This window comes from Leptosomus discolor, chromosome 13 (genome assembly GCF_034619465.1).
Source record: "Leptosomus discolor isolate bLepDis1 chromosome 13, bLepDis1.hap2, whole genome shotgun sequence".
Classification (NCBI taxonomy): Eukaryota; Metazoa; Chordata; class Aves; order Leptosomiformes; family Leptosomidae; genus Leptosomus; species Leptosomus discolor.
In genome coordinates, this window is record NC_141403.1 from 19,141,260 (window position 1) to 19,263,155 (window position 121,896).

The following is a 121,896-nucleotide window of genomic DNA, read 5'->3' on the forward strand; positions in this document are numbered from 1 at the left end:
AGGGCTGGTATTTACACAAACAAGTTAGAAGGAAACTTCTCTTTCCAAAATGCTCCACATCGCTTTAAAACAGCATGAGTCCAAGCAAGGATTTAATCAAAATTGTTTAAATTCATAATGGTATTAATAAACCATGAAGGAATTCAGACATTGTTCCAATATCAATTCATATATCATCACCACGTACAGTGTAAGATTATATATAGATTTCATAATAGCCAAAAATGCTGCCCATCAGCATAATCGGGAAGCACAACTCAAAGTAAAGCCGTGTAATTATATACAAACCATTTCAGTTCACTCTTGCCAAGAAAAACATTAACGAAAGTATTGGCTGCATGACCAATTAATTCCTGCAGAAGGCTTAGCGCATCGGACCATGAACAAGGCTCTTCACCTGCGATCCCCGAGCTCCCCAGCCCCACGCTGGCTGCACATCTGTCCAGGCTTGGGTGTAAATGAGATCAGACATCGGTTGCTGACAGTTTATAGGACAGTTAAAGATGTTCAGTTACCAGAAAACCCACAATCACAAACTATTGGCAACAGCAGGAGGAGAGAGTAGCTCTGAAGTCATTAATCTGATTCCGCATCACCAGGGCCTGCAACCGCGTGAATATGCCTGAATGTATCAGTCATAAGCGTGTTTTTCATGACCAGCATAAAGTTGCCATAAAACTAGCAAGAACAGAGACTTTAACATCTAATTTAATACGCCACAAAACAATCCACCCAATAGGGTTCACCTGAGCACACAGAGGTTATGAACTTTCAGCTTTCATGTTCATTCTTCGCAGTTACTGGCTGCAGTCTTGTTTTCACAAGACTCTTCAGATTCAGAGTCACCTTTTGGTAAGAGCAACCCATTACAAGAGCTGCCACCACCCTGAAAAAAGCTTCCAGTGGTATAAAATGCTGCAGCCTACTCGGTTAGCAGAGCAAATCATATCCCGTTGCTGCATTCTTCACATTTCCACCCCATTGTTTGAGAAATCCATTTCAAGATTTCTTGTCCGGTGATCAGATGCCCGCATAGCTATGTCAGTGGATGAATTCATCTCCTGCATTATCACCTCCTACAGCAGTTGTGTTTCTGGGGCAGCTACTGAAGTCAGCAAAGAAGCTCCAATGTGCAGAAAATAGAGGACTCACAGGAGCAGTCTGCTTCTAGCTGGATGAAAGAAGTTGGATCATGGCCATGCCACATAACACAGGACTACATATTGTACCTGGTATCAGTGCCGAGAGGGTTTTCATATTCCATGGTTTGAAAGCTGAATTTGGACTGGAATCCATTCTGAGAAGACATAAACAGGGTTAAAAACTCCATATTTTTCCAAACAACTTATGCAAAACTCGTATTTGTAATTTAGCTTCACTCCAACAGTTCCTCACAGGCACGTAGTATGCACAGCAAACGCGTTGTAATCAGTGGAAATTGGGCAGTTCCTGACTTCAGTAGGACCAAGATGATATTAGCGGTTTGTCATCTTTCTAAATGCCTAACTCTCCTCACCCAAATTGATACCTCAAACACTAAAACAAGATAATTTATTTTGAATAAATAGAAAAGTGGAGCTTTACTCTAATTATCTCCTTTTTTTAAAGCTTGGAGCTAGAGATGTTAAGGAAGTGTGTACACGGGCAAGCCCAGGTAAGCACCCAACTGTACAGCTAAAAAGACTGGCCTTAGAGTCCCATTGTTACTTGGGCATTTGCCGAGACAGGTAAGTAACTCTCTCTGAATGCTTATACCTGTTTTGAGCCTGGCCATCCATCAAGCGACAGTTGTCACTTCTGGAAGATGCTGAACACTTTTTCTGAAATTGGAGGTTGCACTGCCTTTCCCCTTTCCTTCACCCCAAGGCTGTGAAAAGGTTCAAGGCATCATGAAGACTTACCAGAAAGCCTTGTTAGTCAGAAGGAGCACACGCCCTGCAGGAGGGGGAAGTGAGAGGTGGCTGCAGTTACGGCCAAGGCTCTGCTAGCTGACTCTATTTGCTGGCAGCAGCTCCGTTCCTCTCAGGCAAGGTAATGTTTGTTCCTGTAGCCAGCAGATACAGCCAGTTCTCACCCTCATCCCAGGAGGCACTGAGCTGCTGCTGAATCAGGGTTACACAAAGACAAATGAGCCCAACGGGAAGAGGCAGAGAAGTGGAGACAACTCACGTGCATAAGATGAGAAACACAGAGTTAGAAGAATTACAGAAACGATAAAATCCATCTGCACTTTGGAAGGTCCTTCTATCAGCAGAGCCTGGGAAGTCCTTTCCCCCCAGTAATTCCTCTTCTATATCATCCAAACCTCAAATTCCTCTCTGGAAATGAATATGGATGGGGCTATATTTCCCTGTGGTTATTGCTGAATGACTCAAAACTTTTCCCTCCCTTTTCCTGGGAGACCAAGGGGCTACATCAAGCACCAGCAAAATTCTGTATTCTGTGTTTTAGTCCTGTGAAAGAAGTAGCATCTGGGCCAACAGGACATGAAAATGGCTTACAAGTTTCATCTTTATTTAACTGCAAACACAAATACTATAAATATGTAAAATAAAATACAGCAACATAAAGTTAAGCTCTTTGGCTGGGTAGAGGGAGGCTTGCAGGGGTAAACGGAATGTGCATGGCTCCATAGCGGATTCACTCAGATGTCCTGCCTTTACTGCAACATATACTATTGCTTCTATGAGATGAACCAAAGTAAACTGCCTCAAAGCATCCTTGCTGCATTGCCACAAACACCCCACGCCTAATGCACATTAACCTGGACATATATCCAGCAGGTTCTTCTTAGGACTTGTCTGGTAAGGTCAAGAGCACCTTGTAGTTTCCATGCTGGATCCACTGTGAATGTAGCAATGCCAGCAGATGCAAAGCTGAGCAATGACTTCTTCGCCTTGGTCTTCACCAAACAGGGTCGCTCAGGCCTTTGTGCCTAGCAGCAATGGTCAGGGAGAAGGGCAACTCAAAAAAGGGGCAAAAAATTGACTCAGTGGTTTCTTGGGGAACATTGATGACTAAAAGTCCATGGAACTAGATAGGGTTTATCCAAGGGTCTCAAAAGACCTGGTGTATGTCATTGTACTATATCATTGCAAGTCATTTTTAACATCCCTGAAAGGTCATGGAGATTGGGGGAGGCCACCAGTGACTGGAGAAAGACAACTGTTGCACCCACCTTCAAAAACGCCAAGAAGGACAATGTGGGAAACTACAGGCCAATAAGCCTCATTTTGATCTCCAGGAAAATCCTTGAGCAAGTCTTGTTGGCTTTTAGGCAGGTGAAGCAGAAGGTGGTGACTGGGAACAAAGAGTAAACCATGCCTGACCAACCTCAGTGCCTTGTGGTGAAATGACTGGACCTGAGGATGAGGGGGGAGCAGTGGATGTCACTTAACCTCAATTTTAGAATGCTTTTGATGCAGTCTCCCACAGTATATTTGTATCGCAGGTGGCTTGTTATGGTCAAGATGGGTGGACTATTAGATGGATGAAGAACGGGCTGGATCATCACGCTCAAAGGGCAGTGTTAATGGTTCCCCCCCGCCTTGTCTGGAGACTATCTACAAGTGAGAGCTATCCTATTTTATCCCTGAAAGGTCATGGAGATTGGGGGAGGCCACCAGTGACTGGAGAAAGACAACTGTTGCACCCATCTTCAGAAACGCCAAGAAGGACAATGTGGGAAACTACAGGCCAATAAGCCTCATTTTGATCTCCAGGAAAATCCTGGAAAGTCTTGTTGGCTTTTAGGCAGGTGAAGCAGAAGGTGGTGACTGGGAACAAAGAGTAAACCATGCCTGACCAACCTCAGTGCCTTGTGGTGAAATGACTGGACCTGAGGATGAGGGGGGAGCAGTGGATGTCACTTAACCTCAATTTTAGAATGCTTTTGATGCAGTCTCCCACAGTATATTTGTATCGCAGGTGGCTTGTTATGGTCAAGATGGGTGGACTATTAGATGGATGAAGAACGAGCTGGATCATCACGCTCAAAGGGCAGTGTTAATGGTTCCCCCCCGCCTTGTCTGGAGACTATCTACAAGTGAGAGCTATCCTATTTTATACCTTTATTACTGACCTGAAGGAGGTGATGAGGTGCACTTTCATTGAGTCCGCAGACGAAACCAAACTGGGGAGTGTGTTCACTGGGCTTGGGAGCAGTGCTGGGACCTAGGCAGGCTGGAGGAATGGGCCAACAGAAATGTTTTGGAATTCAAGAACAAGTACAATTTTCTGCTCCTGGGATGGACTAACCTACTGCAAAGGGACAGGCTGGGGACTGGGTGCCTGGGGAGCAGCTCTGCAGGAAGGGCCGTGGGGGCTGTGGAGGACGGCGAGATGAACAGCAGCCAGCAGTGTGCGCTGGCAGCTTGGCAGGTGATAGCAGCTTCATACGGGGAGGTTAGGCAGAAGATGGAGCTGGGCTCTTCACAGTGGTCCATGGTGGGAGGATGAGAGACAACGGGCATGAATTGAAACAAGAGTTATTCAGAGGGGATATAAGAAGAAACTTTTTCATCCTGAGTACAACCAGGCAGGGGCACAGGTTGCCCAGGGAGGATGTATAGTCTTCGACCTTGGAGGTTTTCAAGACCCAACTGGGCAAAGCACTGAGCAACCTGATCTGCTGTCAGAGCTGACCCTACTTGGAACAGGAGGCTAGACCAGAAACCTCCTGAGGTTCCCTCCAACATAAATGACTCTGTTATAATTTTGCTATCCAAGTGATTTTTGTTCTCTGGTAGTTCTGCATTTGGGTATTTGTAGAAACAAGTACTTTGACAACATCCATTTAACAAATAGAAAATGGAACTTTATTACACAGGCAAGTATCTCAACGGGAAAAAATGAACTTTACGAGCAGACCTGCTGCCCGTTACCAATTTAAAACATACTTTCTAAAGTCTAACGCAATATAAAACTAGTAACCCTCCTAAACTCAGAAAATTAAATGGCAACAGAAGAACCAAACCCCTCCATACTTAAACCTATAAACAGCCCCCAGGAACAGTGGTCAGGTGGTACCTCTGGTGCCTTGTCCTGTTTTCCTTCCCCTGGGAAATGTTTCTTGCTTGCATCGCATATGGCACGTGGGCTGAACACCGTGTCTGCTGCTGCTCTGTGCTTCACACTTCTCCCTCCTCTCGTGGTTCTCCATTGCCCAAGAAACCCCAGAGATCTCCAGATCATAAGGGAAAAGTTTGAATGAACAGGTGTTCAGATACTTGTTCTGCAGTTCATGCTGATTTTGGCACATTTTGACCAAGAATTGCTCTGCCAACAAGCATACCTGGTCTCTTTCTGTGGAGGTAACAGTATTACAAACGACAGCATGAAAACTCTGCATTTCAGAGTTTTATTCTATAAACGTGTAGTAGAATCCTTCCCTCTCCATCCCAGCTGTCCCTGCAGTAACAACAGAGCCAGTCAGTAACACGGAGCTCTGCTCTAGGTCCCTGTGCTTTTGCCTCTCTGGGAGGCAGCGAGCTGGCGGACCCGCTGTGCTCTGTCAGCAGCAGCAGAGGTATTGTTGCCAGAGCATGAGGAAGTTTTTTCAATCCCAATACTCTGCTGTAGCACCTGCATTGAAACGGGCTAGTAACAGCGCTTGTTTGGTGAACTTTAAACTGAAATGCCTGGAATATCCTTTACACAACGCTCTGCAAGCCAGCTGCATGCTGAGCAGTCATCTTCCAAGTGGAGAAAAGGATGTTCCATAGTCTGCCTGGGGAGGTCTGGGTGGCTAATGCTGAGCCTGGAAGCGCCAGCTGAAGGCTGTAACTTATTGCTCAGGTAGGCTTCTTGTACATAATTTTACGTGGATCTCAGAAAGATATGGATGCACATATCTCATTTCTCATAAATTTATCAAGTAGAGAAAACTTACTTTTCTGTTGGAGGGAGCAAGCCTTGTAGGGATTTTAGAAGACCTGACAGCCTGGAGTGACAAAAGAAAGGTCAGAATCAGCTTGTTCCCCTGTGTCTCCTCCATAGATATCTCCAAACACATTTTGGGTAATATCTTCCCTTTACAGGGTTGCATGATAGATGGGAGATTAAAATCACTGGCCACCATGGTCATTCTTTCTTCATTCCTCAACTGGTTTTGGCCTTTCACTAAAGTTACCCAATACTTTCCATTATACGGAGCTTATAGCTTTGCCAAAGTTCAGTCATTCTAGTTGTAATTTCTCCTGCTGGCTGGATGCCTCTGGCTGATTTTTTTTGGACTTCTTTTGATAATTTTTTTTGGAAATTTTTCAGTCATTTCCAAGAAAGAACCTAGGGGGAAATGTATATATTGTTGTCTGTGTCAAAAACTTGTAGATGTTTTCTTTTAAAAACACTCATTTCCCAGGCTTTGGAGCACAGTCCTGAAATCTGGTGGGTAGATGATCTTTGTGCCTGGAGTGGCTTTTTCTCTTTCCCAGTGGAAATCTGCACAACGTAGAAGCAAGATGTCAACCGCAGATTTGTATAGTGAAGAAAACTTTTAAGTCTTTTAAGAGTTCTGCCTCACTTGTTGTAAAGGTCAGAGAAGAGGCAGGGGAAAAAAGAAATTTTTCTTTTCAAAGCTGGTGGCTTCAGTGCTAGAGAACAAGACTCTGACTCTGCCAGGCAGTGCCTATGTGATGTGAGCAGCTGCGCTGGGTCTGGTTGTGGTGGAGTTCATTTTCTTCACAGCAGCCTGTACGGCGCTGTGGTTTAGGTTTGTGGCCAAAACAGCGTTGGTAGCACACCGGCAGCGCTTGCACAGCATCAAGGCCTTCTCTGTTTCTAACTCTGCAGTGAGCAGGTTGGGAGTAGGCAAGAGGTTGGGAGGGGACAGCTGACCCAAACTGACCAGAGAGATATTCCGCACCATATACATCATGCTCAGCAACAAAACAGGGACTTTTTTTCCAAAGTAGCTGCTGCCTGGAGACTGGCTGGGCATCAGTCTGCTGGTGGGAGGTGATGAGTGATTGCCTTTGCATCAGTTGGGATTTTTTTTTCCTTTTTTCTGTTTTTTCCCCATTCACTTATTAAACTGCCTTCATCTCAACCCATGAGTTTTTCTCACTTTTACCCTTCCAATTCTCTCCCCCGTCTGTCCAGGGAAAAATGAGCGAGCAACTGGGTGGGGGCTGAGCTGCCACTGGCTGGCCTCAACTCACCCCAGCACCTCACCAACATCCAGCTCATCCCAGTTTATCACCACTCATGTTTTTCTCGACAGACCTGATAGGAACCCTATGGTATCATTTGCAGAAGGGCTGAGTACTCACCCCTGCCGCGGAAATCAATGGGATCCGGCCTTCAAGTGTGTCAAGTACTGTGCATGGCTGCAGCTGGACTGCTGGGTCTGTGCTATCAGCTGCACACCTAGTGTCCCAATCTCTCGATCATCCGCCTGTGGGATCTGGCTCAGGGTACTCCAGAGCTGCTCTTTGCAGGTTTCATGCACATGGAAAACAGGGAGAGGAAGGGTGGAGGCAGCATCGCCTGTGGCTGAGTCTTGTGGGGCTGTGACCAGGACTTTTAGCCAGGCTTGCAAAGTGGAAAGTGGAAGGTGCCCTTGGGTAGCGTAAACATGAACTGTAACACTGAGAAATCACAGCAATTCAAGCGATACACATCTTATGAGAAGATAACTTTTAGCTTTGGTCTTACTGTGGCTCAGTCCTATAAAATGGAGGTAATAATACTCCGTATCGCTTGCGAAGTTTAATTAACATTTGCGAAATACATAAATGCTACCCTGATGGCAGGCAGAGAGGAAATCAATAATTTTATCTTCAGAACAGAGTGTGAATGTTGCAGTGAATGGGACCTCAAGGAACAATGAAGAGAAGATGAAATATTGAATGGGTGCTCACTAAATGAGTTCAGTCCCTTCTCTGTACCGAATAAATGGAGTTACTGAAGAAAATTAATACACCATCATAAACTAACATTCACTTTTTATCAGTAGGAATAAATATGTCTTCTCAATAATTCCAAATATATGAGGTAAGTTAAGGTCCTGTGGGAAATCTTTCTCCTGGCATTTCCTAGCTTGTGAGTGCTCGATTTTACCGCCTCAGTAATGTTCTTTGACAACAATTATTTGTGTGTGGTATTTATGAAGTCTGACAAAATGAAAAATAGATGGGATCTCTCCAAAGCTTCCATTAATATTTTCAGTGAATATCTAATGCCTTGTAATCTACCTGGAAGAAGACAGAAATACTGCATCAGAAACAATTGTCGAAAATATGATCTCAGAAGCAATATACAGGGGACTATTTATCACTACCTATCCTTCAGTTCATTTGTTCCTTCTGAAGTCTATTCACTCTCAAGAGCAAGACCAATGTAAACCTGGTAAATACCATTAAAAATACTTGTTAGGGTGGCTATCTTCTATTGTCATTATGCCCCAACAAGCAAAACTTCAAAGGTTCAGCATTCTCCATAAACAGTAATTTACATAAATTACAGATGTGTTCTGCATAGTGAGCAACATGCTTTACAATTGCAATCACGATGTTCCCTGGTCTTCAAGGTTTTTTTCTGTACTTTTTTGGGCCTAACTCAGAGCTGAAGAGTTGTAATTTAATATTCCCCTGGACCTTCTTACACACACTTGCTGAAGCATCAGGGAGTCCTGGTGGGTGTAACCCACTGGCCGAAGAGCCAAAATACATTGCAATAATGTTAACTTAATGTAGGGAGGGTTCGCTGTCTTTTTATTTGCCTTTCTTCCTGTGCTCCTTTCCTGTGGCCAAGGAGTATACAAGCCATATACACACCTCTGTGTGACTCTGAGGTCTGCGCTGCAAGGCAAGAGGTCAGGGAGACCATCCATATACGATGCATTTGGACTTGCCATGCGGATGCATCTGGACATAACCAGCAAATTTAGAGAGGGGACACTCCTGAGCCAAGCCGTGCCGGTGTCTGTAAGCAGATTACACCAGCTTCCACTCCCCCTAGTGCCAGGTGGCCTTGTGGAGCAGACACCTCTGTGCCTCACCTTACCTCTGGGAGAAGCTGCGCAGCCAGACAGGAGCGTGCAGAACACACCCAGCTCTCCCTGAACCCCAGGTGAACTGTGTGGCGTGTAACGACAGCCGAAGGAGGCTTCTTCGGGCTGACAGAGCCCAGTTCTGGGTTCGTGCTTGCTGGCTCCCACTGAAGATAGCTGGAAGCTGAATGTCACTGGCATTTGGATAGTCTTAAAACACAGCAAGATCTTTACCTCCCCCCATCAACGTGAACCAAACCCTGGCCAGTATTGTTTTGGTACGCTCCAGCCAAAGAGCTGACCTGGTTAGACCTCAGACCATCAGAAATTATTCCCGAGGAAATGAGAATTATTTTACTCTTTGTGTTGGAAGAAACACACACTATAAACAACAACAACAAAATGTTATTACTAATGTATAAAAATCTACTTCTGCAAGCATCCTAACAAAATCTGGCACTAATTATTTGGTCTTGGTTTTGCTGTCTTCAACTTTCAAGCACTCTAGGAGCAACGGAATTACTTTTCATTATGTGAAATTTTGGTGCACAAAAGTTGAATATTTTATTGGTTTAAATATTTAGCAGACGCAACAGCTACAGTTGTTTTCAGTAATTTTGACAAAATATCGTGCAAGGAAATTGGTCTATAAATTGCCAGAATAAAATTTCCCAAATTTTCTGAACCGGAAAGAATTGCTTTTCATCCAAAATACAAATAAACCCCATAATGATGTGTTTCATCAAATATCAGAAATATAAAAGTGATCCCTAAATATCATCGGCTGTTAATCATAGTATCTGTACTTTTAATTGCATTCCAGAATTCTGCTTTTCTTTAAATATAGGTCTTTTCTAGAGCTGTCTCCCGTTATCCTTCCAAGAAATCCAGGTTCCCAAAGAAATACATCACAGCAATTGAAAGACAAGAGAACTGGTACATGGGTCTTTGCATGATCAGCATCCAAACCATAGCTAGAACAAGTCTGTATCTCTAAGTATCTCTGGCATCCTGAAAAGATAGCCAGCTGTTTTGTTGCCTTCAGAATCTCCTCTAGTTTCCCAGTTAACCAAAAAATAGGAAAGGAAAAACTAAAACCAACCTCACTTGTCAGAGACAAGTCTAGATAACTAAATACTTTCAAATTATGATGCTAATTACCCAGATTAAGAAAAGGGTCATCTGTGGATTTAACAAAATTATTAGTAAATAACTTCACCATTTGTTCAGGATCATTTACAAACTCATTACCCAGATCCAAGGATAATGTGTTCACCCTGGGCACAGATCCAAAATGGACATTAACAACAATACGAAATTGTTGTGGGGAGAAAGATTTATCATTAAAGTATGTTCTAATACTCAACTCTTACTTTTCAAATGCACATTTTGTATTGAACCCAAATGGATTCAGACAAATGATCTTCCACATATGGCTCCCATGTCACATGCAGTTCTCCTCAATGATTCGTGCGATTCTTTCGCAGATCTTTTAGTTCAATTATTGCCCTTTGTATTGCATGTGGGCTCAGGCAATGAGAAGGCTGCCAATCAAAAGAGAACGCCCCCCTACGCACAGACCAAGGCTTCCAGCGTCTCCAAGTCTCACCAAATAGCCAAAGAGCTTGAGGTTGGAGAAGAGAGGTGCGATGCTGGAAAAATGTTGTAGGTTAGGCTGTGGGAAAGATCCAGGTGAGGGTGATGGTCCATTGTGAAGTGGAATCAAAGTGAACGGGAACTGAACACATTACCTCTGGTTTTAGATCACTTCAGCAAAGTCTTCACAATTTGTTCTGAAGCGCATACAGGGAGATTAAATTTGCGTCTTTTCTGTTGGATTACTGACAAAGTTGAACACATTTGGCAGAGTAAAAGTGAGCGTGAACCATTATAAATGATCTTCCTTGATATTCAAGAGAAGACTGTAGCAAGGAAAAATTGAACATGCACATGGTTGGTAAGTGCTTAAAGTCACACTATGCCACAGCAACTGCGAAGCACTCACTTGGGTACCTTATTTCAGCATTTGATGAATAAATTGTAATAGCTCCGTATAAACAAGCCACATTAAGCCAATATGTAAACATTTCTAAACAAGGATGATTTGTTTAGATCCTCTAGACCTTCTCTGAGTCTGAATCTGGCTGCAACATGGGATCGCGTTGTGACAGGCAGCCCGTAAGCTGTTGTTATATTGTTATTATTGGATGAAAAAACAGGCCTTAAAATTTATGTCCTAAACTCGAGTAACAAAAAAGTCTCCTTCAGATGAAGTATTTTTGTGAAACTAGGTTTCCCTAGAACACAGTCTAAAGTTTCCTAAAAATAAAATAATCTGAAAATATGCTTGAAACTTTTTCTGAGAAGATCAGTGGTTTTAACTAGAGAGGCAGCGTAAAACTTGGTGTTTAGCAAGTTTCACCATAGCTTTAAGTGAAACTTGAAAAGTATAAGAGAGTGTATAAAAAGTTCAAGCTTGTGAAGGCCCAAGATAGGGCAATGCTAGTTACATACTGCACCCTGTATTACGTACTGCGTTGCATCCTAAATACGTACGTCTTCAGTGGTTTACCTACCTGGTAGGAATATCTCTTGATCCCCGTGTAGTAAGAAATGGAGATAAAGTTTAAAGTGTGGGAGGTCCAACTTCATGGGGAGCTCACACTTAAGCAGAAGTAAGAGGGAGAGTCTGAAAGTAGCACCTGATTTGGTTGTTCAGGGTCAGCACCTGAAACGCAGGGAGCAGAGGGATGCTGGAGATAGGCTGCTCTTGTGACCTGAAATCGAGTATGCTGAGGCATCCGCATGGTGGCTAGGGATGAAATTCGGGAGAACTGAGCTCAACCTCTTTTCATGCCACAGGCTGTGTCTCTGGGTGATTCCCAGCGTCCTTGTGCCTGAGTGTCCTTGTGGGCAGAGCTCACAGGGCATGGGAAGAGAAAGGGAAGGATGCCACAGGACAACCACACCATCTAGCTCTGCGCAGCCCCAGTAAAGCAATCCAGTTTCACCCAGAACAAGAAATGGTTCCAATCTTGGGACCTGTGATGCCACTGTCGGCAAAATATTCCCAGCGGGTTGGCGGGAAGAAGTGCCACGGGGACGGCCGCGTCTCTGTCAGCATTGCCCGCTGCAGCATCGTCCCCCAGTACCTTCACCACAGCCTGCCCCAGGGGACACCAGCACCCAGAGGGCTCATCCAACATGACCTGGAAATTTGGGGAGCTCTTCCTACAGGCAACTGAAACAGAGACAATGGAGAGGAGGCGGGAGAGCTGAATCCATTTGCGGATGGAAAGGGACATGCTCTCACTGATTTTTAAAGGGAGTATTTCTAAACTGTGCCACTCAGTGGTTGGGGTGGGGATCTAGAATTCTCCTGTTTAATCAATTACCCCATCTCCATGAACCATCAACAAGATGCCTTCCTCTTCATTAATCCCAGGTCTCATAAGGGTGGGGATAGCGTCTAACAGCTATACCTTCTTCTGTTGGGCAGAGATGGGTCAGTGGGAATTAAAAAGGAATGCTTACTTCAGAAACCAAAACATAAAATGCTTGCGTTTAGAGGAAAGATTCGACACACAAAACAGTTCACGAGTTTCCTGAATTTCTTTACGAACACTAGACTTTTAAAGCACTATCAGTAGAAGCTCATCAGCCATTTAAATATATATTTATAAGAAATCAATGTGAAATACAATTTACATGATTAAAAGATAATACAGAAGCTTACTTGAGAAATATGAAGTGTCCCACTATGTCCACAAAACAATAAATATTTCAAAGTCACAAGAATGGAGGCAGCTCTCAGGCCTAATAAATCAATCATAAGCTATATGAATTCAAAATATTTATTATTTTTCTTTCAATTAGTAAGGAACATGTTTTCCTCAGACACAGCATTTTACTCAGTTCAGTCTCTGCAATTTTTGACTGCTATCCTTCAGTTCACTGAGGTTGCTCTCTGAAGAATTAGAAAAGTGTTATCAGTTACTGCTTTTGAGGAATTTTCTAAATTCCTGCACAGTCCTGCTCCTTGCACATTCCCTGATGACACAGGTTTAAAGCAAAGTTCTTCTTTCTGCTTCTTTTTTTTTTTTTAAAGCATTCCTTCTGCACTGTGTTTCCAAATAGAAGTACTTTTCCTTGGGAGAAATGGAGCTTCATTATTGGTTTCATCCAGTCTATGGAATTAACGGAAAGATTTCTTCTTGGAAACATTCTCATGGCCTTTGGATTGAAGTCTAGGTAGTTTTTAGTTTGGGAAACTGAATGACATAAATTCTTCAAAACAAAACTTGCAAGTTAACTTAGGATCCAAAACAAACCACACAACTGAGCAAGCATTAATTGATCTTATAAACACTGAAAGAGCTGTTGTCCTAATCCAACACAACACTACAGGACATCCGTAATTACCTAACGACTGTATTCAGATTTAAGTGTTTTACTCACGACTTGTACCAAAAATAGATATTCCAGTCAACTACCAGAGCATAAACTAAAAGCTGAGTCAAGTCTCTTTGATATCTGAGCCCTGCTTTAAAGCAGCAAATGGCTACTGCAGCTGGTATCCAAGTATTTTCAGCAATCCCAAACTGAAGGAACTGCCTCCGAGTCTGAGGCAGATGTCGGCTCAAGTCATCAGACCACCTGAAGGAATTAAAATTTCTGTTTTCTAATTTTTTCTCTTCAGTGATTATTTTCTGTGGATTTAATCTTTCATTCCTTGCTCTAGGAGAGATCATACCTGATAGGTTTCCAATGCTTGTTGACCTGGTGTTAAACTAATGCCGTGATACTGCACCATGACCTTTCCGGTATGCTATGATCCTTATTGGAGCCGTGGGCCCCCTGAAAAGACCACATAGCATAATCATTTTTTTGGGCACCCCCTCATTCAACAGATTGTGACACCAATAATTGCAAAGGCAAAACTGTGTGCATCTCCTCCCTGCAATGGGAAAGTGTCTCTGGTGCCTCCTCTACTTGGTTCATCCCCAGAATGAACCAGTGCATGTTGCTCTCGCTCTGCTTCCTCAGCACTGATGTTAATCATTGAAGCTGGGTCGTAAACACTTACCACCATCTTCAATAGCCTAAAAATGGGTGGGTTTTCAGAAAATCAAAAGGGGAGCCTGCAAACAATCCATTATTCCTGGCAACTTCCACAACTAGAGAAATAAAAGATGACTGGCCTGTATCTCCCTAATCCCACAAATATTTACACACAGTCTTCAGCCCGTGTGCTGCGCGCAATCCCATTGACCCCAACTCGTGGCCCTTCACTCAGCTCCAGGGTGAACTTTGCACGTTCTGCAGCCTCTCCCCAGCCGGCGGATACGCACCCACAGCTCTGGGATCTCTCCTCCGGTGTACCCCGCCGTGCGGCATGTACCCCCCTGTGACACACATATCCCATAGTGCAGCACATACCCCACTGTGGCACACGCACCCTGCTGTGACACACCTACCCCACTGTGATGCACGCACCCCACTGTGTCACACGTACCCCACTGTGACACATGTACCCCACTGTGATGCATGTACCCCACTGTGTGACACACGCACCCCACTGTGACACACGCACCCCATTGTGACACACGTACCCCACTGTGATGCATGTACCCCACTGTGATGCATGTACCCCACTGTGTGACACACGCACCCCACTGTGACACACGTACCCCACTGTGACACACGCACCCCACTGTGACACACGTACCCCACAGCTGCAACACCCACGAGGGCGGCTTTAGCCAAAACGCCCCCCGTGCCTGCCACCCGCCCGGGGAGGGCAGGGGGAGGACGTTCTCCCTCCCGGCAGCACCACGTCCCACCCAAGCTCCCCGGTCGCCGGGGGGCGCCCTGTAGGCCCCGTCCCGGGCAGCTCCCCACGGGCAGACCCTGCCGCCCACGGTCCCGCGGGGCGGCGTGCGACAGCCCCGCCGTCCCCGTCCCCGTCCCCAGCCGCCGGCGGGGCCCCGAGCCCGCCCCCCACCGCCCGGCCCCGACCGCGGCCCCTTCCCCGGGGCGGAGGGAGGGAGGCGGGGCCCGGGCCGCGGCTCCGCGGGGCCGGGCCGGGCCGCGCGGGGCTGGCGGCGAGAGCGCGGTGCCGCCGGCGGCCGAGGAGCGACGGCGAGTGGCGGCGGCGGCGGCGGCGGCGGCGGCGGCGGCGGCAGCGGCCGGGGGTGCGCAGCAGGGCCCGCGGCGGGGGCGCGCCCGGCCCCCGGCATGGCCCGGCAGTAGGCAGGGAGCGCCGCCCGCCCGCCCGCCCGCCGCGCCCCGTCCCGTCCCGTCCCGTCCCGTCCCGTCCCGTCCCGTCCCGTCCGTCCTATGCGACCCGCCCCGGCGCCAAGATGAAAGGTAGGGACGGGAGCGGGGAGCCCGCTCCGCCGCCCGCACGTGTGCCGCCGGCAGCGGGCACCGGCAGCGGGCAGCGGGCAGCGGGCAGCGGGCACCGGCAGCGGGCAGCGGGCAGCGGGCAGCGGGCAGCGGGCAGCGGGCAGCGGCAGGGCTGGATGCCGGCGGGGCGGGCAGGGGGCGGGCAGGGAGCAGGTAAGGGAGATTTCGGGCGGGGTGGGAGCAGGGTGCAGGCAGGGCAGCGTGCAGGCAGGTTGCAGGCAGGGCAAGCCGGGTGCGGGCAGGACGCCGGCAGGACGCGGGCGGCCGGTGCCGGGAGCGTGGAGCTCCCCGCCACCCCCGGGTGTCGCCGCTTCGGTGTGCCTTGCGGCGGTGTGTCCCGGGACGGGGAGCGGGCTGTCCTCGGGTGTCCGCCCCGGCCCGTGTCCCTCGGGGTGTCCCCCCCGTCAGGTGCGCCCTCCCCGGCACGGTTTCTCGCGGCACCCAAGTTTCAACTCCCCGGCGTCCCGAGAAAACGACTTCTATTTCTCCCTAATTTATTTGGGTTTGGTTTTGCCAGCGTTGTGCGATGTTCTTGGTGTTGCTTCTAAACATCTGGCAGTGATTAGGTGCCAGTAGAGGCTTAACTGGCTTGTGAAATGTATTTGGCATATTTCTCCTTAACATCCACCGACTGGAAAATATTTGGTCTTTGCTTTGCATCTGTTAAAACTGAAACTTTGTTTCTTTTCCTTTTTCTCTCTTCCTCTCCCCCCTTTTTTTGTTAAAATGGGTGAAACATACCACTTCTACTGGTAGACCCCATCCTACAAAGTTATGACTGAGAAGTATCAGATGATACACTTCCAGAATCAAATAAAGAAGCAGATTGCCAAATTGCTAAGCTGTAGCGTAGTAAAGATGTATTGGAGGGGTTGCAAGAAAGCCGCCTGTTTATGAGAATCGATAGCCTTACAGCAAAAGGCAGAGACTTCCCGCACTGGGGAATAGTTACCATGAAAACATCAGAGGACGTTATGGAAAGTTTAGGAAGTCGTTGGGAGTTTGTGAGAGTCGAACCTCGTTTTTCTTCAGCAGCAAAAGTAAGCTGGAAGGGTGGAAGGAAAAAAAACATACATGTAAGAAAATTACTTTTGGGCACTAGTGTGCCTGTGCTTGGATTGCAGAGTTTGATTCCGGATGCCAGGAGGCCAGTAAACATCATGATAGTTGCACTTAGTTTCCAGAGTCTGGGACACCAAATGATGTGATTATTTATTCACTTGCCAGAGTAGCTGCCTGAAGGGAGGAGAAGCTTTTTGGGGGGGTTTATTTATACAAGCCCACAGTTTTTTTGCAAGCCCACACACTGTTTAGGTTACTTCTGGCTCTGTGACATGGTGCCTCTACAGGGCCGTGCAACATATTAAAAATAATGTATTTACAGTGTTCTTTATTTATAGGGTACTCGTGCCAAAAGTTTTGTCATCAGCTTGTCATTATCAGCATAAGTGTAATGGCAGGAACAAACCAAAACAATGGGGATCCAGTAATATAAACCCATGCCTGTTATCACTGAAAACCTTACGCTCTGTTTTTGTTGGGGCTGAGGCTGTGCCGGTTTTGGGGGGAGGTGGGATGAGAAGGACCAAGGACGGCAATAACATATAATGTGACTTGCATCTCCTTCCGTTCTGCCTCCGTTGTCCTTCTTTGCAAAGTGGAGAAGTGGCATCTGGAGGGAAGATGTTACTCCTGCTGGGAGCACACATTGGTGCCCCGTGCTCCAGCAAGAGGGAGTCGCTAGTCCCTACCATTCGGTTTCCGTAAGAGCCATCACAGCTGTCTTGTTTCTTTCCCCTCCAGAGTTACAGAAATAAGTAGTAAAACACGCAAAGAAGAACCCCTAAAATGACTGTGAATAACAAGAGAAAGGAGAGACTTTAGACAAATCATCACATCAAGTGCCATTCCCAGTGTTATGGAAGTCAGAGAGCCAAACCAAATTTTGACTCTGTCATTTCCTTTTCTGGGCACCAACTTGTTTTTTTCTTATTTTCTCTTTCATCTTGATGGTGGTGATAATTGTAGGACTGTAGAACTTGGTGTCGTTACACATTTTTCTCAATAACAACAAAATGATCTGTTGATTGCAGCTGTCTCTGCATCTACCCTCTCTGGAGATCGGAGGAATATCTAAATAATTACATCACTAAATATCTGTAAGGAATAAATTATATTTTCCATTGCTGGTATTCGTAATGTGTTATGTTTTAAATCAGTAAAACAAATTGAAGTTTATGTTTAATATGCTGGCAGTTTTATTTCCAGCAAACTACACTGAGCTCACAAACTCTGTGATACTTTTTAGTAGTAATTAATGTGATTTATAAAGGGACTTGACTGCTTTAGGGTCAGATGTATCTTTAGCAAATTACACTTCCAAGTTGTAGTTATTTATTGGGGTATGAAGGAGTATTTGTTGCCTGGGAAACAAATGAAAACAGCTTCTTCATAGTCAAACACCACCATATGTTCAAAACCATTGGTCCTAATTTAAGACAGGGACAAGAGTTGTTAAAAGAGAACTTCTTCCTATATATCTGTGATATATTTTGTAATTATTACTTTAAACGGCATCTCTAATCACTACTGTCATGGTAGTGCTGTTGATAAGTATTTTCATCTGAAGTGTGGATATTGTTTGGATATTGACTTAACACTGATGCCCAAAATGGGGCAATGACAAAGTCAAGGCGGTCATTTTGGGACTGTTGCTCCAGGATGACAGAGGAGCCCTTTATTACGATACCCAAGGTAGCTCAGCTGCTTCTTTCCACTCTTCTTCCTCCTCCTCCTCCTCCTCCTCCTCCTCCTCCTTCTTCCACTTCCTTTCTGCTGTTGCAGGCACCTTGCTATGTACTGCTTCCACAGCGATGGTGCTGGAGGATGAAACGTCTGGTGTCTTGTGCTTCAGGACTGGAATGTGACCAAATACCCTGTCCTGCGCAGTTCATCTCATTTAATGAAAAATATGCACAGAGTGAGACAGTGGGACAGGTTCGTCCTTGGTTGTGCTCCACTGACATCGGTGAAGCCATCACTGCCTCAGGAACGGTCTAGTCTGAACACCCAGCTTTCTTAGTGGTGACCAGTTTGCCTCAAAGGCAGCTCGATGTGCTTTGTGCACAGAGTTTTCAGTATATAACGTACATTGAGCTTTCAGGGGGTATGTCAGTTCAGTTTACCTCAAGTTTGCCTTATACTGTGCACACGTTAGCAGACAATTAATGACACGTCAGCCCGTATTGCTAAAATCATCCCTTCTGTGCTTTAACTTGGAGCCTGGATGTAACCTGCAGGTAGAGCCTCCATTTGCAAAAGCTAAGTGTGCGTGCAAATTCAGTTGCTCTTTCTCAGCTGTCTTGAAAAGTCTTAAAATAAATAATGTATTTATATCATGTTGACAGGTTTTGTCTTTCTCTCTAACCGTTTTGATGCCACCATTTTTTTTTAAAGAATAAAGGAATAAATGTTCTAATTTTCTAATACCGGAGAGAAGTGTATCTCTCTCTAATCTTTGCATGCACAAAATCAAATAAACAGTCATCTGCAAATAGGTCTTCCCTGGATAGAGACTTCAAACTCCAAATGTAAAAAAAAATCCAGTCCAGAGCATTTTGCAGAAGCCAGAAAGCATCTGAAAACCAAGGACTGGAAGCGGAGTGATCCAGTAACCTTTACTTAGTCCAGTTATAACAGAGCTTATATGAATATAGTGACATAAACATGAAACATATGCAGGAGCTCTGAGTGGTGTGTGTTGGACATGTCACAGGACCCTACCACAGAAGTTCAAAGGCACGAGCTGTTATAATAAATGTGTGATACAATGCAGAACAAATCCCAAGCAATGCTACTATACACTCAGTGTGTAACCTGAATTGGTTGGTAGCACAGCGGATTTTAAACATATGGATGAGAACAACGATCGTGCAAGCATGTGTCAAAGGGTATTCTCATTAATGACATAGAGGAAAGCAGAGTGTTAGAGCTGTGAAAATACGGAAGAAATCTGTTATTGCACAGATAGGAATATTACTCTGCAAGTGCAATGGATATTAAGCAGAATTAGCATATAAGCTATTTATGACAGGAGTATTTTCGGTAAGAAGCTGTAATTGTTCATCTTCACTTTCAATATTCTACTTTTCCCAGTCACGTCGGACTAAGAATAGCACCGGCAAACCTATCCCTGTGAAGAAAGGAGTTGTTTAAAATCTCTTGTGGCTCTTTCTTCTCCTACTTTGGATAACATAAATTTATTCCAGACTGATTTCACTACTGCTGAGGGCTAACAGAGCCCTTTTTTTATCAGAACCGCTGAACTGTTTGCTTAGATCCGCACTCAAAGACCATTGTGCCCAGAGGTTCAAACACCTTTGCCTGCCAAGATAGGGAGGGAAAGGTAATCTTGCAGAGAGATAGAGCTGATCAGGCCTTGCAGAGGAAAAGCGGAGTAAAATAGAGAAAGAGAGCTGGAAGAAATGTCAAGGATGAAAGCAATTCAGTGCTGTGAAGGATGTGTGCCCAGTTATCTTCAGCTTCACAAAATGTTCCTTATCCTGAGGTTCTGTGTGTCAGAACAGAGATTCCCCCCTTCCAGCCCTCCCCCTTGGAAAGCAAAATAAAGGAGCTTTTTACCAGGCACTGAAAGTGAACCTGATCCTCCTAACGGTGTGAGTGTGCTCTGTACGAGAGAGGGAGCAGCCTAAGATGAATTGTCTTTGGAGTTTCACTGCTTCCACCTAAAACTGCAATCCCTTTCAGTGCATAAATTTGAGGTGAAGACTGGGACGTGGCTGGGGAACAAAGTGGATGAGTTATGGGAGGTAACAGAGATGTGTGTCGTTAGGAATGTGTATGCCGGTTTAATGCTGTTGTTAATTGCCTCCTCTAACATACAGACAGGGAGTCACGATTTTTCAGTGCACTAATGAGAACAGATCGGTTTGCTCTTAAGTCATTACACTGAAATATGATATGATTCGAACTTCTAAGGTCGACCCTCCGCACCGTGCAGCTGGTCCTGACCCCAGTCCTGTAGCAATGCTCTGCGGCACTTACGGGCTGACAAGTTTTGTTCAAGAAACACTCCTATTTACTGTCTTCATTTTGTGCCTAAAAAGCAAAACTAGAGCCGTCACTCTTATACCTCTGAATTTCTTAATCTCCTGTCTTTTTCTGCATTCTTAATGTGAGCTCTCACATTTTTCAGGCATAGCAGTGCGGGGGTAGATTGAGACCGGAATATTAAAATGCACCCATTTGTCAAGATTCTTTGTTTTGTTTTATGTATGTGTTAGGTGATGAGAGACACAGTCCTAGCCTTAGATTGTAAGTGTCGAGAGAGGATCTATGGTCTGGGACTTTGCCTCTTGGTTTCTTGTGATGCTGAAAGTGGAGAAATTCCCAGATCAGCAGCCTAAAGGATAGAGATGGCAAAAAGCCTCAGTCTCGTTGCCGGAATTCAGGCTCAAACAACATCCCAAAGGATGCTTTGGGATGCTGGGAGGTGGGCTTGCTTCCAGGACTGCCTCAGCTGAACCTGTGCCAGGGCTCCTCTAAAGACCAGGTACTCTGCCAATACAGAATCCCTGTAATCCCCATCCGAAGGAGATTACTGCGTGACAAGTCGGACAAAGGACGGGGTGGAAAAGATGGGCACGATACACACAGAGCCGACAACAGTGACATTGTGAGCGTGACGGGTCAGCTTGAGGCCTCATCAATAGGGGAGGGGTTTAAGTGTGGGGTAGGTTTTTATGAGGGAGGGCTTAGCAAAATAGAAGCAAAGAGAGAAAGACTTGGATATGAGAAGGGGCTACAAGGAGGAACTAGTGGAGAAAGGCAGAAGAGGAGGACAAGTGAAGCAAAGCATCTGTGAAGACAGAGGGGAATGAGCAGCCTGTTAACACAAGCAGGAGACTGTCCAGAATAAAAGCTACGAAAACCAGTGGAAACCAATTAGACTGATGAAGTCATCAACATCTGAAGGCCACAGCTGCTTGCTGTGCTTCTGCTGGCTCAGTTTCACCTCTAGGTCAGCACTTTGAATGCAGAACCGGTTAATAGTGACCAGAAATGCATATAAATCTGGTGGCTGCTCAAAAAGCTTTTGAAATGTGATATGAGAAATATGTTGGTGTTCACTGTTCTCATCTGTCTGAGCAGTTGTTAATATTACAGAAACCTCACAAGCGGACAAGTTTTGCCTTTCCCTGAGAGGGCGGAGATGGAGAGAGCGGGCAGAAGTAGCTTTTCGACACTGCAGGTGGTCCCTCCAGCCAGATCCTGGATGCACTTGTTACGTGGTTCTGAGCAGAGTTCTGTATCCATGCTGGTTTATGGGTTAAAGAGAGGAATATCATCATTTTCGACTAATGGGCACAGTGTCTTTCCAAATGGTACCAAAAAAAATCTGTTCTTGATAATATTAAAATGAATTTTACAAAGTTGCACTGGGATATAACTACATAGTTCCCATTAAGTCAGTGGGAAAGGCAGGGCCCTAACTATTAAAGCTCTTCGAGAGAGAGATTTATTTTAAAGGAAAGTCTTACACTGGGTTTCATTGTTGCTAAAAATTAGTCTTATAGTCCTGAGTTCTCAGCATGTTACTTAGGCGTAACTTCTAATGTACTGTGAATCGAATTTTCAGGGGGATTATAAAGGAACTTCTAAAATCTGAGTTGAAACTCAGCATGACAACTTTCAGCCCAGATGCCTCATTCTTTCCTGAAATAGATTTCCCCAGGTTTTGAAATGCAATATAGAATATTGGTGTCTTTTCTTAATTCAAGCTTTCAGTCAAAGTCTTTAAACAAAGACTTTAAACCCATGTTTACTGCACACAAAAGTTCTAGAAATTATTGTATACCATGTGTCTGCAGCCACCATATGACCCGACATCTCTAATGGTTCCGAGGTCTAGTTTGCTTCATTAGTTAATTACGTTTAAATGGCTGAGCAGGGTGCACTGTTCAAAGGTGACAGCTGGACATGCACATTAGCAGCTTTCTGTAACACCTTCTATATGCCAACAATGACACCCCCAAAAGGAGGGGGATAAATGGGAACAATTTCCCTAAAATCACCTTGCACCAAAGGCTCCCCAGATTTGGTGCTGGTCCAGCAGAGGGACCGAGCAGTGCAGTGGTTATAGGCACTATATAGTCCCGGGGCAGATTTGGCATCCTTTTTGGCTCCAGGCCAGCTCTTTCTTGCTTGACCTCAGAGTGACTCATAAGTGGTCCATGATTAATTTATTTAAGATTTAAGAACAAGAACTAGAAATTACACAGTTCTACTCCACAGATTTTTGCTTTGCCTCTAGCAACTTAATCAAATGAGAGTCTAATTTGTTTTAGATTAAATGAATTCCCTCTGTTTGCTGTGTTAATCCCCAGCTGAACTGCCTTTTTATAATTTCCACTCCCTTGAAGCATTGTACTGTAACTTATTTAACTCTACAACTGTATTTATTAGAGGTGTTGCAGTAATAATTTATAACTGGAAGGCAAACAGAATTTGTCATTGGTACTCAGTGGGGTGTGGATATTGCCAAATATCTCAAAGCCTTTTTTTTTTTTGGACCAGAGGTCTTACTTTATACCAAATCCCTAAAATATGTGATGTACTGCTGCTCAGCTACAGCGAGCCACTCATTTTTAGCGGTTTGCTGTAAGCTCCGTGCGACAATCTGTTACAGCCTCCAAGGAGACTCTTGTAAACCTGATGAAACAGGAGATCTCCGGTGGTCCTTCCACCACGCGGTTAAATACAATTGGTTGCTCACATGTGTTTCTGTTCTGCCCGAAGTTCACCTTTTTTATGGACCTTCCTTCTGCCAGAGCTCCGTAGAAGTCAGTGGAATAAGAAATCACATTTTAACCAGCTTTTCATGTTTCTTCGTCTGTCTTATTCTGGATTCCTCAGTTTTTAGCTCACAGCTGAGACCTCAGTAGAGCAGCTTATAACCAAATTATGGCTGGTCTTTCCAGCACTGAAGAGTTAATTCTTCCAGCTGGGACATAACAATGGATTCTGCTTTATTGTCTGCTTCAAGGAGTCTACACTTCCTATTTTTCACCCAGGAAAATAAGCCTTGCCTATATATAAATGTGTATGTATATAAAGTAAATATTGCATTCATTCCAGTCCTCTTTGTAACTGAGAAGGGTTGGGTTTAAACTAAAGAAAAATATTTCTAACTTAGGACTTTCACAATGTCAAACAAAACCCTTTTGCACCAGTTGCAGCCCCACTCAAGTGTACAGGCACCGCTGATGTAAAAATGCAAAATTTCCTTTTGTAACATCAGCCACCAGTGCTCAAAACTCATTAATTTCTTCCACTCTGATTTCTGATACTGCCTTTAAAAGCATAAGGCATAAAAAACATGCTGGAGGTTTTCTTACTATTTGCTTTCCTACTTGGTGTGTATTTTCTTAACCTCTGTAATTCATCACAGATCACATTTTCATAGTTTTCTCTAGAAAAGCTGTTTCCTCTTCAATGAAAACTTAGGTTCTCTTGTATTTTCCTGATTCAACAATATCATGAAGCTTTGAGATTTTTGTAAAACTTGACAAAACTTAAGTATTTTCAGCACTGGAACAGGGAGCTGAGGCCAAGTTTCTGCTGCCTCCAGTGAGCACAATGCTGCCCAGAAGGCATGGGAGGAACAGGCTGGGGCAGATGGCTTTGCCTCGGGACTTGAATTTATCGGCTTGTTTGTCAACTTCATTTTTAATATTTCAAACACAGACTTCTTCAGAAGTAGGACTTTCAGCCCATCCTAGTCTCTTTTTCCAAAGGACACAGTGCTCTTCGTTTCTTAGTCTAATCTTCTTTTACTCCTTTCTTCTTCCCATCTTTATTTTCCTTGAACTTGTTACATTGCAGTTAGTATTGTAAAATATTGTATTTGCACACGATTTGAGCAAAGTGCCTAAGTGGCAGTTGTGACTGAAAGACTGCTGAGCTTAGTCTGTTAAATAATTTTAATAGACTTCCCCCAAAAAATACATTGCTGCCTGTTGCTAGATCAACACCCAAGGATTAAAAAAAGGTTTTATCTGATGTTTAAGATTTTAGTGACCAGGGAGCCAGGTCACCAATTGACAAAACTGTCCTTGCCTGTCTGCACTTCTTTGTTTCAAGTGCCACAAGCACTCTTCAAAATTAGGACATTAATGAATAATTTTAAAGTATTCAAAGCCTAAAAAAAAACCCCAAATCATCCCTAGGGAGCACAGTATGCAATGTTGCAAATATTAAAAGAGTATATATATTTTAAAAGTATGCAAGTGTGTATATAAACATATATATATGTATATAAAACATATATATAGTGTGTTGCAAATACAAAAAAATCCAAAGAAACAAAAATAGGATTATAAATGGGATGTGGCCAGAGAGCAATGCCGTTGGGCTAAGCATGAAAAAACAAATGACTAGGGAAGAGGCTAGCAGCCCGGGAGGAGGGTCTTGGGGATGGGGCGTAGGATGAAGCTGCAGGATTTAAACACAGCCTGGCTGCACACACCAGATACGGATCAGATAAGCCAGGTTACACTCCTGAGTAACAAAGGAGACGATTGTGTTACAGCCCTGATAGCAAGAGAGGGCAGGAAGCTCAGGGCTCTGGAGCTGATATCTTTTTGGGGGCAGCATTTTATCTGTTGTGCAAGCGGGGAGGATTTTTCCTGAGTAGTTCCCTGCTGGGATGAGAAGGTTGGCTGTTTATGGTTTATTAGTATTCGTCATGTTTGGTTGGGTGACCCTATCTGCAGGTAACATTTGGTACAATTGTGAGGGTTTCTTGGGTTCTTTTTTTTTAAAGGATTCTTTCTGCCTTCAAAACTAGGATGTGTTTGTTTTGCCTAAGGAGTGTCCACTGGTTCTTCCATTTCGTAAAAGCACCTTTGAACTGGGGGGGGGTCGAGCTTAAGATATGAACAGGAGCGCCTCTAGCAGCAAGCACAGTTTGTGTTGTCTGGTGAAGAATGTGAGTTTTGAGCTGTTTTAGTAACAAGTGCTGTCTGAGTAAAGAGTGAAGTTCCACAGAAGGTTGTATTTCATGGTCTCCTTTGCTGCTTCAGGCAATGTCTCCCTCAGACTTCAGTGCAGGGCACCTTTCAGGTCAGACGAAGGTGCAGGTCAGATTCGTTGCTGGACATACACTCAAATGGTTCATACTTTGCTGGGCCTGGATGAGGACCTTATTTTTTTTTATTTACTTCACCTCTGAATTCATCCCCCTAAGGCTCTGTTGTGGCCTGAGTTAGCTGTGGGACCAGTTACCCCCAGTCTCATGATGCAGAGCAGCCTGTTCATGTGCCTGTGGACAACAAAGGTCTAACGATGCACAGGCCTCTCACTCCATCACGTCTGCTTACCTGCTTTGAGCTTGCTTTTCTACCGCTACTGATTAAATATTCCCTTCTGGTGAAGCCCTTGACTGGCCTTTGAGCTTCTGTTTCCTTCTCCCCTCGTCCCGGGGGGGGAAAGTCTTGATAAAGAGGTTGCAAGTGAATGAGCTTCCTCAGCACCCTGTGCTGGAAGGGTGGCACAAGGTGCTGAGCACCCGCCGAAGCTCCCCAGGGTGCTGTCAGCCTCCCCGCTGCTGCAGTGCAAGCAAAAGCCCAGCAGCACCCGGGTTTCGGAGAGCGGGGATTACTGTCAGTCCCCAGGGGTGTTTTTTGCGGCGCGGAGGCCGGCTCGCCTGCGCGCCTCTGCTCGGAAACACGGCACAGGCGATGCGGTTCCCCAGCGCAGCGGTGGGCTGCGGACCACCAGCCGCCGCTTGGGAAGCCCCGTCCTAGGTTGTCTTTAAAGGGAGCCCTGCAGAGGCTTCCCCAACGTGAGACGGTGGCGGGGGGGGGGGGGGGGGGGGAGGGGAAATGGGTCTCCTCTGCTCCCCCCGGGAAATAGGGAAGTGGGAGATGAGCAGCCTTGGCTATTGCCCTCCCTGGCAGTTGGTCATCTTTTGCAAAGGCTGGCGCTGGTGATAAGGCAGGGCTTTTGCCTTCCCTGACTCAGCAGAAAGAGGAGTTGCGATGGTAGAAGGAGGCTGAACACACGAACGCAAATATATCCTTTTTTTTTTTTTTAAAGAAGTCGTGGGTGTATTTTTTTTCTGCTGATGCCAGCCTTTTGCCTTGCTGCTGGAAGGAAGTGGAGAGAAATGAAGCTTCTGACAAAATACAATTGTGATTATTAGCATTTTACTTCATGCTAGCTGGCGAAGATGAGAACAAAGGGGCTTCAGTTGATTTCATTTTTCTCCTCTGAATTTGTCCATACTATTTCCCATTTTTTTATCGGACCTTGCTTCTTCAGGCCAAGCTAGTGCCACCAGCTCCGGTGGCTGGACAGACAGCCATCCCCTCTGACTCCTCTCTCGTTATTCAGCATAGCTACGCTTAGCACTTTGTGCAAACAGCCCAGCCGGTGCATGTATAATCCGAGCCCGACTGCCCAGACGGCACAGGCAGAGGCTGGAGCAAGTGCCATGGCCCGGGCAAGCCTGCCCAAGCAGCACACTGGTGACAATTGTGGCTGTCATTGTGATGAGGGACATGTCTGCTCCGGTCTATACTTAGGTGGCCAAGCAGGCCTCAGGATAGCTGCCAGGTGATAAACCTTTTGTAGTCTGGGTTTCTGCTAGGGATCCTGGTTGGTGGAAAGGCTCTGAACTGCCTTTTCTACCCAGGGACAGAGGTGGGATATGAGAAATGGAGGGGAGAATCAGTAACACGCCTTACAAATCGATTAAACTTTCAAGTACATTAATCCATGAACGTGCACCTGCAAAAACTTCTTCCCATCTTTTTCCAGTAGTGATAATTATTGCTGTGTCTTTCTTTCTTTCTCCAGACGATTTTGCAGAGGAGGAGGAGGTGCAGTCCTTCGGCTACAAGAGGTTTGGTAAGTGGCAGCAGGTCTTTCAGCTCACTGTTGCGTAGTGCTTAGGGTAAGTCAAACACTTGCTATGAAAACCTCCCTTGCTGGCAGCATCAAAACAGGCAGGTACGGTCCCGTTATGCCCTTCAGTCTAATATCTGCCTAGAGGAAGGTGTGATTTTTAGACTTGGTTTATTCTCTTGGCAAACGTCACGCTTCAGAAATAGCCCCGACCAGGAACAAGAAGCGGTTGGTTTCATTATTTGATCATTAGCGTTATGAAAATGAAGCCCACACCCGAACAGAAATGAACGTGCCGGCTGTGAAAAAGGTCCACACCTCCGCCCGGCTGGGCTGCCCTTCGGCCCACAGCCCGACGTGCAGCGGGGTTTGTGGGTGTTCCCGAGAGCGGTGGCATGGGACCCCCTGTAGACTTGCCGAAGTTGTACTGCCAGCTGAGCCAGGACGTATGCTGTGCACCCCTCTCAAAAAAGAAGTAAAAATATATGGCATGAATGTATTCTTATTAAAATGAGGTTGGTCACTTTCTTTCCTTTTTCCACTTTATTTCCCTTTTCTACTTTCTTTCCCTTTTTTGATGTTTGTTCACCGAAAATGACCTTCTCATGTGAAGAAGGCAGTGCCACACATCTCTGCACAGGGGTTAGCAGCCTTCAAGGCTCCTCTTTTCAAGTCTCTCGTGCTCTTTCCCTCAACACGTCCCTCGATGTTTCAGTCTCTGCAGCTGACAGCTTCACCTGGGGCAGGCTGACTCCTGTCGCTGCGGCCACAGGGGGGGGTGATGTGGTGGCCTCTGAGCTCCCACTGTGCCAGCTGTCTTGGAGCAGCCAAAGGGGCTCATCATCCAAGCTGCTGGTTGCCTTTTCAAGTGTAAGCCATCAGGATAAATGTTCACCTTACTTTTTCTTTCCTGGGAAAGTGGCTGCAATAAGAGTCACTTTCAACAACCCCACTTGGCAAATGGATAGGAAAGGCAGGCTGAAAATAAAAAATAAGTCAACAATTCCCTCCATCCCAAAAGGAGCAGGGGGAGGCAGTGTAAGGAGATGCGGCGTTTGGAAGGTGGGGATCACATTCGCATGACCTCTTCTACCCCCTGAACTACTCCACCACTCCCTGCTGTTGAGCTTTATTTTGGATAGGTCAACCAACCACAGAGCCAGCATCTGTGGCTTGGAAAGTCCTGCCATAAGGCTGCACGCAGGGTTTTTTCCTACTCTTCTTTTTTTTTTTTTTTTTTTCTGGATTAGGCCCTGGAATAGCAAAAAAGAAAAAAAAATCTTGAGAAACGGGAAGAAATGTTCATTGTTCGTTTCTGTCACTTCCAGCTGAGTAAAAAATTTTCAGATTCATTAACACCTATAAAAATAGGTTCCCTCCGTGTTGCCCACTACCTAGCTAGCCCTGGTCAGCGTGTTCTTGCAGTGAACTGTGAATGGTTTTAGCAAGGAGCAGGTACCCCACTATCCTTGCTATCCCCGTAGTGAGTGCACTGTTGTGACATGATGGGATTTCTGCATGTTAACTTGCTTTCATTTCGTTCTTTCTCCTGGGTAATGTGGTGCTACCAATGTGAGTTATTTCTCCCCGTAGAAATGAAAGGTTTATCTGAGCATTTCCAGAAATGGTTGCAGTGTTGCGCTTGGTGGGACAGCGGGGAGGGAGGAGAGGGCCAGCAGTCTGACAGTGGCAGGAGAAGGAGATTTCACCACAAAAGGAGGAGACAGGGTAGTTCCACCCTTAGGAAACAAACATAACCTGCTTTTCCTTCATGAAAAAAACATCGCTGTGGTCAGGGAGGCGTCCCAGAGGTCTGCAGTACAGAATAAGTGCCTTGGCCAAAGGGGGAATGGGGTCATGAAGCCATAGCTTTGGCACTGGTGGGAGCTCTGTAATTCAGTAGTGTCCTGATCCAAGCAACCTTCTTTGTCCCTACTATTTCTGAGCCCAAACTTCCTCCCATACCCCCTTCCTCATCTCTCCCAGCATCGTGGGGCAGCACAGGGAGGAGCTAGGCTGACCGGATTTCCATACATCCCTGCACCAGCATACGTGCTGTTTGCCTGCAAATGCTCATGCTTTTGTGGCCCCTAAAGGGGTTATTTCCCCTCTCTCAGAAAACCCAGCTTGGTGTGTTCCCATTTCTGCAGTCCCTGCTGCATTTCCAGGCAGCCTCTGAGCAACCTCTGGAGGCACTGGGAGCCACGTGCCTTTGGCAGCGCTGGCTGTTTCACCTGGCACCAGGCTCCTCCATTCGGGAAGGTGACACACAGGTCTCTTAAAAACTCCAAATTCACCGGCCAGCTGGGTCAGCATTTCCAGTGAAGCACCAGAGGTTGTACTTGGGGCCAAAATGCAGCCGAGTAGTTCAAGCTCCTGCCTGACCAGTAGGAAATGTTACGCCTGCTGTCCCAACTGGTGTCTCCTCTGGGCCCTGTGTCCTCATTGGTAAGAGCAGGCAATACAGGGGAAGCACAAGGCAAGAACTGAGTTTTGTTACCTAAACCCTTGATAAAAGGTCACTTTGAAAAAGTCCTGTCCTGTCTGCTGGCTGTACACACCAGCACTGTCGTGTACAGCCTGCTGGAGTGGGCAGCGATAAAAGCAGCAGTGGGCTTTTTGTTTCAGGAGCCATGGTGTAAGAGCAGTTGTGTTAATATATTGTGACCGGAGTAGTCCCTGTACACCCCGTTGACATGAGACATGGTAGGAGGATCAGGACTCAAGTGCCTTTGACTCCATTGTTTGGAAGTGCAAGGCCCTGTTTGGAGCAAAACACGCTCTGAGGGGGAGACGGCTGAAGCACGACTGGTTTGTAAAAAACAGGGCTTGCAGTGAGTCACTGCTGGCAGCTGGGAACATGTGTTGGTCAGCACTTGGCAGGCAAAGCCTTGACCAAACTGCTTTCCTAGAGTTCACTGAAGAGTTTATTATTAGCTGCCTTGTTGCTGGAGCCTGTAGTTTGGTTCAAGGAAGGAAGAGATCTGTGGAGGGAGGGAGGGAGGAAGCCTTTCTCCAACAATTCTTATTTTGGGGAAGAAGCTTTCAAAAAGATGACTGAATACATGCTGTCCTGCACCACTTCCCCTTTTTCTGAATCTTTCTGTCCCTCCTCCTCAGATAAGCTAATTCTGGAGAATTTATCATGCTACTTTAGTTTTTAGTCAGCAGAACATTAACCTGTCATATTAAGCCAAGCATACTAAGCATAACACACTAACATACTAAATAACGATCAATACAGATGCAGACCACTTCAAGATGCCAGGAAAATACACACCAGCGTTTTTCCTCTTTTGAGCTTGGGACAAATTTGCTGCAGGGTGTCAGGGAGGTTTAGGAAAGCGCTCTTTCCAGCTCAGTGTTGCTGTTTACTTCTTCTCAATGGATACTACAGATGTGCAGGGACGCTGCCAGAAGCGCGATGCTCAGCTGCAATGCCTCTGGACAGCTGCAGTGAGAAAGCACGTGAGGAAGCGTGTGTTTCTTATCGCCATTACTTCATCATCAGTCGTTGCTTAGGCTGCTTTGAAGTTATCTGCTCCAGATAACATGCTATGCCTCTCCACTGGTTTTCCTCTACCAGATTGCCACTTTTCATCAATCACTGTCATTGGTTTGCACCACCCCACACGTACCCCACTTTGGGAAAGAATGAACGGGGAAAAGGCAAAACTTGCTTTTCAATATTACACACTTTTGGGATGCTAGATAGCAGGATGAGATCTCTTTATGGCAGGTTTTTGACTCTTCCCTCTGAGATCTGGGCTCTGGGCATAGCCACAGGCAAGGGTGTTGAAGGGAAATAATGGACTTCAAGGTGGCAGATCTGATCTTCCTGACTTGTGGCATTCCCAGGTAATAGAGGGATCATTGTGAATTTTGTTCCTTTATGTTCATTTTTTAGAACATAAGACCTGCGCCTTACTAAATAATGTACTTAATGTAGAAGTTTCAATGTGAAGTTATTCATTGCGTAGTTCGAAGCTACGGTACAATATGGAACATCTAAAAGCAAAGGGGGTGGTCTTTGAACTGTTACGAAGCACATTTGTAAGGTCTTAGAAAACAGGCTTTGAAGAAATGAGCTGAAAGCCCTGCTGATGAAGAGAAACCTCCCGAGGAATCAAAAGATAGGGCCAGTACACTATAGATACGTAGAAGACTAAACAGCTTGTGTAAGATAATTACCCTTTGTCTTTGGCAAACACAGACACGATTGGAGGCTGTAAGACTGCCCTCCACAGCAGGTCCCTATCTCGGTCAGCCCCATGGTCTAGATTGTGAGTCAGGATCCTCCCCGTCTTCACCTTCCTGCTCCCCTGCCATGGGTCGAGCCGTAGGTAGAGGATGGTCCCTCGTGCCTCCGGGTAGCTCCAGTGTGCCCCGCGGCACTGGTCCTCTGGTCTTCCTCACATCCTGCAGGTCAACAGCTTTCCAACAACAGGAAAGGAGGGATAAAAATTACTTGGGGGCCCATCAAGGAAGGCAGGTACTTTTTTAGGTATCTTCCATAGGGTATGCAAGAGGGACTGGGTCAGGATGTCCCTTCTGTGTGGTTATAACAACCTAGCTCCTGAGCATCATTCCAGGTGTAAGGATTAAATCTAGGAATTTCTGGACCAGAAATGGATGAATCATCCTGCCACATGGTAATGAAATCTCCTATACTAAAAAGAGCTGAAGGGAAAAAAAACCCGTGATTTAAAAACATATTTGGAAAATATGATTTTTTTTTTCCCTGATGAGTGGCTTGGGAGCAGCTGAACTAGATACATTTAATAACTGTTTTCTCACTATATATTGTTTATAGTATTTTATACAGTGAGAAGCTATATATTATTTCTCCACCTTTGATTGGATATGACTGGGGAGTTTTAGGAGTGTAACAATTGATAAAAGCCTTATGAATATTTTACAGTCAAACATGAAAACTTTGAGACAGAAAACTTTTTCAGAAAAGGGTTTAAAAAATACAGGGTTATTTCTGCCTATGAATAACAGTTCAAACATGATCATGGTAAGCAAAACTCATGTCTTGGAATTTTGTGATAGTTCAGGAATAGCTTTTGTTCATTAACACTGCACCGACAGAATAATTTTAGTCCTTATCTCTGGATAAATCCAGGCCATTGTTCACATCTATAATAACGCACAAAAAAAAGTCTGGCATCAGCCTGGTGGTATGCTATATCCACACAAAACCTTAAGCCCCTAACAAAACAAACAAAAAAAAATCTAAGCTCTAGGAATTTGTCAACTTTTCTTTATGGTTTGTAAATGACCAGTGAGGGATTTCAGGTGCCACCAAGGCACATCCCTCCCTGGGCATTCTTTCACATGTATGCCTGCAGCGTGTAATCATATGGCTTAATAAAAAGTCACCGGGTCACTGATACTCACAAAGCCGGGGAAAAGTCAGGCACGTTGCTTCCAGTTCACTGATCTGGCTGTACTTATCAGACGAGGATTTTGCCTGCATGCGTCCTGGGGGAATTAAATCCCCACTGAATGGCGGTGCCCATGTGGCTGTTCATTTTAGGCCGAGAAATTTCATGTGGGGTGATCCTTTTAATTGCCATGGCCAGTAAGGTGGAAGAGGGCTGAGCCTGCCCTCTCCTGGGGTGAGCCCTGAGAGAGCCCGGCACCCTCGGGGGTCCTGGGTTTGTGTTGGGGCTTCAGTCCCATGCGTCAGGGCTGCGTGTGGAGGGACTGCCTGTGTAAGGGTTTTGTTGTCTTTCATTTCTTTTCCAGTACACACTCAGAGTACTGGGGCCGTTGGCAGGGAATTGAAATCTCGATAAATAAACGAACGCTGATGTGTGTGGGGGGGTATTGCCATTGCAGAGGAAGGTCAAGGTGCTCACGAGCTGTCAAGGTGCCTGCGTGCTGCCAGCAGGTCCCTCTTCTGTCAGTAGCTTCTGTCTCTTGCAATGAAAAAGGCATGGGTGATAAATGGATTATTGCTCGTATATCCAAACCACAAATTTAAAACCAACAGTCTCCCTAAAGATGGAAAATAGTTGATACACCTTGATAACTCCATCAGTTTTCAGGCAGTAATAGTGAGATCCAAAAAAATATCAGATCTGTGTGTCCTGTGCTGACTTACTCAGGAGCTGTAAGAGCCATTCAGGTCTATGGCTTTGGAGCTGCCCCTCTCCAACCTGCCCTGCTGTGCCTGGCTAAAGGCACTTCTCCTTCTAATCCAAACCCATAAAGAGGCCTCTTAGCAGTGCCGTGGGGAATAAAATCATTCCAGCTGTGTGCTCTTATAGGCCATCTATTTTCTCTTGGTTATGGGTTTTTCCTGTCTAGTACAATTAAAATTCTTGACATGTTTCTTCATATATTGCATTTGCATGCTTGGCGCAATACCTGTTTGATCAATCTCTGTCTCTTACAGAGGCGCGTTGAAAGGCAGTGTGGTCACCATTATGTGTGAATTTGGCTCTCTAGTTTTCATTAGAGCTATAAAATAGGTGTGTGGGCTGAACAGCACGTTGTATTTACGAATGGAATGAAAAACGTTGGCTACACTGTAAGCAACACCTGGGGATTTTGTATTTATTTCCCTGTAAACTAGCTAGACAAATAATGATGTTTGCTAACATCAGCTTGCTGCCAAAACACCTAGGCTGCATTATGGACTGTTCAACTTCATAACAAAATTATTTCCAAGAAATTAATGTCTTGGAAGGAAACTGAGCAGTGTGTTTTCAGCACTTGGTACCATTGTGTTTCCATGCAAAGGAGTAACACAGGAAAACTGTGGGAGAAATGAAAATTTGAGATAAGAAGCTATCACAAGAAGGAAGAAAAAACAGTTGGAAATACCTGTCAGTGGACTCTCCCAGTGCTGCTGTGGGATTGCAGCACACACCAGCATTACTCCTGAGCTCCTCTTGAGTTTTGTTCAAAATACAAGTCTGCATCTGCTACAAGCCAGCTGCTACTATACTCTGCTCTTTATTGCGTGCTGTTAACTATAAGGTTGCCAGTGCTCAAATGTGTCTAATTGATCTTTGGCTTTTCTGTACCTACTTGAGAGTCATTCCCCATCAAAAAGCTGCTGTGCTGTGCTTACTGCCAGCGACACAGACACACTGATGTTTCAGGAGAAAGGGAGTGCTGTCTTCCCTTGAGGACACGCAAATAAAACACATACCTGTCAGGTGCTGCTTACATTGCAATCCTAGATTCCTTTTATTTCTTGGGAATTTCCTCAAAACGTCCTGGAGCTCTAACACCCACATTAAGTGACATGGCAGTGGTGATGCACCTGATTCTGCAGGCCACTAAGCCCTTGGCAAACGCTGCTCAGCACCCCATTGAGTCAGGCCCCCGAACGTGCAGTCTGCGTGAAGTGGTGCTGATGCCATCGCTTTGTCAGCAATTTATGAACAACAAGGACGCCAACAGCGAAGATCTGTGTGTTTTAATTAGCAGCTACCAAGACAAATGGTTGGTACAAGTTAGCTTGACAGACGTGTTGATAGACACATGCACTGCCTCATACAAGAAGCGCCCAGCTGCAGATTAGGAAGCCTCCCTGTCTTTGGCTGTCTTCCCCCAAAGCCCCTGTAGTCATTCCTGCTTGCTACAGTTAAAGGACGAGTTGTGTCTCCTGCCGTCCACTGCAGCAGTGTCCCAGGGAAGGGGAAAGATCAGATTAAGTTGTTAGTAGGCGTTCTGTCTGCTGAACACTCAGAAGCATTAGAATGAAAGTGCCACGATGTTTTGACATAAGATGTTGTCTACTATCAAGCTGCCCTGCCTCTGCGTGGCTGCTGCCTGGTTTCCCACATTCCCAGGGGAACCGCTGTGGGGAAGGTGTGAAACCTCACCAGCTTGGCCCAGACCCGAACCCAGACCCAGCGGTCTCTGCTGTCCCCCACCATCACACTCGGCAGCCCGGCCAGTGTCCTGGGACAGGTGATACCATGAAGGTGGTACCATACGTTGTTGTACTTGGCAAATTTCTTGATGACTTTCAGAGAGAAAATTTTACATCTGAAGGTTGCCTTCCATATGAAATCTGAATATAGGGCTTAGGGTGGGAGTCATTTCACCTACTTTTAGGGAGCATAGACATCTACCTCTTTAAAGACACCCATCCTTAAAATGGCAGTAGCAAGGAGAGGCTAATGCTGCGTGAAGGGACTTCCATGCTGAGCAGGAGCGTCATGTTCCTGGTCATTTTGAGTTGCTACATAGAGATCTTCAACTCCAGATCTCTGTGTTATGTCCTGTATAAATGCTGGGGAAAGCATATAAATGCCTGAAGAAGCCTGTGAGAGAGAACAGTAATGGGGATAGCACAAAGAATCCATAAGTATTTTAGTCTGGTTTTGGCTGTGGCAGACACTAACAAGGAACAGTATGTTGCTTTGCTAAGTCAAAACCAATTCAAACTCCACTGTGCTGCAGTACAACAGATTAGCCAAGGGAAAGCTGGAGTAAAATTTTATCCAGTTTCGATTAATCTTCTGCATATGGGTCAACCTAAGTGAAGCAGCCAAGAACCAAGAAATTTCTGTTTGTCCTGTTTCAGCCTGGGTTAAGTGAGTGGGCTGAGGTTCTAGAAAGCAGAGAGGGGTCGGGAGGGAGGCATGAGTGGGAAGGAGTCTCGCTCAGTGCCCAGAGCCGGCATGGACAAGTGTTTCGCAATGGGTGCATGGATAGGTTTGTGTCCTGCAGATACTCTTCAGCTCGGTCAGGAATGGATCTGGAAAATGCACTCAGGCAGAGTGAGAGATCGAGGCCTTGAATAAATAAAATGTGAATGTGTTTTTTCGTGGTTCAGCGTGTGATTCTTAACGGAGGCAGCTGGAGGTTTTGTGGATGGACTGCAAGATGCAGGGATCCTCTTCTCTTCAGTCCAGCTAAGGCTCATAAGGAGATTTTGTGTTAAAATTCTTGTGCAGACATTCAGGCTTTCATAGCATCTTTACTGACATCCATTTCGTAATGCTACAAAGGTGCGGATGGATCAGGGGTTTTTTAAGGATGTCTGGGCACTAGGGTCTGCTTAACAGGGTTTCGCTGTGTATCTTTCAAAACCTGAAATTTTAAAAGTTTGGGAAGATGCTTATTGATTTGCTGTATGTAACATGTATCTGTGTGCTTGTCACCAAGGTCTTGGCCAGGAACATGGAATATTCTACTGAGTTTTATATTATGGATTAGCCCAGGAACGGGCATGCATGCTTTTACTTGCCAGGCTTATTAAGGTTAATATATCCTACATTCAGTAGTGCTCAATGGCAGAAAAAATACTTGCCTTTTATATTTTTCTAAGAGTTAAGGTATCATTTCAGACCATCTGTGTATGTAGTGACAACTGGCAACTGGAAGATTCCTTACATACATTTCTGCTTTATCATATAATGGAGGACAATCTGGTTACAAAAAATAGTAATACATAGAGCCAAGGGATATTTTTCTTCCTGCCTTCCTTCTCCCTAGAAGTTAATTACTTCAGGTGAAAATATGGCATATAATGCCCCACGTAACTGATGATTTCATTTTAAATCTGGCTTGTAAGTCTCAAGTTCGGAGTGGGAGAACTCTTGTCCTTAATTAACATTTTGAACAGTCTGAAGCCAGAATAATCCGAACACCTGCTGTCAAGGTTTCAACATAGCATCTGTGCACCGCTAAGTTCACTTGTCCCCAACATTATTGCACGTCACTGCTTGCGTGCGCAGATGTTTATATTTAAACCTATGTGCTCTGTTTCGTACGAATACATCCCCACTGGATTTGCGTCATTGTGTTGGACTACCTGACAGCAAGACTTCAAATATACAAAAACCAGACCCATGGACTAGATTGCATGTAGGTTCCATCTGGAAATTTGTGTTCCAAACATGTTTCTGGGTGTATTGTTCCCTAAGTCTGGAAAGCCAAAAATCTGAGAGATGGTTCTTATCCTCACCCTGTTCCAAGTCCCCAGTCATGAGTCCTCTTGTGCTTCACACGGGCCAACTAATCATTCCTCCATAAATTCCTTGTCTCCTTAAGAAAACAGGTTTCTGCTTGATTAATGATACTACATGTTTAACCTCTCTTACAAATTTATAAAAATGACTATATGCACATTGCAGTATTATGCAAAATGTCTTTACTAGGTGCCTTGCAGAAGGCTGCAGGGACAAGGACTAGAGAATAGGCAGCATAGCTCAGTTTTAATGGGAAGCAAAGAAACCAACATCTGGTTCTTCTGCTCATTGCAAAGGAGCTGAACAATCTTTCCAAAATATTGAAAACTTTGAAACTGGTGCCTTCCTAAATAGTTGGTCACGGTTAGCTAAAATTAGGAGAAAACTTTGAGGTGCCAAAGTAATGGGTTTGGTGTGTGTGAGGGTTTGAATCTGCTGAAATACCACAGGAGAAGGAGGAGGAGTAGACATGTCTCTCTTTCCTCTCTCTTGGGTCATCAAACAGAACCGAAGTCAAGATCGTTTTTCAGAGACCCGTGATTCAACCCCTCTTTGCTCCATCCCTGCTGGCCCCAGATCAGACACCTCCTTTCTGCAGGGTCCAAAACAGCGCATGAAGCCACATGCGTGGAAGATCCCTCTGCCTTGTGAGGTGTTCACAGTTCAAGCTTTAGTTCATCGAGGTGCAGAAAACAATGTGCTTTGTGGAGATGCTGGTCTGTGGTGCTATAAGGAAGCCCCATGTTCTGCTTTTTCTCCTCAAGAGGTAGCAGGAGCAAAGCAGAGGGGGCTGCTGTCCTTTTTCTGTTTAGCTGGAAGTCTGTCCCTTATTCAGCCCATTCCCTCTGCCCATACAGGTTAGGTCTGGAGTAGTCCAGCAGAAGGTAAAAAGCGCATCTCAGCCTCAGGCTCAGTACTGAGCCCACCAAGAGGATGTGGCAGGGAAATATGACAGCTGCCGTTTTCAGAGGGCGATGGGCACCCCGTAAACCTCATAAACTTCACAGCTCACCTCTTGCTTCAGCAAACCTTGACTCTGGGCCAGGAACAGGTGAAGAGATGGCATGAGTTTTAACCCCTTTGCCCAGTGTGTTATCGCCACGCGTGCTGACAAGCAGGATGGGAGGGTGTTAGATGGGGCCACCTTTGCAGCAATAGCCACATCTGCTCCTCTGCTGCAGCTTTGCATCCCGACTCCTGAGAAACTTGTATTCTTGGCAAGCTGCTTTGTGAAATACAGCATGGTGGAGCTGTTTGTATTCTCAGTCGTCTGTGCAAGAGGTTACTGTGAGCAGTTCTGTGCTTTAATAAAGAGAAGTGGAGCTGTGTTCTCCACAACAAGCTCTTTTTATTACACTTGGTCTGAATAGCAATTGAGCCTCTAATCCAATGGAAAGAAGACCCCTTGTGAAAGTGTTTCATTTACTGCAGAGAGTGAATTTTCACGTGCATGAAATCAGATTACCAAAATAACCAAAAAAGCAACCAAGAATATGAATATGTCCAGTGGGTGTTGAAGGTGACCTCGAAGAGACTAAGTGGAAGTATCTTTGTAAAAGGAAGCAGAAGAGCTGACTGTGAAATTAAAAACCTTCTTACATCAAAGGAATACTTGCATCACTGTAGTCCTCTTCATTTGGAGTTTGCTGATTGTGCTGATGTGGCACTATAATAATTTTATTTTATTTTTCTCCCTTCTGGGAGGTTTCCAAAACAGTATTTTAGAAAGAAAAATAAATAATGTCTAATGCCTTTTCAGTTGTTCTTCTGGGAAGACTTGTGGTGAGTTAAAAGAAAATACTGATTGAAGCTGTGAATGGGAGATATTTCCAGGGTGGGTGTGTTTTGAGGTTTGTTTGGGTTTTTATAATACTCTACTCCTATGTCTTTTTTTTTAAAAAAAAAATAGTTTTCATATGCTTTTAATACAGTGGAAACTGAACTAAGAAACTCCTCCTTATTCCACCAGTTATGGGAGCTTTTCAGGGTGGTGTGGTATAAGACAATCACCACCTTTGCAGATGAGCCCTTCAGGAAGTTCTGCTGGAAGGAAGCTGCGATCCCACTCTAGTCCTGCAGCTTCACTCAGGCAAATTCCCAGGAAGGATTTTTTGGCAGGCACTTGTCTCTCCTTTTGCTATTGGATTTGTATAGGAAACGGATTTGTAACCTCTCAGTGACTGCATTTTACCTTTTGAGATTGCTATTTCCAGAACATCAGAATTCCCAGAGGGGACCAAGGATAGTGTTGTGCTCATTAGTCTTGTGAGGAATGTCCTCTTTTCCCCAAACACCTTCAGTCTGGAGATCGCTTAGCTTGCTCCCCTTCTGCCACGCTGGGCAACACTTCACGTCACAGGTGGGACTTGTTCCTAAAGCATTCTGCCGCAAAGTGAAAAACCAGCACCTAAAAGCAAATCAGTACTTGGGGGAATTGGTGATGTGTTCACACAACTTCCTTTGAGCTATTTTAAGTGAAATACGGTCCTGCAGAGCCGATATGTATTATGAAAGACACCCCCTTTCCGATGGATACGTTGCATTAACTCAGCCACCGAACCTAAGCAGTCAAGGGCACAACTGGTTTTTTGGCGCTGGAGTTAATAAAGCTGCATGAGGTCAGCCAGGGTTTTCCTCCTGAGCAGCGAAAAATGGAAAGCCAGGCTGCAAGGCGGCGGAGATGCTCTGCGGCTGCGGGGAGGCTCGGGCCCCGGCGGGAGCGCGGAAAAACCATGCAGAGTCGACAGGGAACAGCGGGGAGAGGGTCGTCCCGAAGCTCAGCCGAAGGGCTCCGTCGTGGCAGTTTGGTTACTATTATTTGGATGCTGTTCAGCAGGGTTCATATTTCCAAGCCCATTCATAGAAAGCAACGTAAAACCGTCCAGACCGCTCCCACTGGCGTCTGTTGGGGCCATTCCTGCACTGCCTTGAATTGCTTTTATTTTATGTACCGGGCTTGACTTCGTCAGAGCGGAGCGTGCCGCACGGGCGCATTTCAGGACAGGGTTAAAACCATCTGCAGTCTGGAACGCGGCAGGGTCCCCAGGGAGGGGGTCAAACCCAGAGAGTGCTGATCTGTTTCCTGCCTTTGTTATGGTTTCTGCCCTGTAACCCAGTCTCACTGGTGAACCAGCCTGAGCCCAGCCCAGCTGTGTCAGCAGGGCACCGACCTCACGGCAGCCTCCGAAATCCCGGCAGAGAGTTTAGTAATTTGCAGGTTAAACCACGCCGGGTCTGCCCCGAAATTGGTGGGTGCTCGCTGCCTTCGCCCACGTGCTCGGGAAAGCAGAGCAGACAGGAGGAGAAAGGGTGGTGAAGCGGGTGCTTACCGGTCAGCTGCGGTTGTGTGTCTGTCTTGAAGGGATATATAGGGCTATAAACATAACTCTTGGCTTTTTATATGGGTCTCAACACGGCCCTTTAGGAAAATCTCATCGAAAACGAGTGTGGCATTTAAGACTCTGAGTGGGGACTCTTTTTTCCATGTTCACCTCCAAGAGGGCTTCACGTTCTTAAAGGAAAAAGAGCATTATCCGCGTGCTTTTGCCTATTTTTAGCACAGCTAAAACACGAACGTGTCTTGCAAACACGAACGAATAAAATGGCACGTGGTGCAGCGAGAGCAGGGAGGGAGAGCTGTGCCATGACCTCGGCGCAGCCCCCGGGTGATTTGCCTCCCACCCTCAGAGACAGGCAAGGCCCTACGTGTACACCCGTTGCCTGCCTCCAAGAAGGGCCACCATCCCCCTGAACCCCACCGCTGTTCGATAGCCGAGGGAAGCCAGCGCCCAGGCTTGCTTCCCTTCCCCAGGAGCGGCAGCCCAGCGAGGAGGAGCGCTGCGAGGAAAAGCCCGGCTGCTGCCAGAATAAAGTCCGATGAATGGATTTGGGGAGAGGGATGGGGTGGAGGTGGGTGGCGCAGTCCCCCTCGCTCCACGGGTCCGGCCCCGTGGCAGAGATGCTGCGTTGTGCCCGGGAGCCCTCGCGTGCGGGTGGGTAGCGTGAGGCGATGCACAGGCAAGACAAACTCCTCTCGGGTTGTTTGTTTTCTCCTCTTTCTTGTGAGACTGATGTGAGCCGGCCCTGCCATCTGATCCGCTTTTGATCTTTTTCTAGCGCGGCCTGTGTGTTTTTTAAAGGGTTTTGCTGCCAGAGCTGACCGCTACTAAGAGAGAGAAAAAGCAGTCAGCAAACCTCCCCATTTAAAAATGCGCTGGTTTAAAGCTTTGCAGATTACATTGCTTGTTTTTCAACCAAGTCATAAGGCTGTTGCCAGCAGATTTTCCAGTAAAGTAGTCATTTAAGTCGAAGTGGCTTCTTAGAAATATTTGAACAGTGATGTGGGGAAGGTTTTGGTGAATGATAGGGCGGAGGGGAGGACAATCTGTAATTTATCTGCAGCTCTGTCTGGTGCAGATGAGATACCCACAGTAGACCATCGTGCTCTTCAGGTTATGGTTTCTTATGAGGATTTGGTATTTTCCATGCTGATTTCCCAGGCCTTAAAATACTAGTTACTCATTTCAGCTGTAGTACAGTAGGCAAAGAAATGTTTTTTTCTGGGATTTCTTGCTCCAGGCTCTTTTTGAAATTCATGGGAGCTATCTTTGAAATTCATGGGAGAAAACATCATTTTCTCATAATAATTTTAAATGGCTTTTAGAAATCTGAGAACAGTGGAGAATTTTCTGACTATTTCTCACAATTTACGTTCCTAGGCCACAGACAAATCTGCTGTAAATAGGTACAGCTCCACTGATTAAAGCAGCGTTGTCCCCACCAGTGTGGAAGTGTGAAATGTCTTGACTAGATTTGTGTCATCCCACTGTTGGAAGGCAGGAAGGTAAATGACACTTGTGCAGCCAGCTGAAAAGCCTCAATAAGTACATTGCTTTAAATCACAGTAAGACTCATCATTGATTTTCATTGTATTTAGTGAATTAGAGCCCAGCTCTTGGTGATCAGGACTAGTTTCCTCTGTAACTGCATACACTGTGCCATTCATTAACACTTGTCAGAGGAGCTTGGGGTGTCTCCTGCAGAAACTAAGGCTTTGAAGTGGGTTTTAAGATCTTAAATACCTTTGTGGATCTGTACCTGGGCATTTTAATTTTGCACCTTTGTATTTTGTTCTACGTGTTGTAAAAATGAGGATATCATTATTATGATATTATATGTTATTATGATATTGTGTCTAGTAAGTATCATAGGGTCCTCTCTCCCCACCCTCTAGTTCAAGAACACAATATAAAAGCATAAGCAAGTGTTTGCTAAAACCTGAAGGGCATCCAAGTATTATTGCATCTCACTGTGAATGGTTTAATGTTTAACAATAGTAAAGTTAATCCTGTCATGGAGTTTTGCATGAGGTCAGTATGGAATTTATAAAAATAAATAACATTTTTTTCAGTACTAGATCTTCTTGATGAGCAATAGTATTAAGAAAGTCTGTTTCCCTTTACTTACCTAATAAGTTGATATCTACTGCAAGCTGATTTGAGATGGATGTTCCTACATTCTCCTTGTTGTATTATTCATTTTTAATGAATAAAAGAGATGCTGAATGTGGTCCTAGATGACTGGGTGATAAAAGACCTAACAATTAAACTTGTTTTTTTGATATTTTATGTTTCAAACTATATCCATCTCCATCTATATTTGATAATACATATTATCCCACTCTGTATGTTTCTGATATTTTCCTAGCTTTTACTGGAGAAAAGGTTGTAAGAAACCAGATAGATAACTCAGAGTTTGCCACCTTGCAGCTCTATTCTCCAACTGTCTTTATTTCTTGCTGTGTTTCAAGGAACTGTGTTAGTTACTTCTTGTTATGCCCCAACTGACTCGCGTATATACACCAAAGGAGAAATAGCAAGGACCAGGCTTATCTTACTTCCTCTATTTTGCTTGAAAAAGCATCAATATTCACTCAAGTCCCTTGAGGCAGTCGCCTGTCCTCATCTTGATTTTAGAAAAATGTTAGTTGCTGCTTTTATGTAACTGGCCCGCTGGGCCATGCGCACGTCCCTGCCGGGTAGGTGAGCTGCTGCAGCCACGTTCGTGCTCCCATCCGAGTGGTGGCACCCCTCTCGCGCTGCAAGGGTGGGCTGCGAGCACCACACGGCGGACCGGGGGGTTCATTCATAAGATTACTTGGAGAGCTGCCCAAAATACATAGGCAAAAAATGGAGAGTTAGCAAAACAGGAAGGCTAAGCCTTAGTTGTAACATGAAATGTGGTCATGAGTGTCACCAGCCTCTGTGAATCGTGAGCCCATACCCATTCCCTCGATGGCGTTTCCATTGCAAGTGGAGGGAGTGCACTGTGAAGAGACAAAGCACCTGCTTTGTCCTGTGTGCTGCTCGTTGCAGGATCACCGTGGTCTGGTCTAATCAGAACTGGCAGCAATTAAGAGTAATTGAGGTAGTCTTTCTAGCTCAGTGATTTCCCTGTAGCTTTTAATAAGGAGAAATCAGAAGGAAAAACAAATGCTGTTGTTCACTAAGCTCTCACAAGCCGTTTCTGATTGTCTCAGGATTCAACAACTCATTAGATGGAGAATTGGCAGCGCTCAGTTTGAGTAACACCATTTTTCTTCGTGTCTGTGTGATGACATTTTTGTTTACATTCTTTAAACTTGTGGAATGTTAATTTTTCAGTTTGTTGGTTTTTTTGGTTTTTTTTTTGTCTTGGTACTGGGTTCTTGGGTTATTTTGAGCCTGAGCTTGTTTTCCTCTATTATGTAAGAAGTCAAGATAATAGGAAGTGTGATGTACTTTCCTCTCGTGATACTGCAACTAAAGGAACTGTGAAGGCAGGACTGGCCAAAGAAGATCTTTGTCACAGACTTCTGGTCACAATAAATCACTGGCTTTGGAAAACATATTAATAGTATGATTTTGTTTCTTTGTTTCATAATATTGTCTGCGTTTAGCATAATGAGGACAAATAAACACTGAATAGATTGCAAAGGTGACACATGTTTGTGGTGGTGACAGCCCTGGCTGAACAGCTGCCTCACCTGCAGCCTGTGTGCTGGGCCGTCTCCACTGGGACCACGTCTGACATACCAAACCTGTGAGCAGTGTCTGGTGGCTGCCAATGAAAAGAAGAAATGTCTAGAGAAATTTTTCTCTGTTATCCCCCTGTCCTAAAATGTGGATTTATTTTTTTTCCTCCCCATTTGTTTTGGCCTTAATGCAGGACTCCAGAGCAAGAATTGCAAATAGTTGGTGAGAGAGGGCAAAGAAGGATCCATGTCAACTGCTCATCCTGCTGTCTACACAGCAGAGAGCTCCTCGTGCCCGCTGGCCTGAGGATGCCCTTGCCCTGTCATACCTGTGGGGAGCTCTTCATATTCATGCATACCTACGAACTGGGGTCCTCAATAGCCTCTATTCATAAAGTGCAAGTAAAATGGTGACTCTCCTACCAAGAAGGCTGACTGGTCAGTGGTACCCAGATTCCTTCTTATTACCCTTTTTAAAGGGTGCAATGGTCCCTTTTTCCAGTCACTGAGGACTTTGCCGTGCCTTTTCAAATATAATGGAAGTGGCTTAGCGACTACATCAGACAATTCCCTTAAGACCCTGGGGTGCAGCTCATCAGTCCCATGGACTTGCGTATGTTCTTCCTCAAGTGGTCTCAAACCTGATCTTCCTTTATGACGGGATGCACTTCATTCCCCTGGTCTCTGCCTTGGCTCAGGGACTTGAGAGATGTGTGAAGAGCAGTTACCATTGAAAACTGAGGCAAAGTAATTCTTGAGTAACCTCCATCCTTCTCCACATCTGTTGTCACTAGTTCTGCTGTCTTATTTACCTGAGTAGGATACATTTTCTTCTACACTTCTTTCATGTCAGTGCACAGTGCTGACACATGGGCTTCATTCTGTGGGTGCTGCTCCCCTCGTTCAGCTCAGTGCAAGCGTTGCCAGAGCAGACCAAAGCCTCTCCATCTGCGGCAGCATCCTTTCGCTGAGTGCCACTGTCACCAAGCGACGAAGTGCGATAAGGTAGAAGATAATTTGCATCGGTAAAACATGAAATAACTTGCACCTTCTTTGGGCTACTGGTCTCAACACAAAAGGTTGAAGATGCAGAGTTTCACACTGGTTGGTACAAGTAGGTGCTTCACCTGCAGACTTTTTTTTGGTACACCATCATTTTAGCAGTAAATTTAGGAACTTAATGAAAAACTGAGTGGAAAAGGTATTTTTTCAGTCTATTTTCACTATGATTAATGGCCTGAATATCTGTGATATGGAAGTTTCTAAGCACCAGATACTTCCATCATTTGGATCTCATTTTGGGGGTTACATACTGCAAATATGACTGCATTGCACAGGGGAATTTTGAATTCCAGGTATATTAGTTTGGTTTTATATGGAAATACCTGTGTTCAAAGAGAATGCAAGGCTGATTGTCCTGGTGTGGCTGGGTTAGACTCCCAGCCCAGCCACACCAGGCAGCCGTTAGCAGTTTGGTCAGCCAGGGCAGCTGCCCTGAGTGAGACACAGGGGTAGCCCATTATAAAGGGGGAAGGTTTACTGAGGAGAGAGTGCTGCTGGGGGGTTCCTGCTCAGCTTTCTCCTGCTTCTCCTCTGGTTCCTCCTGAGGACTACTCTTTGATTGATTGGGATGACTGGATATTCATTTGGCTGAGTATGTATCTGTTGGTGTTGGTGGTGTTTCGTTAAATCTGTTCTCACTTTCAGCTATGGGTCTGCTCTTCTTTTTCCTGATTCCCCTCCCTGACTGGTGAGGAGTTGTTAGGTGATAGAGCAACTGTTATAGTTTAGCCCTGGGTAGAGGCTAAATGTAGACAGCTGATGTATTTCTCTAATATTAGAGCCTGTAAAAAAACTTTGACTGTTTTGTCTTAGAGAAAACTCTGGTATTTTAACTTTTTGTTTTGTTGTTCTGATTAAAGACAATGTGTGATTTGCCCATCACTTCGCACACCAACAAGGGACAGTTGTAGAAAGGATTGTCTTGGAAAAGCCTAGACTGCTTTATTTTGAAGTCTTCAGCTGAAGTGCAATTTCAGAACTCCTGAACAACTGAGCTATTTCACTTTAGTCTTGTTTGACTTTGAATTTTGTTTCTTTATTTCATGGGAAAAGCACATTAGACAAACTATGTCTCAGTTTTCACCACGAGGCTGGGTTCCCCAGCCAGAGATGCATGGGGTTATCACTGATTTGTTTAGAAATACTGTCCAGTGGATTCCTTTTTTTTTTTTTTTTAACTTCAAGCACACTTCAATTGAGTAATGCAATCTTTCAGTACTATGGAATGGTTTGGTGCTTGTTCATTACAACTTGTCCAGAATCTAAACAGTATACACAGCTTATTTTAGCTTTCCTTAAAGAAAAATCTGAAAACATTTGTCAAATTAAATCTTTCAATGGAACTGCCTTACTCCATGCACACAACATTCTAGTCAAAACTTCCACTAGTTAAATTTTCCCCAAAAAAGCGTCACATTCTTCACTATGGCTTAATCAGCGGTGCCCTGCTCTAAAAAATATTACAGAATGCCCCTCCATTTATAGAAACTGTATAGTTCATATGTGCAGAAAATCTGAGAAGTGACTAAAGTGTTTCATGCTTGCAGTGAACAACTGTTCCCTTTGCAGTGTCTAAATGATGAGCTGTTGCTGTTCCTCTTGTGCTTATTTCACTAGCATCTGCTGCTAACCAGATATCATGCTAAGAACTGTGCAGGTACCAAAGAACTTGTGGTCTCAGCAGCTGAGATATGCAAAGAGTGAGTAATAACCTGTAAGCCAAGGGAATGATGTGATAGCAGCAATTAGCATGTTCACTCTGCTGGCTTCTAGGCTTGAGATCAGAAAGAGCAGAAATAAGTTGGCAGATTTCAGTGAAAGTTGAGGTAGTATTTTAGGAGCATTCATGATTCCAAGAGGGCCTCCCCACTGAATAGCTGGGTCCTCAAGTCTTATAAGCAATAAATAAATTAGTTCTTCTATCAGTTGTCATATAAAAACATATTTTCATCTGTATTGCTTTCCACAGAAATTGTGAACAGGCAATTGCTTCTAGGCCTGTTTATAACCAGGAGGTTGAAGTATTATTCAAGCAAATTCATATATGCTTTTTTTTTTACTGGTTTGTGTTTTGTCTAACACATCTAGGTCTATTGGTACAGGCCAGGGAGGGTCTTTATGTGTTGATCATCTAATCTCATTTGAACTTCATAATCTGCAGCTGACACAGGGACATTTTACTAAGAGTTTTCCTGTTTGTTGTGGGTTTTTTGTTTGTTTGGGTTTTTTTTTGCAGTCTGAGTATCGGAATACAATGTGACTTTATCGTGCACAGTCAAAAAATCACCAAGAGAATATGTAGTAGAGGTCAGAGTATGGTTTCTAGATACATCAAAAATATGCCTTGGAAAATATAAACCTCTCAAACTTGCACAGGGACAGAGGACAGGAAGCGAGGTAGCATTCCCATTTCTTCTGATCAGTTCAGCAAAGGTTTAGCATCAAGTGGTGTGGTTGTGGCTACAAAACTGGTCAGCTTCCCACACAGATCAGGGCTGCATTTGCCCGGAGCATTGTATGATGCAAAAGAACTTGTTGACAGACTCCTTGCTGCAGCAGCATCACAGAAGGTATTACAGCTAATTCAGCATGTCTCTGGCAGGGGTTAGGCAAGTTTGAGGCTTCTGTGGTTCCACATCAGCATTTGTGAGAGCTAATGTGGCTCTTTATAAGCAAATACAACAAACCATTTCGGGTTGTACAAATTCCGGGGCTGGTACCAGCGCTCACAGCTGTGGAAAAGCAGGAGTGTGACCTGTCCAGAACAGTGGGACAGTGTTTTTCCTGAAAGGCTCTAAAGGCAGAGAAGATGTAACCTGCTGAAAACACACTTCTACTCTGATGAAAAAACAACTATAAAGTTACAGCATTTTCTGATGTTTAACTTATTCTGTTCATAATCTGAAATGATGGCACTGGCTACTTTTTATTACTGTAGTATGTATTGACATCAAAGAACCAAGTTTCATGTGGTTAGACTGTTTTCAGCAGAAATAAACAAACTGAAATTTACTATGAATGAAGAGAGCAGCAAGTGAGATCTGACCCTCATGCAGTTCTTCGTGACAGAAATCCATGATACTCAATTGTATCTTTGTTCTCTGACTGTGGAGACAGGCAAGGTGCCTGCTGACCCTGATGAAAGTCTTCCCTTGGATTATTCAGGCAGCTGAATCAATCAGCTCTGCCTGGGTTTGTTTGGTTTGGGTTTTTTTTTGTTTGAATTAGGTTGAGTCTGATGTAGCCAGGTGTAGTAAAGAAAGCTGGACAGATCGTGCTTCTGTATGATGCATACTAATTATACTGATACTCAGCAGTTTTTTGGAGGCATGAAGCCCATCCTGCTGGCTGTTTATCGGTGGATGCTGACTGCATTTGCTTTCTTGGAGAGGCTGCTGTGAGAGCTTCAGATCCACAGAGGGAGCTCAGCATCGAGGGCTCCCATGGCACGTTACAGAGCGGTCCAGGAATCTGCTGCAAATTGTCAGTGACCTGCAGCATTATGGCTGAGGTGGTGTGTGCCCCAGCTCCTAAAACGTGTAATGTGAAAAGGATGAATATTTTGATTTTTCTGGTGAAGTCTGAAGGAGTCTGGCTGACCTGTTGTCTTCCTCTCCAAAAGCTTTTGGCTGTCTGAAAGGAGCTAAGGAATTGCCAGAGGGGTCAGGGATTAAATTGTGAGGAAGGTTTTCAGAGTCTCTTTAGGGTGTGCTCACTGCTGAGCGCTAATGAAGCGTAGCTGTCCTTGGCTATCCATGTGGTAGTAAAGGAGGGGCTGATCCACCCTTGGGTACTTCAGGGGGATGGAATTCTTCAGGGAAGAAGAGCTACTCTGGGATGAAGGTGCTGCTCGAGCCTTTGCACCTTGGTTTCTGCAAGCTGATGTGCTGCAGGCTTGTGCCAGTGAGTAAGAAGTTTCCCTACCCAGTGTGAGCACTTACAGCTCACTCTGGCCTCAGGGCTTGCTAATCTCCTCCCCAAGCCGCAACAAGCTTTTTCATGGAAACTCCATTTCTGGCTCCTGTGGCTGGCACAGTGCACCCCAGGTGACCTGTTCCTGTGATGGCTCCCTCTTTTTCTGGAGCAGTAACACCCAGTTATTTAGCCCAAGGGCCAACTTCATGTACAAACCCTTGTTGCCCTTTCATAGGGTCAGGAGGGTTGGCATGCACGATTTCTATTCAGAGCACTATTGGGGTGATCATGGCACTCCTGAGACTTACACCGCGTAGCAGCGTTCAGTGCATGGGCCTCTCCTTTGGTCCACCGGCTCTGGACAAGGTGCTGACAGGGTGGGTAGTAGATTGACCTCCCCTAGCTTGACCCCCACACCTGTGGTCAGCAGCAGGGGTGCTGGAGCTGCATGTCTGGGTCTGTCCCCATGTTTGACCCCTAACCCTGTCAAACTGGGGAATTTTCACTTGATCCATCTCACCAGTCTAACTTGTCCAGCATCAAGCTCTTATGCCTGTTCACAGAATCACAGAATGTTGGGGGTTGGAAGGGACCTCGAAAGATCATCTAGTCCAACCCTCCTGCCAGAGCAGGACCACCCAGAGCAGGTCACACAGGAACGTGTCCAGGCGGGTTTTGAATGTCTCCAGAGAAGGAGACTCCACCACCGCTCTGGGCAGCCTGTTCCAGGGCTCTGTCACCCTCACAGGGAAAAAGTTTTTCCTATTGGTGACTTTTATCATGGCTAACTGAACTAAGGAGGTATTGATGAGAGAGAATTTTGTGTCCTGGATCCTTCATTAACTATTACTTAAGGATGACTGTGTCTGCAGACTTTTTCCACTTTTCCTCAGTTTTCACAAGGATATCTCCATGATGAGATTAAATAACCTCAGGATGTGGGAAATGGGGTGAAGGAAACAGTCATTTGGAAGAAGGATAAAACAGCCTGGAAAGATATGTTAACCTGGGCACTGAAAGAAGCTCTGCATTCTTGAAAATGTTTTGCAGGGGCTATCCCAAAGCCCATGTAGCTTCACTAATCCATGATCTCTTCCAGCTGTTAGCATGAGAACCATGGCATAATAATCACCTCTGTGTGCATTACTCATTCTCCATTTTATGGTATGTCTCTCTACTTATTAGATCATTGACAGAGGGAATAAGCCATCCATTGAAGGAGACCTGGATGTAATTATGCATCGTTCAACTGGATCCTATTAGTGTTAAACAACGAAAGATGTTATATGTAATCCAAATTAGTAAACTACACAGAGGAGTACAGCAGAGTCAGGAAGACAAGGACTGATGCTCAGCAGAGGCTGCTGCTTGCAGAGATACAGTTCTGATGACATATTAACCATGGGTCATTAATTTTGGCTTAAAGTTCTCTCCAGGTATGAGAGAAACACTGAGATCACACAGGTGTTGACTAATGACAAAACCTGGCCTGGAGAACAGGAGACTTCTGTAGTCTACAGTGAGCACATGCCCAAAATAAGAGAAGACAGAAAATGCTTCCAGCTGGTGCCTCTGCTTTGTCACATGAATGGATGTGAAGGTCCTGGGGAATCCTCTGTCCCTGTGTAACAAAACAGTAGGACCCAGCCAGCCCATTATCGGCAGACCCCAACAGGGACTCTTCATCGTGCAGGTGGCTAGCACTGCACTCACAAGTCTGCTTGTGCAACTGCGGTGCAATGCAGCAGCACACAAACGTTGGACTTGCATCCAATGTGCAGTTTGCACCCAGGCTCAGACTGCTAATAAATTCAGCCTGCTTAGGTGCTCTTATAAGGGATCAGTTTAGGGCTCTGGCTATATGTGAGTCTTGCCAGTGTGACTGTGATCAAGACTTAATTTTTCACCATTTCCTCTTAGTGCTTGGAGACCTATAAAATGCGTAAGTTCAAAGGGTAGGGGAGAAAATCCTTCAAAAGTGAAGTGCTTGATTTGCCACTTTATGTTCTCAGTATCGGTGCAATACTGTGGGCCAACTGTAGTAATTTTATTCCACCATAAAAATCATAAAAAAGATACAATTTTCAGTCAATTGTGCAAGCTTTCCTTGTTGATATGGTTGTTAAAAGAAGCTTCCTGAATTTTTTTTTTAATAAGCAAGAAACAGAATAGCTGTGGAGTTTAGTTTATACCTCACATGTTCCAGCACAGTGAAACAACATAGGAGTAAGTTCTGCTGGCATTAGTACCTGCAGACAGGCAGAAAATTACATTTGCAAATGTTTTATCAACAATATTTTATGCAGAATGTTTTGTAATGGTAACAGTAATCCATCTTCTTGTTTACTGCAATGCTGAGTTTTTTCATACATCGCTCTCCCACCTAACCATTGGAGGGATTTGGAGAGGCTGATGAGTTCACCTGGGTCAGGAAGACTTTTTCAACCCATGCACTTACTGTAGCTATTGGTAAGGCAGAAATAATGTCTGGTAACCCACCTCCCATATTGCTAGTTTGTGCTGTTCCCCAGCCCCTTCCTGGGACCACTGGAGCTGCCATATCCATAGGATGGGAGTAGTCTAATGCATGGTCTCCAGATCAGTGGAACAACCCCTCAGCCAGATATGTACAGGACCTAGGATAGAAAAGTAGTCTCTTGAGGCAGCAAGAAAAGTGCAGCGCTGCTGCTGCTGCTTGCTGAGAGAATAAAGAGTAAGGACTGTCTTTAGACTGGCAAGGATGAGATCAGAGCTCTTTGGCTCCTCTTTGACAAGGGTAGTCCCCCTGTTTGTTAGTGCTGATGATTCTCCTTAACCTTGGAGAAGTGAAGAGAAACTTTAGAGTGTTTTATCTGATGAAACGCTCACTTGCTGAGCAACATTTCTTGCTTGTTGGGCTCAAGATGTATCTTAGCACTTCATGAACTGTTGAAAAAAATCCCTTACTGATGCTCAGCCAAGGTGGCCACAGAAAAGCAGCATGGCTTGAAGGGCTGTCGTAATTCCTAGAATTGTTAAACACCCTGTGCTACTGTGGAAGACGTAACTTTTGAAACAATGAGAGTCCTTTATGGTTGTGTAACCTGGGGAGTCTGTGCTGCAAGATGCTTTGGAGTCTGCACTTCTGCTGGAGAGGACCTTACGGTCTGCCAAGGCTTGGTGCTGCCGTTAGCTAAACGGGAATGTTGCTGCCTGTGATGCCAACGGCGAGCCAAAGGGCTCTGTTTTCCTCTTTGAATTGAGGACCCCAGAGCAGAGTTTCTTGGTTACACAATAAAATAATAAAAATGCTAGTTTAAATTTTGAATTAGTAAAGGACTATTTTTGGCTTTCTCAGAGACAGCATCTGTAAATAATCAGGCAGAAGCCTTTCCATAAAACAACACAGAAAAACCTCAAAGAGCATTTAGATTCTGCAACATTTAAACAAGATTTTTAACTCATGGGGAAGCCAACATCAACACAATGCTTCCTGCACATAAAAGCATGGAATTTCTTAGCAGTGTGGGGGCAATAAATGACTATCACATTTCCCTCCTTTCTAAAAACTAAATATTTTTCAATGGAAATAGTAATATTGATGGAAAAAGAAAAGAGGACCATGAGTTATGTAAGAATTGATTTAAACTCTGAACCCCCATACATTGTAGGCTGGAGAGTAATTAAAGAAAAACTTAAGCTGTTCAGTTTTGCTCTAATTGTCCTCCAAGCTCAAGAGATCAAATATGCTAGCTGAGATCCTTCTTGTAATCATGCACATTCATGACCCAGGTTTCGAGTTCATTCCTGCTGCTCTCAGCTAGGTCCATCCATAATGCAAACAAAAGAGGTGAATGATATACTCTTAATTATGTCCTCTACAAAGATAGGAGAACGTGATGACTAACAGCTATACACATACATGCTCCCAGCAACCTCTGACCACAGTGTTTGCCCACAGTGTGTGTGAAATCAGACATTCATCCATAACCAAGTACATGTGGATGGGTTATTTGCTAAGGCAAAATGGAAATGTTGTCTAGTGTAAAAAGAAAAAAAAAATAAAATACTTTTTTCAGGATGCTGTTGCCTTGGTTTCTTGGCTTGTGCAAGAGGAGTGTTGTTAGCTTGAAGGGCTGCCGAATCATGCTTTTGTGCATTTGAGTGGGAAATTGTTTATGAACAACTGGGTACATTTCTGGTCACTAGGTTGACCTGACTGAAACCTATAGATCTCCAAGCCGTGGACAAATGAACCAGTAAATACTAAATTTCAGGGGGGTGACCAGTGCAGGGAAACAGACCTGGGGAAGGTTACAATTTAATACAGCTTCGTCAGCAAGCTGTGTGGTTTCACGAATCGTCCCTGGTTTGTGAAACACTGCTGGAGAAGGACTGAATTAAGCGTTTATTTCATCTGAGTGAAATTCTGGGTGAAGAAGCAAAAAATCAGTCTTGCAATTCCTGTTTACCAGTCGGGTTAGTTTTTAGCTGTAGTTCATAAGTTGTTATTTAGAGTGACTAACTATCTAGCTTCCCACAAAGGACAGATTTGTGTCTTTTCCCAGAGGAGGCAGAGTTATGAAAAGTTATGCAGTAAAGGAGTCAAGATAATGGCATGCCAAACTGTGCCTAAATCTGTTTTTCTCTGCTAAATGATTTACTCATTTTGATATTCTGAGAGACGCCAAAGCAATTTCCAAAAACACTAGTGATTGCTTTGTCGGCAGCTTTCAGAGAAAACAAAACGTTGTGGTTAAGACGTAGGAAAAGACTGTCAGAGATACTGAGCTCACCAAAGTGCATCTATTGTAATGAATTCCCAGAACCCTCGGTAATGGGTCAGTCACTGTTGATGGGACATGGGAGCCTGCCACAGCTGTAGCTCTTGGATGAACCATGTCTCCTGCCCTGGCACAGCTGTAGCTCCTGGCTGAACTGTGGCTCCTGGCCACCTCGTGCTTTCTGGCTGCTCCAGGCAGGTAGCGCTGGAGCGCAGGCACATAGAGCTGTGCCTCTCCCCAGACCATGCGTGGTCTCTCTGAAGCTCAGCGCTGACACTTCAAAAGGAAAAAAGGACATCTAAGCTGGTTTGCACCTTTGAAAATCCTGGTTGGGTCTACTACCACACAAAAATGCTTTGATGAAAGTAAAACATGAATGAAGAGAGAGTCCATCTTGTGAGGCTGGAAAGGTTTTACTCTGTTCCACAGTAAGAATTTCTTTCTTTCTTTCTTTCTTTTTAAAAAAACTGTCAAGCTTGGGAGCACCACAGATTGGCACACTTTGATCACAGCACCATGTGGAAAACAAAAGTTTGTGCTGAAATTACCTTCTCAGTGTAGCGTTCTTTTCAAACCAATGCAAGCTGCCATCAGAAGAACAAAAAGACGGTGTGGAGTTTGTTATCACGAGGCTGACAGACCTGCAGCGATGGAAGTGTGCATCACCCCTTATGTGTTGTCAGCACATTAGTTTGTTTACTTGTTAATGTGACTTGTGGCTTTTAACATTTTTCTTTGAATATAGCGCTTACAATTTAAGAAAGATACACTGTAAGATTCTCCTAAGAAAGATACTCTTAAGAAAGATTCCCTTGTAAGCAGGAAGGATACTGAGAAACTCCCACAGCAGATAGCTGTCAAAGTAGGGCAATCCTGCAACTCTTCGAAGCAGAGTAAGTGTCACTTAGCTGCGATGTGGTTGATGGAAAGGTTTGTTATTAACTTGGTTAACACATATATCTTCAATATACAATTTTTCAGGTAGTGTAAGCTGGTGATGCTAGATTTTAGTTCTTAAATTGAAGACATAAAAAGCAGCCACATTTCCTTAAGTTATTTGACTGTACCTGTCTTATGTTGCTGCGTTTTCATACAGGTACTCCAACTTTTCACATTGAACACAGTGCCCATGCAAGTCACAACTTCTCGTGGCACTTTTTATGAGTACAGAAAGTCAACGTAGGAACAGAGTTGGTGTAGTCTTGTAGATCAAGAAGCAGCGAACAAGATCATGCTGTTTGGTTATTATGAAGCATTTTCCATCATCTTAATTCAATAGGTAATGAGCACAGCATGATCAACACGGAAGTAACAGTATACAATATGGGTTTGCTTTTTTTTTTTGTTCATATCTTACCCATTCACTCTCTTCATACCATGTGGGTAGCAAACAGATGTATTACATTAAACTACATTAAATCCTGTGGAGGCAATAGTCTTAAGTGCTGCGTCAAATATTTATAATGTGGAATTATTTTAGGATGGGAGCCAAGTGCAATATGGCATCCTTCATAGTGTCTCTCTTGTTTTTGTAAGAAGCGGAAGCTCTGCTACTGCCTTACAATTATGCTTCTTCTCTAACCTTCAACATCCCTTTTCATTTGTCACCATCTGAATATGTTTTAATTATTATCATATATTGTAGTCTCTGATAGTTTCTTTATTAGCTTTCTTATTTAAGATGGGAAGGATGAAGTGTTCAGGAGTCCCTTTCTAGACTACCACTGATCTGAGTGGGCAAGTCCCCACTTTCTCATGGCCACGAGGCCCCGCAGACATGAAGGGTCTATATGTACCACCTCTGTGCCCTCCAGCAAGCCCATGGCTACAACCCAGGTGCTGGGAGCGGCCAGCCTGTAAGTCATCAGAGTGGGCTGGGTGCGAGGGGATGCTATAGCCCTGGCTGTGAGGGGTGTCCCGGGACTCAGCTTATTGGTGCTTCTGGCCCAGGGATGAGGGGGTGGGGTGGGGGGCCCAGGGGAGATGGGTCAGCGCAAATAAGCCTGGCCCAGCCTGCCAGCTGTTTTACACTTCATGCACTGCAGGGAGGTTATGCTTTTTGAGACTATATTCGCTTCAGTGCACAAGACACTAATAATTTCAATAGCAAGAGGAATTTCCACTCTTAAATCTGCTTTATCTGCATAATGTTGTGTTTCTAGACAACGTCTTGCTTTGCTTTTATTTTGCAAAAATGAAGACCCTAACCATAGCAGCCTGTCCTGAAAACATCTAAAAGAGCTGCAGCTATTTTCTCTTTAGAAAATCGGCACGTTAAAGGAGTTTGTTGTTCATCTACAGCCACGTGTCTTCTATTTATGAGTCTGTTTAAATGCCAAACTTTTACATGCTTCTTTTACTTCCTTTGACTTCCAATCTTATCCAAATCACTGGTTTTTATGGAATTAATTTACAGGTCAAGTTAGTCATTTCAAATTCTTTACTTGGAAATATTGGCAATGTTTTTACTCTTTATTCAGAAATATTTCTCTTTGAACACATTCATTACTCAACCAGCTGTATGACTGACTTCATAATTGAATTGTGTAATTCTTTTGATTGTTCTAATAATTTACCCACGCATGCAGGGTCCCAGCTTCACAGTTTGACATTCAACAGGAGAACATCCTTTTATTTGTAGACGATTTTCTGAAGACTTAGAATGTTGGTTTTTTCATGTAGTTGAAAGTTTTGGAGCATCATCCTGGCCTACAGTAGTTCATAGGGTTTGAATTTGGTTGAGGCTAAAGCCTGTTGCAGTGTCTGTTTGCGTAGCCAGCTAGATGGTGACCAACACACTCCAACACACACTTCATGTAGAGCCTAAAAGCAACCCATGGACTGCCTACGTGGGAGCAAGTTCAGCCTGCCTTATACCCATTTTTCTTTGCTGTAAAGATGCAGCCTTGAATACCCTATGTGTGGTTTGTCTTCCTCTTACCTTCTCGCTGTGGTTCTGCATTTCAATATTTAACATGTTGGCAGACGCATGGGAGCTCATGTGTCAGAACTTCCAGAATATGAATATTGCTCTTCATAGCGTGCTGCCCTGAGCCTGATGGAGAGATTGATCCTTCCCCTTGTGCATGGCTAATGTAGCATGGAGGATGCCCAGACGTTTCCACAGGGCTGTAGTGAACCACCTCAGTCTCACACGGGGACACATAAACAGGACAGTTGACCGTCACTCTGTCACTTGAAGTAAGACTTTACACTGATCAGCATTGGTATGGCTGTAGCTGAAATACAATGAAAGATGAGATGAGATGGAGAGAGTGCAGAGCTGAGTGATGAGATGTGGCTTTATTTTGTATGACAAATGTGTGTCCTCTGCCAGCTGTTTTCTGAGCAGTGCCAGTCTTTACCTCTGCAGAAGAGGGCATGCATTCATTTCAGTGCTATCCCTCTATTGGAAATTTTTCTCCACATTTAGGAATTTGGAGAATATATTCAACTACATCTTGGTATTTTATCAACATTTGCTTGCCTTAGAGCTGATTTCCAAACTACAATTGACAGCTTCTCTAGTCTAATGATTACTGTAGTATGAAGGGGGGCACCTGTGAGCAGCTTGTAGCAGGGAAAATGGGGACAGCCTCCAAGTTTGTCTGTAAGGGCCCTGTTTCAATACTTTGAATCCTAAATCCTAATGTGAAAGTATCTTAATTCTTATCATAGTATCTTGACAACCTTAATCCTCTCTGCTGGCACAGGCTCTAACTCACTCTTTAGACCCTTTCTCCTGTTCGAAAATTACTTCAAGCAAAATGCAAAATACTGTCTGCTATTACTTTAAAAAGGCAATTGAAACATAAATATCTTGGCATGGAAGTCCAAGTCAATCTATTTTTTAGTGTCTCAAATTCAGTGCGGCATTTTCTCATTCCATAAGAAAGGAACACTGCCTGAGGTTTCCAGCTCCTCTGGGTGGGCTCATGAGCCAGTGAAAAAGAGGAGTGGTTTCTACCAAACTTGGCTCAGGTCATGTGTAGCAGCTCATAAACACCATGATTTGCATAACCTTTCCAGCATCTGAGGGAAAGAGACTGTCAGTCAACACTTCTGGCATGTCAGGGTCATTCTTAACACATTTGATCTGAAAGGGCAGCAACAGGGTGAACTTAATCTCCTTCCACTGATGTGACCCACATACCATCCAAGATGGGGAATGATGTTTTCAATCAAGTCAAAATGAAGATGACTACAAGTTGAAACCATTCAGTCTCTGAGCCTTTTAACGATCAAACTTCATATGTGATATTCTTGAAACTATCTAAATTTGGAGGTCTCATTGAGACATGAAATACCCAGACTGTCAGTCTGGTTTTCATTTGCACTCCTTCCAGCTCTGCTGTAATTGAGAGCAGGCCTCATACAGTCTATCTATAGCTTCCATATACCTCTTTTAGACCTGTGTGCTTCCTGGTTTCATACAGGGTCCATTAGAATGACAATGAGAAACAACTTTGGGGAAAAAATAGACACTGTGCAGAATATATTTTGCCTTGACAGACTGTTCGACTAGATGATCCTGAAGGAATTTTGCATTTTTAATTCACGCTTGCTTTCGATGTCACAAGGTGATTTTTTTGCTTGTCTTTTAATGCTGCTTTGATTTCAGCAGGAATTAGTTGTTAAGGCACTTTATAAAGTCACAGTAGGTTTTCATCTGCATCTTTAGATGATACAGGGCTTTTAAGAGGATGGGCCTGCAATGACTTGCTCTGAGCTCCAGTAGAAGCCAATGGAAGGACACAGTCCATTCCAAGCCAACATCCTGGCTCCTGGGTTGGTTTTCCTTGGCTGTACCAAAGAAAATGTGGGAGGTGCAAGAGAGCAATAGGGAAAATATAAATTAATCTATTTTTTAAAAAAAAAGTATTAAAATTACTTTGAAAATTGTCACATCTGGGTCTGAACAATTCCCTAAGCCACCTGGCATTTCTTGGGGCACTTGAGTCATTGCCATCCCTGACTAACTGGAACTACTGCTTTCATGCTAGATATGTTGTTAAGTGCTGTCACTCTCGTCCTCCCAGCAAGCTTGAAGGAGAGAATTCTTGTAGTCGGGCCATCTGAGGGTTTATCCACTGTCCTGTTCAATGCCTGTTATGGCAAACAAATCATAGAACCATTTGGGTTGGAGGAGACCTTAAAGATCATCTGGTTCCAACCCCCTGCCATGGGCAGGGACACCTTCCACTGGACCAGGCTGCTCAAAGCCCCATCCAGCCTGGCCTTGAGCACTGCCAGGGAGGGGGCAGCCACAGCTGCTCTGGGCAGCCTGTGCCAGTGTCTCACCATTCTTACAGTGAAGAACTTCTTCCTTACATCTAAATCTACCCTGTTTCAGTTTAAAGCCATTAACCCTAGTCCTATCACTACATGCCCTTGTAAAAAGTCCCTCTCCAGCTTCTTGTAGCTTCATTCTTTACATATTTCCTCACCATTTGCCTGCCATTGTTTGTTAGGGTATTTTTCTAGTTCATTTCAGACATAATGAGTTGTTGGATGCTCTGGTATATATTGGTATATACTATCCCTGAAGTCCATGTAGTGCCTAGTATTTTTCCAAAGTGTTTATTTTCAAAAGCATTCAGACTCTGCCTCTGTCTCTCATAAATTTCCATCTTTCACATCCACATACTATTATGACAAAAGTAATATCTGAGTTGGAGATTTGTACTTTGGTCTTTAAGCAACAGATGTTTGCCAACCATATACTGTTTAAAGTGGTAAATGCAGCTGTTGTCCTGCCAGTTTGTGGCCTCATCTCCTTTCTCCATCTCCAGGGGGACAGTATGTTGTTTCCAAAGTATGCAAATAATTTCATTTCTGGTATTTGTTCTTATTTCCAAGTCATATTTGTACTAAGTTGTCACCAAGGTTCTCATTAGATTTTTTTTTTTTTTTATAACAAACTATTAATACTTTGGTTTTGTGATTCTGGATACTACTTAGCTATTTGCATGTTAGATGGGCTGTCACTTAGAAGAGCAGGACTGTCAGCAAAACCAAGCTTACTGTGTTAGACCGCCACACTTCTCTTTTCCCAAGAATGAAGTTCAAGTCAACTAATGGAGATGGATGTGGGGGTATTTCTCTGGAAAGGCCCAAGGTGCTGGGATTGAGAAGGCATGGGAGGGTGTGCACCCTCGGGGGAGTGCTCCATGCTTCCACACAAGTTTGTCACAGCTTTATTGGGGAAACCCTGTTACCCCAAAAGATTTAGTATGATTGATTAATAACAAACGTTGGATCGGATGTAAAGAGAAGAATGTACTTGTAAAATTAAAGACAGATCTAACTTTGCATCAGTCTGTGATAATGCCTGCCTTTTGCAGACCTGATTGTATGAATCGATTTTAAAAAGAGACTGAAACGCCACGATGATGAACATCATTTGGAGAGAAACAGTTAAAGTAGAAGGGAGTTCAAATGCACATCCTTCCTTTTCTTCATTTTAAAGAACTTATTTTGAATGAGGTCCAAATGACAAAATCAGATTCGTTTTCTGGTGCTCTTTGTCAATTGATTTTACCTCTTTTGACAGCTGCATCCCTGTGCAAATGTAAAATCTGAGCTCCCCACTGAGCCCTGAGTTTGGAATAATTCAAACCTCATCTGAAACTCTTTTTCCAACCATCAGTACTGCCATTCTTTGTGTATATATGAAGTGCAAGCCTTTTGTTACATGAAAATGATTGAAAGAAAATTTTTCTTAGCTGAAGACTGGTTGTGTAATGTTTAATGTATTTAATTCCAAACAATCAGTTCCATGTGTGATTATAAAACACTTTGCAAAAAAATGGGCATCTCTTTATTACAGTTTTCTAATGCTAGTACATCTTTCTCTCTCCTAAGTCTTGAAGACTATATGCAGCTAGTAAGGGTACAACAGAAGGTCTGTGTATACAATGTGTATGTGTGTTTGTGTGTACAAACACGTAAAATACATATGAGTGTTACACATATCTTTGTTAAGTAGTATAGTGTTCTAGGTACATTGTTTGCCACAATTGTGTTGTTTAAGGTGTTGGTAGGTTTTCAATCATATTCTGCATATGCCACACTGAGAAACAATGAGAGCTTTCCAAAATAGTCTGGATGCCATATAATTATTTTAGCAGCTGTGGTTTCAGTTACCTTTAATTAGTTTTCCCTGCAGCTCTAAATAAAGAGAGGCTTCTGTTAAATGCAGTTATTTTCTTCTGCAGATGGCGTGGTAAAGTGTGACTACTCATAAAAGGAAGCTACTGAACACTATATGGCAAACTTGGGGCTCTAAAGAAATGTGATTATTAATTAAGGACAGTTTCTCTGTGGATTCTTCATTATTTCCAGTCACTACGGTTTTATATAAGAATGGTCAACCATAGATTTTATGCCAGCTGACATTGCTAAAACAGTTGACTTGGCTGCTTGAGAGCTGGTGAGATAGCCCTCCACCATGGAAGCAAACTGTGTTTTGACATTGCCCTGTATTTTCCCTAAATCATTTACTCGGTCCAGTGACCCCGGCACTCCTAGAAAGTGTGGCTTGATCTCTATGAACATGTGTTAAGCAGACGAACAAGTCTCCTAAAGAGTATTTCTTTCTCTTACATGTAGGACAAATTCTCAGACCCCATTCAAGCCAATATGGTTTTAAAACATTTCAGATGGAAACTGTAGGGTGTGTTCTGCCTCCCTGGGATTCAATGGTACGTGCTTACTGCCATCCACAGGAGCAAACATGGCCATTACTTCTTTCCAATAAAGATTTCATGTCATCATTTCTTATAGAATCCTTCAGATATTTCAAGTCTACCAACTTTGTGACTCTTCAGTTCTATAAACAAAAGCCCCATGAAGCAAAATAAGGGTTTACAACAACACAACTTGAGTTTTAAGGGTTATTATTTTAATTTTTTAATGTAAAAATAAATATACATAAATAAATATGTCTGATTTGCATTGATGCTGACTGACGAGGAAGGATGGTATCAGAGTCATTACTTTACTCCCCAAGAGTGAGCTTCAGCCTGGAAGGTGCATGCAGCAGGTCTCAGTGGGCAGGAGAGCTCTGCTGGCTTCGTTCTGCAACTTCTGGATCGTTTAATTAATTAAAGAATTGTTGCTGTTGCAACCACAAATGTTCCAGTTTGCACTGTTACCCAAGGTCAGCTCTTGCTTGACCTCCCTGGCAGAGGAAGAGTAAGGAAATCAGAAAAAAAGAGAGTAAGCAAATCACTTCAAGGAAGCCTTGTTTCCCTTATCCCCCAACCCAGCAGAGCAGAAAAGGCTGAATTGAAAGGGAAAAAGAGCTAAGACTGAGATTGATTAAGAGAGGTCCAGCCTGAAGAAAAGGCAAAGAATGAAACAAGTAAGACAGAGAAAAATAAACTACATTAAGAGTGAGCTTGGATGAGAGAATCGGCTGCCAGCCAGGAGGGAGCAGCTGCGGCAGGAAGGCCCGGATCCCACTGAAACAGAAAAGGGGCCATCTCTCTGCTGGAATGAAAGGGAAACAAAAAAATAATTCACCTTTAAAGGCACATAAATGGGATTTGAGGCTAGGGTAAGGGCAGAGAGGAATGGGAATTTGTGAATGAGAAGAGGTTTGTTTTTCTGAGAGTAAGGCAATGGCTGTTAAAATCCTCCCAAAGAGCTGTGTGATGGCACAGATAAATCAGACCGGCCAGAGCAGGTAAGGCACTCTGAGCAGCTTCGTGTTGCGTTAAGACTCTTGAACGAATGCTGAGCATCAAGCAAATTTCCTCATTTTTACCAGGGGAGATGAGGCAGATGACATACCATGCTGATGACATCATGCCTTGCTCCAGATGTGAACAAAGAGGGAAGAAAGTGCAAGATGGATATTTCACCACAAGCCAGAGTAATTCTCAATACTGAGGGGGAACATGAGGTTGCAAATCTCAACACACTGAGGTTCAACAAAATAAAGGACAAAAGGAAGCAAAGCAAAACCCTGGGCGAATCTGAGCGAAAATTTCAGGTTCAGGCAACATAGAACAGACATCTTGAGTTAAATATCTGTGCTTTCTAGAAAATACACGATGCACAATAAATGAACGTCATCAGTGTCACAACCAAAAGTTATACTGCATTGTGTAAATCTGGTAATTTAGGCATAGGCTGGAGAAGAAGCAAGGGGTGTGGAGAGAGCATTTCACCTGGAAGTGTCCAACAAGGAGGTTAGTTAGAAAGCTCCTGTGGTTTTGGATGTGGCAGAGCACTTAACTGCTGTTAAAAGAAGGAAGGCTGTTCATGTCCCACTTCGAGAACTGTTTCAGTTTCATGGTACCAGAACTGTAGGCTTTAGGGCTCTGCGTTGGAAGGCAAGGAACATTTTCAAGTGTATGTATCTAATGAATGCAGAAGTGAAATATCCTCTTTCACAGCCAGCTGGACTGCAGCTGCTATCATAGAGCTCTTCAGACTCCCCCTTCCTGAACTGTCTGTTCATCCTTGCTAAATAAGATGCCACACCTTTACTTTTTTAGGTGAACCATACTATCTCCAACCAGACTATGAGAAGGTTGAGATCCTTTAGGTTGATATATCAGGAAGACTGACAAATCCTGGGAGAAGGTAGAATTTTGGAATACATATACTAAAGTGTGGGGAACAGAATACAAACTCAGCTTAGGACATCGTCAGAAAGCACATTTGAGTCGGGGAAAAAAAGGGAATAAGTAATATTTGTGTAAATCCTTCAATAATGCAAATACTATGTGGGGACATAACAGGAGGGTGGTGCCATGTCCTTTTCTTTTTCTTGATCTCAGAAATTCTTATACAGTTTTTTCACAATGGTAGAAGTTAAATAATAGTGAACCTGTTTGAATCTCTTGGTAGTGTTTCCATCATCTTTGAACAGGTGATTTGTCTTGTGTGCCTGATACTGCAAGAGCTCACAACTGGACCAGAAATAGCTGTTTCTCAACACTGCATAAATTGTCCCTGGATTTGTACTGACAAACTGTGCAAAGACATTCTGGAGTTTTGCAATACTGTAATACGTGCTAAAGCCCTCCTACAAGCTATAAACAGTAGGTTAAAGGATGACCGCCATTTTTGCTATTTGAATCTTTTGCAACATTTTCCCAAACTCCCAAGTACTGTTGTAAACAAACAAACAAAGCCACAGGAATGACTACAATTAGGCAGTGTAAACAGGCTGCGTCCAGATCAAAACAAGGGCTAGCTAAATTCAAACAGTTATGGTTGCATTCTTATGCAGAAGAGGTTGGTTGTAGTCTGAAAGACTCTATCCCTGCTTAGTTATGCCAGGCTTTTCATTATGGTGTTTACTGGTAGGAGCTGCAGTTAGGTGAACTGGAGGTTAGAGTACAGCCCTCAGAAGCTGTGCCTCCGCTTTGGCTCTCTGATGGCTGGCACGACACCTCACAGATAACCACCGCCTGGTACAGACCTTCCACCTTTTATGGTGGTAACCTAATACAATCACATCTGCATCCCTGCTCAGTCTGGTGCCTTCCCCGAGTCGTGTCCTGGTTTCCCAAGGCAAGCACGCTACACGCAGCCTGAGTTGCAAGTCACCGGCTCCTGCTCAGTCCAACGAGGCACGCCACCGAGCAGAGCGCAGCGCAGGTAGCCAGCTCTGCAGGGATGCTAGCTTGCATTCCATCCTCTTGTGCCAGGGCCAAGCAAGGAGAGATGGTGGGAAGGCAGAGGGGCAGTGGAGGAGCCTGCCGATGAGTCCGTGCAGAACGAGGCACCAGAATGATCCTGGAGTAAAGCAGCAGCAAAAGAGAGGGCAGAAGCAGTGAGGTCCAGCTCTAAAAGGCTTGGGAATTGACTGTACCCAAAAGTGAGATGCTGCCTAAGGTTTGGGTGGATCAAGCCCTTGGCTTTCCAACCTCAGCAAGCTAGCGTAAAGACACCAGCTTCCCTGCGTCTCAGCTAGTCTAGGTTAATGCAACTGTGAACATGAGAGATGCGAATCTGTACAGTGTGTTGAAAGAGTTATTGTGACATGTTGCCTGTGGTGAGCAATTCCTAGCAAGTGGGAAGCCACCATGTGTGGCAGCCGTTGCCTCCGAGTGATCTTCAGGGGCAGCTCCAAGCTTGAGTGCATTGCAATAATTACATCTAGAAATAAAATTAAATGAAAGTGGAAAGCTTCAGTTAACTATGGCAGGACTTGGGCCTGAAGTAAAGGTTGTAAAGCTTTCAGTGAAGTAAAGCCTTCAGTGAAGCAAATACTAGGTGGGGACCTAACCAGGAGGGTGGTGCCACTTCCAAATCATGAGCTTCTTGCGTGAAAGGATAATGACAGTCTTCAACAGCAGCAGAAGCAACCCCTTCCAGTCCATCACTATCTTTCCCTCCTGTATGTCAGTGATGAACACCTCCGGTGTTTCATCCCGGGTCAAGTTTCAGCAAAAAGAATCAGTCCAGTCCAGTCCAAGTCCCTGTGCGAGCCAGAAATTGGAGAAGTAAAGAAAACTGTACTCCACTGCTTTAATGAAGGCAGACTTAAAATACTCATTTCACTTCTGAGTAACGTGGCCGCCCCATAGCACTGAACTGGACCAGTGGCACTACAATGTGCAAAATAAATTGCATACACATTTTTATTTTCTAATTTGATTTCTTCAAAGTCTGTTCTGTCAAACCACTATGGAATGTTATCTAAATTTTTAATATCTATTTACATGTCATGTACAGATACTTTGTATGTACTTATTGCCTCTACACATTTTTTCCAGTGTCACGTTGCGATGCAGTTGAAACATTTTTTTTAATCCAACCCCAAGTTTCTATGGTTTTCTCAAGATAAAGGCAGAAATGTTAACTGTAGCCAGATTTTATACTAGTTTGGTAACAGGAACATGAGAATTGAGGCATAGTTAAGTTAGACTTAGTGTTGGTTTTGACCTATCTGTACCCAAGTGCTTTCTCTTTAAGCTTTTCCAGTTCTCTGTATTATGTTATTAAAGAACATAACGCTTGTGAGTGGCTATATAAACATCCCCCCCACAGTGTGAAATGAGGCAGCATGCAAAACGTGTGGTTGAAGTTGTCAGCTATGGATACTTCTCCACATGAAGAAATGGAAATCTCAGTGACATTCAGCTGTTTTCAATCTGCTGAAGTATTTTCGTTTGGGTTTTTTTTTAAAATTCTTTTGGGGTTTTGTTAAATTAAAAAGATGACAGACACCTTATAACTTCTCTATAGAATTTATAGTAGATGTTTCTGTCTGTAATTGGGACATCACACAGATATGCCTCAGTTAGTATCTTCAGACAAGTTTTCACATGCATACTGTAAGGCTTGGAGTCTGGCATTGTAGGTTGCTTCTCTGTACGTGCCCTCGCAGAGACATTTACTCTGAATGCCCTGAGAGCTGCAACACCCCCATCTGATGCTGTTACCTTTTCAAAATATTCTTTAGCAAACAAGACAAGGAGGCAGTCTTGGGATTCTTGATTTTTCCTGAAGTCTCGCAGAGACTTTAAAAGAACTTTCTAAATTGTTGAAACACTTTTAGGTTAAAAAAAAAAAAGAAAACCTAGAGATGGGTCGCTGATGAAAGCATTCATTGGAAATCAAAAAACATAAGCCTCTGTTTTGACTCAAAATCATGAAAAATTAAATATAGGGCTCGCCCTGCACAGGTTTTGAAGAGGATTAAGAAGAATAATATGAAGAGATTTCCCCTCTTTGCACAAGCAGAAACCAATATCCTTAGACTTTTGCTCCAGAATGGCAAAGGTCTGGATTTGATACTGGGAATTTTCTCTTTGGTGTAGTGAGGAGCAGTTGCAAGCTGGATACTGGCTGTAAGATCAGACCTTTAAATGACTTTCCTGAACGTCGAAAACACTGAGCAAAGCTGCTGTCTCAGCACGGGTATCACATGGCCTGAGCTGGGTCTGAGGCTGTGAATGTCAGTGGAAGCTTAGTCCTGCATCAAACTTCATGTCCCACAAAGAGGACCCTGTAGCGATGCAGTTATCTATCCTTGTGCTAAGAGGAATACGAGGCTTGTCTGGTCTTCTAAGCAGAAAGGCCCTGGAGGACTTTGTGTGCACAATGTTTTGTGAGAAGCAGACTTTGGTCTCAGGAGGACATCTCATCCTTCCACGTTACTAATCAATCAGCATTTTTCATTTTTAGATTTAAAGCCCTTGCCCAAGACCATTGGCATCTCTTCCTGGCCCCTCATTGCTTTTCACGTCACATTACAACTGTAAAATGGTGCAGCTTTGAAGTTAACCTACGCAGGGAAGGGAAAGCCTTTTTATTCTCCTGAATAAGAGTAACCACATGAGGACTTAACTTGCTTTAATTCACATGCAACGTGCTTCATATGTCTAATTGATTTATCTTAGCTTTCCCACATGTCCTCACACAGGCATGCCTCAATGCAGCTTGAAAGGAGGGAGTGCAGCCTTATGGCTGAAAAGCTGGCGGTAAGTTATTAAACCTAGCAGCAGCGAGAACCCCTGAGACAAAATCTTTGGCAGTTTTCTACACCATGTAGTGAGCTTGGGTCACTAAGGGCCTGTAAATAGCATCATAATGACTGGTTCCTCAGCAGGGATAAACATGTGCTTTGAGTTTTCTAAATGATTCAGAGGCGTGCTGTGAGATAACTACTGATAACAAGCAGATGTGAAGTTTGCTTTTCAAGACAGGGAGGCTGAGGGGGAAAGTCAAGTAGATTTTGGCTTATGGTCCTCTCAGAAAGCCTGATATTTGAAGATCATTAAAGCTTCTTTTTTTGCAGGGGAGGAACTCAGTTGTATCCGATGAAGGTAATGTTTTAAACCAGTTCTTGTGAGGGCTAGTGAAATACTGCAGGCAAAACTTTCCGTGAGTCTGAACCTGAAGACAAAAGGGGAACGCTATTTTACAAGATTTGGAATATTGTATAATTTCAAAATCTATTTTACGTTATGCCAGTGTCTTTCCAAAAGCTTTCTCAAAACTCACATATGTGTAAGTTCTTTTTTTTATTTAAATGGTGCCTAAGTGTTGAAGGATGCGTTTCATCATACGGGGCAGCAGGACACAAAACAAAGGTGCTGAGCTAATGTGCCCGTGCATGGTGCAGCAGTGCTGCTCAGCGGCACAGCCGCAGTGACGCTGCGGTGCTGTGAGCCCAGGGCTGGGGTCACTGTTAACCGGAGGCTCTCAGCACAGCGTTTCACATCGGCAAGAGAAATACACAAGCAGTCCTGTAGGATGATGCGTTTGCAAGGTCTCAGAGGAAATCTCTTAATCTCTCAAGGCAAAGGCTCTCGCCAACAGGTTACCCTTTCTTTCTCAGGGAGGTTTGGAGTTTCACTACTACTCTACAAGTGGAGTAAAATGAATTCTTTAAAAAGCCGAAGAAGTCAATATTTTTCTCAGTTACATGAATTCTCAGCAAACTGAAGGGTGAGGTGAAAGCTGTTTCAGTGGTCAAGGGGAGAGTGAACCATTTAGTAAGAAAAGTGACTGCAGACATCACTTATCCACAGTGACTCCTCTGAAACATGCTGGAATAGTTGTGGGGATGTATTTTTTAAAAACCAATTTTTCTGTATGTTGTTTAGGAGCTCCCTTTTAAATGGCTTACCCTGATGCCTCGCAATACTTTTAAAAACCTTTTTCCCAAAACAGCAGAGGAAGAGGAAAAGTTTCTCCCTGCAGGTTTTTGAGGGGCTGGAAGGGGAGAGACATGAAAAGACATCACCAAACCATATTAGGGCTCATCAGTTGCCACGTGTGTCTGGTGCCTCTTCAGTTTCTCCTTTGTCCTGGATTTCCCAACAGAAATGCACTGATTCCTCCCGAGCAATGCCTGCCAGTCTGCACTGTGACATTAGCTCCCTGTTTGAAGGCTCAACTTCCAAGTGCTGTGGTGACAGGCGCTGCCTATGTGGGGGCTTGCCCCTGGTTTGAGGATGGAAAGAGCCAGCCAGGTCTTCAGGCTGGGAGGCTCCAGCACAGCCTGCGTGCCCGGCCAGTCTGAGTGTGACCGGTCTGACCCATCTGGCTTTGCAAACACGAGTCCCGACTCAAGGGCAGTTATTAAATGTGAGAGAGAGGTAGCCAGGGTGGCTACTGGTGCAACGGGAAAACTGAGTTCAGATAAAATGTCTTCAAATGCACAAAGCGAACAAGCTTGATATATTATTATTTTCCTTTTCGATCTCCTTCAACCCAAAGAAGAAGCAAACATGGCTCAGGCAGCCTCTGTGCCCTCAGGAAGTCTTTTGCAGAGATATCCATATGTGGTAGCTATATTTGCTTTTACAGTTGACTCCTTTTCCTATAAGCGCAGCAGCTGGTTACTAGCTGTTGTGAGATACCCTCTTCAGCCTCTTGAACTAGACAGATTTTATAATCATATAGTTTGGTGCAAATAGCTGTTTTCAAGAGCTTAGAGTGCTTTAAAAATGCAAAGGCTCATGACTTTACAACTAGAGGGGACCATTATGACCGTGCAACCTGACCTTTTGCATAATACAAGACAGAGTAATTGCTGAATGATGCCTACAATCTCTTCTTCTGGGGCTAAGGCATATCTTTTAAAAAGACATCCAGTCTTAATTTTTAAACTTCATGTGACAGACAGAATCCATTAAACATCTTTTCCACTGTTTCCCATTGCTAGTCATCTTCTCTGATAAAAATCATCAGCTTGTGTCTATTAGGGATGTGTTTAACTTCCCTGTCCACTACGTTGGCTCTTATCATGACTTTGTTTACTACAAAGCCCTGTATTATCAGGAAGGGTTTCATTTATGAACAAAACATGTCAGCTTAGCCTCATCTTTGATAAAATCAGTAAAATGAGTTTCTTTAGCCCCTCATTTTAAGGCAGGTTTTTATCATCCTTTCATCTGCACTGTTCAAGCCACTGCTGCATTTCAGTTTTTCAATGAGTGGATGCAAAAATGACACACATTATTTCAGTAGCATCACCAGACAGAGTTATGCCATGTCTCTAATCTTGCTTATACACCCAGCCATTGCATTTGCTCTCTCCTCAGTTACAGGCTTCCCTGCTGTCAGGCCCTGGTGGTTACCCACACTGCCTTCATCGCTTGCTGAAAGAGTCACCTACCCCTCCTACGGGATAAGGGTCTTGGTCTTTATATTTAATTGGCAGTATTTAAAAAAAAAGACAATATTGGCCAAGTGAAGTCAATTGCCTCACGATCACACTGCTTTGTAGATCTGACTCATCCGTACTTTCCAAAGTTTGAGTCCTCTGGTGGGGTTTTCAGCCACGAGCCACAGACTGTGGTGAACCCTGCTGAGTACCCGCTGCAGTTGCCAGATATTTCATGTTGTAAAGACTTATTCTTCATATCCTCACCTATCTTGCTGGAGCTTCTGTTGCCATTTGAAAGGATGTGGTGCTGAATATGTTTTTCACATCGGACTGTTTCTGGCTTGGTGCCTCTTTGGTGTGTCCTCTTTCAACAGCCAGGTATGCCTGAGGTCAGTACAAAAGCCCTGCTGACAACTGCAGCCTTCAGATAACAAGTTTATCAGTGCAGTGGTAACTATCTTTTGATACACCGTCAACATGCGTTTCTGTCGCAGCCTCTTTACATGGCATGAAGTGATTTGGGGAAAGCAGATATTCTTCTGAGCCTTTATGGAAGTGGAGTTGCCATGGAAACGGGTGGATTTCTTTGTCTCCTGCTCTTTTGGGGACTAGGGGGATGTTAGAAGGTTCAGGGCAGGGTTAACAAATTTTGTTCTGTAGCGTACCTAGAAGAGTACAAAAGCCCTCGCTGTCAACACTCCAGGCAGAGTAGCTCTAATACTATATTCACCACGTCATTTACAACGCACTTTAGGCTGCGCCATCCAAACTGCAATATATTCAGTAGAGTCCCTGCCTAGAACTGCTTCCAGGTTAAGGACAGGGACCTACACGACATGAGCAAGCCCAGAAGGCAGCAGACACGTGGGTGATGCAGCTGCTGGATCTTAAGGGCACCAGGGACTTCTGCAAGAGAGAAGCGGGGAGCAGGAGGTGATGGAGCAGGGCTGGGGCTCTGTGCACAAGGACTGGGTGCTGCTCCTCTCATGGGAGATGGAGAGCAGACCCCAGCTTCCTGCTGCTTGTCTGAAGTTTTACAAATCAAAGGAGGAGGGAAAGCCGAGGGTGTGAGAAGAGAGACATTAGGAGTGGGAGGACGGCTAGGAACAGACCTCCGGAACTACCTGCAGGCCCATGTGTGTGTTGCAGAGATGGAGAAGGGGGTCGTAGCACAGGGATGGAGGAAAGATGACAGTGTTGGATGGGGGGAAGGGGGATAGCAGCTGCCTTGGAGCTCTTCTGGAGGAGGTCAGAAAGAAATGTAAGGAATCTGGTGGCAAGGGGGTTTTAATCATTGAGTCAAGGGGTGGGCAACCTAGGGTCCAAAATTTTAGCAGAAAGAATGTGGGGAAAGCTCATTGCAGAAATTTTTAAAGAAAGAACCTGTATGACTTAATAACAGCTCCAGCCTGGATTAAAAATCTGATATTTATTCATAAACCAGCAAGAAATGAACTGTTGATATGCACCTCTTTGAAACTACATGAAAAAATAACACATTGTTATAGATACCTATAGGAAGGCTTTCCGGCAGTTTTAATCTTATGCTGCACAAGGCTTTAGCTATCACAGGGAGAGCTGGAATTGCTGAGCAGGTGAGAAATACCCTGAACAGGCAGGTGGGATACCAACAGAAGTGGTGTGTAATATCTAGCTGTATATGTGTGTTCGTACGGGGGAAATTAGCTGTGTGGTACGTTCTGTCAGTAAAGTACCAGAAACCTGCAGAGCTCTCAGGCTGTTTATGAGGGAGTGTGAAGACGACTGAAGAGAACTAAATAGTGAGTTATTGCACCACATGTGAGTCATTCAATTTTTACCTCATCTGGCTAAAATTCAAAGTCTGTTTTCAGAGGACTAATTTATCCCACTCTAGTGCCTATTTCTCTGGTATCTACCGAAGTAACTAGCTAAATTAGAAGAGAGGCCTGGGACTGGAGTAGCAGGGAAGCTAGGTCAGTATGGAGGCATGTGAGCTGGGATCACATTATTCTTCAAGCTCACACTTTCATAAGTACTCGCTTGGCTAAATGATGTGATGTGAATTACAGGGCATTCTGAATGCAGATCACTTGCTAAAACTGTTAAGTGAGCCTTTAGATTTTTCTCATGTACAACTTGCATAAAGGAGGAAGATATTTTAGGCACAGGAGGCATTACAGCCATGCATGGTGATCTTGCAGAGAGACTCTACTTTGCATTCATTTCTCTTATTGATACTATTCCTTACAGCCCAGACTTTATATTGCATATTTTCAGAGTCCCCAGTGGTGTTCATGGAAGCACTGCCTTGACAGTGAACCAGGGGGGACTACAGAAAGATTTGGTCCTGGGAAGATAGAAGCTGATTTTGAACATAATTTTTGTTCTGGATTGATGACCCCTCTTTTGACGTCCTTTTGGATATCCCAGAAAATATCTTAAAAAAAGACCAAATAAATAAATGGGATTAGTCCAGAGTCTTCAAAACAGGGAACTTGGCTATGGAAGCACTTGCTAAACAGTAATAATAGACCAAATTTCAAAAGAGCTGAACCACCAGCAGCTTCAGTTAACCTCCTACTCATGTATTTAATGTTAAACTGTTTCTTTGATGAATGGTACCAATTTCAATAGAAGTTGCCAGGTAATTTTGAAATGTGGGCTGTTTATTTAGTAACTCCCCTGAACCTGGAAGTGCTTTACATTCTTGTGGTGCGAGACCATCTCTTTTTCATATTCCACGTAGAGCCGAACAGTGTGTCAATACTGAAGAAACGCTTGCTCTGCTGACCAGCATGTCAGAAGAAGAAATATTTGGAAAACTGCAGGGAAGGCAGAACTAGAAAAACCCACTAATTTCCAATTTCTTCTCATCATTACCAGCAGTGGCGTTTGGTGATAGATATTCCGAAACTCTGTATTATAAAACATCTTTAAATAATCTGTTCACTTGAAAGTCATAATACATTAATTGTGTCATCAAACAATTGCAGATTTAGGGACAAATTCTGCTGATTTCCGAGTGCTTACAGCTGCCAGTGAGCTGGCACATCTGCAAGGCCATGTGAATAGCAGACTTGATTTATGAGGTGAATTTACACTACAGAAAAATATCTTAATTCATGGTAATAATTTTCTTTAAATTATCTTAATTCATGGTACTTTCAGAGCTGAGTTTCAGTCTGTAATAGCTTCTAAGCAAATTCTATCTGAATGTACATTCACCAAAGTAAGTCTTGATCAAGCCAAGTAAAAATATAAACTTTGGAAGCATCATCTTTGGTAGCATTCTTTGTCCCACAGAACTGAAGGATGGGCTGCCCTCTTTTTCTGAAAAAGTGTTGAAAAGCAGGGAATGGGCAACAGTCAGCATACCAAATTTTGGTCCGAGTTTTATCTGTGTGATGACATTAACTCTGTGAGGCTCCACTGGAGCAGGTACAAAGATAATTTGGCCTCACTACTGTAAGAAAGTAAAATAGATTAATCTGCAACTTATCTTGAAGACTGAGTAAGCCAATGGGAACTGGCACAGAACCCAAACCCTGAGCCTTAATGAAAATTCAAGGCAATGGTTTTTGACTTTGTAAGACTGCCAGGTGCTGTTCAGCTGAGTTAGGAAGACGGAGGCCCTCAGTCTTTCTTTTTGCCACACATGAAGCATCCTTGTTGAAATGCAGCCCTGTTAATTTAAGACACCCTCAGTCCTAAAATGGCTTTTCATCTGTTAATAGGTGGCAGACTGGATAAAACAGTATGTTGGGGCGCTCAGCTTTCCACATTCTGCTGCCTACTAGATGAAAAAAGTGAAAAAACCTGTAATAGACCTACATACTGCAGAAAAACTCAGCATGAATGTGAACGTCCCTCAAGCATGTCGCCCAGAAGCGGAGGCGGCCACACGCTCTCTGCAGTGACTGTCCCCCTCCGATGATGGAGTCACTGCTGTGCTGCAGATTCCCAGAAGTGTCCTTACCCCTTCTCCCAGCGCGGCAGAGTCGTGGCTGGAAGCAGAGCACAGCCGCCCCCGGCTGTGAGTAATGTGGTGAATGATTCAGGTTACAGCTCACAGGGAGGCAGGTTTCTTGGCTGTAAAAGACTGATGCAGTGATCACCCGTTATGCTGTGAAAAACTGACTAAAAAAAAAAAAAAAAAAAAAAAAGCATTTTTGTCTCTATTCTCTTGCAAGTTGCAGGAACCGTCCCAACACATGCAGATAAAGGAAAGTTTGCAAGAAAATAGGTTTTAATGCGTAAGCCTTCATGCACAGTGCTCCAGTACTTCCAGCAATCTTCCAGTATTTCATTTATTCTATCATTCATTATACATTTTGGTTGTAATCAAATCATCCTGAAATGCAGCATTTAATTTTATTGCCATAAGTAAAGAGTGCAAATATAACAGAAAGTATGCTCAGAATAGGGACTGTAGGGACTGGTTGGATCTCAGTAGTTTTCTGTGAATATCAGGTGAGCTCTGCTTTGAAAGTTACTTCAGTAAACAGCTTCAACAAGCGTGTCAAAGTTAGCACCTTCTGGTGTCCTAGAGAATGCTCCACTTTCACATCCTGGTCCACAATCTTTGCTTTCCATACTGTGCCTTTTAGTAGTCACTAGCATTGTCATCAAATTTTCATTGATTTGTGTAGTCATGATACGTGAGGTTTAGTACTATAGTCTTTTCCCAGTCTATTAGATGACTGAAATGTTGTTCTTCCCTCACTTTTCCTTATGCTTCATCTATACTTCAAGGAAAAAGCTGCCCTTTGACAAATAGAGCTTACCTCCAGAATTTGGTGGGCAGCTTTGAAGAAGGTCCTGCAGACCTTCTTTAGGACTTTGATTCAGTATGTTTATTTAAAGAAAAATTAAAAAAAAAAAAAAAGAAGGGCCAAGATGAGAAATGTGTCCTTTCACCCCTAGGTAAGAGAAATACACCTGCCTTGGTGGTTGTCTCTCCAGAGGGATACCCAAATGACAGGAGAACCTGGCTGAGGATGACCAGGTTGCACACTGGAGATGGTGCCCGCTCTCAGGGAAAGCAACAGAGCAATTTCTCAGTGGTAGTGTTTAACAAACAGGACTGAAGATACGTCACCAAAGCTTTAGCATTTCTGGCAGTATTATAGGGCCATGATTCAACATAATGGACTGTCCCTGAGCAGTTTCTCCCATTGTATTAATTGAAAAAACAAGCTTTTAACTAGCCTCCAGCCTTTATTCCTTTTGATTCACGCTATTTTGTTTCTTGAACAAACAGACTTACTACATGTTTTATAAGGAAAATATTTCTCGTGTTCCAGCACAGAGGTACGCTGACCCTTATCATCTGCTGTCCCCATCCAGTGCCATAAAACATCTGGGAGGGTTATCTGCTCACTCCCTGTCTTAATTCTGAGCTCAGCTGGATCTGAAAGGCATGTCCCCCTCAGGGCAGTAAGACGCCTTGTCATCGCTGTTAATTTCCCCTAAAGACATATATTTTCTGTGCAGCAGGCCAGAGCAGAGACACACCTATTTCCATTTGTAGGGCTTAGAGCCAAAACACTTAACTGCTCTGACCTCTTGTGTATGATAGGCTGTACAATTATATCCAGTTATTCCTGTATGAAGTCCAATTACTTTGTTTTTGGCTGAAGCATATCTTTTAAATGAGGAGCCAGGCTTGATCTGAAGACTTTAAAATACAGGGAATCCCCTGTGATAGTAATTCGTTCCAGTTGTAATCACCCCCACTGCTTGAATTTTTGCTTAATTTCCAAGAGCCATCTTTCTACCTCCAGCTTGTAGTCAGGGGCGTATGTTACTCCTTCTGCCTCTTAATAAAAGTGTCCTTTAGTGCCAGTGCTCGATTAAAGCACCTAGGGTCTGCAGCCAAGTCTTCTGGTTTTCTTTTCTTTAATGTTTTCTTCTAAGAAAAGCATTTGGTTCAATTTCAGCCTCTCACTGTAAACCCCAGTCCCCTGGTAAGAATCTTAGTGGTGGAACGCCTGGTAAGACTTGCAGCCTCCCCTCTACCAATGTGAGGAGCTCAACAGCAGCTCCCTCCCATATGTGCTACCTTGCAGCTGGTGGACCTCAAAGCTTCTGACCCCACAAGGAGCTGCCCTTGGTCACCAGCCCCAGGAGCTCTTGACCTTTGCATGACCAGCCTGGCCCTGAGCCGCTAAGCTTGTCCAAGGTTGTCCAGGTTCCAGGTGCTCTCTCCAGCAGGAGAAGGCTGGAGAGCCACAGCAGTGGGTTGGGCTTTCGGGGTCCCTGGGTTGAGTTGGGTGTCCATCAATGCTGTGATGGCCAAGACGTGTCCAATTGCCACCTAATTGCAGCACGATGGGAAACCTTCCTTGTCTTCTCACTCCTGCTATCCTTTTTGGAGCCACTGCTCTGCAAGCACAGCACACAGGGTTTATGCTTTTTGTTCCCACCATACTCTTATCTACATTGACGTTCGCTTTCTTTAAGCGGTCCCAGCTTATCCTGTGATTAGCTTGCTTGAATGGCTGCCCTGTACCCATCGTTAGCTATGCATTAAGTTTTGTGTTCCTTTGGAAACCTTACAAAGTTTGTGTCTGTGTCTGAGAGAGCCCAAAGAAGGATCTCCCACAAAGCTGGATGCCATTTTCAGACAGTACAAAATATTATGGAGCAGCTAAGCAGTAGTAACTAATGAAATCATGATTACAAATGAAGTGCTCTTCTGTCCTCTGGCTTCTGTCCATGTACAGCACAATTTTGACCTGATTTTGCTCATGCACCTTGGCAGAACACTTGGAAGAAATTTCCATAAGTGCCTTTAACTTTTCTCTAACAAAGTTCTCAACAAAACAAGGAGTGGAGGAGAGAAAAACCTGCATAACAAATTGGACTACCCTTACAATTTCTACAGGAGTGTACCACTTTTGCTGGGCATATCCTCTCTTGTCTTTTTTTAAAGAGCTACCAGGACATTTACCAAATGGCTTACTCTATTTTAGGGTTGCATTTGTGTCATGTGCACAACTGTGCAACAACATCTTCTAAAATTGTACAGATGTTGATCTTGCCAGTAAAAAATAGTATTCATGTAATAGGATATGAAGGAGCTGAAACCATTAGTCTCTTATGTGCAAAGGCTACATCTTATGTGCCCAAACATTTCTTCCTTGCAGAGGCTTGAGTAAGATTCAGAGTACCAGGAGGTGATGCACGAAGCATGCTTAGCAAACAAAATACATCTTTCATTAAAAAAGAAGGTTCTGCTCAAACTGAAAGCTCTGCTTTTCATGGTCCTGTTTGTGGTGTGTGCCTTTAGCTATAGTTTATGGTTTTCACCATTGCCAACTCTGCTTTTCAGGAGTGTATAGTTCAACCATGGAAAAATTCATCCAGGGCTGAAATCTGGCATACAAGGAACCAGCCAAGAAATAAATGTTCTAAGTCAAATAAAACTGCTGAGAAACAGACAGTTTAAGAAAATATTTTTACTCTTAATACATGAAAATTATTTTTCAGCCTATTATTTATAAGTATTAAAGCAGTACAGGGACTCAGTGCCTGTGGACTCTGAAGACACAAGGAAAAGTTATTTTGAAGTTTATTGGATTTTGCTTAAATATGTTATAGCGCTATGTGTTAATTTTTTTAATCCAAAGTTTCCACTGAGCTGCCACTTTGGCTGCTTCACCTGCTTTTCTGTTCTATGCTTTTAGCTTGACATGGAAGAAAAGACATTTTCCGGCTCCTTGGTTGAGTGATACACCTACACTGGTGTAAATTGCACGTAACACTGTGTAAGCCAGAGAAGTTACACTTGTGTAACTGAAATTGTGATAAGGAACAAGGGTGTTTAGTGCAGTTTAGTGCTGAAAATATTTGACGCTTGCATTGAGCAAATAAATTATAGCGTCTCCACACTTAGGATGAAAGACTGTGGGTCAAGGGTGTGATGTATTTCTCTGCTGGAGTTCAAAAGAGCAGCTGCAGAGTATGGCATAAATAACAGCCAATATTGACTTCTTTGGGAGTGAAAAAGCAAGATATATTGACCCCAAAGTTAAATATTGACCCCAGATTTGCTTCAGTCATTTTTTTTTTTGCTTCAAGGACCAATAAATCTTGGTATTTGGCAAAAAATAAGAGTTAAAAAGCAAGTTCAGGCTTGACACAAACGTGTGCAATTCTATCAACTTTCTAAGTGTTTGCTACCTTTTACAATAAGTACAGGAAGGGGCAATTTTCCTCATATTTTCAGTGGTATATCACATTAAAATAGGGAAACCTAATTGTTACAGCCATTATTTGAGGATTTCAGCATTGTTCAAAAAGTTAAAAGTATGATAAAGTTGCAGGTCTAGAGTAACATTGGAAACCAATGAAAAGTTGTAAGGCAGGTATTTAGGTTTGCAGTCTGAAAGTCTTTGGCGTTAACTTCAGGAAAAATAATTTTTAAAAATGAAAAAAAATTCACACACCTCGCCTGTCTGACTTCACTCGGTTCCTTTCTTCCTTCTTTCCTGAACTGTTGCCCTCCAAAGAAGTAGACATTATTTTCAATTACCTAGGGATTGCTTTCACTGAAACACAAGCTAAGATTTAGGTTTGGGTTTTTTATTACATAGGATTGTACCTTTCTCAAGAACTTTTAATAATATATTTACGTATCAATTAGGGAAAAACCCCACCGGTTTCCCGGTTTCCCTTACAACTTCTTGTCTAAAATAAAATTTACAAATTCCCACTTGCAGTTGTAGATTTATATTATGCCTTCTGCCTCTTAATTAAAATATCCTTTAGTACCTGGGATTTTCTCTCCATCAAAGCACATAAAGTTTGTTGTGAAATCCTCTCATGTGTTAATTTAGTCTTCTGGATAAGAACAGCAATTCAATTTAAGCCTCTCGCTGTAAAGCTCAATGCCCTGATAAGGCTTGTAGGAATGAGTCTGAAGCACCTGGTAAGACTTGAGTCCTCTGCAGCTGTGGAATCACAGGAGCCCCAGGCCTCCTGGCAGCTCCCGCCCCTACGGGCTGCTCTGGAGCCAGAGACCCTAAAACTCCATGGCGCCATTAAAAAATGTTTTGCAAATACTTAGTTTTCCATTATTTTGTAAGCTATCAAGAAAAGGATTATAGCAAGGAATATATCTTTCAGGAATATGATCATTATTGCAGTTATTATTATTACTGTTATTATTGTAACTGTAGCTTTGTTAGTGGATGGTCTAATAAGCTTCCCATGATACAAAAAAATGGCAGGTTGTAACAAGGCATGCATACACCTGACAGATTTAGTAGGTTAAAGTTTTGAATGGATTTGTCAACTTCTGTATTTCTGTGATTGCAGTAGAGTTTTCACCTACTTAACATGGTGATTGCATTGACATTAGGAAGGCAGCGGGTAGGTGCTATGTGGGTAGGTAGTATGTTTGTTGTACTCCTGGCTAGTCACTTATCTTGTCTGTGGCTACAGTGCTCTGGATGCCCTTCTGCATAGCTCCTCCCCACTTGTAACAAGCAGATTTAACTCAGCAGTTTCCAGCATTTGTCAAGACAGTGTAAATTTGCTTATTGCTTTATTAGGAGGAAAAACACGATTTGCATCAACCTCAGTTCCACCTCTGACAGGAAACTTCTTATAGTAGTTTATGGAATAATAATTTCCTCTCTAGATACAGGTGAATATTAAGCAGCGAAAAATCACAGAAATTGTGACGGTATTAGGTAGGAAAAATCAGTTTATATCAGGGCTGTTTGCTCCTTACATTGTGCAGCCATTGCACATTGGCACAACCGTGTGAAAAATGTTCTGATCGTCTGAGGAATTCATTCTAAGTCTGCTTGTTATCCAGGAAACTGGAAGCTAGTGAGGTGTGTATGAGCCAGGGTATGGGGAGAGCTCAGGAGCTGGAGATACTTCAGGACACAGAAAAGATGGGCAAGAGGGAAAAGGGGAGAACAGAATGAGAAAACTGAAAGATGGTAGCTGCGTTGGGTCACAGTCCTTCCTCTTAGCCTAGAGATCCAGCTTCTCTGAGGAAAACATACATTTTGAGAAGATGAGATTCAGGAAAAGGAGGCAGAGACTGAGGTGGGTTGGGGGAGGTTGGTTAGGTTGGAGGATGGAAACAGGATTTATCATCTCTGCAATCAAGCCTGCAATATTTCTGAGGAAAAAGCCCTGCCTTTAGAAAGTGGTTTTAGAAGGGCAGTGGGGTGAAAAATAAATCCGAGCCCTACCAGCCCCTCTCCTTTGGAGGTGATTTAATGCCGTGGGTTGATTTGGCCAAGGGGAGTAAGGCAGCACACTTCCAGAGAAGCAGTGTTTTTACCTGGACATAATTTCTCTTCTGTAGTTGAACACACAGCCTCAGGAGATTAGGAGTGAATTTACAGCCAGTGGGTTTATGACCATGAGCTACATTTGATGCAGTGCCTGTGGAGATCCCTTCTTCTGTGTTCGGTGTTGGTATCTCAACCAGGCAGTCTTGATATCGTCATGGAAAAGGCTAGTCAGAAGAGGAGATTTGCACTCACAGCCATAATTAAATGAGTAGAGCAGGCTTTCGTATCCATACTGTGATCTCTACACTCACTTTCTTCTGTGAAGTCCTACTGCGTTCTTCCTCATGGCCCTCTCTGGTTTTGGGGTCACATTCCAAATAAGGAGCCTATGTAACTGCTAAGTACCCAGCACAAATAGAAACACCTTCACCTCTTCTTTTACACGCACATAAGTCTTCTCCAAGTAATGTCCTCAGATAGACTTTTCAGTTGGAAAAGAGGCAATTTTTGTGTTAGAAATTCTTAATTCTACTTCTTAATGAAGGCAACAGAAGCCTTACCACTAAATCCAGCAAAGGGTGGATAAAGGTCTATAATTAATTTGGGTCATCAAATCTTGATTAACTTTTTCCAGTTCTGCTAATGTCAGCATTTCATTGCAGCATTCCAGGTGGAACAGGTAACAAAGCCTGTAGATACAGATACATCTGCATTTTAATGCTAGCAAATCAAGTCTTCATAACTTTCTCGGAGTTTTGCTTTGCTGCATGAAGTTGGGCATACCTGTTCATAGCCTACAGGCAATTATTTTTCCTGCTGAAAGCCTTATCAAAAGTAGCTCTGTATTTTTCCCTAACGGAAAAATATAAATACAGTTTTTATGCCATCAAATATGGTTGAAACTTTATTTTGTTCCACTCCACTAGGTAGTGGGAGGAGAGAAAAAAACCCTGATGAATGAGAAGGGCATGCAGCATGCCTCTGACTACCTAGTGAAAATTGGTTTAGATTCATATGAGTTACAAGAGTTCAAAAGCACACTTTGCAGAGCCACGTGGGGTTTTATAACGCGCTTAAATGAACAACCTGCCTCTACCACATCACGGGTGCGTGTGTGCACGTATGTACCCGCACAGAAGCTTAGGTGGAACAGATGGTTGCCATGTATTCACATTTAACTTGTGCAGGCACATAGAAAGGTTTAATTTCTGTAGATAGTTGGAATAGCATTTGTGGTAGCATCAGTGCACACGGAAATGTCGCCTCGTTGGGCATGGCTGGAATCTTCATTTGACGAGGGAGAGATTTTCTTGGTTTGTAAAACAGTGATCCAGCGGTTTTAGGATTGTCCTTAACATCATGTCAAAAGTTGCAGACGTTAGTAAAACAAAGGGTTAAAGCTTCCCGCGAAGAGAATGTTTTTTCCACCTGTGCTCTGTGCCTGGTGAGTCGCTCTGCAGTACAGGTGTCACGGCTGGCAGTATCAGCACCTACCACCCTCACAGCCCCCGACGAGATCATGTTGCCCTCTTAAACCCTCTCAAAGAAATGTACGTCGAAAGCTACAAAGCACAGAGTTGTTATTATTTTTCTACCTACCAGTTAACATAACACCATTACTAAGGTCACTAACACCTAAATACTGTGTTATAAAACCAGAGAATGTTAGGGGAAATACACACTTTGAGTGTGTTACCTTTTTTCCTCCTTTCAGTCCTATAGATCTGGCTATCTTGCGAGTCAGTCTAAAATTTTCTCTATCGGGATACAGTTTGGGAGAGGCTCTTTGCTGTGATGGTTTGCAGCTGTCTCGCCTGTTATTAAACACGTCTTTAATTCATACATATCTTTTATCTTCTTTTAACTGTTCTATTTATTTTCTCATCTTCTGAACAGCCTAATTAGATTTATGTGTTTAGCTCCAGAGACATACACCGAGTGATCCCTTGCTTGATTTTCAGTAACTGAGGATAGAAACATCTCTGTTCTTCCAGACAGTTATTCAAAAGCTCAAGCACTTACTGGTTTTTGTTCTGGTTTGAGTTAAGCTCTAGACTTCTCTTTAAATCTAATAGTCTATGGGATGGTGGACCCTCTGGTGGTGTGATATTCTTACCGCATTGCTATGGCTGGACTTTAAACTGTTGCAAATCCATGATTTTTCTTGAAATTTACCACGCTGGTCCTTCAGTTCTGTTCATAATATTTGCCTAACATCCAGTTCAGATACTCAGCAGTCTTTGCTTAGCCTGTGTTGTGGTGGGGCTTTTTGTATCCTTTCAATTAAGATATTTAGTGTTTAATCACAGTGGGACATTGTTTGGTAATACTATATAATTAAATGGTGATGGTTGCTGAAGTGTATAATTAGGATTTCTGACAACTCATTGTGAATCTCTGGTCTACTGTGAAGGAGAACAAAGCCAGAGAGAAAATGCTGGCTGGGTTATATAAATAAGTGAGAGATGATGGTCAGGCTGAAAATGAGGGTTCTTCCCTCCTTTAATGAAAGGGTTTGTGTACATTACATAGAATAAAGTATTTCTTAGGCTGAAAGCTTTCCAGAGATAATAATGTTGGTCCTCTGAGGCTGTTTATTATGTCAGATGTGGGATTTGGATTTACAGGAAGTGGCCACTGCCTCCAACAGACTCAGTCTGGTGGGGGACAATTTGCCCAGCCTCCCCTGCGTGCAGAGCTTTGGGCTGCAACCTGCAGATCATCAAGGCTTGGGTTTTTCCAGAGACGGAAAGACCATTTCCACTGAAATACCCTGGCCTTTTGGGACAATGTGCCCCCCTCCAGCCTCAGGGGGTGAGGGACATGGCAAGCCCTGCCAGACCCAACCCCAGCATTGCCCCCTCAGTGGTGAGAGCGGCTCTTTAGGGGCAGGATTATGAAAAAATCCTGTAAATGGTGGATTTTTATACTGTCTTAAGATTTAAGGAACAACTCTTCCCCACTTTTCTTTTTTTAACAGTGTAGGAATATGCTGTTCTCCTAAAATGCAAGCTGAAAGTCTCTCGTAATTATATAGCTGCAAGAATCATAGAATCATGAAATGGTTTGGTTTGGAAGGGACCTTTAAAAGTCATCTTGTCCAACCCCTCCAGTGAGCAGGGACATCAACTAGATCAGGTTGCTCAGAGCCCCACCCAGCCTGACCTTCAAGGTTTCCAGGGATGGGGCTTCTACCACCTCTCTGGGCAGCCTGTGCCAGTGTTTCACCACACTTATCCTAAAAAATTTCTTCCTTATGTCCAATCTAAATCTACCTTCTTTTAGTTTAAAACCGTTACCCCTTGTCCTATCACAACAGACCCTACTAGTTTGCCCCCATCTTTCTCATAGGCCCCCTTTCAGCACGGAAAGGCCTCAATCAGGTCTCCCCGGAGCCTTCTCTTCTCCAGGCTGAACACCCCCAACTCTCTCAGCCTGTCCTCACAGGGAGCTGCTCCAGCCCCTGAGCATCTTCGTGGCCTCCTCTGGACCCGCTCCAACAGGTCCAGGTCTTTTCTGTACTGGTGCCCCCAGAGCTGGACGCAGCCCTGCTGGGGGAGTCTCACCAGAGCAGAGCAGAGGGGCAGAACCACCTCCCCTGACCTGCTGGCCACGCTGCTGCTGATGCAGCCCAGGATACGGCTGGCTTTCTGGGCTGTGAGCTCACCTTGCCGGCTCATGTCCAGCTTTTCATCCACCAGTAGCCCCAAGCCCCTCTCGGCAGGGCTGCTCTCAATCCCTTCATCCCCCAGCCTGGGGGGATACTGGGGGTTGCTCCAACCCAGGTGCAGGACCTTCCATTTGGAAAGAAAGGGAAACCAGTGTGAAAAAGAAATCCCAGAGTGTGATGCTCAGGATAAAATCACAGACACTGGCACTACTGGCCCTGGCAGGAGTCACGCGGCTCTTTTGAGGCATAAATTCTCACAACAGTCTTTTGAGGTGTGTTTTTTCCTCTCCAGAGTTTATTCGTACAAGCTGCCAGCTATGTAACAGGGCGATAGGGTTATACAGGACACTGTAGAAACCTGTGAGGATGGTGTGGTTTGGGTTTGGGCCATTTATTTATTAATTTATGAAGAAAGAAGCACTGTGTCTGCAGTGTTTACTTGAAATATAGAGTGGCTGCTCCATCCTCTGTCTTGCTTCCATGTTTCATTATTTTCCACCTGGCACAGGAAAACTGGCACAAATTAGGTGAGTACATACCCACTGCTTAGATTTCAAGTTTTGTTGCTTTAATTGCTTCCTAGTAAATAACCAGAAACCTTTTCAAAATAAACATAGCTTGCATTTATCCCTAGTTGATTACAAAACCAGAAGCAAAACTCGTAGATTCTGGAACAAATGATAGTGGTTTTGTGCTCAATATTTTTTCCAATGGCACTGTAAAAACCTGGGAATGAAGTTAAGCAGGCTGTTGCAATCCACCTGCCCAGAAGCCAGCACTGCACCGACCTGGACTGTTGCCATTGTGGAGACAGGGCTTGCGAACACTGTGACTGTGGGAGGAAGGTCGGCACTCACGTTCACTCTAGGGCCGAGTGGAAAGGAAATCACGGCAAGAGACTGAGTGAGGAGCGAAGGGGGTGGCAGCAGTAACAGTTCAGTGGCATCACCCCTGTTTTATAATGTACAATAAACGGCCTCGGTTTGCGTGGTTAACTCTTCCCCACAAAGCCCTGGGGCTGGGTGCGCACACGTGCGGGAGCCGTGGCGGGAGGAACGGCTGTTTGAACGAAGGCAGCAACATGGCTTTTCCGAACCAGGCGCTTCGCAACTGCAACCTAAGGGCTCGGTGCTCCCCTGCAGACTGGCCACGCAGTAACTGCCATGCTTGCTCTCTTAGCCACACTCAACCCCAGGATGGGTTGTCCAGCACATTTGGGTCACAGAGCTAGAGAGGGCTGGGGCACCGTGCAGCAGCTAGAGGGGCAGCTGCTCAGAGAAGCCCCAGTACATGCTATGCTTCCCATGGCTAAATGCCTGTCCAACAACTTGGGTATGAGCATGGACCTTGACGCATTAGCTAGGAAAATCGTAGGGTGTCTATGTACACTTAGCTCAACTTATAGCCTTTACCGTGTAACAATATACTCTAAACTGAAGGAAGGAGATTTATCTCAAAATAATAATTACAAAACACATGAACCAGTCTCTTCTTTTTACCATTTATAACCACTATAAAGAACGATTGCTTTCTGAGATAGGTTAGTCGTATGAAACCTCCGAATCATCAGTTTTGCTGACTGCAATGAAACTATTCAGGGAGGATCACAGGAATTGTTTTTGTGAAGGGCAGGTTAATAACCTGTAACACTACACAGAAGAGAAGACAAAAATCTCACTTTGAATTTTGTGACTGGATGGATCCAGTAATCTCAAAGCTATACAAATTTTATTGTTGGCAAAGATGTGTTTGTTCTTGATTTGAGTGTGCTAATGTAATATGCTGGTTTTGTGTCAGTACAAAAACTTCTCTGTAAACAACACATGCACACATACATTTTTTGTTATATTTTAACATAAATATATGTGTGTGTGTGTATGTAAGCATGTATGTATACATGCTTGTATGCCTGAATTTTAAAATGCACTCTGTCCTAAGAGGCAGACTGAGTTTCCTAACGGCTAGTCATGCATATTAGTAAAAACTACCATCTTACACTTGGGTGCCTGAATTTAAGCAGGTGCCTGAGTTACAGCCAGGTTTTTCAAGGCATTTAGTTGTTTCAACCTGGAGATGGGTTCCTCATGGGATCATCTACTTTTGCTAGTGAGATAGGCACCCATTGGGAGCTCTGCATGGTTAAGTACTTCTCAGTATTTGATTCCTACCTATTTGTTGAATCATAGAATAGTTTGGGTTGGAAGGGATCATTTAATTCCACCCCTGCCCCAACCATGGGCAGGGACACCTTGCTATGGCAGCAGGGTTGGAACTAGATGGATGTAGTGTGCTCAGGCCCCTTTAAATATAAATGTTAGATCTGCTGTTCATCAGTTTTGAAAACATTAGCTTTGAGAAATTTATCATTTGAAGGCTGCAAACTAGGCTTGCAGTCTTCCTTCCAAAATCCAAGGTATGTTATCTCCTTTCAATGAATCACACTGGGGAAAACCCCTCCTAACTACTGTATGTATTTTTGTTTCCTGCACTACATTTCTTCAGTCATCTTATCAGTACATTTTTTGTCAGTGTTACGAAGGAAACTCGCATCTTTGTCAAAACTGATCTGCAAGCAGAAATATTATGAGGCCACTTCAGATCCTGCAGCAAGAGCCAAGAAAAGGACACAGAGGCAAATACTTTTAAAAGACTTATTCAGAAAAAAAATAAAATGTGTGCGTGTCATATTTGAGTATTCAAAGACATGCTCCTGAAGCGTAATATAGTTGAGGAGTCAGGCATTTTGTAAGGTGGTTTCTCCATGTCAAAGAGCAAAGATACCTAGTCTCCCATTAAAAAACACAGAACAACAACAAAAAAAACCCAACCAAACAAACCAGCTCCTCCCCCAGCAAAACCTCTGCTTATCTGGAGCCCAAAAGGAATCTGCAGATGTATACCCCCTGCATGAGAACAAAGTCTTCAGTCACTGGAATGCAATGCTATAAAAACAAATACTACAAAGCCTGGTAACAGGGGGATGTCTCACTTGCATATTTTTTTGTGACCATCTTGGTTTGCAGTGAAGGGGGTCCCCAAAGCATGTGAGCCAGCAGGATCTCTTTGTACTAGGAGGCTGTCTGTTTGGCCAGATGTCTTCCCAACAGTGAGACAGAAAAACCAGAGCTCTTATTTTAATAAGACAGAGAAAGGAATGGAAAAAAAGCATGTGTCCAGCAAAACGAGGCACATTGTGTCCCATCTGATATTTATTAAACCTTGATCAAATCGGCAGTGAGCAATGCACGTCATGCGGAAGTGACCCCGGCTCCCTGGGTTTGGAAGTTAGTGACAAATGTCTGGGAGCAGACCAACGTTGAAAACACGTGTATAGGACACAGAGGAGTGTGCTGCACTAGGAGCAACAATAACAAATGGAGAAGAACTGACTTCAGCCGAGAACCCCCTTTTGCAGGTTTTACACATGTTCTATGGAGGGAATGGGCATGTAGGGTCTTTCCTTGCACATTTACTCTACCCCTTTCTAGATGAGAGGTTACACATCTCCTGGAAGAACATTGCATTTTATGTAAGCCATAAAAGCAAGCAGTCGAGTGGGTAAAATCGGGCAACTTTTGTCAAACTACAGCCCAAGCATGGGCTCCTTCAAGCCTTGACTCTCAGCTTTTTTGATAAACCTGTATGATTTCATGCCAGCCTGCTGGGTTTCGTGTAATCACAGAGAGCCTTTGAAATTGTCTCCCATCTGTTGTTGCTCACTGTTTTGGCTATTATGTCTTTTCAGAGCAACCCATCAATAAAAATAAGTGTCCTCACAGCGCAGACTAAATGCTTCTCCTGTATCAGAACAGTCTTATTTGGGCTTGGTCCTTGAACAGGGAGTGAGGAAGAGCAACAGGGCAAGTTGAAGCCAGGCACCATGCTTGGGGAGGTTGTGGAGCCCTGATTACACTGTAATTCATCCCTAGACAGAGAGGGTTGCATTCCTGACTTTTACCTTTGCTCATAGCCTGGATTATTTAACTGCACAGAAAGTCATCAGAATGAGTCTTCCAAATCTTTTCTTCAAGGTACCTCTGTCTTTAGTATTTTTTATATGTTTAGTAAACTAGAAAGTCAGCTGTTACTAGCAGCAGAGTTAAGAGCTATGTATTTGCAATAAAAAGTGGATTTAATAGCACTGCAAGACTTTACTATGTCCATCTCTAGGTAAAGGAAAACAAAGGAGCCTGTTAGAGCTCCCTGCTTTTTACCTGGGACACATTAGATGAGGGTAGCAGGGGTCTGACGGCAGTCAGATGCAGTTTTAAGCTGAAAGCACCCACAGGCAATGCAATACACAGTCCCAGCCCAGCTTACTTAATGGAATTGCTCTAGCCTGTGTGATCGCTTTAGTACACTGTGTTTATGTTATTGATACCAACAGCACTGGACTGTTAAAGGATGGAGAGGTCTGGCTTTTGTTGGAGTGCTGTTCTGATGTCAGTTTGAAATGCACTGAAAGTAAAAGTTCCGAAAAGCCAAAGTGCTGCTTTATTGAACCAGCGATAGAGAGGACTGAGACAAGTGAAACAAGATCCTTGTGAAGCACTGGAACATACATGATGCTAGATGCTGAACTGCAATACATCCAGTGACATCAGCGAAGTTCCAGCTCATTACACTACACAGGAAGCTGGAGTATGGTGACAGAAAGCAGGTCATGTCATAAAATGAGTAATCTTAATATGAGACTGTAATCAAGTGAAACTTTTCTACGTGCAGTTGCTGTCAAAGATTTTGTTTTTATTTCTGCCTTTCTCTGTGCTTTGTACCTCTGCAGTCTATCAGTCTTCACAGTTATGGATCTGGTCCGGCTTCCATTAACATTAAAATAGGGAGGATCAAGCTTTCTGTATTTAGAAGGTGAATGTGATGTGCTTTGTGCCCCAAGCTTCTTGTGTTTTTTGATATGTGGGCTGTTCGAAGACTTACAGGATTGGAATCTGAATTTTAAATGCTTTGGAGGAGGAACCTTGCATTCAGCACACAGGGGCTCAATGAGCCCATTAGTACCAGCTAACAGCAGCAAAATGGTGCTCCAGACACCACAAGTTCCCAGTGTGAAAGAATTTCAGTCTCTGAATACCTACTGCAAACCCTTAGAAAATTGCACTTTCCCTCTCCAGCTGTTCCAGGAAACAGAGCTTCCCCACTAGCAAACTCCTTTGGATTGTCAACCAAATAAAGAAAACCAGCCCACACATCAGGATCCATAAGCAAACCCAGCTATTGAATGACGGACCCTTCACCTTTTCTTTTGGGGTGCAGGAGTTAACAGCCTTCCAAATCCAAGTCACCAATCAATGGGCTATGCAACTGTCTGTCTCTGTGCCAGCTCCCTTCCTTCCCACCTGCACAGGCAGGAGAGAAGCCTTTCCCCTCTGGAGTTTCTGTTCTTGGGTTTATGCTTACAAGCCTTCGTCTTATTTTCCCTTAATGTTCCTGTTCCTGAGAAAAGAACCAGATTCCCAACTGATCTTATGCCTGGACCCCAAGGAACCTAAATCTATGACATTGCTTTCATCACATGGCAACAGAACGTGACATCACAGCTGAAAAGTTTAGCAAAAATATGAGATGACATGATGTGGAAAGTGGGCTGACCTGTGAAAGATGCATTTCTGCCTTAGCCACAGCTAGTATGGGAGCAGAGGGAATTGAGGAAAATGCCTTGTCAAATACACTTTGTATAAATCCTCTTCCTGAGTTGCTCCAATATGGTAATCCCTCCTTCAAGTACCCTGGGCTTAAGGAAGACACTCGAAAATGCTGCTCTTTGAGAGAGAAATACAGTTGTCGGTCATCCGTCCTCTGTGAAGCCGGGGGAAGCGCCCCATGCTTTTGTCTTAAAAAAATGAAAAAATAAAAAAATCACTTTGCAAAAGGTCGTGAGTTGAGAAAAGTAAAATCAGCTGTGGGTTAGGCCTCGGGGGAAATATAAGTTACTCATAAAAGCTGCGGAGCAAGTTTTGATTAGTTAAGTAATCTGGTACATAGAATTTATTAGAGCTTAAAGCTTTCCTGTGGGACTCCCCTAATAGTACACAAATAAAGTAAAATATCAAAGAAATGTGTTTTCTGACAGACACAGAAAGCTACATTAATCCTGGCCTGCTTAACACCCATCAGAAGGAGGGATAAATCCCACCCACTGGTTCCAGCACCGTAGTCCAGTTTTCATGTTCTTACATATTTGTGTTTCTGATTAATTTCTCGGTAACTTAAGCAATGCTTCCAACACTCTCAAGCTGTTCCTGAGGAACACACAAAGAAAAGAGCAATATTGCTTCCCTAATAGACTCAGAGTTATCAAACCATTCTGCAAAAAGCTCAAATATAAAATAGTAAAGGCCTGTCTTCTCTCATCAACTTGAGGCCCTTTTTCTTAAACTTGTCCACAAGGGGAAATTCACCAGCATTTTTCTGTTGGTATAAAGGTACTGCTAGCTTCACCAGTATAGCACCCCTTCTTTTCTGGGGAAATAGTGTTCTCCAAACCCCCCAAAAGTAAGAAAAAAGTCTGTTTCATTATTGAAAGAAAGCGTTCACGTGGTAACCATTTGTGGTTTTTGTTACAAAGCAGGACCAGTAGTCCTACTGGGCTTTCACAATGTTATTTCTGTATTTTCCTTCCACTGGAGCATTTACTGTCTCCTATTGCCCCTGTAGGGAGACTGAATGCTAAGAAAGAGCTGGTATGATGTGATGCTTGATAGAGGAGATGCTGATAAACTTCCAAGTATCACCATAGTCTTGTTAGCACAACTGGAAATCTGCCCTGTCTCTCATGAAAGCCGTGGGTTTTCCGGTGAAGCAGAACCTACTTCTCTTCCACATGTCAAACCCCCAAAGCAACTGGATCACTAAGCTGATGCTTCAACCACTGTGGAGTCTATCCTGGCAGAATAGGCAGACAGGCACCCATGAATCATCTGCTTACATAAATAATTCGTTCTTTAGAAAATGGAGGAGAGGAAATGGAGAGATAAAACCAGCAATGTATTCTTTGCCGTTGTTTTAAAATTCTTAAAATCTTCTTTTGCAGGTATTCAGGAGGGGACTCAATGTACCAAATGTAAAAATAACTGGGCACTGAAGTTTTCCATCATCTTATTGTATATTCTGTGTGCCCTGTTAACAATCACAGTAGCCATTCTGGGATACAAAGGTATGTATGCATCAAGCCCAACATTTCACTTTCAGCCAACCATCCAAGCACACGTCCATATATTAGATAGACAGGCAATTTATCACATTTCACCTTAAATATCAATACCTTGGCAATGTTGGCTTTTTGTACAACAAACTGCAACCTTAAGAGTTTCACTTTCAAACAGTTTTGAAGTTTTGAAACTAGAGTAGACATTTGAAAGAAAGGAAAAGTTATAACGAAATGATCATTCTTCCAGCATGAAGGAGTAATAACTGGAAGACTCAAAGCTCTGTAACATGTACTACACCTTGATTTAACTGCGCATTTTTACATATATCACACCTTTCCAAAATAAATGTCCTTCTTAATAAGAGAGCCAGGGATAGTCTTACTAACATAATATTTATCACAGGAACAAAGCGTAGGATCAATATTACTTTGAAATATCTGGAAGAAAGACTGAACAAGCAGGTGCCAATGGATTGAGTTATCCACAACTATTTTGATGAGCAAAGATGCTTAGATGCTTTTGACAGTAATTTCAAAGATTCTGATCGGACAACCAAGTGATGGAGAAAATTTCGTTCGTGCAAGTCATCAGTAGGGTGCATTGGAAAGCACAGCTTAAAATTCCTGTATGTCCTCAGCACTAATGGACTGTAGCCACGTAGGCATTCTGGTGCATGTTTTGATGTAAATGTCTGCCTGTTGTGCAGTCACAGCTATAATAAGTTAAATAAATAAGACATGAGTTTCTGGTAAGAAAAAGAAAGTGTATAGCACTGTGAGTATTGTAACAGGACATCGCAGCATGTTGTGGAGAAAACCAAACTAGCTTTAAACTAGCTGCTTGAGTATGGCTCTGAGAGGAGCTTCAAAACCCCTCCAAGAAGCTGGGTAAATATTCATGTGATTAGCATGCAGTGTGTCCTGTGCCGCCAACAGCTGTGCTTGTAGCAGAGTTGACATCACCCCTGGTCCTTTGCCAGTGAAAGAAAAGGAAATTGTAGAAATAGAAAGGGATAAATTCTTATTTAAGAGGATTTGGTACAGTTTTGAGTTGGAAGAAAATTAAAACCGCTTGGTTTAGATGGAAGATTTAGCCAGGGACGTGAGAGACTGTGAAGGACAGATAGAGACACATAGGTATTCCTTCTTCGTTATAAAGCAGATGGAATGTGGCAAATTAAAATCAAATGTAAAGAAATGCATTATGTATATAATGGGTCAGACATTCTCCTGAAGAATGAGTGTGTAACTGGTCTATGGAACTCAGATTCTGATGAAAAAAAAACTTTGCAGGGTTCAACAACTTGAACTATAAAGATGAGATCATTTGGTTATATGGACCAGGGGAGGACAAACTTAGGCCTTTTGCAGATATAAATGTGCAGAGATCTGCTTACAGCAGATGAGGATGTGATCCTTCCAGGCTGTAACCCAGCCACTAAATGCCTGGAATTTAGCAAAATTTTACTCAAGAGCGTTACATGCGAGGCTGTCAGTTCTGGGGTTCACCAGAAGACTCAGACCTCACTTGGCATCAGAAATAGCATATCAAATTGGAGGGACCATTGCTCTATATCTTGCTTTGGCAAATGTTTGTTCGTGTGTGTGTAGGAAGAAATGGCAATAAGGAAACTGTCCAAAAGATCTCTTTGGGAGAAAAAGTTTCTCTTCCTCATTTCAGTCTACAGTTTTCAAGCTTCTTTCTCCATGGGGGCCCTTAGCACTGTCTTTTGACCAGGCTTTGCTCTCATCTTGAGGCCCCATCTTTGCTACACTAATTTCTAAACCTCCTTCTTGTACTTAGTCAGTGGTGCCTAGCCGGGGACTAGTCTTTTTGTCATAGCAGTACCAAGCCAGATCTGGCCAGGGCAAGGACAAAAGAATTTCCTCTCCCACAAAGAATAAATAAATTAAAAAAAAAAAAAAGGAAAAATATTATAGGAAGGTGGATAATGCACATCTTGCTCACAGACCTTAAGACATCTTAGTAACCCCTGCTCCACCACTCACCAACTTGGTGACTGTTCCACCTGAATGCCAGAAGCAAGAGGCGTACCCTGGAGAAAAGTCCTGTTTGGTCCAGGGTATCCCTTCTGTAACGCCAAGCAGCACATGGTCATGTGTCAAGCATTAATTTCACCCTTTGTACCTGCAGCTTAAGAGCTTCATCTCCGCAGTGCCTAAGCACTAATTTGCAGGGAAAACATAAGTTAGACAAAATCCCAGCTGACGGCACATATTCAAAGGAATTATTGCAATATTTTTTGATCATTGGGAAGAAATTAGGCCTTAAGGAAGAACAAAACTCAAAATAAAATTTTATAGAGCTCTTGAACTCTCTGCATCAGAGTTTGGCTTGTCTTTTTTATTGCAGTATTACACTGAAAGAAGGAATTCTGCTGGCATCAGGGATTCTTTCAGTCTCTTAGCTATGTTTCCATTAAATTTGCCTCCCACACTTATGTTTATAAAGCCCAAAACTACTTTTAAAACTTTCATTTCCTACATGGTATTTAGATATCCTTTGTGATTTAAAATGTTAAAACTACTAATCAGTGGATTAAATACGGCAGGCAAAAAAATAACGCAATGGGAGGCAAAGTCAACATAGAACAAACCTCCAAACTGGTGGTAAAAATTGCATAGTAGGCTGGAGAAAACTGAAACCAAAATATGAATTAAACATCAAGGTCATGAATGAATAACAAGGTGAGTTTACTATTAGTTTGCTTTCAGAAGACATACTAAATTATTGTTTAAAATATTAATAAAGCAATATGTAATTTTTGTGCATAGTTTAAGAAATTAAACGCAAAATACAAAGTTATAATTTTTCTGGCATGAGCCAGTGTCAGATTTGCCTGTTGAAGGTGAATGATCTTCCTGTGACTCAATCCACTGAGGGAAGCTAGCATGCTCTCAGCTTGAATTTCTGGTAGGTCTCATGCTCTGGTCAGTCCTTGTTTTTAAGTTTCTTGACTAATGCTCACCGTGACTTTCATCTGCTTCTTTTATCTGTCTCCAAGACAGAGTTTGCCTGCCATTACCTAGGGCCAACACATCCTGGTGAGATGGCACATTTTGTCCTTGCTTCTGAAATAATGGCTCAGATGCAGACAGTCCTCTTTTCCAATCAGCAACTACTTGAAATTTTGGCTTCTTTTGGAGGGTCTTTACCACATTTTCCACAGTGACCTTGTCAGAAAGTGAGATGACAATGTAGAGACATCTGACCAAGCTGAGTATTAAGGTGAAGCTATCCAAAAACAAGACTAAGGCAGCGACAGACTGCATTTTTGAGAGCAGCAGGCTGTTAGGGGCAGCAGCATGGCCTTCATAAGGGATATTACAGCTGGTCTGCCTGTTTTGCCTTTGCCTTATCTGAGAAGATGGGAGGTGGCTGTTCAAGCCTGGGGCACTCCCCAAAGGTTGACTTCCACTCCTGCGAGTGGTCCACATGCTCACCTACCAGTGCAGGCTCCATCCAGAGATGGATGATGCCAGGGAAGGAAAGGCAATCCCAATAATAGGATATCTGTCCATATGACCCCTTTTGACAGCATGAGGAACAAAACCTACGTTGGCCGTGGTGCTCTACTCGTTCTCCCCAGAGTTCACCTTTTCCACTTGCAGGGCAGTAGCAAGAAAGTAAATAAGCTACAACTTGCTTTGGGAAGGAGTTTGGGCAGGAGATCAAGTCCCCGAGGCCCACAATTGTTTGACCATGGAGGCTAAGATCCTGCCCCTGTGTAAAGCAAATACGTGCATCGGTTTGTCTATGGGATGACAAAATTCAGCTTAGCCTGCATCACTGCGAATCCTCGAGCTAACCCTGCAGTTCACATTTGCAGAGACCTCTGCTGTTCCTGCTGCTGGAGCTGGGTGGTTTGAACTTTGCTCTGGCCTCTCTCCTCTACACTTCTCACGGTACGACTGACCTGCCCTCTGAGGGGAGACAATTAAAATAAAGGAAATGGTTTTCCCGATATAGCTAATTCTGCACTTTGCATCAGTTAAGTAAGTCATCACTGGATTAGTGTCAAATAGACAAGAATCAATACCTTGTGTATTTGAAAGCAACCTTCTCTTTCCAGACTTTGTAAACCAGCATCTCCCACCTAAGTGTCATGTCAGCCCTCCTGATCCAGAGCTGCTGACTGGCATACAGTTACACACTAGAATTAAAAGCGATTACTTTCTGTAGGAGACAAGCTGTGGGGGACTGAAAGACCTTTTAACAGTGCTCATTAGTGATCTTTCAGACACAGTCCAGGCACAGTCTTCCCCACATATCATGGCCAATTGTCAATAGTATCAGTAAGGCTTCCGATTAAAAACCTGCTTCAACAAATTTTTGGGGTGCTCCACACAAAGAATGTCCATAGCTGCAGGCCAGCTTCAGTCTTTTTAGTGTGGGGTGGTTTGTTGTTTTTTTTTTTACTTTTGGCAATGAAAATACCATATACTGTTGTATCTTTAATTCTATCCAATCTTATATAACTGCCAGTACAGGCTACTACATATTGATAGGATTTCTACTGTTTTCATTTGTTTTGGACTCTTCAGGGGAATATTTTAACCCAAATTTGCAGTGTCAGATTTCATTCAACCATGAAAACATTCTTGTTGTTATAAGACAGTATAAAACCTTAGTTTTACAAACTTCAGATCTCAAGTACAAACTGGTATTCATTTGAACAGCAAAAGGAAGAAACTACATTTTCCTTTCATTATTGATAATATATATTCATTTGCCAACTCCAAGTGTATTGTATAGCTGGAGAAAACACGTGAATATTAAACTAAATCTAAATTAACAAGACCCATAGGTATGTGACATTGCTTGTCAAGGCACAGGTACAGCAGAAACACTTGGAGAAGGCCTGCTTTTTAAATCCAGATGCTTTCAGGTGGTCCTCTATGTGATGCATAGGTGTATGCATGCCTATTAGACAAGGTTTGGTATGGGAGGTGAAGGCTGCCTCTAACCTTGCAAACATTTCACATTTTTGCCACTGGAAGACACCCTGGGCTCTTTACTTATTGCTCTGCTTTTTCATTTCCATATCAATTCCATCAAATAATCAGATTATCTCAGTGACAAGAAAATTACTCAGACATCATAAAATAAACAGGACATCAGCCACAAATCTGCACTTTGCTGAATGATCATCCTTTCAATCTTAATGAGGCAGAATGGTTTCAGGACCATTTTTTGAGTAATCTGTACCGTTAGCAAGATGTTTAAAAGTTGATCCCCAAAACATTTAGTAATTGCATCTTCAGACTGCTATCTCAGTCCAAAGTTTGCTATCCAAGTGGCAATTTTTAATGATTAAAAAGCATAGGGGGAAAAAAAGGAAGTCTTCTCTCATGTGTCTGAGCCTTTAGCAATCAGTCTGCCTTTGCCACACAGCACTGCTTGGAGCATGGAAATACTGTTAAAAGAAAAGGACTTGGTTCATGAGGAAAACCCACAAAGAGGGATTTCCTCATTCAGGAGAGAGATTGCTCATGAGCAAAGAAACGTTTGGGGACTGCTGGCAGACTGAAAACTGGAAGACCGCTGGGTCCCACCAGCAGACAGGAGCTCGTCCTTCCAGCATTTCGCAGAGCAACAGCAGAGTGTAGTGGCAAACAAGGAAATGTTAAGGTGGTTTCTTTTTTTTTTGTTTGATGGCAGTGGTGGGTTTTTTTGGTTTGTTTCATTGCTTACCAGCCTTTTCTAATAATTTCACATACTGTTCTCTTTCCCTTAGTTGTAGAAAAGATGGACAATGTGACTGGTGGCCTGGAAACATCCCACAGAAGATATACAGAAAAGCTCACAGAGGTGGAGAGTGATCTGAAGAAATTAGGTAATCTACATACAAGCAAAGCCCCTTTGTATTATGGCTTTGGGGTGTTCTCCTGGCAGATGGCAGCAGGAAATTTGTCTGAAAGATCTCTGGCTATGACAAGATACAGAACTTCTATTACATTTCTCAAGTACTTGGGAAAGCACTTAAAAATAGTTAAGATCAGCTCTACTGAGGACAGCATTTTAAGCATACTTCAATATTTACAGTTCCCACTGAAGTCACCCTGAAATAATTTATACTAAAATAAACAGACACTTAAAAGGTTGTCCTCAGGAGAGAGTCTTCTCTGAGGTAGAGATGTAAAACAAAGCAGAAGCTGTTCCACAGCACAGGAGATTCTACATAAAATGAAAATCTGTCACCCAGTCATCTTGATGCTGTTTTAGCAATTAAGATTCAAAACCGAAGGCCATTTTAAGGGGTGCACAAATAATCAGCTGTTCAAAACTCTTACGTCTGAGGCAAGTTGATTACTTCCATAAAATGTTCCTTAATCATCTCAGGGAATACAGGCCACAAGGTTGTTATAAGTTCAGGTCTCCCAAGTGCTATCACGATTCTCAATTTGCAGGAAGATGGAAAAAGATCATGGATAAGGATTCTACTCACCAAGTGTACATTTCTAGCTTTCTTCCTTGTCTGGAAATGCGCAGAGCTGTTTATTATCAATTTATATATACATAGACTTATAGTTTATATAATTATTTTTATATAAAGATTAATATACGCATGCATACATATGCTTCTTGAAATAAATTTTGTTTAGCTTCACAAACCATATATTGAGACATGTATTTCTAGGAAAAATTACTTGCTTGCAGCTTGATCATAAATTTTTACAACTTTTTCCTGTCAAAAAATAGCTGGATGCTGAAGTATTTGCACACTGGGTTTCGTTCAAAGACATGGGGTAATTCAGTGGCATATGCTTTTACTGGTACATGTACAGAAGTAAATGTTACACCTTAAAGCACATGCAACCTTTTGGGTTATATTTGGGTTGTTATATTATGCTGATTAAATTTTCACAACTTGGAGCACCTTTGATTCATTCATGCCCACACATCTTTACACGCTGCTGGCTGGATGGCCGGCAAGATGCTCAGGACCATCAGTTCCCGTTTAAGTGGACTTGCCATGAAGGAAGTTATGGGGCAATGTGGGGGGAAGCATAAAGGTAAGAGAACTTCTTTAGGGCCAGAAGGATAACAGCATGTGGTGAATGAAAGAAAGGCCTTCAGGGAATAGCTGTATGTGGACCTGGCAGTTGTCAGAGCTCTGTGAGGAACACAAGATAATTTGAGCTATAACTGAGAGGTAAACATAGAGTCAGAGCTGAGAAGATCCTGGAGTGAGATGAGTGGCAGGGAGAGGAACTGAGCTCGGGAAGATGGCCATCCACGAAAGACTGTTAACACTTCCAACTGAAGTCTCACAAGCCAGCATTTGATGTTCGCCATCATGACTCATTCAAACACACCAGAAGAAAGCTCCATACACAGCTGTATTCACTGTGGTTTATGAAAACCATCCTGCTCTCTCTTGGAGTCATCAGAAATTATGGACTTCAGACTGTGTAATTCTTAAATATAGCTACGCTTAGATGAGGACAACAATATATGGACTGCAGGTAGGAGAGGGAAGTGATTGAGGTCAAGAAAGGGAATCTTCCCTGAAAGTGAGTGTTGAATGCTTATTTCCTTGGTTTCTGTGTCCTGGCTGATGAGCTGTGCAGCCTTAAAAGCTTAATCATACTCAGACAAGCTTCCAGAAGTATTCGGTAGGGCAGCGTAAGCAAGAGCAGAGATGTTCCTCAAAGACTAAATGTTTTCCCTTCCTCAAGCTCAGAACATGAAGAATCAATAACAGCAAAACAAATGTCATTAAAAGTAATAGTAATATAGTAGAAAGAAAACAAGAAATACATCATATCCTCTCATATCTGGAGTAGCCTGCTGGCAAAGCTTTTGTCTTTAACCCAGATTGTTTTAAAATAGGTATTACAACTTTTTAAAACTAACCCCAAGATTTTAAAGAACGGAACTCTATGTACTAAATCACAATGAAGATATTCTACCTGCCAGGAAAAGGAGGAAGAAAATATGAATAGCTAAATTTTACTTCTGAGTTTTCAGCAAAATCCAGTTATAACTTCAAAACATACACTTTCTGATACCTCTTTAATGTTTTGAATTCTCTTTACAATTCAGTTTTCATTCAGAATACAGCACTACTTGACTGCCTATACTTATCAGCTTCTAATGGTAGTTTTTCCTGTATATGATGACAGAATCACCATTTTGTTCTCCTCAGCAAGACACAAGGTCTTCATTTATTCCTTTTTCATTTTTTCTCTGTATAGTGCCAGAACTTTGCTTAGTGGTTTCTCTTTTCTGGAAAAGATAGCATAGAGGTTCTATTGACAGAACATTTTAACAACCTAACTGTACACTCTGCTTTTTTATACTGTGTTTTAAAAAACTCTTCCTAAAGCCTTTCATTTTTTTTTTCCTGTACAACAGATGACCAAGCTGGACAAAAAGCCATGAATACTAACACTGAACTGTCTAGCTTCAGATCTGACATTCTGGCTCTTCGTCAGCAGCTTCATGACATTGCAGAGAAAACTACCAGAAACAAAGATACACTGGAGAAGCTGCAAGAGTCTGGAAATGCATTAGATGATAGACAGAGCCAAATGAGAAGTGCCTTAGATAGCAACTCTTTCATGATCATCAGTGTCAATAAGACTCTTCAGGCATATACTGGCTATATCAACAATCTTCAACAAGACACAAGTAATATCCAAACAAATTTGCAAAACCAAGTGCATTCTCATAATGTGGTCATCATGAACCTGAACAACTTAAACCTAACACAAATACAGCAAAGAAATCTTATCAGTGTCCTGCAGAAATCAATGGAAGATACAAGCTTAGCTATTCTAAGAATCAAGAATGACTTTCAAAATCTGCAGCAGGTTGTCCTTCAAGCCCGGAAGGACACCGACTGGCTTAAGGAGAAAGTACAAAATTTACAGACTTTGGCCGCCAACAACTCAGCATTGGCAAAAGCTAACAATGACACACTTGAAGACATGAACAATCAGCTCAGCTCCTTCAGTGGGCAAATGGAGAACATCACCACAATTGCCCAAGCCAATGAACAAAATCTAAAGGATCTCCAGGAACAGCATAAAGAATACGAAAACAGAACTTCTGCCAAATTCAACCAGCTAGAAGAGAGGTTCCAGGTGTTTGAAACTGATATTGTCAATATCATTAGCAACATCAGCTACACTGCTCATCATTTACGGACACTGACTAGCAATCTCAATGAGGTCAGGACAACTTGTACAGACACCTTAAGTAAACATTCAGATGAGTTGATTTTTATGAACAGCACACTAGCCAATATTCGCTTAGACTCAGCATCTCTCAAGGTGCAACAGGATTTGATGAGATCAAGGTTAGATGTTGAAGTTGCCAATTTGTCGGTGATCATGGAAGAAATGAAGCTGGTAGATTCCAAACATGGCCAGCTCATCAAGAACTTCACTATTCTACAAGGTATGCAACTGGCCTAATCATGCCTGCAATGGTCTATGCTGAATTCTTGCTTGCATTACTTCTTTAGTTCTGTGGAAGTTAGTGCATGCTGGTACAGAGTCCTGGGGTTTCCCATTATCTAATCCTAAACTTTGGAAACGTAAATGTAGCTTGAATTTTCCTATGCCTTCTTTACATAGCTAGAATGGGGATGTTATGAAAGAAGGTTCTGACTCAGCAAAATTTTATTCTGACTGACTGACTGACTGGATCTGCTTTTGATTTAGTTTCTAAAATAAGCTAGTGAAGGTGTGGAGCCTCAAGAAACCAATCCCTGCTAAGGAGGAAATGGCTAAAAAATATACGTTGGACTACTCCCAGAAAGGTCCACCCTTACTGAAAAACAAGTTGCTATTTCACTTTAAGCCAGTTGTTAGTCTGCCAGAAAACATGCTACTTTGCTTAGTTTTTAATCCTGGGATATTTTATTTTCTCCAGAAATAAATAGCAGCAAGTTTCTCCCAGCCAAATATTATCCCAAATGAAAAGAACACTCATATTTCCAACCTGATCTGAACCAGTCAGGCCTAGAACTCTAATCACAAATATAAATCCATTGCTCCAAACAAACTACGGCTAAATTAGAGCCAAGATTACATGTCAGTAACCTTAACCCTTCTCATTTCAACCAGGCCTAAATGACTCCAGTTTAGGAATTTATCTCTGGAGGAGTTGTTTAAATTATGTAGGTTGGCGGGGTGGGGGCGAAGGGGGTGATAGTGGCAAGACATTTGCTAATCCATGATCAGAATCCAAAATTATTATATTGTTTATTGCTGTCACAACACTACCATTTCCTGTTGTGGGTATTGTTCTCTTTCCTGTTATAGCTGGCCAGTTAGCAACTAGCCTGGTCTTTGCCACAGTTGACCTATTGCTCACTATCTATTGTTTTGTTGTTTCTTGACAACCTATTATTGACAAAGCAGCAAACAGGATCATTGCAGGAGAGAGTCCTGTAGTCTAAGAGTGGAGAGACGGGGCTAGAAGGAAAAGGGAGCGTAGCAGAGTGAGGGAACGGGAGCATCAACACGCAGGACCACGTGCATCAACAGCACGGAGTGTGTCTTGCAGGGACTGGCGCCTCGGCTGGTCAACTGGGACATGGTGTCAATGTCCAGTTCAAAGGAGAAGGAGCATCAGATTATTTTCTTCTGTATCCTGTATTTCATGGAGGCTAAGGAAAGAGCAAGCACCTGAGAAGCAGATGTACTTTTACAAGCACTGCTTGAAGTTATTAGCCCGGTTTTCACAGTGCTGAATATGCAGTGTTGTTGGTCTGAGATATATTAAACAAGGACCCCACGTGGGCTTTTTGTTTTGTTTTCTGTCCGTACCTCCATTTTGCATCCTTACGTTGTTTCAGGCCCTCCTGGTCCAAGAGGACCTAAAGGTGACAGAGGCCCTCAAGGTCCTCTTGGCCCCGCTGGCCTAAAAGGACAGAAAGGAGAGAAAGGAGAGCCCGGACCACCAGGACCTGCAGGTGAGAAGGGCCCACCTGGACCAACTGGGCCACCAGGAGAAAAAGGAGGGAAAGGTTCAAGAGGATCACCCGGCTCCAAAGGTCAGAGAGGTTCTCCTGGCAAGACGGGTCTGCCTGGACCAAGCGGAGATCCAGGGCCACCAGGTCCACAAGGCAAAGATGGTCCACCTGGTCCACAAGGCCCACCAGGATTTCAAGGCCTGCAAGGAACTGTGGGAGAGCCAGGGGTACCAGGATCTCGAGGACTACCTGGGCTACCTGGAGTCCCTGGGATGCCTGGTCCAAAGGGCCCACCTGGGCCACCAGGGCCACCAGGTCCAGGGATGCCAATGGCACTACAAAGTGAACCTACGTCAGTGCCGGAGGCTAATGGTAAGTTATCAACACACCACATGCATCTTTTACTGAGATGATACAAATATATGTATCAGAGGGTGCTCACCACTTAGTTGCTGGTTCAAATAATCTCTGCTACCTTGGACTAAATGTCCTGGATTTATCACAGAGAGGTCTGTTAAGTGAAGCCATACCTGTTGGTATTCCTTCTGACCTGAAACTGATTTAAGTTAATGTTTACAGCTAAAGAAAAGGTGGCAGTAGTATCAGTAATAAATAATCCCTTTGACCACACAGTTTAGCCTTGATTCCACAGAGTCAGGATCCTAATAAGTAAATTCCCAAAGTGTATGTAAGTACTTTAGGTGGGAGCATCCTGTAGATACATATGGGATCCTCCACTAATTATTGGCCCTATGCAGAAAGTTACCACTGATCCATTGAGTTACCAGTAACTGGCTTAACACCAAAAATTCACATCACAGGTTGTTCTCCTCATTGGAAGAACTATACAGAAAAGTGCTACTACTTTTCAATTGAAAGAGAAATTTTTGAAGAGGCAAAGTTATTCTGTGAAGAGAAGTCATCACGCTTGGTTATCATAAACAACAAAGAGGAGCAGGTAATTACCTTCTCTTTCTGCTTTTCAAGGAGAGAGTTTGAAGTTATTTAACACGTGGAAGCCACAAGGCAAGTGGGAAGTTGAGAGCATCAGGAATTCATATAGTGAAGTAGACACAGTGGTTGTCTCTAGTTAGCACTTTGTCCACCCTCTGCCTGCTCAGCAGCTTCTGCATGTGCAGGAGGGCAGTGTGAGCAGAGCTGGTGCTGACCCTGAAGGTGGCGGGCACACATTAAAGCTGGGGTCCATTAGGCACTGCATATTATCCAAACTGGCTTTTTTGCAGTGGTAAATACAATTTAAATTTAAATTGTCCAATTTAATACATGCAGCCTAAGACTACTGTGACACCAAAATATTTTTAATCTAACTATAAATCTAGCTTTACTTGTACTACTGTTCAATATAATTATTTGGTGGCTACATAGCAGTGGGGATGTCAAGATACAACTGCTTGCTCTTTGGGTTTTTTTCCATTTGTATCTATAAGACACTGACTATGACTTTATGTCAACCTAATTTTCCTGCCTAGCCCTCTCTACCTCACATGCAAACACCGTGATGAATTCTAGTGCGGGCAAGGGGTCACAAGGCCAACTCCTGAAACATATCTTCAGCTTGTAAAAATTTCTCTGGCCCTTCCTATTTTGACGACAAAGATGCTCTTGAAACCAGAGTAGCTTATTGGCTCCAACGATGGTTGTGTTTGTTTGTTATGGACTAAGATCTTTCTTCTACAGCAATGGATAAAAAGGCAGATTTTGGGGAAAGGCAGCTTCTGGATTGGACTCACGGATTCAGAGAAGGAAAATGAATGGAGATGGCTGGATGGATCTTTACCAGTTTACACGTATGTAAATAAAAAACAATGGAGTTTATTTCCTGCAGATGCTACCACTCTTGCTGAAACTTCTAAAAGCATCATCTAGAACTTATCCAGTGGATCCAGAGGGCTGTAGATGCCAATTAAATAATTTGTTACTGAGGGTGCTGTTGAACTGTTTTTGTCTCTCTCCCTTCTCCATGCACAAGGCTTTCTTTCCTTGCCAGGAAGAAAACGGAATGTTGAATGAAAGAATCATGTAACTACATAGCACAGTGTTTCTGGCCAAAACATTTGCTCCTGACTTTTATTACAAAGTTGAGATGGAACGCACAGACAGTTTTGCTGTCTTGGTTTGAATTTTCCTTATTTGCATTACAACTGGCTATAAATAGAGTACTCATTCTGATAAAAAATGACCAGCCTTTAGATAAAGTCCAAATCCAAGTGGAAAGCATTAAACATAAGGAAAATGCATGAAATGATGGTGTCTACACCTTGGCCAGCTGAGAACTGAATTGGCAGCTCTCCAGGAATCCTAGGGCTACACCTAATTTGTCCTAAATGGAACAGATTGCAACCACCCAAATTTTTAATACTGAGGAGCGGACTACAGATTTTATAGAGCTAAGCATGCTGTGCTCGAGAAAAACAGGCTACAGTCAGTCAAATGTTACAAAATTATTACCTGTGATCTCATTGGTGTTCATTTTGATGAGAAACATGGAAAAAGTCAGATGCATTTCAAACGAGCCATAACATTTCTCCCTTTTTCTCCTGCCCCGTTTTCACCTATTTTTCTCTTTATGGCAGCACTGTGACTGATCCCCACTCCAGCCGCTGCTTACAATAGGTTTCCACTGCACTGTGGGTTTAGGTGCCCTGTCGTAACCTCAGAGCTGTCAGTTACTGATTTTCAAAGTATTTAATTACTTCTGGAAAGCTGTGTGTCCTCCCAGGTGCCTGCTCAGATGCTCTGTGTCAGGCAGACATGTTTTTCAGCTGAGCATGGACCGTATCAGCCAGCAATCACAAGCTCCCTTCAACAACCTGTTTCATCAGGAAAAAATGGAGCTTTTAAGTCCTGAAACTGGAAGCGTTTCTCACTTGTTAAACAAAAACAGGATGAGGAAACACTTGCCGCAAGCTTTCTACATGCTGCGTTAAATATCGCCATCAAAGCTAATGATCTCAAAAGATACGTGTATACGTCCTTTGTACATTCCTTCTAAGTCCAAAAACTCACTTCCCATCCAAGCATAGGTCCATAAAACACATAAATCTTTGCTGTCCCTCCCAAGAGGCCCGCCTGCGTGTGGTCAGAGGGCTCAGCACCTTTGCAGTGAGCGATGGCAGGGTGACGCCGTCTTGGCAGCCCTTGTGAACCTGCCGGCTCTGCTCAGTCCCACCTGCCGGCAGGACTGCCGTGCGCAGGCTTTGCAGGCTTGGAGCACTGCGCACAGAGCCTGGAGCACTCTCACTGTATGTGCATGTACATTCAGAAACTAAAATAAAGTTCATTGGTCTAATTTTAGGTCTCTGAGTTTTGGCAGCCCAAGGCTGAATAGATTCCCTTCTCTGTAATACATCTGTTTTCCATTTTTCAGCAAGAGTCATGTATTGTTTGTTTCAACGTGTATTTCCCGTTCAGAACAGATCTCATGATGTTTTCTTTAATTTCTTGCGGTGAAAAACTGTCATGTGTGCTGTGTTGTGCAATCATATCTCTTGCTTTTTGGTTGAAAGGAACTGGAAAGCTGGGCAACCTGATAACTGGAGCCATGGGCACGGGCCAGGGGAAGATTGCGCTGGGTTGATCTATGCTGGGCTCTGGAATGACTTCTACTGTGAAGATGTTAACAATTTCATTTGTGAAAAAGACATGGACAAAGGTAAGCAAGGCGCTTGGTTTGATTATTTTACCCTATCCATAGTAAATTTTCCACAGCTAGAGGGAAGAAGATCCAGGCTGGATGCTATGGCAGTACCTTGTTGAGGAAGAGGGGGAATCAGTGGAGCACTTCTACTCAGATCCAGCCCAACGTGCATTTTTCTAATACTCTGCACAAAGCAGATGCTGGATTTATTGTACTCAGAAAGAGCAGCCTCCAAGCTGGCTGTAGCCGTGGCATGCTCTGCATCTTGACCATCTCCTGTAGACTTTAAACACGCCTAAAATTGCAGTCATGATTTGGCACGTGCTCCAGACCCTGGCCACACTGAAAGCTGTGTTTATAGACTCAGTGGTCACACAAGGGGGAAAGCTGGCCTTAGGATAGCTCAGGGATCAGCCCTCAAAAACCAGAAAGACTCTGTTTTGAGAGTTTGTGCCGCAGGAGGCACTTGGGGACTGCTAAGGAGGTCTTAAAATTCCCACCGCTGCCAGGAGATGTCCCATAGGGCTGAGAGGCCGGGTCCACAGGCCATAAGCGACTCATCTGTTGCAGTTGGAGTGAAGGACTCATAAACTGCCAGTGTGGCCCAGCAGTCACACAGGTGATTGCCACAGGGCATCTCTTTCTGATTATACAGGCATTTCTGCAATGGCAGAGGGCAGGTGGTTCACTTGGCTGCTTAGAGCCCTGCCCCATCATCGCAGAGCTAGGTGATATTTGTGTTCACGGTGGGGCTCTGCCCAAAACATTACCTCCTCCATACAACCTGTTTAAACATCGCTTTGCCAAGGGTGCCTGGCTGCTCCAGTTGCAAACCTGTAGGCTGAATTTCAGTGAAGGCAGACAGAAATGTCAGTGAGAGCCAAAATTGCACCACATCCACAGAAATGCCCCCCCAAAACAAAGTGCTGGACAAGCTTTGTGTGTGTGTAACTCTGTTTGGATGTCCAGAGTGAAGGACCATGTGTAAGTAACAATGTCATTTGCCCTCATTTTCCTACATGCATTTGTTATTTTAGGAAAACTTCATGGTTTACAAATATTTATGCTCCAGGACTTACAGGATCTGAATATAAGCCCACTTAAATTTTTTACATATGCAAACTCTGTAAGTTTTCTTTTTGGAAATGCATTTGATCTTCACAGGCTTTTTACGTGATTTTTTTTCTCTTTGTTTTTCTTTTTTTTCTCTCACACTGTAGGGCAAATATTTGGAGTGTAATAGGCTGTGACTTTACAGATACCTACATATTATGGAAATTTACTTAAAGAAAAAGAAAATCCTGGGAGAGAGCAACACTGCCTACCAAAATTGAAAAAAAACACAACAACCAAAAGCAAGCACTGAAAACTGGTTTAAATGCATAAAGGCATTCAGCAGCAACTTTCTCCAGCATTTGGCAATTATTCAAGGCCTTTCAACCCACAGCATCAGGAAATACCATTGGATTAATTCTGTTACACATTTTCTTCCCAACCAGTAACCACATACATAAGCAACTCGTGTCTTCTGAGAACAGACATTCTGTCAATCTGAGTAAGACTGTTGGTCACTCATATAGAAAAACATGTAAAGCAACTGTGTAAACAGTATGTTTCATTTGCTAAAATCCCAAATGTAGGAAAATTATACAGATACACGAATATATAGATTTTATATAAATATATATATATAGTCCAACTCTTATCAATAATATGGAATATACTTTTAAGAGCTTTTAAAACTTTGTATTTTTGTACAAAATATTTGCTTTTTACAATTGTTCTCTTTTTTACTGACATTTTTTTACAAATATAGTGCACGGGGGCCAAAGAAAACAATAAAGGTACTAATAATTCATTAAGGTTTGCTGTCAGGCCTAGCTCAGCTGTAGAGAAATATTTTTCCTGTTAGAAATATTTGTACTTTCCCAGATGATTTGTTCTGGTTAAATAACTTTTAAAGCAGATTTTAGATAGTGTTTTCCTTGTATGCAGTCTAGTCTGCGAGTGTATCAATTGACTAAGGACTAGATACTCACTATAGCTCTGATCACAGCCAGTGTTCCGTTGGGGTACTATGCAAAGACCGTGTTAATAAAAGTTTTTCCTTCCTCCCCTCCTGCCTACCTGCCTGACTTCCTCCTTTCCTGCCTGCCTGCCTTTTCTGCCTGCCCGCCATCCTGCCTTCCCACCTTCGTTCTACTCATGAGAAAACACCACAGAAGTAAATCACCAACTTTTAAGAATATTTTGAAATCCTTTTCATTCCTTCTCCCTTCTCATGAGGAACTCTAACCCAGTAGGTAATACCCATATTGCAAGTTAAGCCCAGATGAAGGATTTTATGAAAACAGAAGGAGCTGCACACACTGAAATATGTTTCTTTTTAAGGCGAAATTCAAAATTTGGTAAGAAAAACATGCCGCGCTCGGAAAAGTCTAATCAACTTGCACTTCTCCAAAGTGCTTTGTAAATCAATCTCTCTGTTTTCTTGGACCGGTACTTCTCTCCCAAACAAACTAGAAAATAAAATATGCTGCAAAACAGAAAGCAGTGTGGCTAATGAGGTGATATCATCACCCAGCCAGTTTCCTCCACGGTCCCATGAGCCGTTGTCTAGTCAGCAGTGCTGCTTATCAGCAATTAAAAAAAGTTAGCAACCAGTTAAAGTTCCTTAGCAGAAACCCTCGTTCCGGTTCCCAGTTTTTATACTCTTTGCACAGCTACATGCTATACCACGAAGGAAGTTGTTTTGGCTTCTTGGGAAGGAGAGCTGTTTTTCCATTGCCTCCTGACCTGCCATTTACCTTGGCTGAATGCAGATAAGTTTGTTGAAATACTCCAGCTCTGTTGGAAAGAGACAAGATTTTGTACTTCAGATTTTCAAATATTGATCCTAAGACCAACCAATTAAAACTGCTGCTTTCCTACATCCCACACTCCCGCCAGTGTTCATTCAGGGGTGGGGGTGGCTTTTTAATTCTAACTATAATTTTCTTAAAGAAAATATACAAAATGTTACATTTGGGAATCTGTCCTGTGGTACGTATTAGATATGAGACAGGAACAACATGAAAATTGCGTCTGTTTAATTAAAGTGAAACGTCCGTGTATCACAGCTGCAGAAACCGTGTGTTGCCATCTTGGAGGCAGGGCTGTTCTTCAGTCTGAATTTCCTGGGACTTTTCTTTTGGCTTTTTCATCAGGTTTTGAATACACGACTCTGCCATACACCCCGTCATGCTGTACCGAGGATTTGTGTGTAGATACATGCTGTAGTGTTTCCATATATATTTACATGGTGTCGGTGGAGATAATGTTAAACTGCTATTTTTGGATAACAAGGTACAAAACTATTACTTTGTACACCCAGAGAGCCTCACAAACCCTGGTGAGTGGAGCTTTGCAGAGCCACACTGAATTAGAAGCTACCTTTGTTTTGAATGTTGGCTTCTTTAGGTGAAAGAAGCCTATTGTAAGCATCTGCCACGTTAAATGACGTTCTTCCTGCTTTTGACCAATATGATAGACTTCCATCGACAAAAGAAGTTAATGAGAAACCTCTGTGTAAGCCCCAGCTGTACTGTTTCCTTGCCCCAATGTCATCCTTCCTTCAGCAATGGTAGTGATGGTACATATTAAGATGAGATGAGCCAAGAGTCATCTAGTGCCCTCCAGTCCCTCTAAAGAGGTTTGCTGTGCAGTGGTGATCAACAGGTATAGCTGCACTTATGCCTGCATAAGGTTACAGAAATGGCTCTTTACCAGTGATAGCTGCTTAGTTTGTTGAAAACTAGCAGAGCAGCTGTGCTAAACTATGGGTAGTTGGGTGGCCTTCTCATGGAAATAACCATTGAACTAGGACAGTTTAAGGATGCACCATGTTTGTCAATTGAATACTCGTTTCAAAGTGAATTTCAATGCTGGGTTGTAATTATCTATAATAACACTCTAATTATGCACCTTTAACTGAGAAGCGGAGCGTGCCTGGGCTCAAGCTCTCCATTCACACATTTGGAGAAAAGTGTGTAGCTGTTAGGCAAAACTAGCTGGAGAGGGATGCTGCAGTTGCGTGCCTGGCATGTTCAGTCATCCTTAAAATCTGGCCTGAGCAGCCAGGCAGGCTGAGAGAGGCCATCCTTCTGGCCCAGTATTCCTGCGGGAGGGAAACGGGGGTGTCAAATGGCAACGAAGATTGAAATCACTTGGAGGACGGAGAGAGTGTTAAGACAGCTAAGGAACCTGTCACACAAAGGGGAGATTGGCAGGGATGCAAGCAGGACACCAGAAACGGCCAAGAAATTGTCATGAAAGTCAGAGCTGCCACACAGGGTCTGGAAAACATCCCCATTAAATCTGCTTTCTGTATGGTTTGAGCAATAACACAGGTTGTATGGAAAGTTTTAAGTGATAGGAAATTATTTTGTCCCAGATTGAGTTTTGGCTTTCCTTCTTATGCACAAATACTGTAACTTGGCATACTGAGTACACATTCCTGTCATCCTTTTTCTTGTTTTACATCAAACTGAATGCAAGTTCATATACCCTGGCAAGCACTGGGACTGTTGCAACAGGGGGAGGGGAAGGCAGAGAGGGTGCAAAGTCATTGTGATTTACATCCAGTGCTGGATTTCTTAATGTCATTTCTGACTCATTTCATTAATTTATTTGGAAACACCTTCAGCTGATTAGAGCTTATAAATCTCAAACTCTCATCCCCTTTGATGTCTATAAATAATATCTGCAAATGTTCCAATAAAGAAAGCACTAAGCGGAGACATGGAAGTGAATGTTGTTTACTCTGTGCGTGCCTGTGTAACCAAGAGAGATGTGGAGATCAGAGAGGTGGAGCCAGAAGCATTTCTAGGTATTAAAAATCAAACTGATGAAAATTATTTTCATTAAAGGCCTCCTTCTCACTTTACACCATCCTACTTCTAAGCATGACTGTGGTGACTTTAACCCTTAATTGCAGTTTTAGTGCATTGTTCTTGCAGCACCTAGGAGCTAGAAACTTGGTTTTTAAAGGTCTGAGCTGAACAAGACCTTTAAGAAGGTCTTAAGGAGCAAGAACTCCCTTTCCCAGTTCACTGTCCTAGCATCCAAAGCACCTCAGGTGGGCCCCCAAGTGAAGGATGTCTTTGAGTAGAGCAGGATCAAGCCCTATATTAGCCATTATTGCGTCTAGCTTAAACTGGCCGCTTATAACGGCTAATCTGATCTTGCTGTTTCTCTCTCTCAGAAAGACCTCCTCTTTTAATTTGCTGTTCCTGGCAAGTAGCTCCTCTGTTTTTAGCAAGTAGCAGGAACTGATCTCTGATCACTGGCAAGGCGAGGAGCTGGTCAGAGGGTGGTCGCTGGCTGTCAGAGGAAACCGCTCTGCAGCAAGTAGGGGAAAGGCAGCCGAGTGGATTCCCATGTGAGAAAGCAAAACCTCTTTTCCCCAGTGCAGCCTCCTTGGTTAAAAGCACAGCAGCTCATGCAGATGTAGCATCCAAAGGGAATAAAACATCTCCAGCTCCAGCCGCCAGACGCTATGCACTTCTTCCCCCTGCTCCTGCCGGTGTCTCGATGTGCCCCGGAGACGTGTGCTCCACCGTGAATGCCCAGCTGCCCCCAAAGCAGGCTCCATGCTGCGGCGTGTGGGTGTCGGGGCTCACACTGGTGAGGGACCAGCAGTGGGACAGCCTCCCATGCCTGGCGCTCCCCTGCGCTGGGACACCCCACTCCTTCCAGGGCCTGGGCAGGAGCAGGAGGAGGAGGCTCCTGGTGCTCACCCACACTCCCTCAGAGGTAGTTTGGGTATCTATAGATGGGAAAGCTCAATGCCTTACAGACAAAACCCTTGTTTCTCAGAAACCAGGCCTTCCTGAAACCAGAGCCTATTTGTTCATTCACCATCTCCACCTCACTTTTTCCATGCTGTGTAGTGAAAAGACAAAAAGAAAAAAAGAAAAAAACTTGGCTAAAAAAATTTGTGAAAGTTCTCATGTGTTTTCTTTCTTAGGGTGGAAGACGTTTGTTTTTTCTTTCCATCTGGCTCGGAGATGAAAAAAACATTCTTTGATTTCTTTTTCAAAATAAACTCAGTGTAATGCTCCAAAATTTGTGTAGGGATCTTTTTTTTTCTAATATCAGAACAATAAAAGCAAATCGCTAGGCAAATAATGCTCTTTTTAGAAAAGATCTTGCAAGCCATGAGGATTTTCTTACCCAAAGGGCTTCCCAAAGGCATGTAAGTATTGCCAGCCCCATTTTGTGACTGGAGGAAAAAAGGAGATTTTTCAAGAGTATAATTCATTTTGATGCTGCAGTTTTGGGGATTTTGTTTTTGTATGTTGGGGAGGTGATTCTTTCCAGTGAAGCCAACATTGGCATACAGCAAAATAGTTTTCATAGACCTCTGTGAAGGCAGTGAACTTTCCAACGCTAAATTAAACCGAATGGTGTCTCTCCCACATCACCATGTGTATGGGAGGCAGCGGTTTCTACTGCTGTTTTGGAGAGCAGAGCTCAGTGTGATCACAGCAGAGCAACATCAGCCCAGTAGAGAGCAATGTCTTGTGCGGGTAAGAGTTAACAAATCACACTAAATTACCAAGAGACCCCTTGATCAGAGGGAAGAAGGTTAAAGGACTGCTGAGACTACTGACTCCTCTGCAGTAAAAATAAATCCTCCAAAAAATGTACCAAGTTCTACTTTAAAAATCATTAGGGGTTTCTTTACCCCTTTAATCACTTTGGCTGCTCTTCAAAAACTTTATTAGGAACCTTCCTTTAATAACCAGCATGAATGCCATTATGTCCATTTCAGACACATTTGTTCTCATTCCAGTGCCGTCCTTCAGCTCAAATAGCATCTCTCCTGGGACCGTCAGGCAATTGTAATGGTCAGTTTGGAGCCGTTCATCTTGAGACGTGGTAAGGGATGGTTGGGAACAAACACATCCCTCTGACCAGCCAGGGAGCCCTGAACAACAGAGCCTGGCTCTGGTTCCACCATCCAGCCCCACAGGGATTATCTGAGGACACGCTGGGCTGAATGGTGGAAGTTTCCATACTCTTTTTTTTTGTTATTACTCCTAGAGGACAGGGAACAACAAATCGGGTATAGAGGATGGTTTTCTGCTGAATTAGAGTAGGTTAGAAGTGCTTGGCTTTTATAAGGTAGTTCCGCATTTTACAAGGCATTTGAGAAATTAGTCTGTAGGTCTGAGCTTAAGCACATTTATTCTGGCTTTACACCAGAACAGAATTCAAGTGCAGGCCAGTCGTAGGCTCCTGATCTTCAAGAGACTTAAATCTCCGATTCAGAGATTAACATCTGACTTCTACTTTTTCTGATCTACCTGTCTTGCCGAGGCAAAATCCACGGCTCAGACATCGGTGTGGTTCCAGGCTCTGAGAATTCCTTCCAAACTCCCCGCGTTCGCAGTCATGCTCTTGCCAGCCTTGCCAGAGGTCCTGCTGGTGGAAGCTGCAAGTCTGAAGTGTGACTGGAAGAAGTTTGTTCGGGAATCCCTCTCGTTCAGAAGTCTGGGCATATTGCAATGACATTTCCTTAATTCCAGCTCTATTACCCGCACTCATATAAAACAGATGATGAATTATTTTTCTGAATGGCAACAATGTATTTTTGTCCACTTTTTTTTAATGTCAAAATAAAAGCCTGGAAGTGGAAATCGGACAAACCATCCCTTGGCATTGCAGTATCCCACTGTAGCAGGCAAATAATATTCCTGGATTAATGCCCGTGAGAACAGCATGAACTGATACTGGAACAGCAGACAGCTTAGTGCTATCTGCTTGTGGAAGCAAACTTAACTGCAGATACCGCCTTGTCGCTGGTCCATCTTCTGATGGACAGGGGCAAGCCTGCATGCCTGCAGTGTTTCAAGTACACTGGGGGAGATAAGAGGAAAAAGGCAAAGAGAGAAGAGCCAAGGACAGAAAAGGAACAGAGGAAAACAGACAGGGACAGATAAGGAGGAGGAGAGAAATAGATGGAGAATGATTGAGGAGGAAAATGAACCCTGATGTTCTCATCGTGGTTTCTAGTAAGATCAACCACAGAGGAGCTCTCTTCTCAGAAACAATATAACACGGCACTGCCGTGGTTCTCGTAATTCCCATTCTTGGTTGTGAAAATACATCCTTGCCTTGCGACAGAAGCATGTCATTCAGTTGGTGCCTGAAGTCATGTACTACTTTCCCAGCACAAACAAAAAATTCCTGATGGCTCCAGGTCCCCAGGGAGCTGGGCTGGAGCTTTTGTTTTGGTGGTTCGTTGTTTTTTCCTACATGTCCTTTGCCTCCTACACAAGTTTTGAAACACAGAATATTTTCTAGTTTTCCAGCTGTACTAGAAGTACAGAGCTCAACTTTGGAAGAAAGATTAAAGCAAGAACATAGAGCAGGTCTCCAAGCAACAAAACAATGCCTGCAGTGGGAAATAGGTCCACAACAGTATTTGGACTCGAAACTCCTATTTCCACACTAAACTCTCATTGGTATCTGCATTTGAGCAGGTGCACTTTATGAACAGTCAAACATGCATCTTTAATAATCGTAATAAACAGCAGCAGAAATGTACAGATGTTGAAAACAATGAATCATTGAAACAAAAAGGAGGGACTTCAGTGTTCAGGAACAGATAGACAGTTGTTGAATTTGAACACTAGAAACAGTTCAATTTCAAAAACCCAAATGTTTGAATTGGTTTTAAAGGTGGCACTTTTAAACGAGCGACCCCTGGCTTTCCCCAATTTTTAGCTTTACAGGGCAAAACTTGAAGCCTGTAGGGGACTCTTAACCATCACCAGCCGGTGATTTCAAGCAAAAAGCTAGTTTCAAAGGCAGATTGGATCTCTGCATCCCATTTTATCCAGATTAGCCATGATAGGAGTGGGAAGGTGGTCAAAAGTCTGAGTCAGGACCCTTCATTAGCTGAAATCAACTCTCTCCTTCTGTGTTTTGCAATGTTAGATAAGGAAGAACACTTTTTAAACATAGTTTCACTGAAGTATCCCTGGGAGCACTTTATTTAGCAGACATCACCACAAGGTCTCCCAGGCTGTGTCCATCTCCTGGCATTTTACATATGAGAAAAATCTAAAAATAAAACAAAACAAGAAAAAACCACAGGCAGAACAGCTGTTGTTCGACCCAGACAAAGCTTTGAATGAAAGCCATTATGATGGAGCAGACTCTGCAATTGAAAATCCATTTACATTTTCAAGTCCAATTCCAACTGTAAATCTTAGGTTATATATATGACAGATTAAAAGACTCTGGCCCCACTACACTTCTCCCTGGCAAGAGAAAAACCATCTGCACAATATCACCAGTGGTTGCTTCAACTCTGTAGGTACACATTTTTAAATGACACGGTGGTATATTTTTTCATTTCCCTTCCCTTCGTTTTCACATGCAGCAAAGTCACGTGGACGGCATTTTCCCCAGTTCTGCGGTAGTTGGCACTCTGGCTAAGGAGTGTTTTGATTTGGTCTTTTCCCTCAATTTGAGGGGCTACTGCACCATTTCCTTTGTAATCACACTATCCAGGGTAAAAACCCTGTACGAATATATGGCTGTGAAAGCAGGGGGAAAAACCAGGAATATTGCTCTCTTTCCAAGCACAGAGAGTGAAAAAGAGCATACACCATGTAACAGGCTGCACAAGCCCATCTGGAGCTGACTCCCACAGCACTCTGAGCACATTCTAGGCCCCGTGCTCCTCGCTCCATGGGTAAGGGATGAGGGATGAGAGTCCTTCCATGTGGAGAGCCAAGAACAAGTTTCCTGGAGCCCAAGCAAGCCTTGCTTTGACAGTTTAACCACCGGCTGAGAAGTGCATGGCTCTTGCACCATAGCTGTTGGGGGGAGCTCCCCCACCATAGCTGATGCTGCAGTCAGAGGCATTTCTGTGCCCTGGGACCCCAGTGAGTGCTGGGTCAGCTGCTTCCCAATACAGATGTGGCTGCTTGCAAGGTTCAGCCTGAATTTTTGAACATATTTAAAGGAAGATGAAGAAGGTGAAGGATCTGGACTTCTGCTGGAAAAAACAAAACAAAACAAAACAAAACAAAAAAACCCAACAAAACCAACCCTAGAACAGGTTCATTCTTTGATCATTAGCCAAAATATGTGACGGGTAGAACTTAAGGAAAATAGATTATTTGTCATTATTTATTGTCAGCACGATCAGGGCTCAACAGCACTGGAAAGGAGCACAGGCCATGTGCATCTCCTCCGCACGAGATGACACATTCGAGGGGTCACAAAGTGTAATACCTGTGGGAGGGCACAATCAGACCATTGCTTCCATTCAAAAGATATCACTGCCTGAGAAAAAATACCCAGAGAGCAAGGGATTTATTCAGGCACTTACTCGTAGGTGCTTAGTGCTCAGGGCCATCTTCTCCCGCTGCCAAGGGTATGGTCTCAGGCTGTGTCATATGCGACACCCTTGTGTGAACATCTCATCTACCCCACAGTATCCAGTACCTGTGGTTAGGCGACATCAGAGAGTGCCCACCAAACACGCTACTAAAGCCACGTGGCACCATAGACAACCTTGGCCTGATTTAGTTTGGTTCATATAATAGTAAGAGTATAATGGCATAAATAGATTAAATTCTAGAGCATGAAGAGTGTGCACGTGAAAAAATATTAATTAAAACATCAGCGAAAGGATTTTCAAGTTGGCTTCTAATCCTGCAATTACTACAGCAGGCGAAATTATGTCACTTGCATGCCAATCAGAGAGGGAAGAAAAAAACAGAGAAGAGTGTTGCGATGGGTCTAACACTTAACTTCAGCTCTTGAATGTAATGGAGAAGCAGTTGTTTTCAGTAGTGCTCATACCATGGTTGTGAGTGACTCTGAGTGTCACCATGCAGCGGTACAGGAAAAATGACAGTGGTAAAATGTGCTTCAGGCTCTTAAAAAGGTTCTATGGGGCAAACAGGGAAAACCTCTTTTCTTCCTTTGGGGAAGAAGAAAAAAAAGGGGGGGGGGGGGGGATTTAGCATTATATTCATTTCACTAGCAAACTGAGTTACCCTGGTAACTAGAAGGATGTACGTGGAAGGAAAGGCACCCAGACTTACGCCCAACAGACTGACTCCTAAGCCATCGCTTCGTGATGAACCAACCCAACAGGGAGGACTGGGCTTCCTGAAGAGGCAAGAGTCACATTCAAAGAGCCAAGGGCACTGTGCTATTTAAGGGCAATTCAGACTGAGCTAGCTGAAGGCAGCGTGGTCACTCTGAGGTTTGCATTGCACTTTGTAGGGCAGACAGCCCTGGCTGCCACAGGAGATAAAACTGGCCAAGAATATTGGCTTCTTTTGTCCTCCTCATTGACATTTACCTTTTACTTTCTTCCAAACCAGTGTAGACAACATTGCACTAAAACATATGCTTTAATGAAACAAAGTATTGACTTTAAAATAGACTGTACCATGCCTAACAGGCAATTACTGAATGCCATTGCGGTTTAGGCAACAGAAGCCAGAGATATCTTAATGTTTTTCACCTTTCAGGAAATCAGGTGAAATTCGCCTGTTATTTGGAAAACTCTACAGCCTGACAACAGAGGATTTACCCAGATGTCCATTCCTCTACTTCACAGATTCTCTGCAAACACACTCGGTCTCTAGGGTCCTTTTTCTGTGGGAGTCGACCAGATTGAGTCCCATCTTGTACTGCTGTCACGCAAGATTTCTGTGTGCAGAAGTCTATCACAAAACCAGTTAATTTTTCTTCCCAGCTTATGAGGGTTGGGTTTTTTACTAAATTAAACAGTAGTTTGCTATAACAATTAAAGCCTGAGCCTGGCAGAGCTGTAGGAGATATGGGTACTACCATCAATTTTCTGGATGACATTTGGCAAAGATTTGAAGGCCTGGTGTGGTAAATCACTTGAATTTGTGCTTGGCTTTAAACAGAACACTGCTCCCATTGATCAGTGTCTAAATGACTCTTCACCCCAGTTGCTCTCATTATTCATTACAAAAATTTGCCAACCAAAGAAAGGTTTTGTGAGTATTCCCACAGAAACACCTGCAAAATACTTTGAGAAAGCTGGCTGGAAGATGGACTAGAAATATAAACACCCAGAAAATTCCACTAGTTCACCAGATATTTGTAAGCAACTAACTCAAACTACCCTTTGCCTCATTTACCAAACAGACAGCAGCTGACCAAACCAATTACAGCTGCTCCTTAAACAAGGCAATGAATGAAAAGCCTATCCTGAGTAGGTAGGCAGAAGTTGTGGGGCTGGATTTAGGAGAAAGACTCCGAGATAGACTCTACCTCTCCTTTTGTAAAAGCAGCAGAAATGTTATGCCAGCTACAGAGAAAACCATGAACTTCCATTATTGCTGTATATACTGTAGAACTGAGGCACAGTCTACCTCTATCTCCTCACCAGCACCTCCTGAGTTCCCCCGTGCCAAATGCTCCCTGCCCAAAAAGCTGGGTTAATAACTGTGTGTGCTGTTTGCTCTGCTTCAGATGGCCTTTCTTGCAATGCCTCCCCCCCCCCCCCCCCGATTCACACTTTTCTCATGTGAAGGAGACACAGAGGTTTTAAAACATTTTTAGATCCAGAGCTGCAGCAAGAGGGTGGCCCCGCTGGCTGCTGCTGAAACAGAAATTATTCTTCTAGCCCTGGATTTTAAAGAAAGGCCCCCTGCGGCTACATTTAGTCTATCTAGAGTCTGACAGATAGCTGAACAGTCTCAGGAACCTTCAGGTGAATACTTTGAAAAGTTGTTACTGTTCCCTTGGGTACCCCAGAGAAGTAATTCGCATCTGAAATGTACGTAGGTAAGTGATATGTAACAAGAAAAGATGTGATTGCTAGAAAGCTGTAGTCAGATTTTATTTTCTGTCATTTGGATACTTCATCTTCAGCTTGGAAACTACGCTGCTATCTGAGCATTCCTGATGCTGCGAAGCACAGGGGCACCTCATATTACTAATCCTACTTTAAAGAAATTTGGGGAAAATATATTTTTAACTTTAACTTGTGTGTTTGGCAGCTCTTTGCATGTATTTCTCCAAATAATGAGTTCCCCATTTTCTTCTCCTACCTGCTCTGAAGTAGGAGAAAAGCAACTTGCAAACAAGAAGAAAATGTGTCACAAAGTCATTTAAATTGGCAGTTAGAGTCAAGGGCAAGTAAAGAAAGTGAAACTACTTCCAGCCCCACCCCTCCAAATTTCTTCTTCCCCTGGGAGCCAGGGGAACTCTTTCATGTGGTAGCAAATCCCTACCCAGCTCCCAGATCCAGCAAAGCACAAAAACTTGTCTAGGAGTTTTTCTTCGGAGCTACCTGCATGTTTCAGATTGTACTTAAATATTTGCTGGTTTGCTTCAGACTCTTAGTTGCAGGCTTTAACTTTTTGGCTTCCTCAACCTATTTCTGAGCAAAGCAAAAGCCTTAGCTGACTGTATTATTAACAGTGACGTAGTGAAACCTTGTTCCTGAATTGCTTTTGTGAATCTGTTGCTATTACAGCCCTGAGCACAAGTTCAGACAACTGGTTTAAAATCCAAAACTGTATCTCAGTGGCTCAGAGCTTCTTATGCTGCCGTAAAAACACTCTCATTTTAATGACATGACTGTGAAATTCCTCAACAAGAAAAAATCCAGTGGCCAGTAACTATGCCGAAATATTAGACTACTTAGAGAATTTAAGTCTCATTGTGGAGAAAAATAAGAAGCAAATACCAAATGTTGTGAGAAACTGAAATTGTGAATAATACAATTGTGAACACACACAGAATCCAGACTTGTGAGAGAGTCTGGGGAACCACCTAACCAAGGAGGAGAATCACAGTGGCACTCCAGGCACCACAGTGCTAGATATATCTCTTGATACATGCAGCTTGCTACCAGTTTTCATGAGAAATTCTCTGTCTCAAGACCATGACTAAGTCCCAGAAAAAGTGAGTAGGCTGATCAGATTTGTCTTTAATTTTGTAAGAAGCATCTAAAGCAAGCAGCCATCTGGAAAAGCAGCAGATCTGAGATTATCTTGAGCAAGGCAATTTAGCCGTTATTCCTTGGCTGCAGCCTGAAGGAAGGGTGGGTGAGTGCAATGAATGAAAATCATCCTGCCAGTATGCTGGTCTGCTCCGCTTACCAGTTAGGAACACAGCATGAGAGAAACCAGAAGAGGTGCTCAGGAGAGCTGTGCTCCTCGCCCAGGCTCCACAGATGACTGGGATCTGGGCCTTACTGAAGGAACAGAGCTAGCTATGAGATACACAAGTGAATACAAATTAGTAGGTCCTGTACCCCTCACCTTCTTTCCTCTCAATGCATCTGAGCCTGCCATTCCCACATCTGTTGTAGGAGTGACGCTCAAGAGCCTAGCTTCAATGCTATTCACCTAGGAGAGACCCCAGAGGAAAGCAGCCTGTTTGCCACTCTCCCCCATGATGACTAGGGAGAGCTTTCAAGCAGTCTTGGAGCCAGAGAGAGCTCTGCTATCAACCAAAACCATTTCCCATGGTGAGCGTTAGCATTCTCTTTGGTCATTTGTCATCACCTAGCCTGACTCACCTGCTGGGAGACTGGAGAAGACCTTTCATAAGAGAGTCCCATCAACCTGCTCACCAGATGTCATGGCCATATCGGATACGAGAAGCCCTTGGAAAGGAGTTGGGTTGTGTCACCACAGTGAGTTGCACCATTGAAATAACACTTGATCTTCTGGGCCTGTACTGTCTTCTTACACCTGGAGAAACAGCTCACCTTGGCAAAGCTAAGGAAATAACATGCGGATGCAGGTGCATGTCTGAGCGAGAGTAAACAGCTTTAGGTTTGCTGTTAATTGGAGCGTTAAAGGACAGTGGATCTCTTCATGAGTTTTTTCCAGTACTGTACAACATGTGAGGCTGCCTGGAAAAAGATGGGTTCTACTAGCAGCCGGCACCTGGAGATAACTGACAAAAACGTAAACACTGTGCTGATTCCAAGCCTGTTCAGACATTCTGACTGACCAAGCTATACTTCCAGACGCTTTTCCATACTTCAGTAGGTGATCTGTGCTTTAGTAGTTAGATAGACAGTTGCATTAAGACAATGTTCAAAACAAGAAATCCTCTGGGGTATTTGTTTCATGGGGAGGCATATTGATGTTGCAGGGATTTTAAAATGATTGGATTCTCTAAAGCAATAAGAGTGACTAATTTCCCTTTCAATGAATCCACATATACTCAGCTTTCATGTTTTGAAAGGCAGCCAAAGAGACATTCTTCCAGGCTTTAAGTTGATATAAATAAAGTATAACAGAGAGCCCCAATAGCAAAGTTTATCAATGACACATGCCTTAGTTAGAATTTACACATGGACACGGCTGGATTTTCCACTTTGTCTTCAGCTGGCTCTTAAAGAATGTTATCATTTGCTGTAAGCTGGCAGTTTCCAGTCACAATCCATCTAAGAGTGTGACACAATACCCCCACACAGAGGTGATCTAGAATGACATTGGGAGAGCAGCAGGCTGAGGTGAAACACGGGTCCACAAAGTGAAAGGTACTTTACAAACCTCCGTTTGAGCATGGAGACCTTACGTTTTTTACAACATAAACAAACAGATAAAGTAGAAAGGGACACACTAGTGAAGTGAGTCAGGAGTTGTGACACGCACACTGTGCCAGTTCCCCTTCTGGCCCTCCCCATGGGTTTTTTTGTGTATCTTAATAAAATTGTTACCCGTAGACCTTACCTATTTTAACATATTTAACTGAATTCCACTACCGTTTTTAAAATCATGTTTTTCCATTCTTTCTTTTCTTCTTTGCTGGGGAAAACCAACACATGAGAGCAGCACATAGTGATGCTGCAGCACCTAAGCTAGAGGATCCTCTCTCCTAAATTGTGCCCTGAGCTGAAGCACAGGAGAGAAGCAGCTGCTTACAGAGCAACAACTTTGGATCTAAAGACTTTGCCCAGATAGTTTGCCTTGGGTTGTGGAGATTTTTGGATTAATTCCTGCTACAGAACCTCAGCAGGGCTTTTCCAGATTGTGTTTCTGCAGCTTGAACTACAAGAGTTGATGCCTTCTTTCCCTCTTGCCTA

General features: G+C 43.5%; 1 protein-coding gene across 1 annotated transcript; it reads left to right on the top strand.

Annotated features, from left to right (window-relative positions):
• The first annotated feature begins 15,354 nt into the window (after positions 1–15,354).
• On the top strand, positions 15,355–107,034 carry COLEC12 (collectin subfamily member 12). The gene is made up of 9 exons (XM_086472478.1): positions 15,355–15,553; positions 91,068–91,190; positions 96,944–97,042; positions 99,568–100,614; positions 102,020–102,508; positions 102,958–103,094; positions 103,835–103,944; positions 105,664–105,809; positions 107,015–107,034. The coding sequence occupies exons 1-9, from the start codon at positions 15,355–15,357 to the stop codon at positions 107,032–107,034; spliced, it is 2,370 nt and encodes a 789-aa protein (XP_086328604.1).
• The last annotated feature ends 14,862 nt before the right edge of the window (positions 107,035–121,896 follow it).

Bases quoted from the DNA above. Each gene is read 5' to 3' on its own strand.
- COLEC12 (XM_086472478.1), top strand. From the start codon at position 15,355: ATGAAAGGTAGGGACGGGAGCGGGGAGCCCGCTCCGCCGCCCGCACGT. The intron at 15,554-91,067 runs GTAAGGGAGATT...CTTCTTTTGCAG, and splicing joins AGGGGGCGGGCAGGGAGCAG to GTATTCAGGAGGGGACTCAA. The intron at 103,945-105,663 runs GTATGTAAATAA...TTTGGTTGAAAG, and splicing joins GGATCTTTACCAGTTTACAC to GAACTGGAAAGCTGGGCAAC.